This window comes from Rhinatrema bivittatum, chromosome 13 (assembly GCF_901001135.1).
Source record: "Rhinatrema bivittatum chromosome 13, aRhiBiv1.1, whole genome shotgun sequence".
Taxonomy (NCBI): Eukaryota; Metazoa; Chordata; class Amphibia; order Gymnophiona; family Rhinatrematidae; genus Rhinatrema; species Rhinatrema bivittatum.
The window spans coordinates 59,463,937-59,587,989 of record NC_042627.1 but is presented as its reverse complement, the minus strand read 5'-3'; the positions used below and the strand labels follow the sequence as shown (position 1 = coordinate 59,587,989).

Sequence of the window (124,053 nt, the reverse complement as noted above, 5' to 3'; positions counted from 1 at the left end):
GGAATGAGCGTGTGCGGGGCCAGAAATGTGCTCGGAGGGGTTAGGGAGGGGGGAATGAGCGTGTGGGAGGCCAGAAATGTGCTGGGAGGGGTTAGGGAGGGGGGAATGAGCGTGTGCGGGGCCAGAAATGTGCTCGGAGGGGTTAGGGAGGGGGGAATGAGCGTGTGGGAGGCCAGAAATGTGCTGGGAGGGGGGGGGAATGAGTGTGTGCGGGGCCAGAGATGTGCTCGGAGGGGTTAGGGAGGGGGGAATGAGCGTGTGCTGGGAGGGGTTAGGGAGGGGGGGAATGAGCGTGTGCGGGGCCAGAAATGTGCTGGGAGGGGGCTGAGGAGAGAGGAATGAGTATGTGGGGGGCCAGAGATGTGCTCGGAGGGGTTAGAGAGGTGGGAATGAGGGTGGGGGGCCAGAGATGTGCTTGGAGGGGGCTGAGGAGAGAGGAATGAGTATGTGGGGGGCCAGAGATGTGCTCGGAGGGGTTAGGGAGGTGGGAATGTATGTGAGGGGCCAGAGATGTGCTTGGAGGGGGCTGAGGAGAGAGGAATGAGTATGTGGGGGGCCAGAGATGTGCTCGGAGGGGTTAGGGAAGTGGGAATGAGTGTGGTGACCAGAGATGTGCTGGGAGGAGGGAATCAGCATGTGGGGGGCCAGAGATGTGCTGGGAGGGGTTAGGGAGGCGGGAATGTGTGTGAGGGGCCAGAGATGTGCTAGGAGGGGGAATCAGTGTGTGCGGAGCCATAGATGTGCTAGGAGGGGTTAGGGAAGGGGGAATGAGTGTGGAGGCCAGAGATTTGCTTGTAGGGGGGTGGGGAGAGGGGTATGAGTATGTGAGGGCATTAACTGCTATAAAAAAATAAAATGTTTCAATCTCATGTGTTTTGGGCTTTTTTTTTTTTTGAAAAAGGTGCTTGTTCTTTCATGAAAACCTGGCAACACTGATCAGGCGGCCAGCTAAATATATAGATGAAAGCTACTCGGGGGATACACCGCTGATTTGTTTTATTTCAAGTCTCTGTACAATAACCGAATATAAAAAGCGACTGGGCAGTAAACCAATGTTTCCCATCCCTATCCTGGAGGCCCACTTCTCGCGTTGCCAGATTAGCATAGTAAATTTGCCAACTTTTGCACAGACTACAACAGGGGACTGAAAGGGGTGCTTATTCCCTCCCCCTCTTTTGCACAAGTTGCATGTTTTATGCAGCTTGGAGCCTAAAAGGTATTAGGCCTATTGTAGCATGCATTGGGTGTGGACTTTGCCTTCAGAAATTCATGAGTAAACTAGATTACCATTACAATACAGTAAATTCCCATACCAAAACTGGACTGTCAAAATATATTAGTAACAACCCTACACTGCACCTGCGCAACACTGCACATATTAAACCCTAAGACAGCAATACACCTCTACGGGAAATAGACAGCCAGACTGCTTTTCTAGTGTAGGGACCTAAAACATCTCTAGAAAGTAAATAAACATGCTAGCTTTATCACAGATGCAGAACACAGACAAACCTTAACCAAATAAACAAAGAGACCATGAAGTATAAATAGAAATTATGCTGACAAAAACTTAATGGGAAACCACAAGCCAGACTCAGTTACAGTGCAAAAGTGGAGAAAAAAAACCAAAACATTACCATTACTCATAAAACAAAACCATAAAAATTTCAAAATAGCTGACAAATAGAATATCCAATAATTAAAAATGAATTTCTTAAAAATTCTTAAACACCAACAACATAATTTATGTCTGCTGTTTTGAAGTAACACTCGATAATTTAAACTAATGATTAAAAACAATCCCCCACCTAGGAACTTTTTTTTTCCCAATTATCCCGAGAATGGAATCCACTTTGAAGTGGCTGAAAGGGTGAATAAAAAATCAAATGAAATGAACAAGTTAACATGCATTTGTTGGGGGTGAAGGGTGTGCATCCTTTCTCCTTTGTCACACACATGCTCACTCAAGGCCCGGTATGCTCTCACACACACTTACATGCTGACACATGCTGTCTTATGCACACTTATGCTGCCAATCACATGGCTCAAACTTTCATGCTGACTGGCTTGGTGGGGGGGGGGGGGTGACTTACTGCAGATGTGGAGAATGAAGGATAGGTTGTTTCTAGTGTGCACGTGTATGAGTTAGATGGGAAAGGGGATGGGAGGCATCAGTTGCTCAAGGGTAAATGTGTGTGTGTGTGTTCATTCAGATTGGGGGGGGGATTTCTGGAATAACTGGGGTAGTAAAATGCTTACACCCCCCCCCCCCCTCCTCCTGCCAAAGAGAAAGTAAATGTTGGGCAGAAGGTGTAGGGGAGGGAACCAAAGGGGTGCTGGGCAGAGATGAGAGCCAGGGCCGCTGAAAGGGGCAGACAGCTGGCCAGGGTGCACTGGGGCAGATCGGGGGGGGGGGGGGGGGGGGAGGAGGGAGAGTACCAATGTGTCTGTCAAGGGGCTTGGCACCAGGACTCCAGAATTCCTATAGGGCCACAGGTTCTGGCCCACTTAGGTCATCCAAGGCCTTGCCCCAGTCCCACCCTCCAATGCCAGCCAAACCTTCCCGGCACCTCAGGGCATCATCCTAAAAACTGAAATAAGGAGATTCTGGAAAGGCGAGAGAAGCATGGGATACAGCAGACCTAGGGTTGCCAACTGACCCCAGGTTGACCCAGTCCTGGTTTTAACCCATTGCATGCAAGAATTTATAGTTATGATTGTGTCATTGATTGCCTTAAGTAGTACAAATCTATGCATGCAGTGGTGCAAAACTAAGACTGAATCTGCCTATTCGTAACACTAAGTCTGCAGACCAGAATCAGACCCTGTAGAAATTACACCCTTCCTCAAAAAATAAGTAAATAATAATAGCAGGAGTAGCTGCAGCCCGCAAGTAATTTTTTACCCACTAGGAAGAGAGGATGGAGCTGGAGAAGATGACCTTAGCAGGCTAAGGCAAGGGAAGTCAGTACAGAACAGTGCTGCAGGCTGTAGCATACAAAAGAGTGAGAACCAGGGATGGTCTCATTTTGTGACGGCCCAGAGGACTCTGGCAAAAGCACACCTAACTGGCCGTCAGGACAAGCAACGAAGAAGTTCTGCAGGTTCTGTCGCAACTCTCAGTCATCAATCACCAGTGGACAGAAAAATCGCTGGCTGCATTGACCTCCTCTTTGCCTATTGCTTTAAACACTCCATGCAAAAAAAAAAATTGTACAGATTATCCTACTTCCTCAGAAAATCGCCCCAACTGAACATTTGTTTTCTGGGACTAACTTCAGGGGCTCCCGCAAAAGTTACTTCATTTTGTGCAGACCCCAACGCTGAGCAGGCTGTTTTCAGAACAGCCGTCGCATCGCTTTCAACCACTGAACAGCCTGGATTAACAGTCCCTGCAGGAGCTGAAAAACACTTTGCCTGACTTTTTGAGGCAGAGCCTGGCTTTGGTATGTCATCATGATCTACAATACTGCGGCACGCGGGGCACATAAGACTATCAGCAGCTGAGCATTTACTTCCACATCCCGAGCAAACACTTAACTTATTTTAAAAACACTCATACCCCAAAATTTGTCCAAAGGACCCTGTGTTTCGCACACTGGCTGCATCAGGAGGGACACCGTTGAATCAAGTGTTCTTCACTGTGTAGATACAAAGTTATACTCCCGACGCAGCCAGTGTGCAAAACACAGGGTCCTGTGTTGGGGGACCCCCACTTTGTATTGGAATAATACATGAAATATAATAGTGGAGTTGCCATATGATTACACATTAAATGTATCGATAAAATTTGGTCTGCACTTTTCGTTATTTTACACTAAAGGTTTGTTGGGCTAGAGTCCAGATAACCCACCCCATTCTGATGTCTCTGAGACAGAGTAACAGCTCACAAAAAACCTCCAAAGCTATGCTATTCTATGAATTTTAACTACATATCTTGAGGCTAATGTGCCTGTCGATGCTATCGGCGATTCTGCCCTACACCCACTGCTATGCTTGTAAAGGGGCAATTAACTCAAATGAAGACACCTCACACGCTAAGCACCCACACCTTCCCCCATCTCCAGCATAGGAATAGTTATGCCCCACCCCCTTGCTGTAACCCCATCCCATCAGCACAAGGTTTTACTGTAAGTTAATAAGTCCATTGCTTCTGAATTACTAATTTATAAAATGTTAATTGCCACAAATTGTCATTTTCTTCTCTATTAATGAAACGTTTCAAGATATGACTTTCCTTCCCTTAAAGATGTCTACATTTCTATAATTAACCTCAACAATAATGATCAGTCATATCTCTCACCCCTCCTAGAATGATTTTGTATAAACACAGGACACAAATGTAACTAAGATCTTTCTGGTCTTATGTGCCCCAACCACATATAGGCAGATACAGTGGAAGAGCCAAGAAGATCCACCATACTGGTTGATTCTTACGTGATCAGCAATGTGGTGCCAGCTTCTTAGTAAAAGCTTCTCAGCTCTCACCAGCTCTGTTCCACTTGGTGAGGCACACTTTTCAAACTATTTAACCCTCCACCAACTCTCCCCCTAAAACAAAAAAATAAATTACATAGAACATACAATAACTCAGTACTGAAAGTTACATTCCAATCTTGGGATTCTTGGTAGGTTCTGAACGTTCTTCACATCTGAAAATAGAAGCCATCTAATTTCAAAAGCTCATGTACAACCCTTTTGGATAACACTGATCTCATAGAAGCAGGTGTGCAAGGGTTTGGGGGTTTTTTTTCTTCAGTTTGATTGTTCCACTTCCAATTTTTTTTTTTTTTGTAGAGCAGGAGGGAGGCAGCTGATTTGATTGACCAACTCTTGACTAATGGGCTGCCTTCCCCCTCCTACCATGTGTACAGCAAAGACCCACTGTTGCAGTAGGGAGGGGGTACCAGGAGAGTGAGCATGTATCAGTGTGGCTGGGGGGAGTGACCACCATGGACAGAGAGACAGGATGGCTGCTGAACAGAGAAAGAGGACAGAGGGGCCACTAGGCAGGAAAGAATGGAAGCCAGGGGAGAAGTCAGAGGGTGTGGAAGGTGCTCTATTTTTGGAAGGGACCCCCCTTTCTCAAGTGAACCCCTTGCAGGTACCATTTCTGGTTAGTAGTGGAAAGTGAATAAAACTTCAAGAAAAGAACCAAGTTCTAATTTCAGTAATTAATAATACAATACTTTTAATTTATTACTCAAATTAGAACTTGGTTCTTTTCTTGAAGTTCTATTCATTTTCCACTACTTCCTATAAGGCAGGAAGAAGATTCTTCAGGCAAGTAATGTATTTCATAATGTGGCATCCTTCCCTAGTTTAGGTTGAACTAATGCCAGGCCCTCATTCTAACTGGCTTTGACTATTGCAATCACTTATATTTAGGTCTTCCAGCTACCGCCATTCACCCTCTTCAACTAATCCAAAACACTGCTGCACAAATCCTGACTGGTACCACACAATGCGACCACAATGCCCGTTCTCTTTGTTACATTGGCTGTTTCCTATCACATCCAATTTAAAATCAATCATTCACAATTTGCTGTATAAAACCTTGACTAGTTGGCTATGATCAAGCCTGTGTGTTTCAGTCAACTCCTCATCTTCGTTCTTTAAAAAGTCTTCTCGAAGAATCCCCCATAAAACTAGCTCGATAAGATCTAACCAAGCTCTCAGTTGCAGGTCCTGTATTATGGAATTTTCTTACAGATTCCTCACGGCCTGAATCCAGCACTAAAGAATTAAAAAAAGAAACTAAAGACCTATTTATGCAGCTTGGCATTTAATCCTCTAAGGACTAAGGTTCCATTTATTTCCTTTCTATGAAATTGTCTGCTTTGTTTTATAGTCCATAATTTACTTTGTATTATTGTAGATCCTATTTTATTAGGAATATTGAAGATTTTACTCATTATGTATATGTTTTTAGGGAAACTGCTTCAATATTTATGATGAAGCAGTATATAAGAAAATGTTAAAATAAATATGGGGAGCTAGCTGTGTTGCTCCTAATAAAGAATTACATGTTTTAGTTAACAATGGCACCAGTTGATCAGCAACAACTTTATATCCATCTAGGCCTGGTGATTTTCTTATTTTCAGTTCCTTTATAGCTTGTGCAACTTCCATCTCTGCAGTGTTCCTATTCAGTAGATCCTGTTCTATTTCAATACCAGGGAGTTCCACCGTGGATAATCATCCTCTTCAATCAGTGATATAGATGAATCTTCTTTTATACAAAATCGGCATAGAGTTGGGAGAATCTAATTTGTGAAGCTTAAAAAAAAAATAGAATAAAAGGTAGTTGCCCCTTCTACCAGGTCTCAGATGCCAATTATGCCTACCTCTTCATTCAGTGCTATACACTTAACTCTCCCATCTTACTTCTTAGGACTTCTAGCATTGGCATACAGACATTCAAAGTGTGTTTGTTTTATTGAACAACCTGCTTTTCAATTCTCAGGGATAATTTGGACATCTTTTAACTTATAGGCAATGGACTACTTTTGCCTTTATTGTAACCTCTCGTTGGGATGCCCTAATTCTGCTGGTTCATTAGTATCCCTCCAAACCATACGCTGCTGAGTGACTGCTTTCCACCTTGTTCTAGTTTGTACTGAGTGATAGAGCAGCTTTTAGTCTGAATTTGCCTCCAAACAGGAAAAAAAAATCACTACATTCACCATATCTCAGACAAAAAAAAATAGATTTCACCTCAACATTTTTTCCTCACTCACACTAGGGCAGAGCTAGTTTTTCCTGTGTTTCTGCTCAGGTTTTACAACTGTTTCTCCTCCTTGAAACTTGATTTACCTTTTCACAAAATAAATATTGGGACTAAGTTTAATGGGCAAGTGTCCGCCAAAACATTCACTTCAGTGGGGATTCAGGGATCTAGGTCAGCTCCCTGCATGTGTCTCCTCCTTGTATGGTGCTGACAAAGTTCAGAAAGTTTGTAAAAAGAAAAAAAACCCAACCTTAAAATTAACAAAAGTAGCAGCTCAGAGAGCAGGAAAAGGGCTCACTGTGTTGAACGAGTCTTCTGCTGCTTCCAGTGTCTTTCCCTCCCACAGTTCAAATCACAGTCAGCTGTATGAATTGTGCATACTACATGCTTCAAACTGCTTGTTTGAACTATGGGGAAACAAGTATGCCCATAGTAGCAGAGATGCAAGTTAAGAGCACCTGGCCAACAATCTACTCACTCCCAAGTTTTTGGTGTGGGGGAGAGATCATGGAGGGTGGTGGCTGTACCTTCAGTTTTTAAACACTCTGTATTCAACAGAATAAGGGGAAGGAAGGGTCAGAGTGTGTTTAGAGCTTCGGCTCATGTCATTTGTCAAATAAGAGAAAATTGAAAAGTCTTATTTGTACTTTTGACCTGGTGTGTGCACTATATTTATCGAATAAAATGCATAAAAACAGAGCAGTTGGCCACTAGCGTACCTCTTGTTCTTTGCTAGAACAAGATGAGGGAAGTCAGGGAAAGAGAAAGACCTTAATAGGATGGGTGTGAAACTGAACAGGGAATCACAAGGGTACTTTGTGATCAGGTGAAGAGTTATAAATAGGAGTGCAGAAGAGTGGGGATGGGACTGAGAGATGGTGTAAGAGTCCTGGGGATGATGTTGAGAGGTGGTTTAATGCTTCTGTACAAGGAACATAGATTCCCTGTATACTGTATTTCTTGCCAAAAACAAAAAAGTCTGGTGTACAATGACTTGCAAAAATAATTCCTAAACAGGTTGGGAAAGTAAGTAGGTATAAAGTTATAAAGTGTGAACAAGATCTCAGTGCACAAAACATGGAGGAAAATAAGTAACAAGCAGATTCAGTTTGTGCACTCTCAGTAATATGAGCTTTATTTATCATTGAATGGTACAAAATATACAAACAGCTTATTGCAGAAATATAAAAACCAGTTGCATTTTGATATTCATAAAGTCCTAGAACAGTGCTGTGGCAACAGAACTTCAAAATGAGGCACATTCTCTAGCAACTGTATATTATACATATTTCAAAAAGAATAAGTTGGTCGTACAAAGATTCACAGAATACAACATAAGTAACACCAAATGATGTACAAGGCAAACCCAGTTCTTCCATTGATTAGTGGGGAAGCACAGGAATGGTCAAAAAATGCTGAAGCTAAAAAAAGCCCCCAAACATTTAACACAAAATAAAAATTACCAAGTGCTTGCTAAATTGCTAGTTTCCAAAGTGTATAAAAAAAAAAGTGAGTGTGCAGATTGAATTCTTATATTAAAATAAAATCCACAAATTTTGAATGGATTAAAAAATGTTGTGCACAGTTATTTAGCCTGTTTGATAACAGTTTTAAAAAGCTGAGTCCTGAATCTTTCCTCAAGTGTGCTTTATGGAATTTTGTAATGTTCTGACCTTCCATTTGACAAAAAAAAAAAAAAAACACAAACCACAAATGTATCAATTTACTGTGCTTAAAAATGGAATTTCTCTCAAGCAATGGGTCATTTAAAATGCTCACACTGCATTGTTTGTGAGAGCAAACAAAACCAAACCAGTTCTTAAAACTGTACTGGCAGAGGTTCAAACCCATGGTCATATGCCCAGCCTGCAAAATGAAGGCATCTTTAATGCTGAACTGTAACAGTGATTTAAAGGATGACAATTTTACTTAGAAAATAACAGTTCTCTTTCATGCACGGCAACAGGAAACACTTTCCGTTATAGGCTGAACTCCAGTTCTTGGCTGTGACTTAGGTACAGTGGGATTGCCTGCACCCTTTCATATTCCTCCCCTCTAAATATTGTATTTCAAAACACACTATCCACTTGATGTGATGAAAGTATGAGCTGGATGTTTCAACACTACATTTTCTCGTTTCAGACATTGCTCATTTCCCATTTTTAAATGGAACATAATTAAAACTTTCTACAGTTCTAGCCAACAGCATGACTTGCAGTTGATGCAACTTACTCAAACTCAAAACATTTATATGATCCTGAAGCAAACACAGATGTGGTACTCCAGTACTGTAGGCAGAGATTCAGAAAACAAGTGTCAAATTTCCACTGACGTCTTCAACTGAGTAACTGAAAGAAATATTACAAGAGTCAGCATACACTTCTACAACAGTGTTTCCCAAGCCTCTCTCCTGGAGGCACACCTAACCAGTCTTTTCAGGATATCCACAATAAATATGCATAAAATAGATGTGCACACATTGGAGATCCAGTATATGCAAATCTGTTGTGACAATCCTGAAAATCTAACTGGGCTCATCAAGAAAAAAATGTATTACACTGTGCACATTGCAACAGTAGCATTTGCATTCATGGAAAAAGAGGAATGAAAATGAGAAAATAAACACATTACTCTTCCTGTGCTCAAACAAGCTTTGTTTTTTTGTGATTGGTGCTCCTTTCCAATTTCTGCAGCTCCTGTGTTTTTTGTTTTTTTTTTAAACTACATCCTAGTACAGGTTAAGTCTGGTCCTCAAGAGCCACAAACAAGTCTACTTTTCAAGATGTCCACAATGAATATGCATGAGATTTGCATACAATGGAGGTACTGCATGCAAGTCTTTATGCACACTCATTTGTGGATATCCTGAAAACCTTGCCTGTTTGTGGCTTTGAGGCGTGGAGTTGGCCACCCCTGATCTACTGCATTCTAGAGACCAGATCCACAGTGGCATGAGAATATGAGCAGGTGAGTACAAGAGTGAAGAAAATGAGGAAGAGACTAACATACTGACTTTAGAATGACTGCAACTTTGAAATATCTAAAAAACTATGTCCTAACAAAAAAAGGTTTAAATATGCTTCCCTGCTTTTATTTTTAGCTCATGCTTTTCATTGGTAGCTGAAGGCGAGTTGCTTGCAGGACATGAATGTTTCCTAGCCCCAAAAGGGCTCAATAGCAGGCCCAATAGAGAAAAACGTGCGGGAGAGCGGGCGAGCGCCCTCTCTCCCAGCGTGCGCACAGAACACTCCTGGGCGCGCGCGATTCAGGAGGGTGGCCTATGCAAATTAGGGCCCGCAGTAAAAGGAGCGGCAGCTGTCAGCGGGTTTGACAGCCGATGCTCAATTTTGCCGGCGTCGGTTCTCGAACCCGCTGACAGCTACGGGTTTGGAAAATGGACACCAGCATAGAGTGTCCGTCTTCCGACCCACGTGCTGATTTTTAATTTTTTTTTCCACTTTTGGGGCCCTCCGACTTAATATAGTTATGATATTAAGTTGGAGGGTGTACAGAAAAGCAGTTCTCTCTGCTTTTCTATACACTTCCCTAGTGCCGGATGAAATTAACACCAGCCTTTGAGCAGGTGTTATTTCCGAAAGTAAAATGTGTGGCTTGGCTGCACATTTTACTTTCTGTATCGCGCGGGAATAACTAATAGGGCCATTAACATGCATTTGCATGTTACAGGCGCTATTAGTTTCGGGGGATTGGGTGCACGTTTTCGATGTGCGTCCAAACTGTATCAGCCTGAATGTAAGTTGTATATGAGGCAATGGAGGAGGAAAAAACTTGCCCCAAGGTCCCAAGCAGTGTTAGTGGGATTTGAACTCCATTTCAGGCTACTTTTGAATACATAAAAAAAACAAACCATAAAACAGTTCACAAGCTTTAAAATAAATATGCATCAATATATGAAAACTGAAGATAAGTCAGGGCCCAAGCTGGTTCAAAATGCAGGAAAAGTCATCACAGCTCTAAATGAAGAATGCATGCTGACCTGCATATTCTTCCAAAGGGTTTTAGTAAAAACTAAACAGTACAGTAATAACTGCTCCTTAGTGTACATCAGCTATATAAAAGTTAGACTTGGCATTTTTATTAACCTACTTCAATATACTGGGGCAGGCATTTGGAATGGTACATTTTTTTATAGTGATTTTTTGTAAGTTGTAGATGCTGCAAAACATGTCCAGAACTGTTCATCCTTTTAGGAGGGGCTCCAATTCAGCTGTCTTGCTTTCGTTTCTCATCAAGCAAAACACTTGATGTCACACTACTACGATAAAGCATGTAGGCTTCAAGACAAGCCAAAAGGGAAAAATGCAATCCTTAGTGAACATTACAGGGAGGGCAACATCTGCCCTGGCTAAGAGGACACTGGATGTGGTCTATTCAGAGAGGCAGTTTCACTTCAAGGCCCTTTGGATGATTATGTTTGAAGCCACAAAACCCTTTTGCATACACAAACTGCTTTCTATCTACATTTCGATTAACACATCTACAGTCAGTAAGGATTTAAAGCCTCTATAATAGTGAATCCCACCGATTAAGGGAATTTTTTTACCCTCTTCAGATTCCTCTTCTACCTGGAAATCTGTTGCTACTAATCTTATGCTGCATCCCTGAAACCAAGAATCCTGGTTTAGCACCTTTTTGGCAGAGTTCCTCTTTCCCTGTGTAGCACAGTGCTGGCACCTGGTTACACTACCAGACAGTTCAGTGTATTCCTCTTCACTTTTTGGATCACAGACTACTGCCGCCCTTCTAGACATCTCTGTAGCACCAGCAACCCTACAGTCAAGAGCCTTCTGCCATCTTTTTGGGAAGGCTCCTATTCCTTTGGCCCTCCAGCAAGGGTGCCCAAGACCAGTCCAGACACGTCACCTGGGGGTAGGGAACTAGAGGGGAAAACAAATTCTGTAATATAAAGTAAACTTTTCCTACAAAGCAAAATGGCCACATGCTTTAGGAAATCCAGGCTTTCCTTAAATGTTTGTGACCTTTTCCTCCTATTATTCCGGTGCGCTGTTGGTAGGAAAAATTCCCACTAGCACTGCAGTCATGAGATATGAGAGAGGGTAAGCAAAGCTGAAAGCATAAGAGGCAGCATGATTCTTGTTACTGCCTCTAAGCTGTCCTGGTCAGCAGTATATAGAGCATCCACATCTGAAGAGGAGCCAAGAATTGATTGCCAACCTTATCCATGATCCGGTAAGTTTCCCTGGGAAGCTTACAATGCCCCAATGACGCACAAATTCTCATTCTATGCTAAGTAAGGGGCCCGATGCAATATAAATCGCAGAAAGTGGACGCTGAAAAGTCAGCACCCACTTTCCTAGTGTGCGCATGGCGCCCGCCAAGTGGGGCGCCATGCAATATCCAAATTAGGGGGTTGTGCTAGCAAGGAGGCGCTAGGGTCACTTGCATGACTATCACCTCCTTGCTAATACAACCCTGCCGTTTATGAAGACAGACGCCGGTAAACTCAGCATCCGTTTTAGTTACTGGCAGACGGCAGGTTATGAAAACAGTTTACAGGCAGTCTTCATAACTCGGTCTGCTGAGTTTTTGGTTTTTTTTTTTAACTTAAAAAAAAGTACAGAAGTTTTTTCTGCACTTTTTACCTGCACTCAGCTATTAACACCTGCTCCAGGCAGGAGTTAAATAACAGTGATAAATGTGCATCTGAAATGCATATTTATTTTTTGGCATGCAGAGTGAATGAGAAATAGGTTCATTCACATGCATTTGCATGTGATGAGCGCTATTACATTCACTCCGCATCCGATGCAGGCTAAATAGGCATTAATTCCCCTATTGCATTAGCGCCTATTTAACCCACATCGGAGTGCAGGTTATACAGTGCGCTTGGCTGAGCGCCCTGTATTGCATCGGCCCCACAGTCTTGTCGAGCAAGGTGGTCACTTTAGCTTGCCTTCAGTCACTAATTAGTAGCCTCATTGTCACATTCAATACCACCAATGGGACAGGTTTCCTCCACAGATTAGCAGCTGCAAAAAATGGGAGAAGTTATTCTGAAGAATAGAATTACTGACCATCTGGATAGTCAGACTAAAGGGACAGAGCCAACACAGATTTAGCAAAGCAAAGTCTTTGCCTTACAAACTGGACAAGGGTGAGTCTGTTGATCTAGTTTGTCAAACGACTTCTGAAAATCCAAATAAAGTCCCTCTTGAGACACTCATCAGGAAATCAGAAAATTATGGGAGAAGATGCATGGCAACTGAGTAAAAGGATAAGAAACCAAGTAGACTGGTAATTTCTCTGAACAGAAAAAGGTAAATAGTGCCCCAAGGATCTGTACTAGGACTGATGCTTTTTAATATATTTATAAATTATCTGGAAAAAAGGAGTAATGATCGAGGCGATCAACTTTGGAGATGATACAAAAATTATCCAAAGTAGTTAAATCACAAGCTGATTGTGAGAAATTGCAAGAGGACCTTGCTAGAGGAGGGGCCTAAGCATATAAATGTCAGTGAAAATTTAATGTGAATGAGTGCAAAGTAATACAAATTAGGAAAGAATAATTAAAACTATAGGTTAACAATGCAGAGTTCCACATTAGGCATCACCACCCAGGATCTTGGAATCCTTGTGGACAATTCTTTGATATCTTTGACCAGGGTGTGGCAGCAGTCAAAGTAAATAGAATATTAGGTATAAGACATTGATATTTTTTCCCCCATTCCTTTCCTAATCAATCCATAGTGCAACTACATCTTACATTTTGTGTGCAGTACTGGTCACCTCATCTCAAATGAAAGATGGACACAGAACTAGACGAGGTATAGAGAAGGACAACCAAAATGATGAGATAAAAACAGTTCCCATATGAACAAATGTTCAACAGGTTATGGCTCTTCAGCCTGCAGAAGAAAAAGCCAAGAGAAGATGTGTCTATAAAACCTTAAGTGGGTAGAACAGGTTAAAAGGGAAGTTATTTATCCTTTCAAACTGTACTAGGATGAGGGGATACGCCATTAGCCAAGAGATTCAGATTTGTTTTAAATATAAGTATTTTTTCGCTCAGAACACAATTAAACTGGAATTTGTTGCCACAAAAAGTGGTGAAAGCTATTAGCATAGCTAGGTTTATACAAATTCCTAAAAGAAAATCCATAAATTGTCAATAGCCATGTAGACTTGGGAAAGCCACTGTTTCTCTGGTTAGGAGGATGTTAAAAGCTTTGACTAGGCACACTGAGCATGCCCTATACCATGCATCCACAGAGCTGTGAGCCTCGCTGTTTGATTGAGGTCTAAAAGGTTTGGCTTTTGCCTTGTGTAAAACTTAAGTTTCTTTGGTCTGTCGCTGGGACCCTCTCTGCCTCCTTGTAGTGCCCCACTCAGGGTTTTTGGTGTTTGGGTAAGTTTAGTTTTGTGGTCGGTTCCCCCATGGTGGATGCGCCCATCTTCCATTGGCACCCATCGTTCTGTGGTTTTCCCCCCCATTTGTTTCGCCCTGTTATGGCAGTGTCTGGTTTCTGCCGATGCTCCCAATGCCCAAGCACTATGCTGATCCTCATGAGGTTTGCATCCTCGGTCTGGGGGCATCACATGACATCCAGGGTTGCCACTTGTGCAAAAAAAATAAGAAGCTTTCTACAAGGCAAAAGGTAAATGTTTTAGAGCTCAAACAAGCTGCAAGGCTCACAGCTCTGCGGAGAGAAAAAAAAAAAAAAAAAGACTCAGGAGGGACCCCACATGGATACATAGTATAGGGCATATTCAGTGTGTCTAGTCAAAGTTTCTAGAAACAGAAACCCATTGGGCTCCATCTGATGTCACCCGTGTGTGAGGACTACCATCCTGCTTGTCCTCTGAACTTGTGCTGTGCTTCTAGTGGGTAGGACATCTTAAAGGCTTAGCTTCCCATAACCAAATAAGGAGTAGTCAGTTACACATTTGCATTCACAGATGTAGACTTGATCAAGTGGGTACCAGGCAGCAGACAGTCTTAATGTCCATGAGGACAATAGTTACATGCTCAGTTAGTAATACCTATGCATACCAAACAGACAACAGAATAGAGCATTACATCGCAAAGCAATCACATACTTAATGCACTATCAATTCACCACAATATTTAAAAATTGACAAATGTAGCAAGACACCTCAATCTGCTTTTATTCAAAACCCTTCATTCTGAACTGGCACCACAACTAGCCCAACCCAAGCTCCCAGTAGCAGAAAGAATTGGGAGATGTCTCCTCCATTTAGGACATGCAGCAGAAATCGGTCATGGGAAACAGGCAGAACAGACTAAATTAGTTTCAGACTTGCACTGTAGATAAAGGACTGTCTGGATCAGACATCTTTTAGGTGAGCAAGAGTGCAAGCTAGACCTATGGGCCCACCTCAAACTCCCAGGACTCTGACTTTTCATTTACTGGATAGGCAGACATGTTGGGGCAGCTGATCCCACTGATTCAGCAACAAATACATAGAAATAACCAGATAGAATCATCGTGCATCTAGGAAGATAAGGACTTTGGCAACCACACATGTCAGCTAATGCAACAGGTGAGTTAGAACCTGGCCAAAAATCACATCTATGTTAAATGAAGCTGTCTTCTGGTCTGATATGCTCCAACATAGATGAGTTCACCTAAAATTGTGAAATAGAGGCCTGCAGGTGGTCAACTGCCAGATTTAACTATGGATCCAGTACATTGGAGAATAGCAGATATGAAAAGGATGGCGGTTTCTCTCTCCAAAACTAGACAAATTCTCTACAAGCAGCATTGAAGAACTTCAAGTTGTGGCCAAATTAAATGATTTGGGGCTGGGGAGAGTCACTATAGCGAGTCAGGTCATTGACAGTTCCAGGCCTGTGGTAGGGTACCTAAAAAGATAGAGTAAGGGAAAATTGTGACAAATCAAGATTCCCCTTCTTGGGAGTAGAAGTTTAAGTTGCACAGGTGTGTATGGCAAGAGGTGGTGCTGCATCACGTTAGCAGACACCTCCGTACCTCTAGAACCGTGTGTTAGGAGCTGCGTTTCCTGGACTTGTTAAGATGGGCTGCTAGGAATCTGGCCTAGCTGACATGCAGCAAACTGGATAACCCTGAATTCAGGTGCTGCCTTTTCATCCACAATGGGCAGTGTTCAGAGATTTAGTTAGCTTGGGCACAAAGTGAACCATAAAGTCTGCTTCTCAGACCTTGTTAGATGTTCTGTCTTAAATAGTATGACTTGAAACAAGAGCGCTTCTGTTTTATGTTCAGGGCTCCATTTTATGGAAATCACTGCCTCAGATTTGAAAGAGGTGGTTTTAACCACCAAATTGAGGAAGATACTGAAGGTTGCTCAAGCTGTTTTTATTTTGTTTAGCCACTCTTCTAATTCGCTCTATTCTTGTGAGCACAGTATCAATTAATACATCCATAAATCTTTCATACAATTAAAGATTAAAAGGTGTGCTTATGTGCAGCAAGGATGCAGTAATTTAGGAAGCTCAATATTTATAGCTGGTCTATTTATGTTTTAGCCTGTTTTGTATGTTTGAGATTGTATGTATCCTTTAATTATGAGTAACATTGAAAACCACCTAGAAATGTTGAGGTAAAGTCTATGAATTCTTAATAAAAAGATTTGCTAAAAAATGTTTAAAAAAAGCTGCAGCCTTTCATCCACTGGAGAACGGACTCTTAAAATGGACACATTTTATCTGATCAGTTGTTGCACAGAGCCATAGGGAGGGTAAGGAAAGTGGATGTCTCAACTCATTCTCTTATCTTTGCATTTGAACCTTTAACTTAACATACCAATAAAAAAAAAAAAAAGGCTGTGCCTCACTCTCTTCAGTCTGGGATTGTTAATGCTCTGCTGTTGAAGAAATTCCATTCGTGTAACCGCCTTTGGATTTCATTTGATCTTGAAATGATCCACCCTAGAAAAAAGACATTTTTAACAAGTTTGGGGGGGGGGGGCATCCCTAGATAAAATGCATAGAGGCACATTTGTATTCTTTTCTGGCGGATGGCAGTTCCCTCCCCCACCAGCAATTAGTGGGACATTATTTCCTCCGTGCCTATGTCAGCCCCCCCTAATTTACCCAACCCCACCTGGCAATCTGGTAGCAGGATTCACCTTTTAGCTGCCCATGGCTGTGCTGCCTTCTCCTGTAGCACTACCAGCATGCCATTGTCCAAGGCCTTGCCATTGTATACGTTACATTCTCTCCGTTGCGTACACTAACTGGCTTTGTGCATATGCAGATAGGAGGAGGAGGTCGCAGACAGACCAGACCTGGACATAAGGGGGTTTTTTTCCTCATTCTTTCAGAATACAAAAAAAAAAACCCCACCCAAAAATGCATCTCATCCCATTAAGTTTCATAAGCAGTCTTCTCTGGTAAAAACATGTAAAGAAAAGCACCATCTACTTTGAGTGTACAGTACAATTATGTTTATGCCAAAAACCAATGACATTGCATTTCAAATTGGATGCATTCTCTGTTGGGCAACTTTATGCACCTCAAATATTAAACACAAAAAACCCTCCAAAAACAGTATCTGACCAGAAGAAAGAAGGAAACCCATAATTAGCCAACCCTCCCCACTGATCCTGGGAAAATTGCAATGTTTGATAATCAAATTATCTCCTAAGTGAGAAGCAGGAGAATAGGTACAGCTGAGTTTAGTGTAGGTTTGAGAAGCAGGCAGCAGCCTAACATTACAGGCTGGCTTGCTCCACTCCCCAGTTATCAACCTGTCCAACAAGCAGAGGATGGAGCCAAGAAATAGGTAAATTAATATTTTGAGAAAAACCTCAGCTTTAAAATATAGTGGTTTAATCAGGAGTCTCCCTGTATGTGACCATTACTTTTCAAACTTCTTTACCTCCAAATTAAAAAGAAATATATACCTTAAGTGTTAAGTATGTGGATGTAAGCCTGCTGTACTGGGTACCATAATCAAAAGGTTAAAATACTCATTTCTAAGAGCAAAAATTACAGTTCTGAGGCAAAAAAACCCCCAAACAGTTATTTGAACTCAAAATACCACTTGTTTTCAGTTAACAGGGCCACTTTCACCTACAATATTTCATCCTTTCCACGTTCAGGATTTGGGGGTATTTTTTGTGCAGTTTAGAAGACAAATGTGGAAAGAAAAAAATGAGTTAAGAGTATTATCCAGCTGCAAGTGATGTTTCCAGAATATCCATCTTTAAAAGGGGGAGGAGCCTCCATCTCCTGTCCTCCCCCCCCCAATCAAAAAACCATGAAACAAAAAGGGTGAGCAATTCTTTGAAAGACCTATGGGAAAAAGTGGTGGTTCTTTCTAACTTCTGGCATTCCTAGCAGCATGAGAGCACAACAGAACTCCACAAAATCTGCCCAAAACACATTGCGCTGAACACTTTCATAGCAAGTGTCCCCCAAATTTTGCAGATTTAAGCTAAACTAACATACCGCCTTGGTGATCTGAAACACAACAGCCTCAAAAAGCTTGAGGGAAAGATGGAGGTCTACTTACAGCTGTAAATCCAGTATCTGTACAGCCCGAGCCCACGTGTGCAGTGTGTACAAAGTTCATGGGTTCTCCAATCATATTTCTGTCTATCCTCCGACGCCTTTTCTACAACATAGAAATTACGGTATGTAAAGTTATCCGCACCATGCACAGCTTATGAACAGAAGATCAAATATTTCCACATAGCCTAGTCATATGTGCACGGGAAGTTTACTGACAATTTCTTCTCCCATTTCTTCAGTTATATTGGGGAAAAAAGTAAAAAAAAAAAAAAAAAGGAAGAGTTACATGAAATAAGAGAAAAACACTGCTACAATAAAGGAAAAGGGGAAAAATGTTGGGGTGGTTACATGAATAGTCTCCAACATCCTACCTCCCAATTAGAAATGTTCATTAAGGGTTGTCATAATACATATGGAGTCTCTTGTAATGCAGATACTGGTACAGGAAATGCTGAAAGATGTTTTATTTCATGGGAAGTTGGCTGATAGAACAGTTTCGCAAACACGATGTCAAAGAAATGAAAAAGTTAAAAAAAAAATTTCTGTGCACGAATTTGAAGTAGAGCAGCAGAACTTCCCAAAAACGTATATCATTTGGATTGGTAAATACCTCCTCACAAATGAAGTGTGGCTCGGGTATTCTTGGAAATCTACCTACCAGGACCCTCCCAGTAAGAAGCCAAGCCCATCGGGGCACTGCTCTGCTGTGTTTCAGACTCTCCTGCAACATCACACACACAAGGCAGGAATCCCCTCAAAATAAAATGACCAAGACATACAAAAGGGGACATAGGAATGCATTTAAAATAAATCCCTCCTCCCCACATACACACACTAAATTGGCCATAAAGAGGTACATACTCTTAAATAAAAAACGTAACTATAGGAAAATGTTAAGAAAGAAAAAGAATAAGACCCACAAGAGGAAGTAGCAGAGCTGAGAAACAGGTCATGGATATTCGCAGCAATACAGACAATGCCGGGATTAAATATAAAGAAAGTCTATACAATACCTTTAGTGACAGAAGACTCAAGGGAATGGACAGACTTATTGGGAATCCAGGGTAAAACAAAAATGCTCTTTAAATGAAGCATAAGCTATAAGACACCCAAAATGTATCTAGCACATGAAAAAAAAAATGTAAAGATTTAGCTGGTGATTGCCAATATGCTCATGCTTTGTCAAAATGCCTATATTAGAAGGAAAAATATAAATCAAAGTACCATGGACGCTGGTAGTAAACACAAAGTTTGTCACGTTAAATGAGTATATCAGGTGGATGGAAAGGTGCACCTAAGGCTTATCCAACCATCCTTCTCTCACCAGGCACTGAATTGTCATAAGAGGTTCTCTGAAACACTTGCTGTATTACTACAAACGTTTCCATCTTCCAGAGATGCTTTCAAAAGCACAGACTTTTGGGGTTTTTTTTACCAATACACTTTGTTTTTTTTAAATAAATATATTTTGTTTTGGTTATGCAATTCTTCTCCCCCCCCCCCCCCCCCCCCAAATATGAGCATTTTATTGATCTTGAACTCATTTTTCACAAACACTTATTTTCATGTTTTACCTACATGTTAGGGTGGTTCATTACAAGAGCAAGCTTGTTTCTTTAAGCCTAGATATTCCAATATCACACTGTTCCTACTCCCTTTCAAGTGACACGGGACTGTTTTTGAAATCCCTAGCTGCCGCCTTCCGTCCAGCCTTGGATGGATTTTTGGCCTTCCATCTCTTGCATCATACCTCTAGTGACATCTAGTGGCTTTTATTTAGTAGTCAACACTTCATAATTTTTAGTGTTTAATTGTACAGTAGCAAAGCTACTTTTGTTTTACATTAAATCCATAGTCTTGAGAGGATACAATTAATTTCCTATTTTTAAATTGACTGGTGTCAAACCGCTGGCTAAAGCTTTCGAGTGCCTGAAAAACACAGTACATAAATCAATGTCAATGTCTTGTTAGAAGTAAGGTTCTGCTAGAACACAATAATATACTAATGACAGCAGATAATAGCAACAGGTTCATCCAGGCTGTCAAGTAAACCAGGGCAATATTCAGATTCCCCGCGAGAGGCAGCAGGGTCCATGGGATATGTGCAAGCTAAATTTTAAAGAGAAAAATTCCGTGGAGTTCACCTTCAAAAATCCACCTGACCCACACACTGTGGGTAAAAAGCAGCACATGGAGGCAATTTCAAAATTGAACCAGGTGACACCTTTCTTCCCCCAATCTAATCATGACCTCCTTTTAGCCACATCACGAGGAACAATTTTCAAAAGGCATTTTATAGTCTGGTAAGAGCATTTAACCATTAAAAAACGAGAGAGAGAGACACCCACCCAAATTGAAAGTTGCTCTCATTCCTGTCTACACTACCATGGATACCAGCTGTCAGAGTGTGATCACCTGTAAGATGATGTCATTCTATCCAAGACCATTTCCTGTCATCTTCCTCCACCCTCCTGGGTTGCCGAGCACAAGATCCCGTTTATAGTTCACAAGCAGCACCCTTCTTTCGTCCATGTCAGACCACAAGGTCCCACAATAATCCAGCTGCCGATGTTGCCCTGCCAGCCAGCACCATCCCACCACACTGACCAGGTCACACGAGGCACACACAGCCTGCCAGAAATAGCCAGCTGCTTGAGCACCTGTGTTCATGCTAGGTCTCCTAGTTTATTACTGTATTTGCGGATTGTTAAGACTGATCAAAACTGCCAATTATTTCTTTTCTGGTCTCTTCACCCTCCAGCACTCAGATCTCTGCTTATCCCTTGCCTTCTTAAAGTAAATTTACCATTTTAGTCTGTCCCCATCCCCCCTTGCTCTTGGAAGGCATTCCATGTCAGAATATAAGTGACTCACAGATTAAGTTGCAATGCTGGTGCGAAGGGAGAGAGAGTTTGCATAACACTTGAGCTGCTTTAGGATGAGCAGATGTGACAAGGCACACCCCCCCCCCAATCTGTTTTTCTTACATAAACAGAATCAGGGGGCACAGAACAATTTCATTTCAACCTTACTCAGAACAAAAACGCTCATTTCTGGGAAAATTAGAAAGGAACAATTTTGCAGAGCATAGTGTGAAAAAGCTTAATATAAAATTGTGACATCTCATTGGAGTTGCACTACATTAGCAGGGGGGCCTTCGTAATTAAAACAAGTCTTCTAGAAGTCGGGGCTAGATTCCAGATTTTGTCACCCATAGGCAGAGGATCACGGCAGCACCCCTTTTTGAAGCTGTGCAAAACAGAGGCAGACTCCTCTCTGGTCTGCATGTGTGGCACGCTAGGCAATTGCCTATGTTGCTTGTGCCTAAATCCAGGCCCTGCTGGACGCGTCAAACTGTCCTGGCTGTTTGCAGCTCTCTACCCTAAGAAAGCAGATGGATATTCATGAAAGCAATGGCTAGAACTAGGAGGTGCCTCCACCAATACCTGGAATCCTGAAAAATTGGATCCTTTTGAAGGAAGGGAGGTCAAAGAAGAAATGGCAAATACTTGGTTCTCATGGGATAAGACCTAGGAGCCAGTCAAACATCCCCCAAATGACACCAATACAGTCTGCCTCACAGGGCTGGAAACAGAAGACCGCCTTAGAAAGGAATCTGATGTGACAGGACAAGAGTTAAAGGAGACCCACCATGAAAAAGATGCCTCCAACCTTTGATCACAAAGGATCCCAAGAACAGAAATTCCTTCTGGTGGTTCACTCGCCTTCAGGATTAGGGAGAGAGAGAGACACACAAAGGTCACATGCCTACTTGCATCTTCAGCTGGCAGGTTCAACATTACTGCAATACAAGGGAAGTAGATATTGTCCAATTGGGGTCAAAATTATCTAGCTACAAACCAAGTTAGTGTAGTACAGAACAAGTTCCAAGAAATGAGGAGGAGGTATGAAGCAGGGGGCAAGGACAATTGCATGTATAGAACAGGGAAGAAGTGACTAGGTTATAAAGATCTGCAGTGCATGAAGAACTGATGGAAAGGAGAGGGTTTGGGTCATTTTGGGGGCCGAGGAAATACATAGAGAAATAAGACTATACTGGAATGACAGCCGGCATCTAGCAAAATGTGTGGAATCCAGTTTCTACATAAACACTTCAGAATATATGTTGACAGGAATTTAAACTAGATAAGGGGATGCGGATGAAAGTGACTAATTGAGCTGCTGCCCCCAAAACATTAAAAAAAAAAAAAAGTTAAGGCTACCTGCAAATAGGGAAGATACGAGGATACACAAAAGGAAGATGAAAGACTAATATCAGGAGACCAGGCACAAATATTCATAGACCATTATTTCAGACTTGCAAATCCTGATGGTAGAGGCAGCTCTAGATATTCTGAAGGATAGGGTTACCAGAAAAGGATCAGTGCTTTTAAATATTTATTTTTAAAAACAAACAAATGCAAGGGATATGGAGAAAGCAGTGCTTTAGGTAATCTTACAAGTGCCATCTGTCCTGTTTACACCAGAGTGATTTACAGACCTCTGGCACAGGCAGACAAGTTGAATAGAAATCTAGTCAATGACATGTACACGGCTACAATTAAGAGGGCAGTGTAGATTTTTAATCAGATGTGAACTGGAATATTCCATCTGCAGAATCAGAAGTAGAGAAAATGTGCACTTAAGACGGGGTGAGAGATTTAATTCCCGATTTATATTCTGCCTTTTGTGATTGATCAGCACTTCAAAAACCAGATTGTGTCCAGGTACCATAGCTACATTTTCCCTGTCCCCAGAGGGCTTATGATCTAAGGACCTTATTTACTAAACATTATTAGCCTGTTTACTGTGCAGTAAGTGGCCTAATGCAGTGATAACGCATGGTATTTCAAATATATTCTGCCCCCGGCACTGTGAATATGCTAAATCAGCTCATTACTAGCCTAATACATACAAAGCAAATATGACAGTTATGTTGATTCGAAATTAACACAAGTCCTGATATTTCCTGGTGTCGTGCCTTGGGGGGGGAGGGGGGGAGGTCAACTGACCATAAGTAACACCCCCTACCATGTGGATAAGGCCACTTGACCCACTCCACTACCCCTGGATTGGGGGGTGGGGGAGGCGGGGTTACAAAAAGAAAAAAAAAAAAAAAAAGAGTAGCAAGTCAGCCAAATAAGGAGGACCATTTCGGATGATTAACTATAAGGTTGGGGGGGGGGGGGGGGGGGGTCACGTGATGTGGTGGACCTGAGCAATCACATAGCTTAGTGTTCCAGGAACCACCTCTCTTTTTCACATTTTACCAGTGTTTGGTGGCTTTTAGTTTGGTCCTGCCAGTGTGTGATCAGGAGAAGAGTTGATCCCTCAAGCTGAGGGATCTTAAACTCTTCCATAAAAAATCATATCACTCCGATACTTCAATCATTACACTGGTTACCAGTTAAATACAGAATACAATTCAAGATCCTGTCCATTATACACTCTCATCTACACTCCTAACTCAGTTACTTTATGTTCCATTCTCTGGATTTACAAACCCGCCAGACATCTAAGATCACTGGACAAAAACCTATTAGACATCCCATCACCACGACAGGCCCGTCTCTACATCACCAGAAAAAGATCATTCTCTGTCATTGGACCAATCCTATGGAACGCATTACCAGACTCTTTAAGATCCATATCCAACTCCAAACACTTCAAAAAATCCCTAAAAACACATTTCAATCTGCTTTCCATATATCACACTCTAAATAACATAACCACTTCTCCTTCATACAGGGCACAACATTATTATATATTGATTTTTTTTATGTAAACTATTCATTGTTTTAGATATTTTTTATTTTTATTGAATATTTTTGTAATTTTGAGCTTTTATAATTTGATAATTTTTATGTTTCTTTTAATTTTAATCTTTATTTACATTTGTTTTTTATTTAGTTATGTAAACAGTTTTGATTAAACTGTTTGTAAAGATGGTATACAAACACTTAAATAAATAAAATAAATAAACTTTAAGGCCCTGTGCATGCCCTTGAAAAATCCCTGGTGGAGTAGGAAAATAAAATAGATGATCTTGAGAACTGGGCTCGGCCCACTAATATTCATTTTGTGAGAATTGTTGAAGAATCTGTCCTCTATCTTTTCAAGCTGATGGAAGAGTGGCTACTGCTAGACTTAACTTCTCATCTGCAGGGGAAAATGATTTTTGAACACATTCACAGGATTGGGCCTGAAGTAGCAGGGTGCCCACGGCCAAGGACTCTCATTGCTAAACTAACTTCCTCTACAAAAGGCACAATTGTGCAGGCTTTTCACAAGGTAACAGTGCACTATTGGAACCAGAAAGTCCTCATCTTTCAGGATTTCTCAGAGTAATGCTACAGAGGCGTGCATTTTCCCCGGTTTGCTCAACGTTAGCACAGTGCAACATTCGCCTCGCACCGCAATATCCTGTGCACGTGCATGTGTGGAATCAGGGTAAACACGTGGACGATGCAAAAGGTTTTTTTAGCCACCTTACCAAGTGACTTTGCTCGAGGTGTTTGTTCCCCTCCCCCTTTTTTTTTTCTATTTAGCTCAGTGGTTATTTCATTTCCCTCTCATGTGCCTCCGGGGCCTTTGTTTCCCCTTGCTCGTGGATCTATGACTTGAGGGACGTGTGTTATGTCTCCTGGATAAAGTTGTTCATTATGGGGACTTGTTTACTCATTAGTGGGGAGCAGTTTATGTAACGCTACTGCAATTAGCTCTCCTCGGTGGAGCGTTCCGGTTTCTACCATTGATTTTCAGTTTGCAAGCTGCAGGAGTTGTTGTCATTGCCCCTGATGAATCTGAATGCGTTATTGTCCTGGTGCCAGAGTGGCACTTCTTCATGGTGAGTCCAGCTGGTGGACATCAGGACACTATTTGTTCCGTGGATGGGATATATGGAGGGACTCCCTTCCCGGGCGCTGTTGGAATCTTCTTTATGCACTGGCTTTTTATTTAATGTATTCTTTAGCAGCCTGACTTGTGAAACTTCTGTTCATAATGTACCTCGATGGCTGTTCTCAACACTGGAGCATTACTTCTTATAGTTTAGATTTTTCCTTTATTTTATTGTATGGGATAGTTAGTGTTTCACCACTAATGTGTGAGGGATTACCCGCTTACCTGGGTAGTCATGCGAGTTTTCGCATGACTGTTTCCCACAGAATCAGAGTGATTCTGTGGGAAGGGCCACATTTTTGACACGTCCCCTGTAGCCCACCCCATTCCGATACCCAAGTTCTTCACATACTACAATGTATAAAGAGACTGCCACAATACTCTGACAGTGACGGCTGAGCACAAGATGCAGGTCTGATTTCTTTTCCCCTCACACAGTCAACAGGTTTCCTACTTGTCACTATGGGGAGAGAAAATGCACTACTGGTCTTTATAAAGAACATAAGAGTGACCAGACTGGGGTCAGAGAGTCTAAACCTAATATCCTATTTCCAACAGTTGTCAATCCAGGTCACAAGTACTTGGCAGGATCTCAATTAGGAGATAGGGATAAGTAGAGGCTGAGGACTAGCAACATGAGATCAAAGTCCATCTGGTGAGTAAATGTTCATGGACTTCTCCTCCAGGAACTTGTCCAAACCTTTAAACCCAGCTACGCTAACTGCTCGTATCACATCTTCCAAAAACGACTTCCAAGCTTAAGTGTACATTGAGTGAAAAAAAAATGTTCTGCAAGGTTTTAAAATGTGCTACTTATTAGCTTCAGAGTGTCCCCTAGTTTTTGTATTTTCTAAAAAGAGCAAATAACTGATTCACATTCACCCATTCTATTTCATTCATGAAATTAGACCATCATATCCCCCCCACCCTCAGCCGTCTCTTCTCCAAGATGAAGAGCCCTAATCTCTTTTACCTTTCAGAGGGGAACAGTTTCATTTTTTTTTATCATTTTAGTTGCCCTTCTCTGTATCTTTTCCAATTCAGCTATATCTTTTGAAGCGCAGTGCCTAGAATCACACACAGTCCTCAAACTGTAATCTCACCATAGAACGATACAGAGGTATCGTGACATTCGCCATTCTCTTCCACACACTGAGCAGAGGATTTCAAAAGCATTTCCACTAGGACTCCCAGATCCTCTTCCTGAGTGGTAACTCTTAATATGGAACTTAACATTGTGTAACTACAGTGTGCACCACTTTGCACTTCCCATTTGGATGCCAATTCTCCCAATACTCCAATTTCCTACAATCTGCTAGTGATTCTACAACTGAGAATAATTTGGTCTCACCTGCAAATTTGATCATTTTACTCATTCCTTTGTCCAGATCCTTTTTATATATATATTTAAAAGTACCGGTCCTTGTACATATATCAGAGGAACTCCAGTGAGAAGACTTATTCATCACTTTTTTATAAAAAAAAAAAACAAACCCTCAGTACTGCACAAGTTTCAGTCATTATAAAATCTTGTCTATATAAAAAAAAAAAATTCACCATTACCAGTATCTTCAACTTTTCCAGAATTGTACCGACTAACAAAACATTTTTAAAATCTCCTATTATGTGGCAACTAGTAATACTGCACATTTAAGGTGTTACAGCATTAAAAGCTCACGGCTAAGTTAATTCTCTCCAGCCAAATTTCTGTAGGTAAACAAGCAAGAGTGCAGGAATCTGAGCATACAAAGGGACACAGACCTGAACTCAGGCCAGGAAAATCTCATGTCATGAAACGTGCTTGTGTAGAATATGCTGGCATGGCCCCCATTTCTAAATGAGCTCAGCTGGCAGCGGTGCTTTCCAATTCAAGAGCAGAGCAGCACAATTGAATCGTAAAGGTCAGCATTTCAGGGGACCATCAGTTACTGTTATTGAGTGAGGAGAGAGGAGTCACTTGAAAAACACAAGTGGCCTAGTCTCCCTGTGTTGCCACAGCTGAAGCCATGCCATGGTTGATTCCTCTCTCAAATCTGCACTAAGAAAAAAAAAAATGTTTAATACGCCCTACTGGACAAATGCAAGAGATTGCTGGAATATTTACTTACCGGCTGTGGCTGTTCACCAATGCACCAACTGAAACAAACTAGGAATTCAGTCATTCTGTATCTGTAGCTTTGTAGAACACACCAGCTTCCTTTAAACAGATAAACACACAGCCGTCGCCTTCCTGTTCACGAGATCACAACATGCCGGAAGCTGCTCATGCAGGAAGGTCAGTTTCTGAAGTTTTTCCCCCTTTATGATAAAATGCTTTTTGGCAGCTTTTTCCAAATGCTCTTCTACACCTAGTGAAGGAAAGTAGAAAAAAAATGCATTCATCTCTACAGATGAGGACTTAGTGTCTGCTTTGCAAACAGAAGTTATATGTAGTACAGTTCCACAAGAAGAAGGAGGTGAACACAAAACATTACCATATCCAAGAAAAGCAAGTCTAAAACAGAACTCAAAGTCTAGTCTACTGGAATAAGTTTTTGAAAATATGTGTTCACATTCTTTATTATGACAAATAGGAAAACAAAAAAAAAAGATTAAGGAATAGTAACATGCATTATATTGCATACATAAAGGAATCTGGATAATTGGGAATATACAGTCTCCATGTTTTGTTTTGGAGGGGGGGGGGGAGGCATGTTTTGGGGTTTTCAGTTTATTTGCAAAACAAAATGTAAAAAGTAAAAACAGACACATCCCACCACAAAACACATGAACTGAATGAATCTTAAGGGCCTCCAGCTACCCTGCCCAGAGCCAGCATCTCTCCCCCCCCCCCCCAAACATCGCTGCAGAGCTCCTTCCCCCCCCCCCCCCAAAAAAAAGCCACAAATAGGAGACATGCCCAGTTGCTCCCACCCGGTCCACAATGCTTTAAAAATACAGCCATCCAGCTGGAGGAGCAGCCTAGTGGTTACAGCAGTGGGTTATGAACCAAGGAAGACAGTGTTCAAATGTCACTGCTACTCTGACCTTGGGCAAGTCACTTTACCCTCTGCTGCCTCAGGTACAAACAGATTGTGAGTCCTCTGGAGATAGGCAAATGCCTACAGAACTTGAATGTATTCTGCTTTGAAGTGCCTGAAAAGCAGAAAATAAATCTACTGGAGGATGGCACTGAAGTGATGTCATTTTGGCAGCTTCCTCCGGTTCAGCCGACATTTTGCTGGGGTGGCTCCAGGTCAGATTTTTGGCTTGGGACTGTCAAGGCCATTTGTTTATTTTTTTAAACTCCATGAACACACTCAAAACATTTGGTGCATTTTCATAAGAAACTATTTTCAGTTCCTTGCTTTCAGAATGAACAAAAAGAAGTGGCCTCATGCGTTGCATTTTTTACATTAGTTTGAAACAAGTGTACAGCTCTGCTTTACATCCATTCCCAGTCTTGCATTTACAAGCCATTCCCTACCCTTACCCCTGATACTCCAACAAATACAAGTGTATTTGCTCTTTGGACTAAATATAAGATAAAGTAACCAGGCTGACACTGACAAGTGTTTAGTGCAATCAGGTCACCTCACAGTACAGCTCAGAAAGTGCTGAATGAGGGGAAGCTGCAAGGACAAGAAATCGGAAGATGAACTTAATTGACACAAAAGCCTGGATTGCAACAGCCCAATATTCATTTTATATCAAGGTTGTCAGGTCTGGCAAAGCCGCACCTTCATCGGGCATGCATTCACTGCCTTTGTGTCGGCACCACCTAGGCAGCAAAGGCAGTCACAAGAGAGACAAGAACCAGCTCAGCTTATCAGAAAGAGTTCCTGCTCACACACAGGTTTAAAAAAGGACAAAAAAAGACCATCTAATGAAAATCACAAAATGTCAAATGTAATTCAAAGATCTTAAAAATTTTCACTCATACAAAATGTTAAATGCCTTATACAAATAGATAACAAAATAAGTCAAAGTACTACATCTAAATACACTCCCAATAATATTCAGAATATACCAATACAGAAAGGCCCACAAAAACAATAAAGCACACACAATACTATAAAAAGTCCCACAAACCCCTCCCCCCCCCCAAAAACAAACTACTTTCCTTCTCAAAGAAAAAAATAGCAAAGATAGGATAGTAACATCAGCAGAAAAAGACCAAATGGTCCATCCAGTCTGCCCAACAAGCTTTATAGCAACTTGCTGCTCCATGCAGGTTTCCTCCAAGCCCTATGTTTAGAGTAGTAATATTTGCAAACAAAAAAAAACAAGCAACTATCAAACACAAAATTCTTGCTAGCAATATTTTTTGTGCTAGTAGCCTTCTTGATAATTCAGACAATGCTGCTTGAATGTGTTTTGCTTTTGGACTTGGCCACAGGAGCAGTCCTGTGCTTTTCCCTAATATCTGCATATCCATACGCCCGACCATACAAGTCAGGGCCTAGAGTTGGCTGTCATTTGACTCCTAATCCCCTTTTTGTCCCCAAAGTGAAGAACAATGTTGCAGTTGCATCAATACTAACTGCCATCTGCCTCTCCATTTCAGCTTACCCCCATGCATCCTTTTCTTCATTTCTAGCCTGTAGGGATCGGCAGTGTTTATCCCTTGCCCTTTTGAATTCACCATTTTAATCCTCATCACCTCTTCTGGAAAGGTATTCTAGGCATCCACCACTCTCTCCATGAAAAATGAAACTCCAGGGGGAAACAAATCAGAAAATCATTTCATGACTCCTACTGCTTGCTTTCCAAAGGAAAAGATTAAAGGATTATGCATCATTAAAACCTCTCTGGTATTTGAAGGTCTGTATCATCTCTCTCCTAGGGCATATTCATGCAAATCCTTCAGCCTTTAAGTCTTCACACCATTTTTTGTGGCCCCTCTCTGAACTGCCTCCATCCTTTTTGATAAATGGTCTAAGGACCTGTACAAGGGCATTATCACCTCCTCCTTACTGGTTATTCCTCTCTGCAGCTCAGCATTCTTCTGGCTTTAGCTATAGCCTTGTCACATTGTTTCACTGCATTCAGACAGGCGGATACAATGGCCCCAAGGTCCCTCTTCCAGTCCGTGCACATTGTATTACTGCACCTGCAATGCATGTTTCTGCACTTCTTGGCATTAAATCCCAGCTGCCAAGTCTGACCACTCTTCAAGCTTTCTTAAATCCCTTTTCATTCTCTCCACTGTTGTAGATCTTAGTATTGTCTGCAAACAGACAAACTTTACTTTCTATCCCTTCCCCAATGTCGCTCACAAAAGATAATACCGATCCTTGTGGCACTCCACTTAATTCTCTTCAGAGTAGGTTCCATTTACCATTACATGCCATCTCCTATCTGTAATCCACAGCGCCACCTTGGCACTCACTCCCAGGCTTCTCATTTTATTCACAAGCTTTCTATGCGGGACCGTATCAAAAGCTTTGCTGAAATCCAAGTAAGATCACATCGCGTGCTCTGACTGTACCGGTTGCTACTGATTTCAAGGTGGACATTTGGCATTTTGTTCCTACATCTTCACTATGTTTGGCAAGAAGGAACGGTCATGGGACTTTTTTTTTTTTATTACATTTGATATATTTACATAGAAACAGAAACATAGAAATGACGGCAGAAGACGACCAAATGGCCCATCTAGTCTGCCCAGCAAGCTTCACACATATTTTCTCTCATACTTATCTGTTTCTCTTAGCTCTTGGTTCTATTTCCCTTCCACCCCCACCTTTAATGTAGAGAGCAGTGATTGAGCTGCATCCAAGTGAAATATCTAGCTTGATTCGTTAGGGGTAGTAGCCGCCGCAATAAGCTGCACCCATGCTTATTTGTTTTACCCAGTCTATGTTATTAGCCCTTATTGGTTGTTTTTCTTCTCCCCTGCCGTTGAAGCAGAGAGCTATGCTGGAAATGCGTGATGTATCAGCCTTTCTCCCATGCTGTTGAAGCAGAGAGCCATGCTGGATGTGCATCGAAAGTGAAGTATCAGGCACATTTGGTTTGGGGTAGTAACCGCCGTAACAAGCCAGCTACTCCCCGCTTTGTGAGTGCGAACCCTCTTTTCTTCTCCCCTGCCGTTGAATCAGAGAACTTTGCTGTATATGCATTGAAAGTGAAGTATCAGGCTTATTTGATTTGGGGTAGTAACCGCCGTAACAAGCCAGCTACTCCCCTCTTATTTACAGTTAATATGGAAAGGACAGGATTTTCACTATTAAAGCCACAGGGCACTGTGGCTTTTATTCTATTTTTATTCAGGTTAGGGTATGCTTTGTGCATTGTATACTACATATGTTGTGATCCAGGGCACCCAGGTGCCTGAAAGATTTGATTACACACCCAAATAAAAATGTGATTGCTTCTGGTACAAACAGACTAATCAATACAGACCCATATTAGAAGCACAAGCACAGTCTGTGCACTTTGTTTTTTAGTAACCATGGTTTAGGCTCGCGCAGCTTGTGCCCCTCAAAGTTCTGCACACAAATCACCCCAGCATCATGAACTCTGGATTCAGCCCTACAGATTTACCCTAGCAAGAAATTTTATTCCACCTCAGAGTAGGAGTTACAGTCCCAAAAATTAAGTGTTAATTGTGTAATTGACTTTTAAGCATGTAATAAATTAAAACTAAACAAATAAAAAAAAGGGGACAAGAGGGGGCCTGGGAAGTCTTGGTAGTGACCTGTGTAACGAAGACTCAGTTCTGTTCAGACAGACATCCTCCATCAGGGCCATGGAGTGGAAACTGACAAAGCTAAAACCAAAACACTTTTCATGATGGCCACAGGAAGGCAAACCCCACAGGGTGTGTGCAAAGCACATTTAGTAATATAGAAGCAATACCCTCTCCACTGGGTTCATCCTTTTCAATATAACAAACATTATGAAAGAATCCCTCCAATCAACCAAGAACACACTTTTTTTTTTTTTTTTTAAATAGCCAACTTCGCATTTATTTGCCACACAAGCACAAAAACCTAAGGGGTAGATTTTATAAATCTATGTGCACGCGTACTTTTGTTCGCGTGTAGATACGCGTGTAGCCATGCGTATCTTATAAAATCCAGGGTCGGTGCGCGCGCAAGGGGGTGCACATTTGTGCACAGAGCCCTGCGCGCACTGCCTGTTCCCTCCGAGGCCGCTCTGAAATCGGAGCAGCCTCGGAGGAACTTTCTTCCATCCCCTCCCCCCCCGCACCTTCCCCTCCCAATCTAGACCCTCCCTACCTTTATTCAAAAAGTTACTACTGCTTCCGGGCAGTAGTAACTTACGCACGCCGGTTGTCAGCTTGCGCAGCAGGCCCCGACACAGGCCGCTGTGTCGGGGCGCTCGGCCACGCCCCCACGCCGACACCATGCCCCCTGGCCACGCCCCCAACTGCCCCTTTTTGCAAGCCCCGGGACTTATGCACGTAACCCTTTTAAAATATGGCCCTAAGTGAATACAAGTGATTGCAACACTTCTTACTAGCCTGAATCTTGAATGTCTGCAAATCCAAACAAATGGTCAAGTAAACAGGTAAAATATTCCAATACAATCCAAAAACCTTTCCAATAACCCTTACACCACTCCCCCCCCCCCCAGCCCATCTTAACTTGCATTAATGAACACCAAAGATGATAGACTGACAGTCTCGAACAAAGGGAGACTGGCTTTTCAAAAAACTTGGGGAGCATTCTTACATAGTCTACTGGAGACAGAGTGGTGTCAGAGTTCAAAAACCAAAGTTCTAAAATCCAAATGGAGCAAATCTATTAAGTGCCATCCAAAATTACACAGTAGGTACTTCCATCTAGCCACTTTACTAGTATACATCTTTTTGCTATGCACAAGCCCTTGATTACAAATTAAAAATTCAAATTTGGAACAAATCACGGTCTTCAGGTTTTACATAAAAAATATAAAATACTGGCAACCTAGGTAAACATATTTAGCACATTAGACATACACACATACACTCCCAAATTCCAGACCCAAATTAGCATTACATACATGCAACAGTAATGCATATATCCAATTTCAAACGTCCGGAAAGAATAAGTGACAATTCTATAAGAAATACAGAACTGTTCTCTCATTGGAATGGATACTACAGACTTGTACATGAATAAACTGTTAAGGAAATCATCTTCATTGATAAAGAATTTAAATTTTTCCCCAAGACCCCAGACTTGTTATTGTATATATGTTCCGAATGCCAACATTTACAGCATGTGGAGAGCTTATACCCCCCCCCCCCCCCCTTTGAATACTTACAATAATCTTAAAAACGCAGATATTTTGGGGTTGACTACTAAATAAGGAATGAATATGACTTGAAAGCTGTAAAATGTGCTACGCAGAGTTTTTAAATCCCATATGCAGTTTACAGTGCTCAAATGTGTAAATCTTCTTGATTTATAACGTATCAAATTTCTGTTGGCTCAGTGGTTTATATGTTTTGTTGTCATTCCCTGCTGGGAAATTAGGATTTCCTCTAATTGGTAGCCAAGGAGAAAACTCCCAGGGTATAGCTAGATGTTGATGAATGAACTTCGACACCTTGCATAGCAAACATCAGGGGATTAGTTATGATATGGACTAGTAAAGATGTTTTCTGTGCATGTAATGCAAAGCAAATATCACATGGGGTTGTGAACATCTGAGTAATTATTGCTCCTTTGCAACCAGTCACCCAAGCACCTGATTAAATGCCCATATTATAATATTGGGAAGTCCCCATCCATCCTCCTCCATTGGAAATGCAAGTTTTGCTACAGGAAGTCTGGCTTTCCATTGTTTTTTCCCCAGATAAATTCTGAACAAAGTTATATATAATGTTTAGTATTGCAGAAGGCTGAGCTTAAGGAAACATTTGGAGGGTATGCAATAATTTTGGTAGAAGCATCATTTTAATCAATTCAATATGCCATAGAATTGAAAGAGGAAAGTGGATCCAACTAATTTAATCTTGTTGATAATGGGATTGTTTGTCAAATACCAATTACGATCTATATGAATAAAAATTCCAAAATACTTAATATGCTAGTGAGACAAGCTAATTTTTTTAAACTCTCTATGCAGTAAGCTAATGGGATGCTAATGCACTGGGAGTTTTGAAAAGATGGACAAAAAAAAAATATGAGTTACACAAATCATGGTTTCATGCATGGAAAATGCACTCTGTGCATAAAGCATGTTTTACCAAGTACTGGAACCAGAACTCCAGCTTCCGCTGTAGGCTAACATTAGCCCTGGAAACTTTACTGCACCCTGGATTAGGAGTTGACTTTTCTTACATCTGAAAACTATTTATTTAAGGTTTTTATATACCGGCAATCATGAGCACATATCTTGCTGGTTTACATGAAACAGGAGTGCATTAAATACATCAACTAGAACTGTGGTGATCGAAGGAGCAGTTACAAATAACAAGGGTAGCAGAACTTGGATAAGAAGGAAGAGATAGGAAAGAATAAACGGTTGAACGGTATACAAATAAATTAAATGCTATGTAAAAATGGCATGATTAATGGCTGAATATTTGAAGTCCTTGGTTTGTATCTATGACGTGATATTAGATTGTGTCTGGGAAAGCTTGCTTGAATAACCAAGTCTTAAGTCCTTTCCTGAAAGTTAAGAGGCAAGGTTCCAGTCTGAGATCTGTGGGAATGGAATTCCACAGAGAAGGGCCAGCAGTGGAGGTGGCACGAGCTCTTAGAGTGATGTGTTTGGTCATTTTCGCAGGGGAAACTGAGGGCGCCTAGAGGTGTGGTTGCTTACTAAAGGTAAGCAACCACACCTCTGCAGGGGGGGGGGGGAATAGCGAATATCATTAACATGACATTCCAGTGCGAGGGCTCCAATGTTGGGCACAAAACCCCTTGCTGTATCAGCAATAAAAAGTTTGCCCACAAGAAGTGTGAGCACAGCTGAGGGTTAAACTGAGCACCATGCCCAGCACACCTTACTGAACCTTCCCCCTAGATGATTGGAGAGGTGCCCAGGTCTGCCACTGTCAGGAATTGGGAGCTCACTAGTATGTGCACAAAAGACAGGCAATCTGATATCTCTCAGTCTATCAGAGTCTGTTAACTTAGGCCCAACTCCCAGCAAAAAGTTCAAAGGTCATTTCTGAGATGTGTTCATCTATGCTGCACAAATGCAACCAAGTGACCTTGGGCAGCAGTAGCAGAAAATGTTTCTTCTTACATAGGTAAAGAAGAGAGAGAACTGGTATTTGTAAAAAGTAACAAATTGCCGGTTACACAAGGCAGGACTGGCTGGGCTATTAAAAGCCATGCGAATGCATGTAAGCGATCAGCCCCAAGATAGTTTCCTAAATGTGTTATTGGCTGGCAAGATAGCACTTTTCATAGAACTAGAAGCACAGGTACCATGCCAAATGTAATCAGGATTCCACCTACAGGAAGACATTCTTAGCACCAGTATTCTATCAGAACTGCCTCTCAGAGCCCAAGCACTGAATCCCTGCATGACAGATAAGGTCCCCAGGGACACAGAATCCAATTGTATCATCTGCCTCTTTTTTTTCCTGTATCTCTTAATGTGCTCTGACATGCCAGGAGCTCTTTTTCCTGGTGCTTCTTTGGATTCAAAGAGGATCCTGCCAGACTGCCAGTTTACATCATCTGTGCTCTGGAATGGCTTACTAGAGGGTTAGAGAGCAGAACCTTAAGTAGAAGGTATGAAGAAGAAAAACTAAGCCATTTTTGCCTCTAAAGGACACACAGGAAAGAAAGCAAACATCACTCAAGTGGCAATTGTGGTTTTTATATTTTTTTTTCCCTGTTGGTTTTTCATCTGAAGGACAAGCAGCACGATACTTGCTGTGGAAGTGATGCATCTGAGCTCTTGTAGGCATGGTGAATGTCTGCTGCCATCAGAATGGTGATGAGGATTTAATCACAGAAGAGTCATCCCCTCTCTCTCATGGCAAGCAGGGAAAATAAGTCAGCTGAGCAATTGAATGGAAGACAGAAGGGTGAGATTAAGTAAAAAGGCTTTTTTTTTTTTAAAATGCCATAGGGTAAAGGTGTATACAATCACACAGAGAACATTATAATATAGCCAAGCTTCTGAGCAGTTGCAGTGAAATGCTGTTTTAAGTGTGTGAGAAAAGTGACCAGAAAGATGGATGTCTGAATAGAGTATAAAACATGTAGACAAGGTTTATGAGGAGATATACAGGACTTGATGTGACACAATCTAGAAGACCTGCACATGGCTATAGATTAAAATATGAAATCCAATTTAGCAAAACTCAATAGCAAATTTGGCTCCATTAGAGAAATAGTGGTAGATCTTCTGTCTGTCCCTTCAACCCCGAACCAGATTTAGGAAATAAAAAATAAAGATCAATCTGAGTGACAAACATACTCAACCCCGCTGATCACTGGTCTTCTGAAACACAAGAGGACAGGGCTCCCCAGATAGCAATAGGGTTTAATAGCCAATACAGAATAAAAGGCTTCTCTTACCTCCATTATAAGTTATTTTGTTAATTCAGAATACAGTTATTTATTTAAAAACTTTTCTATACCGATCTTCATGGTTGAGGGACCATATCAGATCGGTTTACATCGAACTGGGGAACTGGAACAAAAACCATAGTTTGAACAGGAAGAACAAAGTTACATTCAACAAGGAAAATAAACTTGGAGGCAAAGACTGCTGGAATGAAAGGCTAAGAAATTAGAAATTAAATATAGACAATTGCTGAGTTCTTATTCCGAGTTTGATGGGGGTGTGGAGATCTATTGTTCATGAACAATAGATCTGTTTGTGGATTCTATTTCATGAACAAAAGATCAGTTGTGGATTCTATTTCTAATCATATTAATGCCACAATATAGCAAGAAACAGAGCCAGACTACTTTCTAATAAATTTCCTGCAAGTGTGCCTGGTTCCATTTGCCAGCACAGTACCAAGAGTCTTCTAGAGATCTCCTTATTCCCTTGATAAGGCAGCTTTATCCAAAACGGCATCTAGAATGTTTCAAGGAGAACTTTCTACCTATAAAATCATTGTGGCTTAGCTGAAACTGCAGGTCTGGGCCAGCAAAATTCAGAAAGCCACTGTGAGTGTGCTGCACATGCATGTCTTCCAAAAGGACCACGAGGTGAATAGTTCTAAAGGCTTGCTTTGAGGTGCAACAATATAGTAAGGATTACCCTACAAAGGACACAGATTACCAACAAGTTGCCATGAATGTAAGTTACTGTTCTTTTAAAAGAAAAAATTATTAAAGGATGACTGAGAAAGTACACCTAGTCTGCAGTGGTTCATGCTGAACACTGTATTAAAAACTGATGAAATGACCTGCCCTATAATAAGCACCCTCTCCTCAAAAGTATTCATTTTACCTGGGGGGGGGGGGGGGGGGGGAGATGGCCAAGTTTCCCTTCATCTGCCCTCTACAATTATCAAAAGGAGAAACTAACCTCCCCAAACATCACTATTACCAGTACAAACAGGAATGTGCCCAGCAGCAAGGAGCCCTCCAGTCTGCACAACCATTAAACTTACTATTCAAAACAGCCATTTTCACTTAGTTACATAATAAGCTACTTTGATTTCTCCTTTATACATAGTAAATCATTTATAGGTTAGTTTGTTTAGAGACAAAATGGAGAATGCTACTTTTAAATAACACTATACAATTTAAGATAACGATATTTTTAAAGGGCACCATTTCAGACAAATTTATGCTATCAAAATTAATTGGTTTTCTGAAATATTCTGTGGCCTATATAAAGGCTTCACCTCTCAAACATATGAACTGCTGCAGCAGTAATTAAGATAACACTGTAGACAGCTCCCCATTAATGGATAAGTCTAGAACGAATAATTTTGTCAATATTTGTAAAAAAAAAAAAAAAAAAAAAAAAGCAAAGAAAGCATCTCACTAAGTTTAAAAAGTCACCCGTTTCTTCCCCCTCTAAAACTTAAGTTGCCTTTATTAGTACTAAAACCAAGTTACAATTTTTTTTTTTAATACCTTAATCCAAAAGCCACAAAATTAAGCTTTTGGTGTAGCAAGGTGTTTAAATATAAACAAACTGACGGGGGACTGAAAAACCCTTAAACAAAAATAATTTGATTTTTATATTTCATTTTGGCATTTCAAAGCGGATTATATTTAAGTACTATAGCTAGTTCCCTATTCCCAGGGGGGCTCACAATCTAAGAGCCTGCTTCATCAAGGTATTTTCTGATAGACACAGGAGAAAAGCCTTTCTGAATCTGGCAGTAATTTTGTACCTAAGGCGACAGAGAGTAAATGGTCTTACCAAGGCCACAAGGAATGGCAGTGGGACTTGATTTTTAATACAGGAAGAACTTTAAAACGCATTTAAGAGACACAAAAATAACTGCCTTACATTTTCTTTTGCGTTATTTTTCATGAAAAGTCTTCAGAATGTACAACCAGAATAACTACCTACTGGGAATTTCAAGCCTTAACAATTCATAAGCCCATAACACGTGGAAGCCCCTCTCAGGAACTTCAAAGCTCGTGCAATTATTTAGAGACATCATAAAGCAGCAGAAAAGCCCCGGCACAGGCGCCACTTTCCATGGCTGCGTTAAAGGTGGCGCTGTCCTCCCGTGCGCTCCCACCCGCGAGACACCGTCACGCAGCCCCTTTACAAGCCCGAGGCCTCGGTGCGCGTGTAACTGCGCGGCTTACCGACACCAGGCGGGCGCTCAGTCCTCAAGTCAGGCCAGGGAAACCTAAGCCACCGCCACTGCTTCGCTCCCCTCGGACTGCAAGCGGGGCAGGAATAGCCGGGACAATCATGCGCAGACGCAGGAAATCAGCAGCACGCGGCCAGCCCTCATGTACCCAGAGGAGCCACCCGCACGCAACCTGCCGCGCTGCACGTGAGCGTAACCGGGGAGGAGCCTACAGAGAGCTGCGGGGCACGTGAGCTCACTGAGACCGCCTGTGCGCATCCTGCGGGGAGGTCGGTACACAAGAAAGGAAGCACGCAGGGCCAGATAGATAAAGGGGTTTTTTCAGTTTGCGGTATGTATTTATTTATTTTCTTTTCGGATTTATGGGGAACGTGTGTTTGTTTTTTTTTTGTCGAAAGGGTAGTATAGTGATACCCCTCCCCTCCTGCTTGATGCCCAGGGTGGTTGCTCTTCTTGTCCACCACCCCTTGTGGTGGCTCTGAGTGCTTGAATCACTCTTTAGTATTTTTATCAGTGATGGGGACTATTGCCTTGGTTTATATACCTCATGGTCTTTGGACAAACTGTAATGCATAATGTTATTTTTTGTATACCGCAGTGAGCATTACCTGTTCCTTTCTGTATTAATCTCTCTGAAAAATTAAAGTAAAAACAATGATGTGGACAAATAAAACATGTTATCAATTATGCAGATTACACCAAACTATCATTTTCTAATGGCTGAGAACTGACATGCAGTTTAATGTGTGACTAGTGTGATGCATTTGGTGTACAAAAATAGCATTAATCAGGAAAATTATTTGGATATTTTAGTTGATATTAAACTGGGTGAAACTAATGAACATCAGCTGGGCTTACTATAGTAAGGGCTTACTATAGTAAGGGGCGCTCAAAGGGGCCTGCCCCTTTGAGCGCCCCTTCGGACCGCCCTGAAGGACCCTGGAAGACCCTAAAGTACTACACGGACCTCCTTCTCACCCAGCAGTCCCTTTTGACCCTGAAGTATCGCCGCTCACTTGCCAGCCTCTCAGCCAAGACCCATCCAGCTCCAGGACCTCCGAGTGAGTGGGCACCTCCTCAAAGTGCCTATCTCACCTCTCACAGGTGCTCATGAGCCTGCCTCCCAGCCACTGGACTACTCCCCCTAACACCTTAAATTGCTCTATTCTGTTATTTGTGCATGTTATCTAAGCTGTATAACCTGCATTGTCTGACCTGCATTGTATAACCTGCATGGTACACTATTTACACCTCTTACCCTACCTAATCAGCTTTGTGCCCTTCCCTCAGTGCCCTTCTCTCAGTTTAACTCCTTGATACCTTAATCCCCGCCTTGTACTACCCTATATTCTCTCAGTTTCCTTTTTACCTACCCCCTCTCCCTCCCTCCTCCTTTGCCTACTCACCCACTATGACCACACAACACATCAACCGCATCCACCTCCCCCACAACAGACTCCCCCATTCCCATCCCCCCCGTCCCACCCCCCCCTACAAATCCCTCCTCCCTATCCTCACTACCCCCCTCAACCAATTCCTTGGACTCACTACCCTCTCCATCATTCTGTTCAACGCCCAATCACTCTCCAAAAAAACCCCCATCCTAAATGACCTCCTCACTGACACCAAGCCAGACATCTGTGCCATCACGGAAACCTGGCTCAAAGAAACAGACATTGTCCTCCTGAACCAGCTACCTACACAATCCTACGAATTCCTATCCATTCCAAGACCCAAGAAAAGAGGAGGTGGCATCCTCCTAGCCTTCAAGAAACACCTTAATCTCAAACTCTCCCACACCACATCACCCTCCAAGCTAGAAATTGGCCTCTTCAAAGCCCCCTCACTGCAAATCTGTCTCATTTATGCCCCTCCTGGATCCATCGAACGGGACCCCTCCCCCTTAATTGAATTCTTATCTGCCAACATAAACATTGAAATCCCTTCCATCATACTAGGAGACTTCAACCTCCATGTCGATGCCACCCCCCTTACCCCTTCTTGTGAGGCATTCCTTACTGCACTCCAAGCTCTAGGCCTTAGACAAATTGTTGCCTCCCCCACGCACCAAGCTGGTCACTCCCTTGACCTTATATTCATCAACCACTGCTTCCTACCATCCCACCCCCCCCCACCTGCTCCCCTGTACCTTGGTCAGACCACTTCCTCATAAAAGCCCTCCTCCCCCTTAACTTCCCTACTACCCCCACTCCCTCAAACAACACCACCTTCACCTTCAGGAAACCCTGCTCTGGAGATGAACTGGCTCTTGCCATTTCCAACACATCCACTAGCCTTGATTGCTCCAGTCCAGAGACTGCCATCAAATCCTGGCTCAGCATGACTCTTGAAATTGCTGACAAACTATGCCCCATCTCCAGACGTAACATTACCCAACCCACAAAAAATCATCAACCCTGGTACACGACTGAACTAAGATCCCTAAAAAATACCCTCAGGCAGCGTGAGAGAAACTGGCGTAAAGCCCCCTCACCCCAACTCGCCTCAAGTTTCAAAACTACCCTTCACCAATATAGAATAACCACCCTCAAAACAAAAAGAGACTACTTTTCAGCTAAGATCCACCAATACATGTACAACCCGAAAGCCCTTTTCAATTATGTTGCCAACCTCACCAAATCCTCTCAGCCCACTATCCCTGAGAATGATGCCTCCACTAAGAGCGAAGAAATCGCCCAGTATTTCCTCACAAAAATCACCAACATCCTCCGCAGATTTCAACACCCTTCTCCATCCACCTCCCCTTCCCCCTCCCTCCAACCTTCCCCCACTTCACCCACCCTCCAAACCCTTGACCTGACTTCCGCTAAAGAAGTGGAATCTATTCTCAGAAAACTTAAACCAGCTTCCCACCCTTCAGACACCATTCCCACAAAATCCCTCCTCTCCATCCCGAACACTATATCCAAACCCATCGCAGACATCATAAACTCCTCCCTCTCTTCAGGCTCTGTCCCAGATGCTCTTAAACAAGCTATTGTCAAGCCCCTCCTAAAAAAACCAACACTAGACCCTAAAGACCCCGCTAACTTCCGCCCTATCTCTAACCTGCCCTTCCTATCCAAAATTATGGAAAAGATTGTAAACATCCAACTTACAGAATATCTAGAAAGCAACAACATTCTGCATCCAGCCCAATACGGCTTCCGTAAATACCTCAATACAGAAACCCTCCTGCTCTCCCTCACGGACCACTTACTCATAGGCATGGACCGAGGCAACTGTTACCTCCTCGCCCTACTCGACATCTCAGCTGCCTTTGATACCATCAACCATAACCTCCTCATCAACCGGCTATCCGAAATAGGCATCTCAGGCCTAGCCCTACTATGGTTTAAATCCTACTTATCTAACAGAAAGTTCTCCGTCAAGATAGGAAACGCCAACTCCACACTCTATCCCTTGTCTCAAGGTGTCCCACAAGGCTCCTCCCTCTCCTCCACCCTTTTCAACATTTATCTCACACCTCTATGTCAGCTCCTCACAGACCTCGGCCTCAAATTCTACCTCTATGCAGATGACGTTCAAATCGTCATTCCCATTCACAACTCTCTCTCAGATGCCCTTGCCTTCTGGAACACATGTCTTGCCAACATCAATGACTTCCTCACCAACATCCACCTCGCTCTAAACTCCTCCAAAACAGAGCTGCTCCTTATCTCTCCTCACCTCCCTCCCAAACCACCGATCTCCAACGATCCAGCTTTCAACGTCATAACACCCCAACCCACAGTAAGAGACCTTGGGGTTATCATAGATCAACAATTCAATCTCAAAAAACAGATCAACTCCATCCTCAAAGAAGGTTTCTTCAAGCTTCACATCCTGAAGAAACTCAGACCCCTCCTCCACTATCATGACTTCCGCACCGTCGTCCAAGCCACCCTTTCCTCAAAGCTGGACTACTGTAATGCCCTCTTCCTTGGCCTACCCTCCTCCACCACCAAGCCCTTACAAATGCTCCAGAATGCCATCGCCAGGGTCATCACCAACTCAAGGAAAGCTGATCACATTACCCCAATACTCAAAGAACTCCACTGGCTCCCCATCGCATCCCGAATTCTCTTCAAAATTCTAACCATAGTGCACAAGTCCATCCACTCGCACAATTCCAATTGGTTGGATGAACCCTTTCGTCCTATACGCACTGAACGACCCACTCGCACTGTCAACAAAGGCACCCTCTCCATTCCCCCTTTGAAAAAAGCCCACCTCTCCTCTACTAGGGACCGTGCACTATCCATTGCAGGCCCTAAACAATGGAACACCCTCCCTACCACTCTCAGGCTAGAGCCATGTTACGCCAAGTTCAGAAAAAAACTTAAAACATGGCTCTTCCGACAAGCCTACCCTGATTAAGTACACCGACTTCTGCAAGTATCTTGCCTACGCCTTGTATATTCCTGTAAATAGTCCGTTGCAGTTTTTATTTATTGCTTTAATTCCTCCACCTCCTGCTCTTTGTATACTCCTCCTTGTTCGCCCTCCCTGTTCATTGTAATTTCTACCTTTAAAGTTACATTGTAAACCGGTATGATGTATGCATACTAATACCGGTATATAAAAGCTTTTAAATAAATAAATAAATATAGTATGCACTAAACAGGGAGTTGAAGAAAATAAGGAGATTATGGAGGCTGTGCTTCAATTAGGCAAACTAGGCAATCGCCTACAGCACTAAAATTTTGGGGATAGCAAAATCCCACCAGCATAAGACCCAGAGGGGGAAAGCCAATACTACCAAAGAAGGGAGTGCTGTATTGGAGCTGCCACCAATACCTAAGTTGGGGGTGGAGAGGTCATGACCAAAGGTTTGCCTATGGTACCAGACACTCTTGCACAGGGCCCTGGAGATTGACGTATCACTATAAAAAGGCATTTACAATATCACATTTGGAGCACAGGGTTCGGTTTTGAGGCTCCAACAGGGTATCCAAATATTAGAAAAGATATGAGGTAATGAAAGGAACACAGGAGCTTATATGTTCCAAATAGGTTATTAGTATTAGAAAAAAAAGATATTTTAAGAGAAGATCAAATTGCACAATGCAAATTTTCTCAGTGTTCAGGCTGGTCAATCCCCACAAATGGGTTATGCACCTGTTCCAGCAGATGGAGACAGAGCAAAAGCTGACGTCATGGCCATATAGTTCTGCCCCAACGTCAGTCCGTCTCCAGCAGATGCTGGACATGCATTTCCCTTCGGGGGATTGATTGTGAGTAAAAAAAAAAAAAGAAGGAATCAAAAGGAGATAGCAGAAAGACGAGACGTCTATATAGCACCATTTGCCTCCTGAGATGACACCATGTGGTTCCTCCCTCCTTAGAGTGCCCTCAGTCTGGTAGCCTTGACTAAAATTTCAATGAGCAGTTGCAGGCCAAGAGAGGCTCAGCACTGAAGGCTTTAGCCCTCTCCCCTAAAGCCTTGCTACATCAGAAGTTTTATGCATAAAAATGTTCACAGAACAACATGATGATGTGTGCACAGCCTAGCGCACCTTATTACATTGGGGCTACAGAAAGAGCTACCTAACACACACCATGCAGTGGGACGCAGTGGACTGCAGCCTGCAAGGGAAACACTGTTGTGTCTGAGTGAAGAGAGACAGAAGATATGATAATTGGTTTCTCCAGATTTGACCCACATACCTTTCCTGCAGAAAACTGCAACAGTAATAATATATACAGGAAATATCCTCTCAGTTAATGCTTGCTTGGAGCCACTGACCATGTTATAGGCTGAATGCCTCACAGAAGTTTGCATTCTCTGGGTGGACCAGGATGCACAGGGAGATAGCCATCCAGCCAGCCCGCATGTATGCTTGCAGGGAGACACCTGCACATGCAAAGAGAATCAGGGTTGTACATGCACATATTAGTGCAAAGCACAAATCAGGGCTGCGCAGCACTGATGCAGCATCAGCATAGCTACCTGCTCCAGTCACAAATAAAAATGGAGCAGTACAGATCAGATGTACACATATTGGATGCTATCCCATAAGACCCAAAACTTTGGCCTCCATAATGACTTTCCCCAAGAGGGAGTTACAGTGACAGAATCACTTTATTTTCTGATGGATCTCTGGTGACTCCAGAAATAGGGTTTTCAAATAACTAGCCTTTGGAGGTACACTCTCTCATGTAAATTTTTAAAAATTGTTTTTTATTATCAGGAAAAAAATACAAAACCATTTGCCCAAATCAGTGCATTTTAATGGAACTGTATGATACAGCCCTTATTATTAACATTTGAAATGTGGTTACTAATCTAAGATGTGATGCCCTTGGTCTTTGGGAGCAGTGGTTATTACTCCTCTGGCATTAAGGTGACACTGATGGGTTCAGTGTTGGCAGAAACGTCCCTTCAGGTCTTCAGCTAGCAAGGAAACCTAGTTTATCCAACAATCATCCTGGGGAGAAGAGATGGTTGAGGAGGGATATGATAGAGATCTATATAATCATGAGAGGACTAGAATGGGTAAATGTATATCGGTTATTTATTCTTTCAGATAATACAAGGGCTAGGGGGTATTCCATGAAGTCAGCAAGTAGCACATTTAAAACAAATCAGAGAAAATTCTTTTTCACTCAATGCACAATTAAGCCCTAGAATTCATTGCCAGAGGGTGGTTAAGGCAGTTAGTGTAGCTGGGTTTAAAAAAGATTTGGCTAAGTTCCTGGAGAAGTACATAAACTGCTATTAATCAATAGGGAATAGCCACTGCTTGTTGCCGGCATTAGTAGCATGGGATCTGATTAATGTTTGAGTACTTGCCAGGTACTTGTGACTTGGAATGGCCACTGTTGGAAACAGGATACCGGGCTTTATGGACCCTTGGTCTAACCCAATATGGCATACCTTATGTTCTTATGAGAATAATGTCCTACCTGTGGTCTACTGTACCATCTAATTTATCACTTTTCAAGAACCTTAAAGCGGATCAAAATAACCCCCTGCTACAATCCTTACCTACCAAATATTTTTCTGGCAATTATTTCAGAGTCTTAATTAATTTCTATCTGTAATGGTTAGAAAGACTATGTGAGAGTTCACAAATTTCAATAGATTACTAATGAATCTTGATCCTGAGAACAAATGAAAATCAAAACAATGAGGTGCAGTCTTAACAATTTTGTTGACCAAATTATAGAGGTTGATTATTGCTGCTTTGTTTTTAGTCTAAGGCTCATCTATAATCAAAATGTATGCATTTCTATCCCTTACACAAAATAACACTCAAAAGAGCAGTAAAAAATTAAAAGACATGAAAAGTATCTTAGGGGAAATACAATCATATGGAGAAGGGAATACACCTGGGACCAGCATGTCCACTAGATGAACTAAGCGGTTGCCTAGGGCACCAACCATTACAAGGCGGCAAAGAGTTGCCATGTGGAGCTGTGAGTGGAGCCCATCTCGCTTGTGGCCGACAGAATCAGAGACTTGGCGGATCGCAAGTGGAACCCATCCCGCTTGTGGCCAAGAAGAGACTTGGCGGGCCTCGAATGGAGCCCATCCCTCTCAAGGTCAACAGGAGCAGAGACTCAGCGGGCTGCAAGCAGAGCTCATTCTGCTCATGGCCGAGAAGATACTCTCCGCAGAAGAGAGAAAGAGGTGCCTGAGAATGGCTGAAGACAGAAGATACAGGCTGAGGAGACCGGGGGCGGAGCCCATACACCTTCAGAAGAAAGAAGGAGACCAAGAGAGCCTATAAACCAAAGAGAGATTGGAAGCGTGTGTGTGTGTATGTATGTGAGAGTGCCTCTGTTTGTGTGTATGTGAGATAGAGATAGGGAGCCTGTGAGGGAGTGAGAATGCAGATATGTGTGTGTGTGTGTGGTAGAAAGGGAACCTATATAAGGGTGTGTATGCCAGAGAGTAAGGGAGCCTGTGTGAAGGGGGAGAGTGTTTCTGCAAGAGGCAGAGTATATCAGGTAGTGTATGAGAGAGGCAGAGGGAACGTGTGCCTGTGAAACAGGGATCCTCTATGCAGTATGTGTATGTGAGTGAGAGGGATTGTGTGTGTATGAGACAGTGATGGAGTTAATGAGAGAGGGAGGAAGCTGTCTGATGGTGCATTTGTGAATTGTATAAGGAACCTATTTGTGTGTTTGAGGGGGCCTATCTGAGTAAATGACGTGTGTGTGTATGTGTTTGTGTGTGAGAGAGAACGAATGTGTATGTGTGTATACGAGAGAAAAAGTTTGTGGCAACAACCCCCATTCCCCACCCCATCAGCTAATCCACGACAATCTCAGAGCATCTGGAAATCAAAAGTTCCCAGTGGTTCATTTTATATCCTTGTTAGTTTTAATTGATGTGTGTGCTGTTTTCCAATTTTTGTTTTGGAGTTGGAACATTTTTTATGAGTTTTTAATTATTGGATTTCATTCTATGTGTCTACATTTTGAAATATTCATTTTACTGGTATGTTTTTATTATTATTTATGCTTTATATTTCTTCATTTCATTGTTTATTTTATGAAGAATGACAGACATTGTTTTCATAATGTTGTGTTGCATCCAAAATCTAGTGTCAGTTTCCAGTTGTTTTTGTCTGCACATTTTTAATTTTGACCTTATAGTCTCTTTATTCTGTATTTGGTGAAGTTTTATTGTGTTCTGCATGTGTGCTCAAACTTGAGGTATTGTTAGTTAGTATATAGTTTCTGTGTAGGGTTCTTTAGCAGCTAGACTTGTTCTGTTTTCTAATAGGAGGTATATTGGTGTTTTAGGGCCTGGTGTAATATTTATACAGCGTTTCCTTTTCATAGGTAGGGTTGTTACTATTTGAGTGCTGATACTTAGTGCTGCTTTGGTATGGGAGGTTTACTATATTGTAATAATAATTCCCTTTACTCATGAATTTGAGTACCATGCATTACAATAGGTCTAATACCATATGGTTTTTTGGGGTTTTTTTGCCTTTCAGCAATATGTATATTATTTTTATTGAGATTTATATTCCGCTTTTTGCATAGGTATTAGCATAATGACCTCATACTAGGTAGGTATTTATACCTCTATATGAGGCCTACCTAGTCACTCGAGGTGAGGTTTAGGTATTAGTGTAGGGGTTAGGGGCCACTTTGACATTGTGAAGATTTGATAGCCGTCAGAGTGAGGAAACTTACACAAAGATGAGATTTGTGCAATGTTCTCTCAACCTAGCTTGATGGACTCTCTACCTGGGTAACATAGCACTTTGATAAATGACCCCCTAAGTTTGTACCTGACGCAATGGAGGGTAAAGTAACTTGCCCAAGGTCACAAGGAGCAACAGCAGGACTCGAACCAGGAGGGTTCGTAGCCCACTGCTCTAACCACTAGGCTACTCCTTATTCCATGTATTATATTTACATGCACTGTTGTGATCCCTTTATCTCAGAAAACTTAACTTTGAATGTCCTTTTTCATGTAAAATCTATTTTAAATGTATAATTTTTACTTGTTTGTTTGGGCCAGGGAGGCCAGGACGGGGAGGGGGGCACAAGACAGAAGGCTCCTCTACACTCTACAGCACCTAATACCCGTGCACCGGCTCTGAATACACCCAAACCAGAGCCTTATGACGCTAAAGTTATCTTCTAAATTAGAGGATATAAGAAGCCTTGAGGAACCATTCTGTCAGCTAAATCTATTTAATTTTGCGAGGAAAATGAGTCTTTTCCACTTTCCATGCACAAAGTGAATTGTTTATCCTGCGAGTTACTACGGGTCTCGTGAAACATGTTCTTTATTCCCCACAATAGAATGCGCAAACTATAACCCAGATGCTCCCCCTCTGTCAAGATTCTTTCCCCAAATTCGAGTCCAGATCGCTGCTTCACCTGGACCGCTACTCCTGCCCCGCAGTGGCGCGGCTAAGGTACTACCCGGACTCCCGCGCGATTCAAGTCACAAATAAGTGGTCTGAATGAACGCCGCGCTGCAACGGATCAGGGCGCGATTCAAACAGCTGATTTGTGTGGGAGAAGCTAGCGCCGGCGGGAGGGAAACACGTTGAACGCGCAGTGCCGCTACTTCTGGCACCAGGCTGCAGTGTGGGGAGTCGAAACCGGGGTGGTAAAGGCGGCGGAGGGGGGGGGGGGCAACTTGGCATCCCACACCACCTCACATCGGCGACGCCATCGAATGTAATCGTTTCGATGATGGGCCACACCGACTAGCGATAAAAGCGCGAGCAGGACGCCGCATCACTGACCCCCGGCGCCCCATTGGTCGTGGTGCGTCGCTTGAGCAGCCAATGGAAGCCCCGGGGCGCGGAAGCCGGTTGACGTTCGCCGGCTGGTGGTTTAATTTCTGGAGCGCGCTTGTTTGAGGCTCAGCTCGGCCGAGTATGCAGTTCCGCTCAAACATGGAGCTTTTAAGTAGTTGATGTTCTCTCTCTCTCTTTCCCCTTCTCCTCTCCGCTTCCGCGCATTGCCCGCCTGGGTTTCGGGTCTTCGGGCTCGTAGATTTGTGTTCGTGTTGTTTACGAGTGCCAGGACTACACCATGAAGCACATCATCGGAATCGGCGGGTGAGTGGAGCGTGTCCGTTACGGATACAGAGAATGACGGTCGGCGCGCGCGCGTCAGTGTCAGTTACAGTAAACAGAAGCGAGCCGGGAGCGTCAGTTACCAGCGGCAGCAGTAGTGCCCGAGTGAGAGTGTCCCAGCGAAAGCGCGCCCCAGTTTACGGGACCCCTGGCGCGGCGTGAGAGTCCCGCGTGTGTGGATTAGGCACAGTGGCTTCCGAGCGGTGCCTGCATGACAGCAGTGATGGGGGAGGGGGGTCTGAGGCGGAGGATAAAACTAGGGGTCAGCTTTAGGCATAGGTGAGGTCCCAAGCGCGCGCGCCAAATTCCGAAGGCACCCCAAGACTGGGAACTGCCCTGCTGCTTTTTCATTTCTGGAGGTGAAATCCCTCCCCCACCCCCCGCATTTTGCCTATGGGCACCATAACCTTAAATTTGGCCCTGCCTAAGGACATTTTCTGCCAGCTTGTTTGTTGGGCAGAGCTGCCACCGCTTTCCAGTGCAAGGTTGACCCAGCTTCTGCCAAATTATGTACTTTCTCATTTGAAAGGCTTCCTTTTTCATCTAGAAACTAGTCAATGGAGAGTCAATGAAAATAAAAGCTGTGATATGTTCAGTCTGCCTTTAACGTTAGTATCATTCTGAAATGAGGCTTGGGATGCTGTGAAATATTTGGGTTAGTATCAGGGACGCCTCCTTAACTTATGCCCTGTGCTAACCAGCTCATTAGGACCGGGCATAATTGGTTGTGCCCTCTAGGAGGCTGTAAATGAAATGAATGTGACTGGTAATCGGGGGACTTACAAGCCTGAATGGCAGTTTAGTGTAGGTTTCTAACTCCAGCAGTGAGATCTGGTAGTAGGAAAGAGCTAAGATCCTTGCTTTTATTTTTTATTACCTTTCAGACCGTGCCTACCTCCTCCCAGTCTTGCTATCATGCTCTTTTTGGGTAACATAAAACGTTTGAAATAACAAATGGACTCTCCCCTAGCCTGGGGAGCATGGCTTTTTACTCCTGCCAGTTAGAAATATCACCACAGGGGATCTGAGGCTGAGAACCTAAGCACTCTGGACGCTGCCTGGCAATTTCAAGGCAGCAGAGCCCATGTCTGTACACTTCCTTTTGGCCCTGTTAAGCACAGATATGTCAGACAGATGCAGTGAATAATGGAGAGATTTTTTTTGACCTGTTGTTTATGGGCAATGACATCTTGGGTACTTTCCCTTTCACTGCATGTGTGACATTACAGACTACGGAGGGAACCTATTGAAGGCATTTCATTAGATAGAGTTTTAGAGTTGAATTTGTTTTTGTCAAGAAAGGGAAACATGCCTAGCCTCAAATATCATAAAGCGATTTCTAGCTTTCAAGATGAAAGACATCAGATGGTAACCTCTCCATCAATGAGCCTAACCTCAAGCTAGCACAAAATTAATGTATAACGCCCTATATTTCAGCTGACAGAAAACTCCAGCTGATTTTGGCTGGAGTGATAATTTCCCATGGATGTGGCACTCTGCTTTTGTTTTAGAATATTCAGTGCTTTTGGTGCGGATTACACAGGGATCCTGTGCCTCAGGAACACTCACTGTGGCAGTGAGTGTTCCTGAGGCACAGCATTGCCAGGAACAGCATGAAGCTTGGGAGAACTGTGCACCCAGTAGTGACAGTCTTTTTGACAGAGCCTGCCTCATGCTAACATGATATTTATTTTTACAAAGGTAAAGAAGAGTTGAATAGCAAATAAGACTGAACTCTGTGTAGGTTATCCCTCTTATTACATCAGGCTAAGACCAGTGCTCCATTATGTTTGGAATATTCTTATTTTAGTTCAATAAACAGCATAACACTATACTACATGATTTCTCCATGACGAACTTGGCTACTAGCTTTAGAGCAGAGGTGAGATTTTAGCCCTAATTAATAGATGGCTGTTCTTGCTCATGCCCAGTTTTTAAAACTTTATACTTAACTTGTTCTCCATTTTAAATTCCCAATCCTTTTTCCTGGGTAGTGTATGTTTCATAATAAAAATCATAAAGTGCTCATCAGTTGAAAAAACAAAACTTCATCACCCCACTTGCATTTATTCCTTGCTTTTTCAGGAGGCTGCTCTAAGCATAGAGCTGGCTGGTGTCATTAATACAAAACTATAAATGAGTGAATACAATTTGAGCTAACTGTTGGATAAATTAAACGAGCCTTTCAGTCTTGATCTGCTATCATTCTGTGGGGCTATAGCTAGTCCGGGCATTTTATTTCTTTTGGCACAGTGAAGGCACATAGTATTTAAAGCCTACAGAGGGTTAGAACTTAAAAAAAAAAAAAGTAAAAAGAAATGAGAAAATGTGCATACCCCTATTTGCCTGTGTAACTCACTCCTTTGCTATTATTCATCTCTCCTTTTGTTCATGTCTTTTTTCCCATACACATTCTCTTTACATTATTTCTGACTTGTTTCCATTTTATTTCTGTATTTGTTTAGTATACTGCAAAACGTTTGGATTTAAAAAAAAATGACCATTTGCTTTACTTTTTCCCCAGACCATTTTTTTATGAAAGCAGTCAGATGTTTAGGAAGATATACTTTTATGCTGAGGAGATGAATAAGAGTAAGCTGTGTACTCTGAAAATAGCCCAGCATTTTTTAATTATTAGTTTTCATAAAAAATGCATACCCATTCTTGTGCATTGCAGCTAGGACTGCTAAATCTTATTTGCTTTGAAATATCAACTCAGTGTTGTCTGTCATGCATGACAAGAAAGCCTCTTTATTATAAAACTGACTCGAACTTTCAACAAACTGGAACTTCCATCACATCCAGCTACCAGTCCAACACTGACAAACTATTTTCACTTACCAGCAAATGGAGACAAATACTGTTTTACTTTGACACATCATAGTCACTAGTTAGGAAGTGGTGTAGCAGCAGGAATCCAGTATTTTCTGCCTCCAGCAGATGGTAAGAATGGAATGCTGCAGCAGGCTGGCAGTGGATCCATGATCAGACCCCTGCACCAGGCTACTGGTCACGGCCAGAAGCGCAAGTCCTTCCGCTCCCAACTCCTGAGGGGATGTTGGGTTGTGCTTGACCGTGTAGCATATATAAAAAAAAAAAAGGGGGGGGGGGGGGGGGAAACAGAGAGGTTGACTTGTCTTCTCCTTCTGTGGAGTTTTTCCTGCTTCCAGGTCTACGGCGAGTCATTAGTTTTAATCCCCATACTGGTCTTCCCTTCTCCCCCTCCCTCTCTCTGGCCTGTTGATTTTTTTTTTTTTTTAACTCTTGAGGGAGATTTTTTGCTGGGAGTGACGGCTATCTGGAGAGATTGCAGCCGGCATTGCTGTGACTGCGCAGGGGAGGGGTCAGAGCTTCGTGGCTGGGACTCTCTCTCTCTCACTGGTTGGCCTGAGCGATGTGGCTGACCTGATGGAGAAGTTGGGCCATGGGTGCTGGCACTGCGAGGCCAGCAGGGGTCCTCTGGGCAGCGGGAAAGGCCCCGTCTGTTTGGCATGCCGTTGGACAGGGGAAGAATCCGGCTTATGTTTGACGGCAGGACTGGCTCCCCTTTTGCTGCCTAATAGTTTTTTGGCATACTGACCCTGGAAGGCCCTGTTACACTATCAACTACATGGGATCCAGAGGCGGTGACCATTTTGAATGTGGCCACATGCTCGGGCCTAGAGGTTGCTGAGACAGCAGAGCCCGGTGGTGAGTTTGATTCTCCTCCTGTTTTGGTGCTGATAGTAGCAGAGGGGTGGGGAGCTGATAGAAGGGCTTCTGCACTAGCCCTGGGGCTTGGGGAGGGGGCATTTTCCCCAGAACTCTTTCATTTTCTTTGTCTGGCCTTCTGTGCTTTTCATAAGCCTGGGTCTCTGGCATACAGGGCCATAGCTAAGGTGTTAGGCAATTGCTGTCAGTTGCCTCTCCCCAGGTTCCTGCCAAAAGGGCACAGCCTGCCATTGAGTTGCCCAGGCCTTCTTGGAAGGACCCAGGGAATCCAGACTAGGCTGGGGATGCCGAGAGTTTGGTGTCTTTGGAGGAGGGGAATTCCCCTCCATTGCTGAAGCAGATTCTGTGCTCACTCTCTTTCACAGGGACACAATCTGTTGTTTGAATAGATTTGTCTCCACCTGGAGGAGTCTAAGCATCAGGAAACTCCGGTGTGGGATTCTATAAGGGAAAGCAAAAGACCACTATCCCTTTCCTGTTCTTCTCGGAGGTAGAAGAGATGATGTTGGCTGAGTAGGAAGCCCTGGAGTCAGATCTTTGTGGTGTTAATCTCCTGCAGCAGTTGTATCCTCTCCCACCGGCTTTGGTGCAGAAGGTTTTTTAGGTCCCAGTTGTGGATGCTCTGGTGACAACTATCACCAGGCTTACTACCATTTCTATGGAGGGGTGTGTCCCTGAAGGATCCACAAGACAGGAAGATGGTGCCACCTTTTGAGGAAACTTATTTCAGTGGCAATGGAGTTCCAGATTTCCATTTGTTTAGCTATAGTGGTCTGGGCTCTCCTTCATTGGATCCAACAGGTGCCAGAAAGCGAGGAGGTGACCAGGATGGAATCTGCAGCAGCCTTTCTGGCTGATGCTTTTATATATGTCTTGTTATGAAGCTCTTCCCCGGCAGTGGCCCTTTTGGTTGTGGTGCATCGGCTGCTGTGGCTTTGCAATTGGGCAGCTGACTCGTGGTCTAAAACCTGTTTGAGGGAGTTAGCCTTTAAGGGCAAGTTACTTTACGGGAAGGGTCTAGACCAGTCAGTGACAACCTCTGAGATCCAAAGCCGCACTGTTTGCCAGAGGATAAGGGCCACTGCTTTTATAGAGGGAGCAGAAGGCAGAGGCAATTTCAAGTCTTTAGGCGATAACAATCAGGTAGCCAGTTTTTTGGTGATAACATGCATGTTCCAGGCCAAGAGGCTGTCAGTCCTTTCATGGAGCCAGACGGCAAAGGACTGATGCTTTCATCCACAGGGGCCAGTAGAGCTGCCTCCTGAGTGCCCACGGGTCTACTCCCTTCTGGATCCTGTAGGAGATCTGCAGTTTTACAGGGAATGGACAAGGTAATGTTTGACCAGGAGCTGTTGGAGATTGTCTGGTCAGGTTATGTGTTGGGTCTTCATTGTCCCATTCAGGATGTCTTTCTGATGTTAGTCTATTTGGCTGGAGCAGAACAGGGTATCTGCAAAACTTTAAGACTTCAGAACCTGCAGGTAGTAATATTGGTACACCCCTTAGAGCAGGGCCAGGGCAGTTATACCATTTATTTTATAAAGCCAAGGAGGACTGGTCTTTTCCTCCCATCTTAATCTCAAGGATGTGAATCGCTGTCTGTGAGTTCCCCATTTCCACATGGAAACCTGTGGTCTGTACTCACTGCAGTTTGCCAGGGAGAATTCCTATGCTCACCAGAGCCAATGTTGGCCTATCTTCACATCCCAATCCAGGAACAGGATCAGGGATATCATCTGCATGAACATTTCCAATTCCAAGAACTACCTTTTGGGCTAGCGATTGCACCATGTGAGTTTATCAAGGTAATGGTTGTGGTAACGACAACTCTCCAGCCAGAGGTAATTACGATGCACACATCTCCACTGGTTAATCCATGCTCCATCGCACCAGGAGGCAGTGCCGGTGGCTCGTCGTGTGGTGCAGTTCTTAGAAGGCTTGGGCTGGGGGATCAATTTTGCCAAGAGTACCTTGCAGCCCACTCAGTCCCTGGATTGCTTGGGACATGGTTCGATACTCAGGTAGGAAAAGTGTTCCTCACAGATGAATGGTTTCCCAAGATACTCTAACACATTCACTGTTTCCTGGGACTATCTGTGTGAGACGACTTGCAGGTGCTAGACTTGATGGCGGCAACCCTGGACTTGGTCCCATGGGCCAGGCCTCGGCCCTGTCAAAATGGTCTTTGGCATCCCAGGACTATGAAATGTTGCTTCCTGTGAGTCAACCGGTCTGTGAGGCACTGCTCTGGTGGATGGACCCTTTTGTATCTGTTGAAGGGAGTCAGCTTAAACTACAATCCTTTTTTAAACACCGCTATACTAACTGCTATTAAGTTCACTTAGAGAATAGCCACTGCCATTAGCAATGGTAACATGGAATAGACTTCGTTTTTGGGTACTTGCCAGGTTCTTATGGCCTGGATTGGCCACTGTTGGAAACAGGATGCTGGGCTTGATGGACCCTTGGTCTGACCCAGTATGGCATTTTCTTATGTCCTTATCTTCTTACACCATCCTGGATCTTGGTGACAAAGGATGGAAGCCTCTCTGGTTGGGAGGAGGAAGTTCATTGTCAAATGCAGGTGGCTCAGGAGAGTTGGTTTTCAACGGAGGCCTTGTGGTCCACCAACTGACTGGAGACCAGGGACATTGGTATGGCTCTTCTTCACTTTCTCCCACTGATTCAGGGGAGAGCCTGTTGGGTCCTCTCGGACAATGCACAGCACTGGCATATGTAAATCAGAAGGAGGAAACACTGAGTTGTGGCATTTCAGTGAGATTATCACTTCTGTTCCCGTGGGCAGAGAAGAACCTATGGTAGCTCTCAGTAGTGCACATCGCCAGTCAGGAAAATGTTCAGGCAGACTTTCTTAGCCAAAACTGGTTAGATCCTGGAGAAGCTTGGATGTCTTTCACTGGATCTATCCACAAGTGGATCTGATGGCGACCAGACAGAATAATGAAGGTGGACTGTTTCTTCAGCTGGCAACGGGAACAGGGGTCGTTAGGCATTGATGCCTTAGTCCATCCCTGGAGGCTGGAGGGAGAACTTCTCTATATCTTCCCTCCATGGGCACTCAGAGGCAGGCTTTTACAAAGAGTAGAACTGGAAAGCCACCGGGTTCTTGTTGTGCCGGACTGATCTCGCCAACCGTGGTATGTAGACCTCGTTCTGTTGCAAGTGGACTGGCCCTTTCACTTGCCAAAGGCGTGGGCTCTTCTGGTTCAAGGGCCTGTGGTCATGGGGGATCATATTTCATTCTGTCTTACAGCCTGGTTTTAGAGTATTGACAAGCTCCACAAGAAAGGGCATTCTTCACTGGCAATTTCTGTTATTGAAGTCTCACAAATGGTCAATGTCCTTGACTTATATTCGCCTCTGGCGACTGAGTAATTTTGTGGGTCTAGGTCAGAGTCTCCTTGGAGAGTAGATGTGCTCTCCATTTTGGCCTTTCTTCAGGGCAGTCTAGATAAGGGGATTGCCTTGAATTTCTTGAAGATGCAGGTGGTACCAATTTCGTGCTACCGGGGGGGGGGGGGTGATTTAGCGGCTCATCCAGAGGTGTCCCGCTTCTTGAGGGGGACCCATCGTTCAACCATGGGATCTGAATTTGGTGCTGAAAGCCCTAATGGTGCCCCCCTTTGTGACAGACACAGCTTTCGTTGAAGGACCTATTGCTGAAAACAGCATTCCGGGTGGCAATTTGTTCCACACAACAGGTCTTGGAACTACAAACCTAGTTTTGCTGGGGACTTTTTTTTTTTTGGTGATCACTTGTCATCTGGTATAGTCTTTTCTTCCTAAAGTGACTTGTTTTTCATATTGCTCAATCATTTTCCCTGCCAGCGATTTTTTCTTGGGAGTAGTGTGGGGCCTGGTCATGCGAAGAATGATTCTGTGCTATTTGGAGGTCACTAATGCCTTTCACAAGTCTGACAAATTTTGCCTTGTTTTTGGAGGCCCACATCAAAGGGAGGTAAGCTTCTAAGGCTACCTTGGCTCACTGGATAAAGGACACTATTGATTTGGCTTATTTGCTCAAGGGCAAGAAGCCTCCGGAATTAGTAGTTGCACACTCCATCAGGGCACAGTCTGCTTCCTGGGTGGAGGTGATTGCTCTCAGCCACCCTACAAATAGCTAGCATATGTGGCAGGCCTCACTTCTCCCACCCAGGTACTTCCCATTTGTTAGGGCTGGACTGATGTAGCAGACCAAGACGGAAGGAGAAATTCTTACTTATCTGGGAAGCATGGCTGTGTAATTTTCAGACTGTTCTGATTTAGTATTCTATTGTACGGCAGGTCTGAGGTTTCCCTTCTTTCCCAGTGTTAATCTCTATTCCTTCCTTTTGTAGGGGGCAAGGAAATTTCTTTGGGGGGGGGGGCGGTTCTATTAATATTTGATGTTTCTTGTGTGGAAGGGATAGGATTCAAAGCTTGTCAGAAGAATACTGGATGCCTGCTGCTAGCACTACCTCTAAGTAGTGGCTATGATGTCACAGAGAAAAACAGTGTTGTCTGCCTCCATCGGCTGGTAGGGGAAAATAACCAACTTATTAGGATGGGCTGGTGTAGCAGGATTAATGGAAATTAGCAGGTAAGAAAAATTCTCTGTAAATTCAAGTGCAATGGAATTGATTAGATTATATCCCAGGCCTGTTACCTGATTGCTTTCTTCTTCAGCGTTACCAACGGCGGGAAGACTACTCTTACCAACAACATTGTTAATCAGTTGCCCAACTGTTGCGTAGTACATCAAGATGACTTCTTTAAGGTAAGTTGTCACTTGAATAGTTTCCTCTCACATGCTAAGAATTTTATATTTGAATTATTTTCATATTTCCAATTAAATCTTTTACAATTTGTTACATTTACAGAATAAACTTAACATTTAACTTAAAATTTTCATTCTTTTCTCAAAAGTAAATTCTAGACTTTACTTTTGTTTGTTAGCATGGTATTTGCTGTATTTATCATGACTTTCTGCAATTAATTTCTCCTCCTCCCACCCTGTTACCCCATTGAGCTTGCAGTGTATTTAAAGATGGGGAGAGAGTTTAATGTGGTTTGGGTTTTTTTTTATGGTTTTGCATTATATGTAAGATGTATTTAAGCACATTTATATTCTGCCTATCCACAAGTCCATGTAATTGACTTCTTAAGATGGTTTCATTACATCATTCTAGTTTGTGTTTTGCATTTGTTTATTTATTAGTTTTTATATACCGGTGTTCAATATGGAATATCACATCAGTTTACATTGTAACTATTCAAGAAGTAGGGGCTTCCTGTTTTACATTATAGCATCAATATAGTCTTATTTAACATTGTAAATAATTCTTATTTAACATTGTAACTTTATTAAATTCTTACTAGGAGATTAAACCTGAAAACAGGGGCAGCAGTATGTCCTACGTAGAGTCTTTGGGAAGGATATTGTATGGGTCATTTACGACAATACGTTTTGTTGTATAAATGAATATTGAGATGTAATTTATGTCCTTATCTAGTGTCTCATTGCATGGTAACATCGGCAGGGGTATTAGGTGGTTGTTGTGAAAGCTTTTTGGAAAAGCCATGTTTTAAATTTTGTTTTGAAGGTTTGCATTGTTGTTTCTAGCCTTAGAATGTAATGGTAAGTTATTCCAGAGAGAGGGTCCGGCCACAGACAGAACGCATTCTATTATTGTGGTCAGGTGGATTATTTTTGGAGAGGGGATTGGGATGAGACCAGTGTTGTTGGAGCGGAGATTCCTTTTTGGGCTGCAGAAGTAATTTTAACATGTTTTAAACAGAGCACCTTGTGTGGAATGTTAAAAGATTTGGCTCTTATCTAAAACAATTCACTTGCATTCTAATTAGAATTATTACTGATGATTACAGTCATATGGACAAAAATTTTGTATGTTTCACTATATTAGGCCCAGGACCAGATAGCAGTTGAAGATGGATTTAAGCAGTATGATGGTAAGAAATCTGTATTAGTTCAGGATAACCTGCTGCCTTTAACCATTTTATTACTTAGTTTTGACATACATGGAGACAAAGCATTCAATATTCTTTTTAGTTATTACTGCACTGGATATGGAAGCTATGATGAGCACCATCACAGCCTGGATAGAAAACCCAGTCAAATTTGAACGTTCACATGGAGTCAATAATACATTGGATACTGATATTTTGCAACAGTCAGAGGAGAAGGAGGGATCTATTCATATTCTTATTGTGGAAGGTTTTCTTCTGTACACCTACATGTAAGTACCATAGATTGTCTTCTGAATTATGTCTCTGTATTAGTATAAATGGAAGCTTGATAACTACAATTTGCTCTGCTTATTTGATTTATATTCCATCTTTTAGACACTTCAAAGTGGATTATTTAGCCTTCGCTGAATTCAAAAACATTTTCTAATTTTTCTCTTATGTTGTAGGCTTTAGAATCTATCTTAACAAAACAGCAAGCATATTAGGAAGAACTGACTGGATGGTATACTTTAGCAATTGATAATGACTAAATGCATGCCTTGACATTACAATTTGGATGTTTCCTTTGTAAATAGTGGTGTCTTATAACAGACTTTTAACTAGTTTCACTTTGTAAAGTAACTCTTTGCACCTGTAGTCCTGCAAAGCTACTATAAGTTTAATTAAATGCTTCACTTTTTTGTGTGCTGGGTTATCGGTTGTAGGCCAAAGATTTAATTCAGTAGGCTGTATTACTTTTGACAAACTCACAGAAAACAAATATACTTGTCTGTAATTGCTTCTCCTGGCACAATATCTCCAAATGGGTTTGTTCTGCACACACAAGAATGAACCTTGCTCATAAGCCAATAGTAACGATATCCTTTTTATCTTTAGTGGTCCATGTAATTCTCTGTTCCTCTTAGTTTTTTCATTAGCGTCTGTGGTTTGTATCTTACTGCAGTAGGGCCACGAACAGGATTACCATGGCCTGTATCTGCACACGGCTGTTGTCTTAGCACAGATTAACCTATTTGGAGACATTGACCCCATAAGACACCCCTCTAGTACAGCTTTTGTCTTGAGATAATAAAGCCAAATGGGTTGGTTTTGCACATTTGAAAGGAGCTTCACTCATAAACCAGTGTATGTTGAGTCTGATCTCAGTCTCTCAAGTTCACTACTAGTACTCTGCTTAATACTTGTATTGTACCAGACAGCTTCCTTCGAGTTCATCAGGTGCTAGGATACACAGGCAAGATATCTAGATGTCATGGAAGTTCTTTTTAATAAGGCTGATAAAATGTAGAAATAGTTCCAATTGTATTAGTCTCTGTATCATTATTTGCTTTTTAAGGAACTGTTGACTTCTGTGGGAGCAGATGAGTGTCTGAGTTATGAGTTTCCTAATTCTGAAACCTAAGTTACTTCCAGGAGTTAACAAGCAACAGATCTTACATAAATAGAAAATAGGTAATATACCAACTGCAAATGGAGTTTCCTCCATAGTGTAAAAAAAATTTTTTGAAAAAAGTTGGTAGTATTTTTCATTCACTAGTTTAAAGAACTGAGGTGGGGAGATTTTTTTTTTATACAAATGGCTAATTAACAAGGAACAGTGCTACCACATGAATGATCTTCTCATTATTTTCTGAGTTTTTTTTTTCAATGTCACCTTAGTATAGTGGTGTAGTTTAATAAATGCTTAAAAAGGCAGCAGTTTGAAGAGAACAATCCTTTTATTAAACACAAACCTATAATATAATAAGATCATATGGAGAGAACAAGTTACCATACAGTAAAATATCAGTTCTCAGAAGAGAATTACTGAAACAGACATTTCCCGGTGATAGCAGGCTGAATTAGCCATGCTGTCTGGGAGCATCGTCGCGTGACCGGCAGGCGGAGCTTCTCCTCAAGTGCAGCGTTTTGAACTCTGTGTGTCTGCGCGGTGAGGTTCCTGCGCGATTGCTTAGTTTACCTCAGTCTCTTGTTTTCCGCGAGCAGGACTGCACGCAGGCGGTTTTTCTCCTCTCCTAGTCTCTTCATCCCTTTTGAATTGTTTTGGATTTTTGGAATTTTTTCGATTTTGCAATGGCTCCAAAGTCATCGGGATTCAAGTATTGCCAATGTGGCAAAATTGTTACACTTGCTTGGGCCCGGAGCACGACACAGCCTCTTGCAGAGACTGTGGTCTGATGTCGCCCCGGGCCCGAAGACAGCGCGCCGAAAAAATCACGCGCCTATGGTCCCTTCTCTCTTCGCCGGGCCTGGCGAAGAAGATAAGAGAAAAGCCAAGAAGATCTACATTGTTGGAAGGGGACTCTGCCAGGTCGGTGCTACCACCAGGGCCAAGAAGGGAGATCGAGGCTTTGACTCCCTTACCAGATAAGTAGACTGCGCCGTTGGACACAGGGCTCTGTGCCTCCTCGCTCCCACTCCGATGCCGAAGCACTCTGAGCACGGGAAGAGCAGAAGTAGCCACACGAAGCATGGTGCAACGGCGCATCGACGCCTCGACTACTTCAAGGTGAAGATATGAGACTAGGTGCTTCAGATGCTGCTTCGCTATCTGGGTCATTCCATCACAATGTTCATAAAAGAAAACATGTTCACACCATCACTGTCATGCTACTGCGAAGCATGCAAAACATCATGACCCACCTATAGCTTCACCTCTCCCCAGGATGCATCTCAACAGGAGCACCATGTCAAGCAAAAAGCCAAGACAAAACATCTCCAAATGGCTAATTCACCATGTACGGATTCTGATGTGGACATACTTTCATCAGAGGGGGAGAGTTCTCAATCAAGTCACCATATGGAACCAAGTCGCCCTTCTCAAGATTTCTCTCTGGGGGCACCACCTCCTCCTTCAGAACCATTTCCTATGCCTTCACATCATACCGTAGCTTCAAAGGCGATGTCTCAAATTTCTCTTGCTTTGTTGTCTTTTTCCATGATCTTGATGAGATACATCCAAGGGATCCGGGTTCTCAATCTCCAATTTCTACTCCACATATCCCAATGGTCCCGCCCCCAGAGCAAAGAGAAAAATCAATTCCAGTTCCCGATTGACCAGACTCTCCACATTCACAATGGTCCATGTCGTCCCCTTCGTCATCTACGAGGTTTCCATCAGACCCGCCCGAAGGTCTTCCCGAACCATATTCTCCTCCCGAGGATCTCTCCTACGCTAAATTTATAGAAAAAGTAGGATCTTTGCTAAATATCGAAACAGGAAAACTTCCTGACCCTCAGGCGGAAGTTCTCGGCATCCTGAAAATATTTGAAATGCCGCTTGAACCAACTGCCTTACCACCACATGCGGTGTTGGATGCAGTTTTACATAAGATGTGGGAGAAACCTTTTTCTACCTCGGCAGCCTCAAGAAAAACAGATTTAAAATACAGGATGCGGAATTCTACAATATGACTCCACCCAGTTACCTCACAATTTGGTAGTGGTGGAATCGGCACTGTTAAGGGCCAAAAGATCAAAACTCCATGCAAATTCACCACCAGGAAAAGATCACAAGTCCCTGGATGATTTTTGGCCATAAGGTCTATCACTCCTCCATGCTGGCCACGAAGATACTGTATGACAAAACTGATGGTGTTGCATCTCTTTGAATGCTTGCAGAGATTACGTCCAATATGTATGGCAGAAGATAATTCTTTACCACAACCATTCACAGATATGTAGGAGGGTCTCAGACACTTACTCTGTTCAGTTTACGAGTCATTGGCTCGTTCCTCAGCGACAGCAATAGCAGCTCGTCGCATGGCATGGTTAAGAGCTAGTTCCATAAGGGATGATGTCCATGACAAACTAGTGGATATTCCTTGTTTGGGGGACAATCTTTTTGGTACCAAGTTTGGTGAAACGGTAACTCTTCTCAAGAAGCAGAATACAGCCATGCAATCTCTGACTTCTTCAGATCCACATTCTTCCTCTAAGCATTTTTATCCTTCATATCAAAGACGACCTTATGGAAGGGCCCCCTTTAGACCCTACAACACATATAGATCTCAGTATTATCAGCACCAACGTTTCCAACCACAAGTGTCTCGTGAGCGACCCCGCCAACCACGTCTGCCAAAACCAACTCCAGCACCACCACCAAAACCAGCACAGACTTTTTGAGTTACCCAGAGCTACCTCCACCCCATTACATAGGGGGATGCCTTCAGCTTTTTTATTCCAGCTGGGAAAACATTACTTCGGATCGCTGGGTGCTAAACATCATAAAAGAAGGTTACCAATTTAAAATCAGTTAACTCTTCCCACACTTCCACAAGTTTCCTCTCTCAAGAGCATATCAACTTATTCAACAGATCTACAGGAACAGTTAATCTGCAGGCGCAGAAATCCATCCGAATTCTTCCAAATTCACTACTAAATCAAGGATTTTACTCCCCATACTTTCTCATTCCAAAAAAGTCAGGAGGCCTTCGACCCATCTTAGATTTAAGAAATCTCAAACACACACATTCAAAAAGGGAAATTCAAGATGACATCTCTCAAAAGTATCCAACCCCTCCTGCAACCCAATGACTGGCTATGCTCCATAGACCTGAAGGATGCTTATTCCCATATACCCATGCACCCTTCCTCCTGGCAATACCTTTGTTTTCAAATTCAGAACATCCATTATCAGTTCAAGGTACTACCCTTCGGCCTTTCATCAGCCCCGAGGGTGTTCACAAAATGCTTAACGGTGGTGGTGGATCTCAGACAGCTCTCAATACAGGTTTTTCCCTATCTCAATGACTGGCTGTTAGTAGCCTCTGATCAGATTACCTTAAAGACTCATACATTCTAATCAATTGTCTTCATAAACTGGGATTCATAATAAATTATGAAAAATCCCATCTTCAACCTACTCAAGTTCTACAGTTCATTGGAGCCCTCAATCACTGTACATCAGAGGGCGTACCTTCCACTCGACAGGATACAAACTCTGTCCTCTCTGGCCCAACATCTGTTCAATCACAGGCATCTGCACGACAAATTCTTCAACTGTTGGGTCATATGGCAGCAGCCATCCATGTAGTTCCATACACAAGACTCCACATGCGTCACCTACAATGGGGTCTCAAGAACCAGTGGTCACAGTTCTGGCAACCACTGTCAACCAGAGTATGCCTCACCAGACAAATGAGAACAGACATTCAATGGTGAATTAATGTCAACCACCTGAACTCGGGAGTACCGTTCCAGCGACCTCCTTATCAAGTCACTCTCACTACAGATGCCTCACGGAAAGGCTGGGGAGCCCATATGAACAACTTAAAGACTCAGGGCCATTGGTCTCTATGGGAGTCCAATTTTCAAATCAATCTACTCGACCTACAAGCCATTTGGAAAGCACTTCAAACCTTCTTGGCCCAACTTCGGGGAAAACATATCATGGTGTACACAGACAACCAAGTAGCCATGTTTATATAAACAAAGAAGGAGGGTCAGGTTCCTGGATCCTCTGAGACACTCCGCATACTGACATGGGCAGTATTCAATCAAGTCTCGATACAAGCCACTTACATTGTCGAGACCAGGGAAGGTAACAGCGGATCGCCTCAGCAGAATTTTCCATCCACACGAATGGACTTTGAACCGGGATGTAGTAGCCAACATATTCCATCAGTGGGGATTTCCAACAATAGATCTGTTTACCACAGAGAACAATCGACAAACTCGGACATTTTGCTCCATCTACCACAGCAAACTTTGTTACGCGCAAGATGCTTTCCTTATTTCATGGACTGAGGGCCTACTTTACGCTTACCCTCCCATTCCACTAATTTCCAGAATAGAAAAAGGCATCACAGATGCAGCAGACATGATACTCATAGCCCCGTCCTAGCCGAGGCAACCATGGTATCCATATCTCAAGCGACTATCCATTTGCCCTCCGATTCTACTAGAAAACCATCCCCAACTTCTGACTTAGGAAGGGGGATCCCTTCTTCATCCAATGCATCAGTCCCTCCATCTGACAGCGTGGAGATTGAAAGGCATGTACTAAATTATCTGGGACTCTCATCCCAACTTGAAGATGTTCTCATTGAATCCAGAAAGCTGTCCACCAGGCGTAACTATGTGGGAAAATGGCGCCGGTATGCAGAATGGTGCAGTCCAAAAAACCTAGACCCTTTCTCTACAAAGAACACATCTTCTTGAATATCTCCTTACTCTGTTCACAGCGGGTCGCGCTTACACCTCTGTTAGAGTACATGTTAGCGCAATTGCAGCTTTTCACAATACTCAAAAACGGACTACCTATTTCCAACCAACCTTTAATCTCCAGATTCTTGCGTGGTATTCTACATCTGAGACCACCGGTCACAAGGAATCTCAATATAGTACTGGAACAACTAATGTTACCCTCCTTTTGAACCCCTAGACGCCTGTCATATCAAATACCTTACTTGGAAAATAATTTTCTTAGTAGCGATAACATCAGCAAGGAGAGTAAGCGAGTTAAAGCCCTAGTTCACTATTCTCCATATTTACAATTTTTTCACAAAGTCACATTTCGTCCTCATCCCACCTTTCTCCTGAAAGTGGTATCAGAGTTTTATATCAGACCATTACTCTACTGATTTTCAAGCCAAAACCTCATCAGAACGACAGAGATAAACTTCTCCACACCTTGGACTGTAAAAGGGCATTGGCTTATTACAAACAAAGAACTCATTCGGAATCTAGACCATCTCAGTTATTACTCTCGTTTAACCCAAACTCTCCTAACCAACCTGTCTCCAAAAGAACTTTGGCTAGTTGGCTGTCCCAATGCATTACTTTTTGCTACAATAAGCGTAATGTACCACTACAAACGACACCGAAAGCACACCAATTAAGAGCAACTGCAACATCAGTCGCCCATTACAGAAACGTTTCACTGATAGACATTTGCAAAGTGGCAAATTGGTCTTCTTTACATACTTTCACAGTGCACTACTGTTTACATTAGCAAAGCGCTTCTGATGCGGCCATGGGCTCGGCCATCCTGTCAACCATGACACAAAGATAAGACTGTCTACTGTATATAGACTTACGGGTGGTGTCCTAAACTACAAGCAAACATGTAGACACTACCCTGGAGCTTGGGACTCCCAGACAGCATGGCTAATTCAGCCTGCTATCACCAGGAAAAAGCAAGTTTGCTTACCGTAAATTGTGTTTCCGTAGATAGCAGGATGAATTAGCCATGCGATCCCTCCCTCCTCCCTAGACAGTCTATACAAAACGCACTAAATACTTTAATTTTTCTCTATTCTTCTCGCTTTGAAACAAGAGACTGAGGTAAACTAAGCAATCGCGTGGGAACCTCATCGCGCAGATGCACAGAGTTCAAAACTCTGCACTCTAGGAGAAGCTCCGCCTGCCACCCAGACAGCATGGCTAATTCAGCCTGCTATCTACGGAAACACTGTTTACGGTAAGCAAACTTGCTTTTATAAAGGGTTCACACCTAATTTCTAAACCAGTGACTTAAGTTTTGTTTTCCATTTTCCTAATTGGTTGACATTAAACACATCTTGATAGGATAGCAGTATAATTCTATCATGTATATTTTTAATGAAGCTGTGTTCTGTAAATCATGTGATTTCTCATAATTTGAGCCCAGAGTGAGAAATGAAACTTAAGAGCTTAATTTTAAGATTCATTTCTCTCATTTTTGATCTACATGTTAGCATATCTTGTCAGGTAGTGTATATTCACAGTACAGTAAATGTCATAGGACAAACCTTTTCAAAGTACCCCAACAATAGCATGATCTTCAACCATTGAGTTCATTGTGAATAAATGTTGGAAGCATTTTGTATCATTGAAGTGAAAATGGTGACTGACATGGTGTATTGATTTAATATTGTTATATAGCAAACTGGCTTGTTCAGTTACAAAATTCCTTATTTGATATTTCAGGCCACTAATTAATATATTCAACCAACGTTACTTTCTTTCTCTTCCCTACGAAGAATGCAAAAAGAGAAGAAGGTAAGCTTAGCTTAAAGTCAAATGTTATAAACCTGGTCCCTTTCTTGTGTCCTCCATTGTAAAGGGGAGGAAGAGGACTTAGCAGAGAGGTGCATTTTAAGAGTAATTTCAGAAGTTGTTTCCATGGGTAAAACTGTGTTCTACTCACAAAAAATGGGTTTTTAGAAAATTTGTACACCCCATGAGTAAAGGTGCATATGTAGATCAATTACATATGTAGTTTGACCTGTTTTTAAGGGGTGGCATTGAGAAGGGCTTTGCCCTTTCATACATACTTTTGAAATTTCATAGCCATCTGCAGAGGTGTGTTCTTGGAGAAAAGCTGCCTGCACAAATTAGGTGTAAATGGGTATGGGAAGTTTGTCTGGGATAATCTTCAAAATGAAAGTGTGCGCATAATTTCACTAAGAAAATTTAGTGCAAAATCCACAAGTAATAAGTACCTGCAAGTCTTGCAGTTATGGGGCCAGTCTTAAATTTTAAAGAGTGCCTGCCTTTTCCCCCTGAACTGTGTTTATTTATCCCAGTCTCTTACATTCATGATTTAATTTTAAAAATAAATCTGTACCATCAAAGTTCAATTCCCTCAAACAGAACAAATTGTTTGCTAATGACAGCATTGATTCAGTATATGAAAAATGGAAAAACATATGTAAACTTGTTCCAGCCTACACTTATGTTCAAAAGTACCATATGCGATAGAAATTTAAATTTGAAAGCACATAAGGCAGATACAGAACGGTGCGCACGGCCATGCGTTTTAGACATGCGATTATTACCCCTTATAACTTATGCGTGGCCAACCCCCCTGAAACTAATAGCGCTCATCACATGCAAATGCATGTAGATGAGGCTATTAGTTATTACCCCGGAATACTGAAAGTAAAATGTGCAGCTAAGCATTGCCCGCACATTGCTGGAATCATTTTATAATATGCGCGTGTTATAAAATCGGTGCATCCATGTGCGTGTGCTGGGATCAGTTTGCAGAGGGACGCACGCACCCATTTTCAAAAATCGATCCCTAAGTGCCTAAATATATTGTAAATTAGGGTTTGCCAGGCATATAGAGCCACATGTGTAGTATAATATGTTTGAATTTAGAACGTTGTGTAACTCGTTGCTGCAGCTACCTGTGAAAAGTATTCTCTATTTAAATAAGCTTCACAATTATTTCTCGCAGTGGACGAAACTATACTGTTCCTGATCCACCTGGTCTGTTTGATGGTCATGTCTGGCCCATGTACATTAAACACAAGAAGATAATGGAAGATCTCAATGTTGATGTGGGTAAGTGTTCAAGGTCTTGAGAGATCACGACTTCATTGAGACATGGATTTAACTTTATGTATTGTGTAAATATTCTTTGTAAAAGTGTTTATTAATTCATTCTATTCTCTTTTATTAATTCATTCTATCTCTTCTTCATCCTCATCTCCCAGTTATATACTCCCTTGTTCATTGTAACTACAATTCTTCACCAGTTTAGTTGCTTAAGTTATCTGTTCAATGCACGACTTGTTAAATGTAAACCGGCTTGATGCGATCCCTGGTTGCGAAAGCCGGTATAGAAAATAATAAAATAAATAAATAAATCACTAATACCAAGTTTAAAACATTTGACATGTCTGCTAGCTATCAGATTGTAAATACATTTTGCTGGGATAAGTTTTATTTTTGGGGCTCTTAGAAAGTAAAATTATGTAAACAAACTTTGCCATGAACAATCATGATGATTTTTTTTTTTTTCTTTTCAAGTACAATTGGATGGAACAAAAACTAAGGAAGAACTGTTCAAGGCAGTGAATGGAGCTATCCACAACAAGCTAGATGAACTGCTGAATCTAAAGGTGCATTGACTGTTTTGTACATAACTTCTCGTTCAGTTCTATTTTAAAGAAAAATATCCCCTTCCATACTTTAACGCATTTAAGCTGCAAAATTTCTGTTGAAATGTTTACTTTTTGCTCACTCTGACATGCAGGTATTATATTTGTGTGGATGCATATTTTTTAAATTTGGTGTAGCTAAACTTCTTGCTCCTGGCAAATACTTACTGTCTTGGGGACCTGATCTATGCAGTGCTTTTCATAGGCATAGAGCGGGCAGAAGCCCTTGCTAAATTAGACACCAGGAATGTTATGGAATAGAGTAACCTAATAGTTTAGAGTAGTGAGCTAAGAACTAGGAAAGGCAGGATTCCTATCGTGCATCTACTATATGCCCTGTGATCTCAAGCAATTGACTTTACTCAGTTATAGAAAGCCCTCAGGAGCAGAGAAATACCTAGATTACTTTAATGTACCTACATGTAGGCCATAATAAGTTATAAATATATATCAAATGCCCACAGATTTTTACATAATTTTTACATTATTTCTATTCTTTATGGTGCCATTATCAATTTGTTTTAAATTTAGTCAGATATTTATATAAAGTAGTGTGGCTGCCATATTAGTTACTTGGATACTAGAAATAAGTCAGACACATAGGTCATATGATTTTATTAGACTGACTTAATAGTGATAGGGCAATTTAAGAGAGTAGAGTATCTGCTTTTAGCCTGTTAAGTTCAGCTGATTTTTATCTAAATCTAGTTAGAACTTCAGCTGAAAATCCTAAATCTAGCTAAAACTTAGGGCCCTCAGACTACTAGAATGATGCAATATTGGCGTGCAGAAAACATGTGCTCAAGATTGAGCGTGCGCTGATGCACCTCTCCCCGGCACCCAGTTATATTTAAATGGGCTGCTGCAGGAAAAAAGGAGGTGCTAGGAGAAATTGTGCATCCCTAGTGCCTCCTTGGCAGCAGGCACCTAGGAAAAGTCACTGTTAGTGGGTTAGGAAAATGGAGCATCCCTTTTTCTAACCTGACTGCTGGCACTTTTTTTTTTGGTTCCTCCAACTTAATATCTACATGATATTAAGTTGGAGGAACTACAGAAAAGCAGTATCTTCTGTGCTGTGCACTGCGGCCAGCATCAGCCTACTTGTGCCTAAACCTAGCTGGCTATTCATGTTGGTTTTCAGCACTAAAGAGACTATCATTACTGATTATCAGCACTAGTCAGCAAAATCCTCTCTCCTCTCATCAGCTGAATGCAAATTCAATGCAGGGTCTGCTCTCTTTTTATAAAAAAACTAGCCGTTAAGCCCGTAACAACGGGCTCGGTCCGTTTCCTTCCCACTCCCTCCCCTCATTCTCCCTCCTCCTTAACTCTCTCCCCCCTCCCTCTCACCTCCCTCCCTCCCACCCCCTACCCCCTCTCTCTCACCCCTCCCCCCTCTCCCTCCCACCCCCTACCCCCTCTCTCTCACCCCTCCCCCCTCTCCCTCTCACACCTCCCTCCCTCTCTCACCCCCTCTCTCTCTCTCACCTCCCTCCCACACCTCCCTCCCTCTCTCACCTCCCACACCTCCCTCCCTCTCTCTCACCTTCCCCTCCCTCTCCTCAGTCACTCCCCCTCTCTCAATCCCCTCCCCTCTCTGATCATCCACAACCGGCAGATCTCGGGGGGTGTCCCTCGCGCGCGGCGCCGCTACTGCTCCTGCCGGCAGATATCGGGGGGGGGGGGCTGTCACTCCCGCACGCGTGGCGCCACTGCTTCTCCTCCTGTTCGTCTTCGCTACTGCTCCTCCTGCTTCGCGGCCGCCGCCGCTCCAGCTTTTCACCTTCGCCGCCGCTCCTGCGGCCCCACCGCCATTTTTTTTTTTCGGGCACGCACGGCTCTGACCGACGTGCTCGCCCGCACATGCGCGGTAGAGCTGCTCTCTACTGCGCATTTGCGGGCCGTCGGTCAGAGCCCATTTATAAGGTAGATGTACTGGGGCAAAAGCTCAACTCCCTAATTCAATTAATGTAGTGGGGCCAATAGTCTTCCTTCCTCTCCCCTCCAAGAGATATAATTAAAAATGTAGCAGGCCAACAGCTCCCCTCCCGCCCCCGTTTCCTCATCTAAGTGTATAAAAAGAATTATTCCCCTTATACTTCCCACCCACCAAAAGCTTTCCCAGTTGAGCCAGGTTTACCTTCTCCCAGCTTGGCCTCCAGCACTGCCAACTTTTCAAAACAATTGTGGGTGCTAAACTAAACACCAATTCCCTGTATGTACCTAGATCAGTCCAGACTCCTGGGTTTTGCATCCCCTCTAGCAGATGGAGACCGTTTCACTCACACTGCAACATAATGCGAGGTGTCACCTGCAGTCCCTCAGTATTGATCTGCACCAAAGCCAAGACAGCAGAAAACTAATAATATCAAACACGAATTAATATCCTCTGAATGAGCAGTGGGAAATGTAAGGTGGAAGGGGAATAAAGAGGATAACAGTCTACTACATTGTTAGTTCCATCAGGTGGGCAGGTAAGAAATGGTTCACATCTTTTATTTTGTTGGGGGATATTGGAGGGCAGGAGAGTCTTGAGGGCTGGCTGGCCAGATTTAGGATTGCTATAGCAGCACTTAGGTTTAACCAACCAAAGCCTAGATTTTGGCCATGGGTGATTTTCACCAAAACAAGAGGTGGGGGAGTAAGTGTGCAGCCGGCCGCATCACACACCTCGGTTGCGATCATGCTGAATGTTTTCACCCTGCTAGCAGAAAAGGGGTAGGTATTTCCGGTGCTACTACGCAAAACATAACCCACAGCACTACCAGCCCCTATTTTATTAATTAAACCCCACCCAAACTCTTCCCCTTTCCCTCATTTCCATTTTAACATGGCAGTGCAGTAGTTATCACTTATTAGGGCGTTATCATGACTTGAAAAATTACACCCCCCCCCCAGTACGAGGGCTAGGACTAAAAATTAGTGCTAGCCTCCTAACTTTCTACCCAGTGAGAATTTGGCAGGCTGGCTAAAGTTAGCCGGCATAGTGAAACTTAAAATTTATCCTTTAACTACTCAAGCCTTTAAATTTGCAAAGGCTTTGATCGAGGCAGCTCAGTCCTGACATAGCCGATTCGCTCTCTTAGTTACACAGAGATAAATTTTCACTTTTGAAAGCTATGCCTCTTTCATCAGGATGATGCTAAAACATCTAAGTAAATTACACGTTGCATTACTACAAATGTAGGTTTGTAGTAATCCAGACCACATTGACATAGTCTTCTCTGTGCATGGTGCATGGTGAAGCCTCAGCATGCCAACTGCTCCATGTACTTGAATTGACAGAAAGGGACACACTGCTCACTGAGGATACATTTGGCTCTTCCATCAACACATTGCTCCAGATTTTGAGATGTGAAGGCCTAGAAGCTCAGAATTGAGCTCAGAAACAGCTCACTACTGTTTTTATTAATACTGCACCCCCCCTTCCCCAAAGCCACAACCCATCATTTCAATTTAGAGTATGATAGGTCTTCCAGAGGCAAAGTATGGTCTGGTGGCCCTGGCAGAAGGTCTGCTTCTCTCCCGTCTCATCTCTTTGAAAGTGTCAAGTCCCCTGCCTCCTTTTATTTTAGAGCTCCCTACTGCTTAGAAACCAACCGCCACCTTTGTAAATGCAAGCTGTACAATACTTTTATATTTCTGCAAGATCATTCCTAGTTTATTTTCACCGAACCTGATAATGGGCTCATTGCTCTCAAAAGCTAGTCAAACAGTAAATTTTACTTTAATCCAATAAAACAGTAGCACCTACACTTTGACCTTTTTCTATGTAATTTGAGATGAAGCACATGAATGTTATGGGGTAGATTTTCAAAAAGCGCGATTTGGCGTACTTTTGTTGGCGCATCAGGTGCAAACAAAAGTACGCTGGATTTTAGTAGATACGCGCGTAGCCGCTAAAATCCTGGATCGGCGCGCGCAAGGCTACCGATTCCGTATAGCCGGTGCGCGCCGAGCCGCGCAGCCTACCTCCGTTCCCTCCGAGGCCGCTCCGGGCCTCGGAGGGAATGGCCCCGGGCCGTAACCACGCCCCCGGGCCCGCCCCCGACACGCCCCTGTGAGATAAAATAAGCTCTTCATCCCAATTTTCAATTTTGTTTTTCATTTTTAAATTTCCAAATTATAAATTCAGAAAATAATTCCTAGTCTAAGCTTTTTCTTAGTTGATATACATGATATAATTTGAAAAGGAAAAGATAATGTCGATCTTACTTTCCCACAATGCTGGGTGAGACTCCATTAAACTGCTTGCTCTATATTGGCCAATGCATTGTGTATGTTGAAAACTAATAAAAACCGTTTTCTAAAAAAAAACACAAAACAAAAAACTCAATTTAATGCAACATTATTTTGTAAAATCCATTTGTCTAATTTTGTGGAACCTTACATTTTTATAGTTTTTAAATAATTGCAAAGTCACTTAATCGTATTTGTGATTATGCATCTGTGCTGGAAATAAGTTTGATTAAATGTATAAATTCAAACAAATTGTTTTAAACTGAATTTCCAACTGTTTTTTTTCTTTTACAGACTTAAGGGGCCACACTTCAGATTTTCTTCTACAAAAAAGATGTCTGTCACAGCTTTTAATGTATTGCTTTTTATTCTTATTAACTCACATTTTCAGCTTGTGTACATACCATTTTGATTTGTGAGCGAAGACATCTCTTTTTAACCTTACCTTTTTGTTCAGATATTGGAATGACAACTGGATAGCTTTCTGTCCATGGTTTCTACTTAACACTCCACATCAATAAAGCATTCTTGAAGTACTGGATGGCTTTTTTTTTTTAAATCTTTTTTACTGTAGCCTACTTCATTCTCAGGTGGGGGGAGGAGGAGACAGTTTGACTAGCAATTATAAAAGATGCCCTGTATATACTGGACAAGAAAACAATGCACCCATTGTATTACTATTTATATCTACAAATTGAAAAATCACATTTGGTGCTTTATACAGTTCTGTGATTATCTCTCATCTGCTGAGAGGGCGATATAAGCCACATAGCTGGACAGCTCTAGCAGAATTCAAGGCAAGGAAACTTAACACTAATTTCTCCTTTTCAATGTTTACTGTAAACATAAAAATTTTCATTTTTTTTATATCTGAAAATGCAGTATTATTGAAAATACAACTTGCACAACATTCACAAAAACAAAACAGCTTATAAAGAAGTCAGAGGTACTGCATGGCCACAGGAAGCAGTCTTCAAAACATCTAGATTGTGTTGGGGGTAATTTTGTAAGACTGTGTACAAGTCAGCTGGATAAATAAGTGTAGCAGTTAGAATACTTTTTAAAGCAGACTTACATGCAGAAACTTGCTTTTGAAAATTCTCAGCAAAACTATGCCTACATAACTTATCTATGTAATGTGCATAATTTTGCCAAAAGAATGTGTGCATCCATTTTAAAATCTAAAGTGTATGTAAGTCCTGAAATCAGTCAGACTCTACTTTTCAGAATGCCTCTCTGCTATGGATATAAAAGTATGTGCATATACTTTACCCACAGAAGTTACTTTTAAATTTAGTTATTTATTAGTAAAAATTTAACAGAAGCTATGGCTGTGACAGACATTCAGTAAAATGGCACCTTACAATAATATAGAAGTAGTAAATTATGAAACAATTTTTTTTTAAACTGAAAAGCTCCAGTCTACCACCAGCTGTTTGGGAAGGTCAATATTTGTGTGCCTCCAATTTACATAACAAATTGGATATATATAAGATCATTGTTCCTGTTTTTCTGCCTTTTGGAAGCTTTCTAGCAATACAGGTACTAGTACTGTACTATTATCAAGCACCCTTGAGGTTGCTAAAGGTATGATTTGAAAGTAGTAAGTGCAGTGGGCTCCAATTTGTTTGAAAAGTAATATATAAATACAAATTATATGAAAAGCTATTGACATTTCCTACTAGAACCATCATCATCCACCACCAAGAATGTTTAGATCTCCAAAGAGTAAAAGTAGATTTAGAAATAATAATTGGTCCATTTCAGGCAGCATGCAGGTTGTAGTTTTATTGAAAAGTCTCCACCGAGTGAGGGCAAACTGTGCTTGCTTACAAGCCTCTTGCATTTGTTTTTTCCCCAAAAAGAGTTTTGAAAACACTACCTTGTCAAAATCCCAGATGTTAGAGTGATGGACAGATCTCATACCTCTGTTGCCAGAAAACGATGACTGCCTCAACTGAGCCTGTTCAAGTCACCCCAGGAGCAATTAGTCACCTACTACTGATGTCTGCTCACTTGCTGCTTTGTGTAATCATAAAGTTCCACAAGCCAGGTTCAATAAGATGTGCTTCTCTGAAAAGGTTTGCCAGTATTTCTTTGAATATATTTAATAGTTGGAAAAGCAAAAGGCTCCAAATCTGAAACCCTTCTAAAGGTTTCTAGTATCGCTTCCACTGATGCCTGGCAACAGACCACTTTGTGGTCTTAATGTTCAACACTTCATGATAGTCCTTCCATTCTGATAGGGATTTATGGAAGCAGGCCTTTTGGTGTATTTTGTGCATAGGCAGAGAAAAGTTCAATATTTTAGAAGAGAATACATAAAAATATAGATTAGAATACAATTAAACTTTGAAAAAGAGATATCAGAATCTTTTTGGAGCAAAGAATTATATATGAAACTCAACCACCTCCTTTTCCTTATCACCCTGTACATGCTTACCATATTCAAAATTTTGGACATCTAAAATATGTTGGTAAACGTGTCAAACTATAATCTCCATTATGTAGTATTTTTACCATTTATAATTATCAAATATTTACCTTGGCAAAAGGTACAGACATGATTCCAATGATTAAGGTGTTCATATGAAAAAGGACATTGTTCTATTAATTACTAAACTATAGTGGCAGAAAAAAAAATGAACAGTATATCAAACCCTTTGAAAGACCAATTATTAAATGAGTATCCTTGTTACTTGAGGCCCAGATGAAGCAATTTCCTTATGGGAGCCGGCCCTCCCCAGAATCCACTAGAAAAGAATATGAAAAAAAAAAAAGCATTAAATCAGCATCCTGTCTAATCTATGTACAGTAAAGATCTCATACTTTTTTTCACAAGCAGGCATGCTAGTCCCTCTATCATTGTTAAATTAATGTGGTTGTTATGTTGGTCCTCTTACAAAGATCAACAAAAATGCTGTAGGCAACACCTTTAGCTTAATTTAATAGCTCTCAAACTAGTTACAAATTATGTGCCCTTCATTAGGTCAGTGAACAATGAGCCAATGATGCTGCTGATGCAATACCTTGGTGATAAAACCTAGAGGTTGATATGCAGTGACATTTGTCTGGCTAAATTTGAATTTAGCCAGACAAATGGCAGAAATTTGAATTTAGCCGGACAAATGGCAGAAACTGAAAATCTCACCTCAATAAATGGCTCTACAGTAGCCAGCTAAAAAAAAGTTATCCAGCTAACTTATAGGCAGGGCAGGGGTGTTATGGAGTGGAGTCAGCTAGCTTGCAAAGTTATGTGGGTAAATGCCAATTTTCAGTATTATTTGACTTAAAAGCTATCCTAAAGTTAGGTGGCTAAACTTATTCAGTTAACTTTGATAGCCAGAGATAGATACCACACTGAACAGCCAAATAAGTTTAGCTGGGGGACTTTGCTAGCCAACCCGTGGCTGAAATGGATTTTTTAGAATTGACTTGAAGGAAAATTTTCAAAAGCCTGCATTGTTGAAAAATAAATGGGCAGTTTTAATGTGCATACTTCATGCAACTTTTCAAAGAAACTACCTGCATTATTTTTTTTTTAATTAGCAAGTACAAAGCATGCACATTTAGATGGTAACTTTAATACCAGTGCGTGGGCGCACATATGCCGACTCATGTCCAGAAATGGCCATTTTATAGCATACAACTGTATATGCGCACATTTATTTTATTTATTTTTATATACTGGTGTTCGATTTTACATTTCACATCGGTTTACATTCCAACAAAAAATGCAGGAAATCAAGCTTTTTCTTTGTCAATACATTGAACAATAAAACATGGAAATTGTTAACAAGGAAGATAAAAATAAGGGAATGGTATAAAATAGGCTGGACGTGTGCATGCGTACACAAATGTTGCCTCTATCGCGTAAGTGGGAGGACTTTAACAGAAATATACACTGATGCAGTTGCCAGTTAAACCACCTTGTTCCCAGTTCACCCAGGTATGGAATAAGACTTCCTAACCCCCTTATTTAAATAGCCTTCCTTTCACCCTCTTAACCCCACCACTTAAAACCCTGCTGGCGATGCCTATATTTTTGTGTTTTAGGACTCACATGCCAGCCATAGCAGAAGTAAAGTTATGCTGTGGGGGACCCTGCCACATGCTTGTGCACATACGTTTTTACATGCTGGTTTCATTCATAAATCCAGGAAGACCCATGCCCTGCCCCTTTGGACTTTTTCATGTGTGCGCATACTGGGAGATGCGTGCGTATTTGGGCAGCTTTGAAAATATGCTTGGCTTGCCAGCCCGACACACTCTGGTATCTCCCAGTTTCGGCAAGTGCTGGGGCTTTTAAAAGTTTGTGTACTTTGCACTTGCTACTTACACAGGTGATGGGGGAGAACAAACTAATCTATGTATGTTTTGAAAAGCAGTGTCCATATGCTGTTTTCCTCCTTCAAATTAAAACACACCCACAGGAATGCCTGTCTAATGGGACTAAAAGCAGGCAAGCTATGGAACCTGCACGTAATTAACCACATTTCAATCAGGCCATTTTACCCAGATAAGCTTTTGAAAATTGCACTTTTTTTTCCCCCCAAACATTTGAGATTTACAAGTAAACTGTAAGGAACAATGCTCTAGACTTGAAACAAATAGGAAAGAAACTAAAAATCTCAGAAAACTGCACCATGTGCATATATACTCAGAGGGCAAGATACTAAGAAAAAGAGAAAGTAAGGACAATAAGGTAGGTAAAGTTAAAGTTAAGCATAGTTCATGGCAAGTGTAGGTTATCATAGGTTGTTACTTAGCCTACAGCCATCTCAGAAGAAAAAACAAAATCATGTAACCTTATCTTGCAAAAAATGTTTCCAACGGAAAATGCTCACGATAGAAAAAGTGAACTTATTCGCTTGAAAACTAATAATGCACTTGCATGAGAGCTTAAAAAAGAAGCAAAAAAAAGATGCCCCCAACGCAAGCACTTGAGCTTTCTTCTGGAAAAATATCTTCATGTGCCCCATCAGGCAATATCATCACACTTTAAAGAGAACATTTTTAAATTTTAATTATAGCCATAAAACCAAGCTTTTGAATTGCCCTTCTGATCAGCCATCTTCCTTAGCTCATTCTGCACAGGCTTTTCAGAGCTCTGCTCCCTACATCAGCTAATTACAAATGTATTATGTCACTCCAATAAAGAGAGATGTCAGTGTGGATTTTGACCTCTTTATATATTCCTAAATTATGTAAAATATACAATATGAATTGCAACATTTCCTGTATAGAAGGAACCCTGTTCTTTATTAAGCAATCTAATTAGAGGTACCCTGCAAATGCACAGTTAGGAGAATAATAGTAATCATCATCATGGTTTTCAGCTAGCTCAAACTGCTTCCATGCATTCTGCATCTCCTACAGACGCTACTTTCTCAACTGCTAATGCGTCAATGCTCATAAAATACATATTCCAAACAGCTTTTTTGATGGTGTTAATCCATAAAATGGTACTTATGTGCCATCAAAATCACTTTTGCTTTTAACAACCCTTTATAATGCTGTTTGCCTCTTCAGGATAATATAAGGCAAAGACAATATGGTTGGACTTAAATTTTGGCAGCCTTAAAATATTTTTAGTAAAATGACATCTTGCAAACAAGAAAGCAACCATTCTTGCATAGCACAGTAGGGGGTCAATGTAATAAGCCCTATAGTAAGACTGTGTGCAAACATTCAGCAAACAAGTGCTAAAAATATTATTAACTCCTGATACAGTAAGCAAATGATGTGCTAATGAATAGGGAGTTAAGTATGCACACAAATGAGTTAAAATGTACACTCAGCACAGACTGATCACACTCACTCTGGTGGTGGGGAGAGTCTTGACAGGATTTATACACACAAGACATGATTTATTCTTATTTGGTGCACATAAAATGATTTATACACACAAAAATGCTTTCAGCGCAGAAAACGTTTTGTGCACATAAATCATATTCACATGCAGAAAACAGGTGCACACACTGTTTTCTTATGCATAAATTCTGATTACAGCTCCTGGCACCAGAACTGCTGCTTTGGCCCATAGACTTGACGCTAGCCCTGCAATCTGTAGTGCACCTCTAACCCGGAGTAAACTTTCCAGCACTAAGAACTCTCGAGTTAAGTCAGCATAACTCGGGGGGGGGGGGGTTAATAGTTAATGACTTTATTACTACGGAAGGGCGCCAAGCCGCAGGCACAGTTTTACATGCACATTTTTATACACAAAACTCCTTGCTGCATCCGAACTAAAGTTTGTGCACAAAAACTGTGTTCACAATTGCTGAGCACACCTTATTACATCAGACCCTAGCGTCGGTCCGTGTGCACAGGATTTCACACACCAGTTACATGAACAATGAACGAAGCTCATCAATTGTTGCTTTTTAATTTATATCCGTGTTGGTGTTCAGTTAAAAGAAAGACTTGATTAGCTCGCTCCTTCTAGAACGGTACTTTTCTGAAAATAGAAGCATGAACTGCAGTGAGACGTCATGATTAATCTGTGGTTAACAAACACAGCTGAAGTACACTGGTATTACCGCACTTACTTTAGCAATCCATACCAGTAAAGGAACGGCATCATATCAGCTTTCATGTGGTACATGGTCCATCTTTCTTTGCTTTGGTCAATGGGGAATGTTTCCAGGGGCTGAGCATTGTAATCAAATTCCGCTAGTATCACTTTATTATAGTTAGTTACAAGTGGACAGGAAGTATATCCATCATACTACAAATAATGACAAACAAATGCAAGTCAGGTTATATAAAAGGTTAAAAAAGGCACATGAAAGAAAGATAAGGCGAAAGCCTTAGCAATTGGGGCTTGATGGACACTCTACCTGGGTAACATCAAGCTAGGTTGCACAAATCTCATCTTTGGGTGAGTTTCCTCTCTCCGTAGGTCATCAAATCTTCACAAGAGACCACTGTTCTGTTCGTATGTTGAATGTCAAAGTGGCCCCTAACCCCCTACACTAATACCTAAACCTCACCTAGAGTTACTAGGTGGGCCTCCAATAGGGATACAAATACCTATCTAGGGAGAGGACATTATGGCTAGTCTCTCTCTCACTCTCAATGGCTAAGCTGGTGCTCCAGGAGCTTCAAATCTACTAAAACAGGCCTTTCAGGAGACATCACGAAATATGCTAACACCTTACCGCCCCGTAATGCAAGCTATCGCACAGCTTAACACTACTGAAAAAGGTGTAGTTAAAATCAACGTTAAGTCTGTGCTATAGCACTTCGCAGTCTGGCAAACCCAGCCCACTCCCGCCCCTAACTCCTCCTCTTTTTCAGATTTGCATCGCACCATACGATATGGTGCTATTGCATGCGTTAAGGGCCAATCGCATGCGTTAACGGTGCTTTTCGCATGCGATAAGCCCTTAACGCATGCGAAAACGCTTTAGCGCATTTTGATAAATGACCCCCTAAGTTTGTACCTGAGGCAATGGAGGGTAAAGTGACTTGCCCATGGTCACAAGGAGCGGCAGCAGGACTCTAACCCTGGTCTCCTGGTAGCCCACTGCTCTAACCACAAGGCTACTCCTCCATTGGTCCCTCCCTCCAATCATTATCTCACAGTATCCCTTCTCCACCCTTCACCACATCCTCAGCTTGGAACAACACATTGGAGCAATCAAGAAAGTTGTTAGTACGGGTCCCTACCCTAGGAACAACCCAACACAATCCACGTGCCACTCTCCCCCTGTGTCATAGAGCAAACAGCTCAATGAGCAATGCTGGACCGCACACCACAAGGGCGAGTGCTTCCGAAGATATGCTGGGGAAAGAAAAAGGATTTGCTCTCTCTTTTTTCTAAAGTTATTGTTGATGGGGCAATCGCACCACCACCCTTACACATGAGCCATAACCTTTTAATCCAGGGAGAAGCAAATGCATATCCACTCATAACTTATATAAATCAATATAGTAGTAAGACGGCTATTATATATCTCTGGCCATGTGTAGGTGCCAAGCCGATTGTGCAGACAGTCAAAAAGGGCCCCAGATAACTCATAATACATTGAACCACAGCAGCTCTGAAGATACATATAGATAGAAATACATATTATTTGCTGTTCCACGCTATAGTTTGATTTACATCTCAACTTTTGTCAAGTTTCTTAAATTTTGGGAACTTAACCTTTTACACAGCTGCATCAAGCTTCCAAAAAGGCTGGGGAATGAAGCAGTCATGGTTACGCCCCCGAGATAAACATGCTCATTCATGTTAGAGAGCAGTGATGAGAACAGGATTGAGAGATTAGATTAAAAAAAAAAAAAAAACACACATGGTGGGGGAGCTAGGGTTGGTTTAAAGAAAGCCACAGAGAAACTTTGCTGGGGGGGGAGGGGGGGTATACAAATGTTATAAATAAAATATGCTCATCTACCCTAAAGCGATAGAAAAACTGGAGGAAGAAAACACACTGGGCAATTGGATGGGCCAACCGACCTTCCATCTGCCATCATTTACTAATGCTGGTTTCCCTAACTCAGTAAGTGCCCTTCGTTTATATTCTACTGCTGTACTTCTACACCACCTTCCTCCGTGGTAGACCCAAAGCAGCTCACCACTACAATACTACTACATTTGTGAACTCTTATTATTTCGATGCCTTTAATTTGGCCAACCTTTCACATAGCATTAAAGCGCCTCAGTTTGGAAGGGAATAGTACCATTATCTTGGACCACAGAAGGATTCTCGGGGCAGAAATGAAATCCTCCTTGGAACAGCAGAATACAGGAAGCCAAAACAACGGTGCAGAGCACAATGAGTTCCTAAGGCATAAGGCAGTAAGACCCCTTTAAATGAAATCTTCTCTTTTCTGTACCTCGTCGGCAAACTGAACAGGTTTCCTGCAAAGCTAAGAGGGATTTTGCAGTTTTGCCAAAAGTAAAGATGTTCCAAACTAGAGGTGGACGTGTTGGGGAAAAGATCTGTAAAACAGAAGAGCCAACTGAGCTGAGGCTACCTTGCTCACACATGCACAAGGCTGAGATTTGGCCTTTCATCCCTCCTCAGAACCAAGTCGCGCCTCTGAAGAGCAAGCTAAACATGCGCCCGACCAGCAAGGGCCCCCAAAAGCTGCTCTTTGGCGCTCTCATTTTCCCAGGCCCTGAGTCACATGGACGGTAAGCTGTTTCCCGCTAGAGCCCAGAGTGGGGATCTGAAAGAGAAGAAAGCTTAAAACTGACGAGTCGTTCGGACATACCTTTTTGGTGGGTGTTTGGTTCTTCATGATCAAGGATATTGTTTTATCAAGCACTCCTGATTGTGCAGCTGCAGAAAAAGAAATAGGGTTACAGCACGGCAGTTTTATAATCTCAAGGCTTCAAGCACTGAAATTGATTTACACTGCTTATCAATCAGCAAATGGCTTGTGTGCGATGTTCATAGATTTTAGATGATTTAAAACCAAACAAGCTAATTTTTCCCAGCCTTCCCAAAGAGGAAAAGGCATAAGGCCGTTCTGTGTCTCTGGGAAAGATGGTTCTGTGCACGTAATTTATCATCAGGGCTAGGAAGCCACAGCGTTATCTGGCAGCAGGGCCTTTCCTATTTATCCCCAGCCTACTTAATGCCTTACTCCCTTCACTGCAGAAAGGGACCAAGGAGATTTTTGTGGCTGGACATGGAGACCGGCCTCAGTGAGAGATAAGGTCTCTGCCTCACAAATGCTGCAGCACTGCTGGTGCCCTGGCACACCCGAACATTTTAAAAAGACATTCACGGAAGCAAAACAAAGAGGATCGCAGGCAGAATATAAAGTGCTGGAGGTTCAATCAGACCCCTGAACCTGCAAAGGAAGGCAGCCTCATGAAAGGCTCCAAGTGAGAAAATCTTCTCCTGTCACCCACTGCGGGACACCACAGCACTGGTGGCTGTCTCAGTGGATGTACCACCCGGTTCACAGTAGCCCATAAGCTGGGGCTGCAGGGCACTTGCAGAGCACTCCTGACCTTTCATAGGTCAGGCCAGTTAGGTTGGGTTTGTTTTCAAAAGGTCCATAAAGCACAACTGAGAAGTAAATCTAAAGAAACCACACAAAATCAACCTAGTGAAACAACTCTGATAACCGGGCTTGAAATGCACCATGCTACATCACCGCTCACATCTGCCAACATCCTCCGTAATGTTTTTAAAGCAGGCAGGCACTTGCAAGAATGTCCTCAAGTGACCTTCTCAGACTCAGGCAGAATTCCTGTTCCCTACCCCCTAGCCATGCCTAGAAATGTTCTGCACTGGGGTGACACACAGGGCAAAGTATGTGACAGTCAGGCTTCCCTGGCACCTCTTGCTACACTTTTTTTTTTTTTTGTATTAAGCTCACTAAGCCCAGATACAGTCTCTCAATTATTCAATTGCTTTACAGTGCAGCAGCTGACCAGCAGTACAATGCCTATGTTTTAGCTTTATGGAAACTGTATACGTTTTACACAGCATGGGGTTTGGTTTTTTTTGCATAGTTAAAACATAGCATACTAGTTTTTTTAAAAGAATCTATTCTGTAGTTTAAGGTTTTTGGGGGGTTTTGTTTTTTTTTTTACCAAACAGTGCAACTTAGGCTATATTCTTTTGAATAATTTTAAAACCTGTTATAATTTAGACACAGCAGGTTACGATTTTTAAGTTATCTGGCTACTTGTAATTTAGGCGAGTAAATTCAGCAGGACATTTATCCCACTGATTATCTGGCTAAGTTTATATTGGCCTCTATTTGTGCATATTCATGTTTCATCTGCCCATTTTCTGGGGGTTTTTTTTTTGGTTTGGCTTTTTTTTTTTTTTTTTTTACACTTGCAAGCTCACTGCATTGGGAGTTAACTTTTTCTTTTTTTTTTTTAGGGCATGAGTAAAGTAAATGTATGCTAAAGTTCAAGGCACATCTTGAACTCATGTCTTATCACACTTTCAGCTCTCAGCTGTGCTCTCCTCAGGGCAGCTCCTGTTACTCTGCCTCCGGGCATTAACCCTGTCAGCACCAGCTGCTAGTGTTGTAGACAACTGTACTTTTGAAAGCAGCCACCTGCAGTTTAAAGTCAGTAACAAATAAGGAGGTTTTAAAGGGAAAGGGTAGAAAAATGACGACATTGACAGCTGAAACCCTTGTTCTGCCACAGGTATCCTGTAACTGGACCAAGAGAGAATGTTGCAGTGTCTCACAGGTCTTACAACATCTACAGAGGAGGTCTGTGGGGTCTCAAAAACTCAAGTGGTACTACAATATCCTCTACAAAAGATTTCAGTTTAAAAAAAAACAAACCAACCAACCACTATTACTCTGGCTTTTGGAATTCCCTCCTTGCTCGGCCAGTAATGTTTTTGTATTTATGCAACACTGGTTCATACATCTCAAATGGCGATATGCAGCCCTGGATTAATTAAAGCAAAGTAAGCGCGAGCATATGGAGCAAGGGAAGGCTGGCACCACAAAATGCTGAGAATTTGCATTGTTTTCTGTTACCCCCCTAGTTATAAGTAATTTGTTTATATTGCTTACTGCTATTTAGTGTTAAATAAAATTTTTAAAAGTTTATATTCAATGTAGTTGTGGGGTCTGGCCTGGAAGAAAACTGAATTTTTTAATCTCTAATTTCGCCTTCAGCACTCATTGAGTCTTTATGCTTGTCACTTGGCCTTAATCCGGTCCTGGCAATATGTACCAGCAACTTGATATTTAGAAGTTTAACATGCCAGTGACATTCCAAGAGTTCAATTTAGGGTTCTAAATGAGTTTCCCATGGAAAGCTTGTTTAACATAAAATGTAACGTGGAGAATCAAACTGGACCACAAGATGTAATGTGTGAATTATTATTATAAATTGGCTGATTTGTACACCACTTTGGACAACTCATTCTCCGACTTTAAAATAAAAGTCAATCAATAAATGCTGGGGCAGCAGGTCTGGATCAGTCTGCAGTCTTCTATTTATTCAGACCACCAAATTTTCCTCACGCAGCAGAAGTTTGTGATATGGAACCCAAACCACATTCACAAGAGCCGTTAGAAGGCCCTGACAATTTGTTTGCATGGTGGGTGATTTTGTTTATGGTTTGTTTGTTTTTTATCCGTCCTCCTGAATGTTAACATTTGTGCTCTTATTTGGGGAGGGGAGGGGGGGGGGGGGTAGGAAAAAAAAAAATTGCCAGGAAAAAAAAAAAAAGAGTTCTGAACAGAAAATTAACAAACCCCCCCCTTGTTCAGGCAGGCCCTGATCAGCATAATGCTGCCATGCTATGGTCTGGGATTGAGCTGTACAGTGGGATTCTGCAAATATTCCCGTACAAAATTCATCTTTCCTCTAACCGCTCCTTCTCCAGCAGGGAGTGGGGTAGTTAAGGCTCATTGAGGAATGAGACCCTAAACCTACATCTTAAAAAATCCACGTTTACTTACTGACAGGCCCATACAACGCAGTACGCTCAGCTGAGCGCGCTGTTTAACCCGCGGTTGGACGCGGGTTTTGGATACGTGTCCACAACCCCTTATTCCATAAGGGGATAAGCGCTTCCAAAATGAGCATCCAACCCCCTCTTCCCCCTCCCCCCCCCCCGCGAAACTAATAGCGCTCGTCAGAGCAGCCCATAAAAGTGTGCAGAAAAGCAGAAAATACTGCTTTTCTGTAGATTCTCTGACCTAATGTCATGGTGATATTAAGTCGAAGGAACCAAAAGGTTTAAAAAAAACAAACAAACAAATAAATAAAGTGTGCCAGTGGTCAGGTAAGGAAAAGGGATGTTCAATTAATGAGCGTCTGTTTTCCTAACCCACTGGCAGCCACCTCTCCTGGGCACCCGTTGCCGAGGAGGTGCTAGGGGTGCACATTTCTCCCTAGTGCCTCCTTGGCAGCGCGACCCCTCATTTAAGTATTCTGTCACGCACCCAGGGGAGGTGGCTGGGCGCGTTAGGAAAGCAGGCGCTCAACACTGAGCGGCCATTTTCCATGCTGCTTTATTAGGATTGGCCTGTGAGCTTTGCAGGCAAAATAATCCTTAAGATCTGCCTTACTCCTTCCTGCACGAGGGGTGGGGAAGCAAATCCAGGATTAGTTCCAAGGAAATCCAGTCCTGTCTGTGCTGGCAGTCGCAGTACCTCGTAAGGGGAAGCTGCACTTCTGAAGAAAAATCAGCCAGAGCAGCTTTTATCCACCAGAACCGCCAGCTGGTAAACAAGATAAAGATTTTTCACACGGTGGCAAAAGTACAGTTTGTACAGGCCGTCTGAGCACATGCGTCTCGTGGTCTGTAATATCCTCACACTTTACAGAGGAGGGAATCAGTACAGCACGTGAATGAGGCAGCTAATGACGGGAATGTACTATCAGAAGGGGAGACAGGCTAGACCACCACCCAAAAGATGGAAAATGTTATCTTGAAGAATCCCAAAAGCATCTGTGAGGCAAGAGAACAGGCCACTGCTGCAAACCTGTGATCTGCACCTCCCAAGCTGCTCAGTTCATTAGTTCTCCTCGCTCTTTCCCTCCCCCCCTCCTCATGTTTATACATCAAGATGCTGCACAGTAGCCACAGAATACAAAGCTTGGGCCAGGAGCTTTAGATTACCGAGGTCGCTGGACGAGGATGGTCCCACCTTCGGATAACATCTGGTGGAGAGGAAAAAAAAAAATCCCACCCCTACCACTTCATGCGCAGAACACACTTGGCCTTTCTAAAGGGCGTTAACTGCTGAAGTGAACAGAGCTGCCTCGAGTACATAACCCGGGTCTCATTTTACGCTCCGTCCAGAAAACATTACTTCTGGCATAACCCCCCACTAATACCGTTTCTTGGGATGGAGCTTAGAGCTTCTGTCATGGAAACTGAAATCTTGATCATCATAAAATCAGCGGAACTCCCCCTCCAGATATCTGCACTTCTCTCCCTCTTTTTATCAATTTTACCTGGATAAAAAGACGGCTTTATTACTCTTTTTACCCCCTCTTGCCTTTGCAGATCAGACATCACAATCAGCAGCTCAGAAGGGCTGCAGACATTTCTGAAGAATTATTTCTAAAAAGCACTTTGGGATCCTTTTTGGTGCTCTGCATAGGCAAAATATTTGTATATTTCCTGGCTTCTTTCTTTTCTAACTCTCCTTGTGCGTATTTGCTGAACCATTTCCAGCACTGGGCCCAGGACAGATCAGCACTCCTCATCTGTGCACGCTGGGACTTACAGACCCGACCCAGAATGGCAGAGGAAGTCCTGTTTCAGCTCCAGCACTTATAACACCTACAACAAATCACTACCAAGTGGAAAACCACCCCGAAAATAGGTTCCATTTACCTATAGCTGCAACCGTTTTGGATGTGGGGAGATTGGTGCAATCCCCAATGCCGAAGACATTGGGGTACTTCGTATGCTGGAGTGTTTCCTTGTTCACATCCACCCAGCCTGCGGCATCTGCCACCGGGCTGTTCACCAACACATCCGGCGGACCCATGGGGGGCGTGACGTGAAGCATTTCATACTGTGCATAAAAAAAAAAAAAAAAAAGATATCGAACAGTTTAGGAGACAAGCTGAACAACTAAGCATGCACCTGCCAATGCTGTTTTTGGCTCGTTCAAGACAGAGACAGACAGTGGTTTCCCTTTTGGCCTGTGCTCGTACAAAAGCATTCAGATCTGGCACAATGCATCAAACACAAATACTACAGCTTCTGTGGCATTTCACTGGATGCTAGTCCATAAGAACATAAGAAATTGCCATGCTGGGCAGACCAAGGGTCCATCAAGCCCAGCATCCTGTTTCCAACAGTGGCCAATCCAGGCCATAAGAACCTGGCAATTACCCAAACACTAAGAAGAACCCATGCTACTGATGCAATTAATAGCAGTGGCTATTCTCTAAGTATAATTGATTAATAACCATTAATGGACTTCTCCTCCAAGAACTTATCCAAACCTTTTTTGAACCCAGCTACACTAACTGCACTAACCACCTCCTCTGGCAACAAATTCCAGAGCTTTATCTTTTTTGAGATGCAGCGACCAGAATTGTACACAGTATTCAAGGTGTGGTCTCACCATGAAACGATATAGAGGCATTATGACATTTTCTGTTCTATTAACCATTCCCTTCCTAATAATTCCTAACATTGTTTGCTTTTTTGACTGCTGCAGCACACTGAGCCGACGATTCCTGTCCACTTCTGAATACTCTGAAGTAAATACAAGAGTTCCACTTAAATTGATCAGACAAGTCATCAAGAAAACGTAATAGCACTGAAAATAGCAGTAGAATTAGCTACAACTGCAGATGTGTGGGCAACTGCGATAGAAGCAGAAGAAAACGCCCCTTGCTGACCCACCAACGCTGTCCTCAGCGATACGGCTGCAGGCTGTATTTATATGTAATCGATAAGTAAGCCTGAACATGAAGAGGCAAAACCCAGCAATTCACAAATGTGCAAGTTCTCAACTTACAGCCCAAGATATCAATCTGTCATGTTTAAACACAAAAAGCTTAGTTTTGCAGTCATCAAATGGACAGAAAAAAAAAACAATGTGCACCAAAAAACTGAGCCAGTACTCTAAGTAAAGCAACCTTTTCGTTCATAAATTTGCTAAAAGTGCATAACTCAATAAGTGACTAGACATGGAGCTTTCAAACCTGTCCCATTAACCCCACAGCCAGTCGGGTTTTCAGGCTCTCCACAATGAATATGCAGGGATTAAATCTACATACATTGGATATCCAGTGTAGGCAAATTTCTCTGATGTCTATTTATTGTGGAGAAGCCGGAAAACCCAACTGGTTGGGCGATCCCCAAGGCGAAAACCAAATAACTTACTAACCTGAAACACTTTTGTTTCCCCAGGGTTGTCCAAGTTCTCAAACACAGCCTCCTGTTTGTCCGCTCGGACCTCAATGAGGTTCTGTCTGTAGTTGACAGTGATATTTCTGTCTTTAATGATCTCCAGCAGGGCATCAGCATACTTCTTCACACCAAAGATTGCTCCCAGGGAAGTGTTAAAAATTATATTGGCCTCCGATCGCTTTCCTGTCTGAAAAAGAAAAAAAAAACAAACAACACTTTCTCAGTACATTTTACACCCATCCAAACCTGCTACTTAGAAATCCACGGATTAAGAGGAGAAAACAATAGTACAGGAATGAAAGACTCACTTTGATAGTTTATCAGTCTCCCTGACTTGTCGGTATTTGAATAGCTAGAATATTTCTAAAAAAATTATTTAAAATCGATTTCCAAAGCGATGTACATAAATAAAACCAAATAAAACAATAAAATAAAATAAAATAAATGCAGCACAAAATATCCCAATACACTTAACCCCCCTACTCCAGTCCATAAAGCTGGTATTGCGACACACAGTCAGTAAGACTTCAGAAGCAGCTCTCACCCAGTACCTTTCGGAAGAAAGCCTCGGACAGGTACATAATCTTCTGAGGAGCTCCGGCGCACTTCACAGGGGTGTTGGGAAAGGTGAAGAGGGCGTTGCCTTTCTTGAAGTCTTGCATTGCCTTCCACGTCTTTTCTACAGTGTAGACTGAATAATTGGAGCCTATTTTGGGATATTTAAAGCCCTCAGGCAAACCTTTGATCTACAGTAAAATAAAAATGAAGGGGGAATAAGAAAAAAAAAAAAGAGAAAATTCTCATAAAATGCATGCTCCAAGTCAGTGAATTGTGGGGACATAAAGTGCAGAGGATGTCATGGTGTGGGGCCAGGAGTAAGCATCTCTCTTACCGGAAATTGTTTTCCGATCAGTAAAACCAATAATGACAGAGCGACAAGACAATGCTGCCGCTTACAAAATGTTCCAGATTTCTGTTGACGCTCTGGTTTCTTTTCTCATTAGAAGGTGCTTATACCCAAGCCGGGCTTTTTCACTCTTGCTAATTAATTACCATGCACTCTCCCTAGGGACTGGCATACACAGCTATACACTCATTAGACTGCCATAGAATTATCTCCCAGCAGCTTCCTATTTATTTACTTTTATTTGTGTGTTCCCTCTCTTACAGGGGAGTCCCGGCCAAGCTGCCAGGCCTGCTGGAGCGCAGATAAGCAGTCGGCATCCTATCTCGTTGGAAAGTGACCGTCCCAGTTTCAAGAACCTGAAAGGGCATCAAGTCCTAATCCATTAATTCAGCTTCTGTTTGTAAACTTTTTTTTATTTCATTTCATTTCACTTCCCAGACTTTACCCGACAGCCTGATGGTGCTGTAGCACAGGTGGGGCACTTTAACTGCACTCCTAAGCATCTCCTATTTCTCTTAATGGAATGAGCAATACTGAATTACCCTGTATACAGCTAGTGAGGGGGAGGGGGGGGGGAGGGAATGGTCCTGTAGTGGTAGAGTTGGGGGGAGGGGGGGCAGGAGGGCACAGGTCTTTTGTCTCACTGTAAGCTGACAGGCTTCACTGGCTCTGTGTGTAGGAGATGGCAAAGGTGTTTTGTCCAAGGCTGCCTTCCTCAGTCGCTCTGTGCTCAGTCATTTATTGTTAAGGTGGCACCAAACTGCGGCAGCGCAGAAGGGAGGGAGCGCAGGTCACTGGAGCTGGAAGGAGAGGAGCCCATGGAGAGTGGAGGCAGGTCAGAGCCTCTACGGGTCACTGAATCAGAGAGGGGTGTGGAACAGTACCCTGCCATTGCTACGGTGGCACAGGGCCTCACCCCAAATCTGAAAGCCGGCGGAGCAGCGGGCGAATCCGTTCCATCACTTCCGACGGAGCTCTGAGCCCGTGCCGAGAACGACTCCCGGGCTGCTGGCCGACAGGACTCAGAGTCCAAGAGGAACCGGGGCCGGCCCGCTGCTTCCAGGCACATAACCTGGGTTCCAATCCCAGGTCAGGTCGGCTGGGGATGTTTGTGCTCGCAGAGCCTCGGAGGCGAGCGCGTCGGTCGTCATGCAGCCGGATTTAGGGCCCTTGACTGTACCAGGAGCCCTGGTTCACGGCCTCCGTCCAGCCGAGGATTTGCTGCTGCAATGATTGGGCTTAAGTGATTTGGGAGGGGACACGAAAGAGAGGGAAACTTATCCCCAGGTAGCTGCGCATGAAGGCTCCTGGTGCTGGATCCCGGCCCTGGTCCCGGCAGAAGGGGGCGGGGATAGAGTAAGCAGAGCAAGGTCTTGGCTCTCTCCCTCAAAGGGTGGATATAACTGCACCGCTCGCCTGGAGCGGGGCAACTTACAGACCAACACAAAGCAGTTACGGCTAACCTGGCTTTAATTTTAAATACATTCCATGTTCACCAACATAAAGGCCTCAACCTGCAAATCTCGTTTTACCTTATTTCCCAGGGGAGAGGGGGAATAAATGGAAGAGTTAGGTTTCTATCAATCATTTGACTCTCCCCAGCCTGGGCAGTTCCGACAAGACACCACAAAAGGTGGGGCCGTGGAGCCAGTTCCCGACAGTCAAAACCCATAAACCTCACCATCTCTCAACTCCAGGAACAGTCAGCTCTCAGCACAAAGCATTCTGGGATTTGTAGTCCTGCATTTTGCACTCGCGCATTGAGAAAGCCGGGCTGCCTTGGCGTCCGACGCTGTGGAGCGCGCCAAGAGCTCTGCCAGTCAGCAGAGCCAGCCGCTAGCCGTACCTTTTCATACTGCAGCTTGATGCCAAGGGCTATGATCAAATACTTGTAAGAAATCTAGGAAATAAAAATACGTGCAGTTATTTTACAGCTCTTAATGGCACCTCAGAAATTCAACAAATACCTGCAATTTCCACTGCAAATGCCTCAGTTGTGCTTCACATAGTTTGTTTTTTTTTAAATTTGTAAAGATAATATTTATTGATTTGATTTATATTACTCCCTTCAGTTTATAAGGAATAGTCGCCTATAAGTAAAAGGGGTAATAAATGTATTCTGCCTTTATGTTGGACCAGTTAATAAAAGGGGGATGGCTGCTCTGTTCACCAAAATGACAAACCAAAACTTTTAGCTGGAAATGATCTTTTTGTTTTTATTAGGATTCTTAAAATGTTTTAGGATGTATTAAAGCTCTGGAAAAACCTTGCATGCTAATACACCAAACAGTGTGCATTTACTTACAGGCCGATACAGTAAGGAGCGGTAGGAAGAGGTGCGTTACGGCCGGGCGCACCCGCGTTTGCCGCACACACAGTTCGGATCACCTACCGCTCGATACTGTATTTAGATAGCTTGCAAATGCAAGCCGCGTCCAAGAAGCGTCCGTGAAGCATTAGGCCCGCACAATCCATTTTACTGTATAGAGCGCTATACAGCGCCTATACAGTATCCTGGGTGCGTTGGTACTTGTCATTTCAAATGACAGGTACCAGGGGGGATTGCGAGTCCTCTCCCCCCACCTCCCAAAGCAAGGCAGTGCGAAAATTAAAACAAAAGTGAATAAAGTGTAATAAGAGTAATAAAAGTAAACTTACTGCATGTGAATTTTCTTTGAACAGTCCTCTCTCTCTCTCCTCCCGAGGAGCGTACTGCGGCGTACTGCGGCGGCGAAAGCAGCAGGCTGGCGAAAGCGTATGGCGAAAGCGAATGAATGCACGCCCGTACGCGGCGGGAGCCAGCGGGCGTGCATTCATCCAGCGGAGGGAGCCGGCAGCGAAAGCAGCTTCCAGCAGCCCCTGCTGGTGGTGAATGAATGCACGCCTGTGCGTGCAATTTGGGAGCTGAAGGCGTGACGTCACGGCGTGTGACGCCGGCGTTCGCTAATGCACTGCCTTAGCGCCCAAATTGCATTCATTCACCTTTGCCGGCGGGGGCAGGGGAGCCAAAGCGGCTTCCAGCAGCTCCCGCCGGCGAAGGTGAATGAATGCAATTTGGGCGCTCAAGGCAGTACATTAGCGAACGCCGGTGTCACACGCCGTGATGCCAAACGTCGTGACGTCACGCCTTGAGTGACCAAATTGCACGCACAGGCGCACATTCATTCACCTTCGCCGGCGGAGGCTGCTGGAAGCCGCTTTCGCCGCCGGCTCCCTCCGCTTGGATGATTGAATGCACGCCCGCCAGCTCCCGCCGCGTACGGGCGTGCATTCATTCACTTTCGCCCGTATACTTTCGCCCGCTGCTTTCTCCGCCGGCTGCCCCCGGGAGGCAGGGGAGCCGCGGTGCGCGCCTCGGGAGGAGGAGGAGAGAGAGAGAGGACTGTTCAAAGAAAATTCACATGCAGTAAGTTTACTTTTATTACACTTTATTTACTTTTGTTTTAATGACATGTCAAGCCGATTTGCGCCCTGCGCCTTGCTTCGGGAGGTGGGGATTTTGACCGGAGCCTGCCTATTGCTGTCATACCACACTAACGCCAGGGTAAGGGTCCCGGGGAGTGAGGGGGTCGTTTGCCCATGACATTTCGTCTCTCTGACCCGACGCTCCACACTAACGCAGGGGTAAGGGTAGGCGGTAAGTTAGCAGGTTAAACGCGCAGCAAAACTACAGGTTAAAAAGGAGATAATCGGGGCGCACATTGCTGTATGGGAGGGAATAACTAATCGGAGCGTTTACATCTCATATACATGCTGCGGGCGGAAAGGGTTACTTGTTGATTTAAAGAAGCGGTAAGGATGAGTTTAAAGGGATAGTGAATCGCGGGTTGGACTTGCGCGGCCAAATTGTGTTAGAAGCGGGTTAGAAGCAGGGTAACTGCGGCCGCGCTTTACTGTATCGGCCTGTTAGTGTTTTAGGGTCAAAGAGCCATTTGTGAAGGTTTCCATGTTTGCCGTGCACTTCTGAAACGGCTCGGAGCATAAAACCCAAACAGGCAGCCGGAGCCCTGGCACCGGCGGGAGCGGATAAGGCCCAGCAGCGCGTTACCTCTTTGTCATGGTCTATGCGGATGCGATTCCTGTCAGGATCAAAGCCTTGAACCGGAGATTTAATCCACTTTACCCCGGAAGGGATCACGCTGGCTGTCGAGCGCACAGACGCTGAAAGTCGCTTGGCTCCGGCTCCGACCAGAGTCCAGAGGGGCTGGTAATAGTGTTTCTAAAAAGAAACAAGGAAGGAAGGACAGCGTAAAACTCGGTTTTGACAGCTAGTAGAGCAGCACTCGCATCTCATAAGGGGGGAGAAAGGTTACGAACGGTTAAAAACGGAGACATTTGAAGACGTAAGAGGCAACACTTGAATCTTGCCCACTCAAATAGTGGGAGAGCTTGAACCATTCCTGGGGGGTGTATAATACTGAAATGCACAAGGTTTTGGCAGCGATCCGAGGGACTTGTTTCAGGGTGAAGATAGCCAGTTTCTGGTTCCTCCCCGCCACCATGTAAATAATAAGGCATTAATGTGACAGACGCGCACTGCAGATTTTTCATATGACACTAAACAAAATAGGCCTCCCTAATTCTAATTAATCCCCCTCCACCAGTCATCGTCCCCTGCCATTTCTGTAGCCACTTAAGGCACTTCACGTTGCCCGATACACATGCCAAAGGTAAAGCGGGAGTTTTACCCCAAGAGGAGAGAGATAAGATGCCAAGATCTGGGGATCCTGATACCAGTGCCCGGGAGCAGAGACTGAGTGCTGGCAAAATTTTACTGAAACAAAAAAAAAAAATCCCTTCTGCTGTTCTCACATGTTTCTACTGGCAGAGAAAATCTGTTAAAAGAAAAAAAAAAAAAGGTTTCCTATTTATAAGGGTAAATCACAATGATGTATTTTATGGTTTATCTTTCTTCATGGTCAGTAGGGTTAAATTTAATTCCAAATGTCAATTAAGTGCAAATACCCCTGCTGGCATTCAGAGCTGGAAGGTGATATCCTACAACTTCAGAAGAAGAAAGGAACTTTCTAGAGAGCATTTTTCTTTCCTAATGGTTTGGCAGGAAAATGTCCATCCAATGTAAGAAACCCCTTCTGAGCCCAGATACCCTCCTCTCCCACTGAGCCCAGGAGAGAGTCCCCACTCCCAGCAGAGACCCTCCTCCTCCTCTGCCAAGCTAAAAGCTCGGATGGTGTTCTACGGTCTTGATTTGCAACTGATAAAGAGCTTCAAAATTATAGAGGAAAATAAATTAAAAAAAAGGTTCTCCATCTCAGAATATCCCATGGGAAAACATTTCAACCTAGCTGACCCTTCCTGGTAACAAGGTGTGGCAAAATGAGGATCCTTGTACCTGTCCAGATTTCTTATTTTAAAATGAGACCCTTGAGTTTCCCCAGCAAGACATCCTTTCCTTTGTAATCCCTGAACCAGCAGGCAGGTGGCAGCCTGACCCCCTCCTGGGCTCTGCAGTTTCTGGCGACCAGGATTAAGGGGCCGAGCGCACTGTTTAACCCGCAGTCAGACGTGGGATAAATAGGCGCTGATCCACCCCCTAATGCAATAGGGGGATTAGCGCCTATTTAACCCGCGTCCAACGTGGAGTGAATGAGATAGTGCTCATCACGTGCAAATGTATGCGAATGAGGCTATTACTCATTCACTCCGAATGCAAAAAGATAAATGTGCGTCTCAGACACACATTTATCACTCAGCTATTAACGCCTGCCTGGAGCAGGCGTTAATAGCTGAGCGCATTGAAAAGAAGAAGTACAGAAAAGCAGAAAACACTGCTTTTCTGTACTTCTTTTTTAAAGTAAAAAAAAAAAATAATAACTCAGCAGACCACCGCGTTATGAAGACCGAGGCCGGTGAACTCTGTGTCGGTTTTCATAACCGGCCGCCTGCCAGTAATGAAAATGGCTGCCAATAAACTCGGCGGCCATTTTTATTACTGGCAGACTGGCAGGCTATGAAAACCAAGGCAGAGTTCACCGGCGTCGGTCTTCATAACCGGCAGCTGTGGCCGGAAGGAGGTGCCATGGTCGTGCAAGCAACCCTAGCGCCTCCTTCCTAGCACGACCCCTCCCCTAATTTCCATATTGCATGGCACCCCCCCTTACGGGCGCCATGCATGCGTTAAAAAAAAGCAGGCGCTGAAACGTCAGCACCCGCTTTCGGCGCACATAATTGCGCATCGGCCCCTGAGTTAATCTGCTCTGTACCCCAGAACGAAGCTTGGAATGCATATTCTGCATTGCTGCTGGTCAGGAAACCAGTGCCCTGGACCCTCACTGGTTGCACAGTACCATCTCCAGTGTTGACAAGCCCAGAATTCACTAGAGGTTCTCAGTCTCGGACTGGGAGTGCAGAGAAGCCAGATCTGTGCTTAGGCCTTATACCCAGGTCACCGTTGAGAGGCCGAGGCCCGGCAGAATACTTCACGTCACCCCTGAAGCAGGCGAGGATTGCCCAAACACCGATAAATGGTGGGCATTTCTGGTTTTGTGAAAGTGAGAATACGAACAACAGTAAAGCTTTCAGCTTTGGGTGGATGGTGCAATCAGCAGGACATTTCAAACTTAAGCTAGGTTTCTAGTTGGGGATTCATGCTTAAGTCTGATCTGTGCCACCACTCAAAAACTCTGCTTCTTGCACATAAAAAAAAAAAAATGCAATCAAAGTAAGACTCACACTTGTAAATGTTTATACCACCACCTGTTTTTTCCCCTTGCTTAAGGCTTTGTGCCTGTCTGAGTGCTATTATACTAGTGAAAAACTAAACGATTTATTCACTAACCTGTTTTTGCTGCTATCGACTATATGGTTGGTGAGGGGATTTGGGGATATATTGTTTGTTTCTCAGGTAATTATTTAGAGCACACCTCAGCACCTTCAAATTTCAGGATTGCCTGGGCTGGGACGAAGTCTATTTACATATTTTCTTTTCAGCAGCTCCAGAGATTAATACTGTGTACAAAAACTTAAAATTCTGCAAAGTTCTGCATACTTTATATTTTTCAGAACACCACAATTTACATGATAGTCTTTAAGTAATTACATTTTAAATTAATACAGAAAACAAGTTATTACTTAGAGATGCAGAATTTTAAATATTTTGAGCAGAATTTCCCTAGACATTCACTGTAAGAGTGTCCCTTCCACTCGCTCTCCCTACTCCCCTGGCCACTTTGCCCTCTCAGGCCCCAACTCCTCCACCTGCCAGCATCTCTCCCCTTCACCTCTAGGCTCAACCTCTTCCACTCTATCGCCAGTCCCAGAGTTTGACCCCGTTCTCAGTACTGCCCCTCACACAGGCTCCCTCTGCCCCCCCCCCCTCTAGTGCACATACACACATCCCCTCATACAGGCTCCCTCACTCACACATACACATCCCCTCATACAGGGTCCCTCTCTCTTGCATAAACACCCACACAGGCTAACTATGTCTCTCTCTCACACACACCCCTTCACACAGGTTCTCTCACATACACACAATCCCTTTTTCCATATACACCAGCTCCCAATCTCTCACACGCATACACACTCCTTCACAATCTCCTCATATAGGCTCCCCTCTCTCTGGTACCCACACCCAAGCACCCCCCCCCTGCTCTCTCTCACACCCCCCTCCCACCCCTCTACACCCACTCCCTCTCACCAGGGCCTTCATCTTTGCTGCAAACAGCGTGCGCTCCATTCATGGCATGTCAGGGACTCCTCTGCCATTTTTCTGCACAGAATTTGGAAATTCTGCACCGGGGGGGGGGGGGGGGGGGGGGAGAGAAGGGAAATGCTGTGCAGAATTTCTCCCAGGACTAATACTTGTATAAGCTAGGGAGAGGGTGAAGAGATAGGAGATACAGAGTGTTACCAGAAATTAAAAGTTTTTAGCCACTGCTGGGAAGGCCCGCATAAGATGGGGGTGAGGCAGGGCCCCCCACTCACACAAATTCAGTTCTAGCTACAACCCTGGTCTATAGGTTCATTTCTAGGCACTTTGTGGGTGAGGTCTCAGTGTCCCTGGAAACCACCAGGGGCTGTTGCACAGATGAGCCTGGGCAGTACTTGGCAGGACCCTCAGGGTTAACCCCAAGTGAGTATTAGGTGAAGCCCGAAGGCATCCCATAACATTGGGTTTAAAGTAACATACTGGGATAATATCAGCAGATATGCTGTTTACTTTTTGTTCCCTTCATTTCTAGCTAACAAAAGACTTTTAATTTTGCTTAGTGTTTAAAAGGTATCTGCAGCGCGATTTATTAAAAGTTAAAACAAATTCTCAGCAAAATATCTGAGGTCCCACCAGTCTCCAAAACACAGGCACTTAATCTATAGGAGGAATAGCAGATTCCTGCCCATGCAACCAACCTGCTGGCACAGGGAAGAGTCAGTACAGGATCTGGGAAGCAACAGCTGCTGCAGATGTGCAGGTGTAGAGGAAGGAGAAGGCAAGATAAGTAACAGGGTTCACTGGACACAGCATCAAATCCCTCCCAATATTACACTGACACCAAGTGGCTCTGACTGCATAAGAGCTAGGAACCACAATAGGGACAGCGTGCTAGAGAATAACCACGAGGAGAAGAGCAAAAGGGTGCAACTGTATTAAGGGATAAAGTGACCACCTCAATACCAGGCTCTCAGTTAGAATAACCACTGGCCACTAAAGCTAGCAAAACCTCCCACAGGTGCACATTCCAGCAGAGAGCCTGACTTCACTTCAGATATTTAGGCTGCAATTTCAGGCAGAGATTGCCACTGGAGAAGTGCAGGGCAGACATCTGCCTCATGCAGTGAAGAAAGATACTGATCCGTCACAGACATCAGCGGCACAGCCTCGGCTTCCCACCCACACATTGCGTTACTGATCAGCAAGTGAAGGGGCAACTAGAGAGGTCCTGGAGATGGCTCCAACACATTCATGGTTTACCTCGCTGGGTTCAATGATCACCACGTTTTCAGCTCCCACTTTCCTCTTCATCCGAGCCCCCATTGTGATTCCAGCCGAGCCACCTCCTACCACCACCACCTCATAGTAGTCCTTTGCACAGCAGCTGCTGCTGGTGTGTAGCTTGTGGTAACCCCCGTGCTGCGCTCCTGGCCAGAGTAAGCATGCACAGTGACGGACGCAGGAGGCCGACGGCATGACCCTGAGACTCGACATCGTCGCCACGTGGATATCTGCTGGGAGGAGAAAACACGAAAATCCATCAGTGGCCAACAGGAGCTCAGAAACAAAGTCTCTCTCCTAGTCTGCTAAGATTTTGGGACCAAGAGATTAGTCGCTGGGTGGCATCTCTCCTCTACCTTCTGTACAATCACTGCTATCAGAATATGCTGAGAAGATGGAGCACTCAGAGCCACGTGAAGCACAGGGCAAAAGCAATCCGGGACTCAGAGCCGTAACCAGGCAAATTGCCACCTATGGTCAAATGAAACATTGCGCCCTCACCCATTACAGAACACATGACCCCAGAGTTGGGAGACTTAGATGTTTCTACAGCAGCATTGCAAGGGTATTCAGGTTTGCCTGAAGCAAACATTACAGCCTTGCACCCGCCTTCCAACCTGTCACACCCTCCATGTACACAATTTAAAGTTACATATTTATAACCACGGATTTTACATGAAAAAGGATATTCCAAGTACAGTCTTCTGAGGTAAAATATCACTTACAATATGTATATTATATTTACATGCACTCCTGTGATGCAAGCCAGAAAACTCTGCAAAAAAGCAAACACACAAACTTGGAACTCATATGGTATTAATCATACTGTAAAGCACCATGGGCATGGCCTTCAGAAAAACAGAATTACAATACAATAAACTTTCTATATCAATATAGCACTAACTACCAGCATTCAAAGAGCAAGAACTCCCTATGAAAAGGCAATACTGCAAATATAAGGAAAACAGAACAAGCCAAGTTACTAATACACCCCTACACAGAAACCTCACCTCAGTCACACATGCAGGACATACAGACCTTCCAAAACAATCTTTTGTCAGCTGTTTTTTAAATATTTAAGTATTGTTTTTAATATTATGATTATGTATTTTATTATATTTCTTGATTTTATTTGATGTTTGAGGAATGGTGATGTTTCTGTTTTTCCACTATGCACTGCATAGTGTATCTGGCTTCTTGCAGTTTCCAGTTCAGTTTTTGTCTGCGTATTTGTATTTCTACTTTACGGTTGCTCTGTTCTGTATTTGGTGAGAGTCTGTTTATCTTCTGCATGTGTGACTGAGGTGAGGTATTCTCCTAATAGGAAGTGTATTAGTGTTTTAGGGCTTTTGGAGGATTAAGCCCACATGTTACAATAGGTCTAATTCTATATGGGTTCCAAGTGTCTTTTTTGCAGAGATTTCTAATTGACATCACAGTGCATGTAAATATAATATAATGTGACAGTTTTCACATAAAATATTATAAACGCATAACTCTTAACTATGATGTGGAAAGGTCTGGGGGTGGGGGTGAAGGGTGCGTTGTGCAAGGTTATAAGATTTGCCTAGGGCACTTAATACCATTGCACTAGTCATGCAATCCGAAGCAGGGGGTGAATACCTGGGGTTGAGGGAAGTGTCAGTTTTTAAAGTTTGTGTTGCTGGAGGGAGCTGGGCTTTTTTTTTTTTTTTTGTCAGCCTGGACAGAGACTGAAAGAATTGGTGGGGGGGGGGGGGCAGCAGAGTATTCGTTTACACAGCACTGCAAAAGAGCTAGCACTGGTCCTGCTTCTGCTGGTAAAACACTGATCCCAGACCTGCCTTTGAGAATTATCCTGACTGAGCAGTAGATGCTTTAGGCAAATGCTCCCCCTTGTGGCAGAATGGTGCCCCTGCCGCGTGTGCTTTTTCTGCTATGGAGGACTAATGCCCATTGCCAGCCATGGGATTTCACGACAGTCACATGCGACTCTCAGCTGATCCACCTACCTGATATTTAAAAGCCTCCCTTGGTACGGCACTGATAAAAGCTTCACCATCCCTTAACAGCTTTGCTTTTTGTCTACAGCTCACAGGCAACCCCTGCCCGTCACGTGGTCACCTTTGACTTTGAAATTGTGTGTATTTTGAGCCGCCAACGAATTGGACTCTCCTCGAAGATATTTCTTTGTTGTTTCTTATGGACTAATTGTTGCGTGGATGGTGTTGCACTTTAACATGCTGGTGCACCTTTCACTTTTGGTAGCACCACATTTTTTTAAATTGCTTGAAAATGGGGGGGGGGGGAATCTACAAGCTTGCGTGTGCAAAACTCCTAACTGCCTTCACGAAAGCCCCTAGAGAACCGGTTTGCTGTTTTACTTTTCCTTAGACTGCCCTGTGATTATCACTCTCCGGTCACACTCGTGTGAGCCAGCAGACGATGGATCAATCAGGGTTGCCAGCTCAAGAAGTTGTGTTTAGAGGGGTTTTCTCTCCAACCGTCTTCCAGATTTTTACTGAGCACCACATGTTACCTATGGATAGATGTTTGGGTTTTTTTCCCCTGTCACTATTTCATGCACAACTGGACTTACTATGCCCAGATTCGGCCCTTAATGCGCCCAGCCCGAGGCTCCGGCGCGTGGCATGAAGTTAGTTTTATGGTCGCTCCCCCGCTTATCGCTTCAACGTTAATAACTCGGGCCTTCAAGTCTGCACAGCCGCGGCCACTCCAAACTGCCCTTCCCCATACTGGAGAAGCTGCGGGCGCGCGGTATTTGGGCCTCTTTAACCAGAAGCGCCAGCACCGGACGCTCGCCGCCTTTTCTCCAGGAAAATGACCGCTTTCCGCTTTCTTTTGCGGTTGATGCGGTCGCACTTTGCAGCCCGCCCTGCTCCTCAGACCGAGGAGTCTTGCTTGCATCTTCTTACTATCATTGCATCGGATTAAATGGGGGGGGGGGGGGGGGAAGGCAGCAAAATGCTCGAGAGTTGTCCTTGTAAACCCAGACCAACGCATTTCAAGTGGGCCCAGGAGGAAGCTCCAGGTTCCCTTTTCACCATTTCCCCTTCCCGCTGAAAGCTCCTCGGGCAGGGTTTTCATTTTGTACTAACCCAGCAGTCTTGTCACGATGCACTTTTTCTTTTTAACCCCTTCACCTTCCAGAGCCCTGTATCCAAGCGATAAAGGCTCACGTTGCACCTTTACCTTCCAGAGCTGGCTTTAAAATCCGATCACCTTAACAGTTCAAGGAACCCGTACCAGGCCCAACATCTGGATCAAGCAGCAGTTCAGGCATTTAGAGCACCTGCTCGCCTCTGGTTTAGGCTCCATTCCCCTGAGCCAAGCCCCACCGCCTCTCTTGCAGGAAATGGCTCCGCTTTTTCAAAACCTCCCCAGCCAGCTTTCCCCGGACCGCTCAGCTGCGGTTTAAAAGGGATTTCCGCTCAGTTACCTGCTTGCTGCTTTTTTTTTTTTTTCTTTCTGTGTGTTGCAATCCCCGCTCCATTCTCCCTTTATATTCCATTTCTTACTGCCCCCTTTTTGCACCTTGCTAGCTTCCTTTCCTAGTGCTAGATACCATTACAGTAGGCACCACGGATCTTCTGCGGCTTTGCACCGGCCCTGCCCTTTCCCCTAAGAAGTGTTCATTCCTCCTCCTCACCAACTCATCGTCCACACAGCAGAGGGCTAACCTCGATTCACTGCCCGAATCTGCCACTAGATGTCGCTGTCCCCTCAATACTTATGCACTTCAGGTCGCCTCCAATTAATGTTGGACAGGAATTCCCCCAACAGGTAGAAACATCCTGGGCTAGTAGCCATCTTCTGAACAAACTCTCAAACCATTACATAGAACTTTTAAAGGCGTACCTTGCCCCAATTCCAATATAATCCCTCCAAATTAGTGTCCTCCATCAGCAACCTCTTTAAGACTGCACATAATACAAAGGCACCCTGGATCCGTCTCGCATCCTCGTGCCCATCTTCTCACTCCTAAATAAATCTATCTGAACATGTTAGAGAGGTGAAAGGCCGCAGCCTTATTACAATAAAGTACCCGAGCTAAACAGCAATCATTATTCATAACCTGCAGTAATCTGAGCAGTGTACTAGCCCTGACAACCCAGCAAGCTAACACTACCCCCAGGTCACTTGTCTGCAGGCCCCTGCCACCCCCGCAGGGCTGTACAGAGACCCCACAGCCCATTGCAACCCCAAGAGACTGCAGGTCACACAAAAAGTTTTCATTTCCTGCTTGGGCACCCTGCCCACTGCGACAAATACCAGGGAAACCAAAAGAAACAACAGATTGCACCCAACAATAGCAGTGCAACAAAGAGAGGGGGTCGCCCCCAATGTAAACCAAAATCTGGGGGAAGGAGTCAGACTCAAAGCAGGGTCCTCGCGTGCCGGGGCCAGCCAGAAGCTATGATGGCTTGTTGCCCTGGAGATGCATGAGGAGCCCGGGGAAAGAGGTAGGACGTTTTGTTTTAATTTCCACCCACTGGGGAACAGCTGATAAAACGGGATACTCAGCCACCCTCCATTTCATTTCTAATGCACTGAAAGCAAGACAGGCCTCAAATAAATTGTTAGTGCCGAGAGGTTTGCTGCTGCAGAGCTTTTGTAGACCAGAATTTAACAAATGCACGGATTTTAAACGTTGAGCTCACGGAGCAGGATTGCGCATTGCTATGCGCAGGGACCCCAGTTCAATTTCCGGGTTGCGTCTACTGCGCCCCGAGTCGGCTGGGGCTGCTGTAGAGGTAGCACTCACAGCCCCTGTGTGAGAGAGGACTAGGCTCAGAACAATGGGGTGGCCAGGGAGTCTCCAGGTAGCGGTGACTGAAGGCTCGTGGCAGTGGGATCCCAGCGCTGGCTCTGACTGAGCTGGAAGCACAAAAGAGGAGAAAAATGCAAGGTAAAAAAAAAAAAGTGCCTCGTTAATTCGGAACTTGCTACTTAATAACAGCACAAGAATGTAATCAGTGGAACATGGTAAAGTTGCTTGGGCTTTCAAAATAAAGTGCGTTTTGCTTATTTTCAACTAAGGTATTACAAGAGTATTTATATGGTTTTTTTAATTCCAGAAGTTATTACTAATTTAGAGAGAGAAGGGTTCTTTAGCCTGTTTCTATAAATCTCCTAATAGTTTAGAATTGCATTCAGCATTGATTGTTTTGGTTGATAGGTGGGATTACACGTGCAGTAATTAAATGAAGATGCTCTTTAGAAAGGTAATCAGGGCATATACAAAATTACAGAAGATGCTTAGAGGGAACTGTAGGATACTGTTCTCCCCTTTGTGGGCATTTCAAGTTGGCATAGCATCATTTGAATATTGTTTGAAATAGGAGAGCCCTAATGCCACTTGCCTTCATTGCCCGTGGGATTGTCAGAATTCCACTATTTTAGAACAATGCTGTACATAATGGGGCGGATTTTAAGAGCCCTGCTCACGTAAATCCGCCCGGATTTACGCGAGCAGGGCCCTGCGTGCCGGTGCGCTTATGTTCAATAGGCCTACTGGCGCGCGCAGAGCCCCGGGACTCGTGTAAGTCCCGGGGTTTTTCGAGGGGGGGCATTTTGGGGGCGGGCCCGGGGGCATGGTTTCGGCCCGGGGCAGTCCGGGGGCGTGGCCGCGCCGGCCACGGGCCGATTTTAGTAGATACGCAGCTACGCGCGTATCTACTAAAATCCCGCGTACTTTTGTTTGCGCCTGATGCGCCTACAAAAGTACGCGAGGGCGCCCTTTTTGTAAATCTACCCCAATGTTAGCACAATTTCCAAGCACGGGTGTCTGTCTGGGACCTTCTGTATATCAAATTATTTAGATAATACATGTCTTTACTGGACACTCAAATTGTTGTACAGAAAAGGGTGACCAAACTGATAAAGGGGATGGAACGACTCCCTTATGAGAAAAGGGGAAAGAGCTTAGGGCTGTTCAGTTTAGAGAAGAGACAGCCGAGGGGAGATATGATAGAGGTCTACAAAATCATGAAAGGACTTGAATGAATAAATGTGAATTGGTTATTTACTCTTTTGGATAATACAAGGACCAGGGGGCACTCCATGAAATTAGCAAGTAGCTCATTTAAAACAAATGGGAGAAAATTCTTTTTTATGCAATGCATAATTAAGCTGTGGAATTTGTTGCCAGAGGATGTGGTTACGGCAGTTAGTGTAACTGGGTTTAAAAATGGTTTGGATAAGTTCCTAAAGCAGAAGTCCATAAACTGCTATTAATTAATTATCAATAGTAGCTTGTGATCTATCTAATGTTTGGGTACTTGCCAGGTTCTTATGACCTGGATTGGCCACTGTTGTAAACAGGATGCTGGGCTTGTTCTTATGTTAGATAGATGGAATCGTCATTAAATGGATAGAAAAAAAAGCTGCAGCAGACCTGGCCATGTGGAAGGTGCAAACGATGGAATATAAAACTGCACGGTTGAAAAGTATAAAATCATGCGTTTGGTTTTCTAAGATTTGGGGAATGTGTGTTAAATCAGTCATTGGCAGTAGACATACAAAGGAAATTCAGTGCTGTGAATGAGAGAAACATAATCATAATTACAATGTTGCTGTTTGTTTCTCCATAGTCTGGCAACTTGATATCTAACTTCTTTGTTTCTGTGCTGTTGGGCTTTGCAGGGGAGGAGAAAAAAAGGACCATTTGTGACTCTGATTGTTGTGCTGTTTGGGACATGTGCTGCTCTATGCTTTTTAAACTATTTTTTATTGACCAGAGTGCCCCTCGCTAGCCTGCTTGCTGTGAACTTATCTGTGATACACAAAGTCCCTTCCACCTGGGTAAATCCCCTAAGAATATGCATTTCCTGTTTCTCAAAAGGAAGGATAGTGGCAAAGATCTAACAGACTGCGCTGTTACTCTTCCCAGGGATCCACACAGCAGCTATCACCAGGTTACTGCTGTAGTGCTAAATGGATACAATACACTGTACTCAGTACAAGGCCATTCTGGGGAGAGAGCCCCGGGCTCTGCTGTAACGTCATTAGTCTCGCCCCTTGCAGTCCTCATCCAAATAAATAGTTACTGCTGCGGCCCCTGACCCACCCCCCTCTGAGGCAGCTCAGCTAGGACTAAAAAACCGTCTCGTTGCAGCTCTCCATGGCCCATTGAAAACTCAGAGGTGAGAGGCAGTGCAGATCCACCCCTGCAGCCTGGTGAGCTGGAGAGGGCTGCAGTAGCCCAGAGCATCTAACGCACTCCTCATCACCGGCTCCTCTCCCTCCCGCACAACTCAAACACTGAGCTGACTTGCAACAGGAGAGGAATCTCAGCAGGACAGAAGCTGGGGACCAGGAGCTGAATGGGCCATGGAGGGGATGAGGGAGAGAGGAAGGCTAGAGCAGCAGGGACTGGGAGGAAGGAAAGGCAGGCATGGTGTTAGGTAAAGTAAGGCTGGGATTTCTCAATACCTTCTGAAGGCAGGGACACAGGACAGGATGTGCAAGTGCCATGTTTCAAAACTCCTCTCAGAGGAAGTGTTTAATGCATGCTCTGTAATTGTTTCTTGCACTTTAGTGTTTTAAATTATTTATAAAGAGTGATGCAAGAGCCCAGGTTTTGACACATTTAGCTCTAACAGCTGAAAGTTGTGTGCACACCCAGTACCACCAGGCCTTCTTAAAGCTGTTTGGGCTTGTTTGTTTATCAACAGGTGGATAACTGTCATCTTCAAGAGACACAAACCACTTGCATTTTCAGGATATCGACAAGGAATACGGAATAAGATGCAAGCACATGCAAATCTCTCACACGCATAGTCATTATGGACAGGCCTACAGCTCTCAAGGACCAGAGGTTCCCATCATAAGAAATAAAATACAAATCTCATGGCAACACGTTGTAGTGTATTTTAACTACTCATCACTTCTGACAAGAAACAAAATGCCACTGGACAAAGAAGTCATCAAGTAAAATGACTTTCTAGTTTCATTCTGCTCTCGTCTAGTTAAAATTAATATTTTTTGCAAAACCTCTCATGAAGGTACCCCTAGGAGGCCAGATTTTCCGGAAACCCACAATGAATATGCAGGAGACAGAGTTGGCTATGCTGGAAATCCAGTGTATGCAAATCTCTCTCATGCATATTCATTATGGATGCATGTAAATTAGAAGGGAAGTTGATCTTGGTAACACTAAATCAAAAAATCGTTTTGTCATATCAAAGCACCAATGAAATCACTTTTTCCTTGGATGGTGTATGGGACTTTTGTGATTGTCACACAAGTGAACTCATTGGAACGGTTGTTGCTTTTATATATCCAACGCCCAATTGGAACAGTGTTGGGTTTTTTTCAGATAAGGACTGTTTTTTTTGATGAGGAATTCCCTTATATGAATATTTGCTTGATCATCTTTGCATGGGATTATTTTGGAACTTCCAATATTTATATCACTTGACGATGCAGTCCGATGGAGTACGATCAGACAAGAGGTGCCTTTGAAATCAGGCCGTCTTTAAGGGCGCATGGTGCTTTGTGTACGACACCATTTCAGAAAATTATTTTGTGATTTAGTGCTGCAACAATCACTTGCACGTCTATTTCATTAAGCAGAGAACTTATAGCATTTCTGCTTGGTATGTGGTGTTATGGATACCCTGAAAAGCCGATAGGTTTGGTGCGCTTCCAGGAGCGGGCTGGGAACCAATCCATACCACGTGTTCCAGGGACTTGGTCTCACTACATCAAAGCAGTGCAGCGAGATTATAGACATGGATGTCAGCTTCTGGGTGCACAGTCCACTAATCCTTTGGAAGGCAAAGCACAAAGGGGCCGATGCAATAAATGTGCGCAGAAAACGGGCGCTCAGTGTTCAGCACCCATTTTCCTAATGTGCGCATCTCCTGGGCACACGATCCAATATTAAAATGAGGGGTTGTGCTAAAAAAGAGGCGCTAGGGACAAATGTGCGTCCCTAGTGCCTCCTCAGCATCGGTCCCCAGGAGAGAGGGCTGTCAAGCGGGTTGGGAAAACGGATGCTCACTCTACGAGTGTCTGTTTTCTCCCACTACCGGCACAGACATGCACGAGATACACACACGATGCAGTCCAGGAAGTGTGTGTAGTGGGCGGACAGAATTTTTTTTTCAAAGACTTTTTTTTTTTTTTATTTGGTTCCTCCTTCTTGGTATCACTGCGATCCTATTAGGAGGAATTACAGAAAGCAGGAATCTTCTTTTTTTTGTCAATGCACCCGTGAGCGTGGCATATCTTTACGGCAGCCCCAGGCTGGCATAAAATTTGCCGCATTGCAATGGGCACCTTGGCCACGCGGAAAACGTATTGGATAGCAGGGATTAACTAATAGCCTCAATAGTTGGAACACGTGCCAACTTAATGCCAAAGATGAATACTATTTAAATTTAATTTAGCTTCTGTAAAGCAGAGCTATGGAGCACAATTGACTTCATGGGGTGGGTGTGTTTGTGTCATCAAATCTTTACCTGACCTGCAGACTCTTCTAGGATTATAAAGGGATTTTTTATTATTGTTTTAGTTATTTTACTTTGAATGTGGAGTAGAAAAATTTGGAAAGGTGTATTCAGAGTACACAGGAGTTTTGAACATGTTCTTTGCGCCTCACTGTTCAGTATGCGGACAGTGATAATCTCGCACAGATGAGGGTAGACAGAAGGACACAGTCTCCCCATCATGCTTTCTTTCACTTGCCCAAACGCCGCACAAAAATGCAAAATGAACAAAAAACGGGAAGTTCAACTATAAATGTGAAAGAAAACAAAAACGATTTATGAATATTGGATTTCTTTATTCTAACAAACAGTGCTGCATGGCTTTTCTCAGTCAGTAGAAGGATACAAACCATGTCTGCCTCGAGGGGATTTCCAATGTCCCATTATAAAACTATAGAAACACATTTTCTACATGAGCTGAACCCTTCTTGTGTATGTGTAAGAAAATGGTGATCCTGAACGCCCAAGACAGGGTCCTACAGCATCACAAAATTCCACTTACGATGATGCCTCAATTCATCCCAAGACTTTTACTATAAAAACCAAACCCAAGACCCATCCAACATTACCAGAAGTCGATGCCATATTAAATTGTTTACAAAAAAAGATGTACCGGTAATCTTAGTTCAACCAGTGAACAATATTTTGTCTGTTATTTCCGCTTATCACATTCACATTGGGAGGAAAAAAAAAACAAACCAAAAACCTTGTGTGTGGTCAGAAAGACTTAATAGATAAAACGTGCCAGGTGATTTGGATTCATGTATTAATAAAGCCCTTCCATCAGGCAGGATCCCAAAGTGCTTTACAATTACATTTCTTCAGCCGTATTAGCACAGTCAGGGTGAGAGCTGGCTACAAAATCATAAGAACATAAGAAATTGCCATGCTGGGTCAGACCAAGGGTCCATCAAGCCCAGCATCCTGTTTCCAACAGTGACCAATCCAGGCCATAAGAACCTGGCAATTACCCAAACACCAAGAAGATCCCATGCCACTGATGCAATTAATAGCAGTGGCTATTCCCTAAGTAAACTTGATTAATAGCAGTTAATGGACTTCTCCTCCAAGAACGTATTCAAACCTTTTTTGAACCCAGCTACACAAATTGCACTAACCACATCCTCTGAACAAATTCCAGAGCTTTATTGTGAGTTGAGTGAAAAAGAATTTTCTCCGATTAGTCTTAAATGTGCTACTTGCTAACTTCAGGGAGTGCACCCTAGTCCTTCTATTATTCGAAAGTGAAAATAACCGAGTCTCATCTACCCGTTCTAGACCTCTCATGATTTTAAACACCTCTATCATATCCCCCCTCAGCCGTCTCTTCTCCAAGCTGAACAGCCCTAACCTCTTCAGCTTTCCTCATAGGGAAGCTGTTCCATCCCCTTTATCATTTTGGTTGCCCTTCTCTGTACCTTCTCCATCACAACTATATCTTTTTTAAGATGCGGTGACCAGAATTGTACACAGTATTCAAGGTGTGGTCTCACCATGGAGCGATATAGAGGCATTATGACATTTTCCGTTTTATTAACCATTCCCTTCCTAATAATTCCTAACATTCTATTTGCTTTTTTGACTGCTGCAGCACACTGAGCCGACGATTTTAAAGTATTATCCACTATGATGCCTAGATCTTTTTCCTGGGTGGTAGCTCCTAATATGGAACCTAACATCATTCTGCTTTATTAGGTATACTGCAGTTTCCAGGGCAGGTGGGTTATTCTGCTCACTGAAAGAGGGCAAAGCCCCAAACAAGGCCTTTCCCTTCCCTATCTCTATCATTGAAGAAGAAGTTATCCTGTACAACCTCAGCCATGCTGTTACCATAATGCCCGTCATCCTGGACCACAGCACCCCACACCTCTCAGCCTGCCTAAATTTATGCAGTGAGCGCAGTGCTCAGAGGTCCTGACCCCCACACGGAGGCGGCAGGGTCTGTGAGTGCAGGCTTAGTCCCTACCCTCACTGCAATCTGAGGTTCATGTCACTGGAGCAGAGGTCGGAGGGGGAAGATGGGGGAAAGGGGATGAAGGACAGCATGGCAGCAGCTGAAATCCATCACAGGGACCTGGATCAGTTTCTTCCACCCATCTGGACTGGCCACTGTTGGAAACAGGACACTGGACTTGATGGACCTTTGGTCTGACCCAGTATGGCATGCTCTTATGTTAAGCCTTAGAGGGGGCTGCGCATTGCTCTACCATCAAGGCTTTTCATTTTTCTCAGATGTCAAGTGTTCATTGCCACATTTAAAAGAGGACCAGAGCAGGGTAAGATCACAACTCCTCATTTTTCTGGGTAAATCTCAGGCTTCATGTTGCAGGGCAGGTGCATGAAGTGGGGCTCAGTCCCTCCTCATGTGCCAGTGCAGGAGGAGCAGATTAGCAATAGGCAGAGCAGGTAATTGCCTATTGGCAGCTGGGGGTGAAGGGGGAGGGGGGAGAGCGGACAGCCCCGGCTGTCCACGTACCTAAGGGCAGCTAGACGTAAAAATCCACCCCGAGGCCACAAATTCTGCAGAACCAAAACACAATTCTGCATGAAGCGTTCCAAAATGAGGGTGAAGAATTGAATAATAGTTTTTTAGTTTAATGTACCACTCACACAACTCCAGCCAGGCCAATACGTGATTTGCTGTCTAGTGCAGCAATTTTTTTGCAAAATCTTAAATTTTCACAATTTCAGAACACAGAACCAGAGTCGGTATCTCATTTTCAAATCGATGGTTTCTGCACTGCGCAGCTTACGGTGCCAAACTCCTGTCGCGTGCCAGTTTGCGAAGCTCAGGGAGACGCCTGCTCACTACTTCAGCGAAGGTTCTGCTCGAGGCCCTGTTTCTGGCCACAGAGCAAAGGAACCTGTGAGATCACTAAACCAACTCACTGGAATCTCTTCCACGCAATCAGCCTCAGAAGGAATAGGCAACCTCCAGCCCCCCCCCTAGACACCAATCCACTCGGGTTTTCAGGATATCCCTACTGATATCCCTACTGCATGCATGCAAATCTCATCAGGGCTATCTTGGAACGCCGAGCGGATTGCTAACCAAGAGGAGCGGAGGTTACCTACCTTCAGAGTGCAACAGCCCTAAGCTCACTAGGCCGCTCCCAGGCCCAGATCAACCTGCCACCGCTCCATCATTTTTGCCCCCAGACCTCTGGAAGGCTTCACAAAGCTGCCCCCTGAAAGGGACACAGCCACAAGACTGAACAAAAGCTTATTATATTGGATATATTATATAAACTGTGGTCTATGATGGACCGGCAGAGGTCATGCATCTAAAACCTACATACAGAACACTGTTCTTTTAAATTCATTTAACTCAACTGAGAAATGATTTTATTGTTTTGTGATTCTAGCAGATAACACATTCCCTGAAGGCTCCCTCTTGTCTGAGACGGTTGACATTTCTGTCCTGGCTATCAAAGCTGTTTCCAAGTGCCGTCTGACTGGGGTTAACCCTACCCAGTCTTCCCCTCCCATTCAGTGTCCCCTTTCCCTCGTCTACGTGCTCACTGCACACACGCTTCTTGGCTCACGTCCATGTGGCAGCTGCTGCTCCGCACTGTTCCCTCCCTGCTATCAGGAAAGATATCGCACGCTGCAGGCCAAGTCCAGGCCGACTCCACCTTGCCCAGTTTACGCAACCAGGGATGGGCTGAAAAATTCGTATCATAAACCCGACCTATTACCAGGGATCTTCCGTCGGGCCATCACGCTCACAATCATAAGATCCAGGAAGATCAGAGAGACTGGCAAAGTCCCTGACTGGGAAAGAGCCAGATGTGCACATCTGTCCCTCTTGCTGGCTTCAACCAGCTTGAAAATTCTCACTCCATGGACTCCAGAACAGAACCCTGCTGTGTCCCTGGCATGCAGACCCAGGGCACTGAGCTCCGACACTCGAAGCAGGGCTGGTGCCTGAGCACGGAGGAAGAGACCTGAATTTCAAAGAAGAACATCGGCAGCTAGGCCAGTGCTAGACAAACTAAGTTCTAATGTGATCCTAGTGAAGTACTCATGAGTACTTCAGAAAGACAACAGACCTCACACGCTGCTGAGGGAAGGGGCAGAGCTGCCATTTAACTCCAGGTTGGTCCTGCTGCCTTTTCTCTCATATTCCCGGACTTCTCCAGGCTGCAGAGCAGGGATGTGCATTGGTTTGAAAATGAAACAAAAAGGTGCAGCCAAACACCATCAATTCCAACAAAATGGAAAAAAAGAATCTGCCGCTATACAGAATTTATTTTGTTTTTATTCGTTTCGGTATATAATGTGTGCTATTTCCAAACAGTGCACACTATTTAGAAATAGCTTCACTATTTGCTGAAATGAATAAAACAAAAAAACAGCAAAATACCCCCAATGAAATTAAATTTGGATTAATATTCCCCCCCAACAAAATGCACTTTTCACACCCCTACTACAGAACCAGGAGCGGCTCCCAGGGTCCCTTCTAGCATTCCTGGGGGCTGGGAACTTTGACCAAAGCAAAGGACTTCTCTACAGCCATCCTGCACGAAGGCTGGGAAGTGAAACCTGAAACCAGAGGCAGCTGCTGCCACCTTCCATTGACAGCTCAACAGATCATAAACTGAGAAGGGGAAATAGAGCAAGTTCACCATGACTAGACAAACTCTTTTCCTGGTTTCTGCGTATTTGCATTTATAGCCAGAAGGCTAACAGAAAACCTTTTCTGGGTGAGGACTGGCGCCTCGGTGGCTAAAAGCTGCTGGGGCCTCGCCCCTCTAGAGGGAGGGAGTCATGGTCATTGCTTCAGGGCAACACCTAGTGGCTGGATTCAGGGCCTCTGATTGCAGGGCTCCTGGCCCAGGATCATCACCTGCAAAAACATAAACCGGGAGGGGATAGAAAATAAGGGGGGAAAAATCACGGAGTAGGTGAGAATGAAGGCTCCTAGCACCGGGATCCCAACACTGGTTCAAACTGAGCTGGAAGTGCAAGGGGGGGGGGGGGGGGGGGAGGAACTGTCAGATTAAAAAAAAAAAAAAGAACCCTCAAAAGGGGACAATCTTCCAGAGAATTTACCCACATGCACAAAACAACTTTCTGAAGATTACCACGGGGGTTGGACGGGTAAAAGCAATTTTGTGCATTACTGCAAAGAGGTGACCTCGGGGGTGGGAGTCGGGGGCAGAGAAATCGTTTTGTTTCTGAACACGTGAGGGTCAATGTCCACACGCGTGCCTTTGCTGTGCAGGGGTACCATCTGGTCCCAGGCTGTTAGAAAATTATTCTCTGAAAAATCTGCCCAGGCCTTCCAAAGTACCCCCAAACCATCCCACACACCATACACCAGGCTGTGTGTCAGGGACTGGAGCAGGCTGCACCAGGAGTTGCCTCCCCCTCGTGTTAAGCTCTCAGGTAGGCGCTGGTGGCCAGGACTTAGACAGGGGTATTCACACCATTACTGGAAGGCATCCACAGCAGCAGGGCTAAGAGTGCAAAACTGAACAAGAAGGCACCCACTACAACAAGAGAAACTGAGACAGAAAACAGGAACAGGACAAGACAAAGCAGACTACATGGCCCAAGATTAGGGCCAGACAAAGCCAGAAACAAAACACAAGAACCAGGACAAGACTAGGAACAAGAACTACACGCATGTCCAAAACCTGTGCCATGTCTGGGTCCAGATCTGGGACCATAGTGTAAGGCCGGATTATATCCGAGTCAGCCCAGGAACAATATGGCCACCAGCAGGACCTACACATCATAGAGCCAGGACAATTCACCCGAGCATCCAAGCAGCAGGCCACAGAACCGGGAGAGAGAGGCAGGCACTCCACAAGGCCCACTGCTAGCAGGAGGTAAGAACTGCTCAACAGGACTTCACTTGACTATGGGACATAAACCTCCAGAACAACCGATTATGAGTTAAGATTAAAATTAACAAGCAATAGAGAATGCTTTATTGACAGTGCAGGAAAGATAGCTGGGGAGCAATGTCAAGAACATGCAAAATTGCAGTATATGCAATAGCATACTCGAATTGATGATTTCAGTGAGCTTTTGCTAAAAGATACCGTCATTGACTACTTGGCTGAACTTTCCAGAAGAAATGAATGACCTCAGATAGGCAATTCAGCCCTGACAGATTTGGTCCCAGCTCTGTGTTGGGGCAGTTCTACAAAAAGACAGAAATGTGACGGCAGATGAAGACAGCAAGGCCCATCCAAGTCTGCCCATGTTCCTTTAATAGTACAGACCCTATGTTTGCTTCATTGAAGCTCAGAGTCCTCTGTGCTTAGCCCTGGCATTCTTACATTTTTACCTCCACCATTCTATCTGTGAAGAAATATTTCCTCATGTTGTTCTAGAAATCTGCCTCCTCTGAGTGTCATATCATGATCCCTTGTGACAGAGTTTCTTTTCCATTGAAAAGAGAGTCTCTTTTACCATATTTTTAATGTCTTTCATAGACCCCATTCTCCTCTGGGGCAGTGTTTCTCAATCCTTTCCTGGAGGCCCACCAAACTAATCTGGCTTCCTGAAAGCCACAATGAATATGCATGAGATTGATTTGCATACGCATATTTATTGCAACTATCCAGAAAACCAAATTGGTTAGGTGTGCCTCCCGGACACGGTGGGGCCTGCTTCTCTAGCCCAGGTAGTTAAGGCTCACAGCACATGGCTTAGGGGCAGGCTTTGCGCCATCTTGGTAGCCCTCTGCTAGACCATCTCTCCTTTGTTATATCATTCTGGAGATGTGGCCTCTAGAACTGGCCACAATATTCTAATAATGCCTCTCTATAAATCTTTGGTGAGACTTCATCAACTCGAAAAGAGCTTAAGGCTTGGCTCTTTCCACAGGCTTTCTGTGGTATAGGGTTAGGAGGCATTTTGTGATTCCTGATTTAGTTTAAAAGTAAGGACTGTTAGGTTTATGAACTGGATATGCCTTTTGTATTGTTGTAATTTAACTCTGGTGTTTTATGCTCTGTAAATGATGTCCTAACTTCCATATTTGATAGTAGTATTTTTAGGAATTATGATGCCTATTCTTTATAATATTGATCTTCCAAATGTTTTATTTGGTGTATTGTTATTCCTATGACTTATTTATATTCCATATTTATAACTGCGTTGTTCCAGTATTTTTAAGTATTTGTTGTTAGTTCTGATTGAACGCTTCTTAATCTTGCTGTTTAGCATTGTCGTGTGAAATGTTACCTACCTGTTACAGTGGCTAGATGGGCTATACATATTTTAAATCATCTTTATCTCATTTCTTAGTTTGCTTTTATTTGTTTCCATGTCTACATAAATTTTATTTTATACTTTGGATATCTTTTAGATATCTTTTAAATTTATAAACCAAAGGAAGAGTGGTTAATCCAGAATATCGATTCTAAACTTTTTTTTTCTGCTGGTTATACTGCTCCCTTTGACCCTTAGCATCCCTCTGGCTCTCGCTACACTGTTTGGCAACCTTGAAATCATCAGACATGATCACTCAGATTCATCTTCTGTTTGGTGCACATCTCACCCCCATCAACCCCCTTTTTGAATTTCTGTGCCCCAAATGCAAGTGTCTGTCAACTAAGATTGACTACAGGAAAAAAAAATGCAAACTGAATAATTCCTCAAGCTTGCTCAGATCACGCCTCACATTTCCACTCCATTTAGAGTGTCCACCCTGTGCAGACCTTCATATCATCTGCAAAGGCCCTTCTCATAGTGCCCTGAAATATCACTTATGAAACTACCAAACAAAACTGGACCCAGGAGTGATCCCAAAAATTCCATGAGTGAACTCTGTTTACCACCACTCTCTGCTGCCTACCACTCACTCAGATCTACTCCTAAACTGCGTAGTTTCTTTTTGAGCTTCCCTGCAGGACAGCATCAAAGGCCATATTGAAATCTAAGCAGATCACATCCAGCACCCGCCCCAATTTAATTCTTTGGTCAATCAGTCACAGAGATTGATTGGATTTGTTTGACATGATCTCCATCAACTAAAACCATCCTGCCTTGAATCCTTAAATCTGTTTGAGACAAGACACGCCACTATCCATTACCTTAATAGTGACTCCATTAGTTAACCTGCCACTGAAGGCAGACTTCCTGGCTGATCGTCTCCAGACTCTTCCTTATTCCCAGTTTTGAGAAGAGGAACGCTATCTGCCAGCTTCTAATCCTCAGGAACCACTCCTGTTCAGTCATTCTCCTCTCTCTCTCTCTTCCTACATCCCTCCTCTTGAGCTCTGCTCATCAGGTAAGTCACTCCTCTACAGCCAGTTCCCATCTGCCTGCTCACTCTTTGGCCTTGTTCAAATCCAGTCTAAAAAAGAACCCACTTTATTTTAGAGACTGCTTTTAACCCCCGATTCTTCTGCTCACAGCCTTATTGGATTAAACTATTTTCTTAATAAACAATTTCCAAACTCTCTTTTGTTCCGTATATTTGTCGTGATTAGACTTGTAAGCTCTGGGTATATTTGTACAGCGCTGCACAAGTCAACTAGTAGTAATTAGCGGAGTCACCAGGGCTCCTTGTAAGCTCCATCTTGTCCCACCTGCATGGTCTACTTTTGAGTTTTACTAGTACCATGCGAACAGCATGGGGGTCTTCCCCTACCACATACAGCCCCGTTTATCTGTGGTCCTTAACTGACTCCTTTAGTCTCTTCCTCCGCTTGTCACAAATCAATGGCAAGGCATGCCGCAGAATCCCAGGCTGCAGCGTGAATGTTTCTGTTATGGCCCACAGAACCGGACCGACACCACTCATTCATAGCACGTAGGCTGCCTTCTTAAATCCCTGCTGACCAGAGCTAGATCTGAACTGGCGATCTAGAGGAGAAAGGCTCTGCAACCCTTGGATGATTCAACACTTACAAGCATTCATTCACTGTTTCTTTTCCCTGCTGCTTGCTCACCTCTGCACGCCCTCCCTTTCAGTAACAGATCTGTGCCCCCTCTTCTCACACTTTCATGCTGGATATATATATATATATCTATCTATATATAAATAAATATTTCCAATAGCCTAGCTGGCATCCTAAAAGAAAAAAAATCTATCACTGCTAGCTGAAAACTGCCCGAACTATGTGAAGCAGCGAACAGCACAGCTCTAAACATTCAAACACAAGAATTTCAAGAGAGCGGACCGATAGGTGGAGAGAAGCACCATTTTATTAAAAAGGTGTTGCTGGCAGGTGAAGCCTGGTCTAATGATTGCCAGTAGAGCCTGCAAATGAAGCCTTGAATGCACTGAGCCACAACTCGTAAATGAGCCTAACAGTATATGCCACTTGCAGAAAGTACACCCAATTGTCTTTGCTAAAAGCACAAAACACCTTATTGTGAAGTAAAATTAGATTCTTAAAACTTAATGTGACTTGCATAGAGATCGCAGCTGAGACCCCCCCACCCCGAGTACTGTATGCATATTCACAAAAGGCCATTAACGAGGTGGAGGAAAAGCACCAAAACAGGGCATGGGCCTGCACTATAAGCCTTTGACAGAGGGAGATACGATACAAATATTCAAATATAGTCCTAGAAGGAAGCCATAGAATGAGAAAAGGACAAGGGATCATCCATACCAAGCCTGAGGAGGAAGAAGGCTCAAAAGAAAATGTGAGAAATCAGTCTCAGGGGTGGATAATCAAGCAGATTTCCCCTGGGGGCGACAGGGGCCAAACCAACAGCAAAATTCAAGCAGGCATGGGATAGACATGCAGGTATCTTGGTGAAGGAGGAAGGGAATCGAGAACATAAGAACATAAGAAATTGCCATACTGGGTCAGACCAAGGGTCCATCAAGCCCAGCATCCTGTTTCCAACAGAGGCCAAAACCAGGCCACAAGAACCTGGCAATTACCCAAACACTAAGAAGATCCCATGCTACTGATGCAATTAACAGCAGTGGCTATTCCCTAAATAAAATTGATTAATAGCCATTAATGGACTTCTCCTCCAAGAACTTATCCAAACCTTTTTTGAACCCAGCTACACTAACTGATTGAGTAGGATCTGTGGCAACACAGTAAACAGGAGCAAACAGGCAGACTGGGTGGACCAAGCTGATCTGCAGCTGCTAATATCTTTTATATGGGTCTGCAAGTTGCTAAAGTGGACGCATCTCAATGTTAAGCACAGCCAGACAGAATAGAGGCGTTTGTTAATGTCTGCTGTATAGAAAAAGCAGATATCTGCAGATAAGCATCACTTGGTCTACTCAATCTGCCCACTGTGCTATCACAAGCCTTCCATGATCTGTGGTCTCCTTTTCTCCCCCTAACAAGCAGGCCGATACCATAAAATCTGCAGGAGAGCGGGCGCTCAGTGTTGAGCGCCCGCTCTCCCGACGTGCGCTAATAAGGAGGCGCTAGGGACAATAGCGCGTACCTAGCGCCTCCTTAGCGGTAGAGCTGGCTGTCAGCGGGTCCGACAACTGACGTCTATTTTACCGGCGTCAGTTTTCGAACCCGCTGACAGCCACGGGTTAGGAAAACGGACGCCGGTAAAATTGAGCGTTCGTTTTTCTAACCCACTGACTGGTGGGCAGATTTTTTTTTTTTTTTAATTTTAGGTTCCTCCGACTTAATATTGCTCGAAGGGTGTACAGAAAAGCAGTTTTTTTCTGCTTTTCTGTACACTTTTCCGGGTTGTTGAGAACTTAACGCCTGCCCTTGGGCGAGTGTTAATTTCTGAGAGTAAAATGTCTGGCTTGGCCGCACATTTTACTTCCAGTATCCTGGTCGACTAACTAATAGGCTCATCAGCATGCATTTGCGGCATTTCAGGGGGGTTGGCTGCACGTTTTCGACGGGCTCTTATTACCCCCTATACCATATCGGCCTGAAGGTCCTTTTGTGTCTGTCCCAAGCAGTCTTGATTCAGGCCATCACCCTCTCGGTGAAAAGCATTTTCTTTTCTTTCTCACAATCCTTTTCAGCCTTATAGAACGATCCCTCCGTATCAGAAAGGCAGACATTACATTAATCTCTAGAATAAGCAGTTGTCAACTGTATCAATCAGGAGTTTTACACAGGGGCAGAAGAGGACAATGTTACCAAATATCCTTACAGAAAGACCTCAGCTCTGTTTCTGCAGCTGTGTCAGAGCAGAGGCAGGCAGGCAGCAAGAAACATCCCAACACCACTGTTCTCTCATCCTATCCAGTATCCTAACGCTCACATGCACTCGGTCCCCTTAACATGCTGGGATTTGCCAGGGGAAGACCACACCTGACTCAGTGTCCCTGACAGACCAGACGAGTAGAGGGTTCACAACAGTGTCCCTTCTGATCTCTTCTGAAGCAGGGGGCCTGCGCAAAAAAAAAAAAAAAAATTCCACTCTTCCTGAAAGTGCTTTTGGAGCCTTTGTTAGTCGAGATTTGCGTTTTTTCCTTTCGAAGATCATTGAAAGAGCAGCTTATTTAAGGGGATGACTGGAAAGTTTAGGGTTTTTAATTTATTATTTATGTATGTTGTAATCGATTGTGTTGCATGGCATTTTGTGAATTTCAGTTTTTAAAAAACTATTTTGATATGAATAAGTTTATGATTGGGGGAAAAAAAAAAAAAGCTACAGCTATAGTTTAATTTCTCAAAAAAAAAAAAAAAAACAAAACCCAAACCACCTGTGACCTTTATTCTTGTCACCTTTCTTTTCAGTCTTATTTGCTTTCTCTCTTATGTGTTTACATTTTCACTCTTCTGAATAAAAGGCGTGCACCTCTCAGGCCTCCCGTGGCTCTGGCTGTAGGCATGGGTGTGAATGAGGAGGTGCACCCGCAGCTCCACCAGCCTGCAGAGCCCCCTGACATCACTGCCTGGACAAACGATCAAGTAAGGAGGGTCCTACCCAGTGGCGTAGCCACGGGTGGGCCTGGGTGGGCAGGTGCCCACCCAACTTAGACCCAGGCCCACCCAACTGGCATCGGAACTGCAAGGCTGTCGCGGGACCCATCCCCGTGACAGCGAACAAGAGAACCCACGCCTCGCGCGCCATCACGGCACACATGGAGAAGCGCTGCTGCGGCCGTATGGCCAACCGGTCTTCCTGTTCGGGGGGGGGGGGGGGGGAGTGGAAGCGCCGCGCACAGCTTCCGTTTTCTCCCCCAAAGCAGGAAGATCAGCTGCTTCTCCTGCTGCCACCGGACTCCTACTATCTTCGGGCGTCGGGCCGATCTTCCTACTTGGGGGGGGGGGGGGGGGAGGAAGCGGACGTTGTGACTGCGCTTCCGCTCTCTCCCCCCCCCCCCCCCCGACAGGAAGTTCGGCCCGACGCCGGAAGATAGCCGGAGTCCGGTGGCAGCAGGAGAGGCAGCTGATCTTTCTGCTCTGGGGGAGAAAGCAGAAGCTGTGCACGTGCTTGAATGTGTATGTGTGGATGAGAATGGGAGTGTGTGTGGGTGAAAACTGGAGCCTGGGTGTGTATGTGGGTGAGAATGGAAGCTTGAATATGTGGGTGAATGGGAGCTCGAATGTGTGTATGTGTGGTTGAGAATGGGAGCCTGGGTTTGTGGGTGGGTGAGAATGGGAGCTTGAATATGTGGATAAGAATGGGTGCTTGAATGTGTGTATGTGTGGGTGAGAATAGGACCTTAAATGTGTATATGTATGGATGAGAATGGGAGCTTGAATATGTGTGGGTGAGACTGGGAGCATGGGTTTATGGGTGAGAATGGGAGTCTGGGTTTATGTGTGTGGGTGAGAATGGGTGCCTGGATGTGCGTCTGTGTGTGCATAAGAATATAAGCCTGGGGGAGGGGTGAGAAAGTGAGAACTTGTATGTGTGTCTGCAGAGAATGTGAGCTGGGGGGGGGGGAGAGCATATGAGAGTGAGAGCTTGAGTGTGTGAGAGGGAGTCTGTGAGAGAACGCGTGTGTGTGTGTGTGTGTAAGGGAAGAAGACAGTAATAGAAGAAAGACACTGAAAAGGAATTAGGAAATGAGCTATAAGGGAAAAAATGGGAAAAAGAGACCAGGACCAACTGATTAGAAAAATACAAAGATCAGACAACAAAGGTAAAAATATATATCTATATTTTGAGATGTTAGCAATTTAAATATAAGCAACGCAACCGCTCTCTCAAAATTTATGGACAGGTAGGAGCCGTGTATAAAATCGTAATAATAAGAAGGCTAAAGTACCACAAATCACCGTGAATTATGTTTGTATCATTAAGTAAACCTCATACTTAGGCGTAGATGTGAATGCTATGCTGCATAATTTGGCATTATTTATCAGTAAAAAAACAACTAGTAGACCTGCATGCCTACAGCCCACCCATGTTAACCTTGTGCCCACCCAAAAAATCAATTCTGGCTACGCCACTGGTCCTACCTCTCAGAAAACAGAAGCAGATGTCAAAAGAGGGTTTCCTAATTTGTAACTGCAAAGTGGTTTAACTACTTCAAAGCAAGCACCAAACGGAAAGACGCCGGAAGCTGAGCAAGTGCCTGCCCAGAGAGGGGACTCCAGGATCTCAGAGCACCTTCATTAAAAAAAAAAAAAGCTACCCCCGTCCTGCCTGCAGCTCCTCCCCTGCTCACTCTTCCTCCCTGTCCCGGGGAGCCCCCAGATCTGCGGACTCCCGGGGGGGGGGGGGTTTCATGCTCCGAGGCTTCCATGCTGCAACTGTACCCAAAGCGGCGAAAACCAGCCCGGCGGGCCTCTGAGCTCCCACCTGCGCGGGGGGGGGGGGGGGGGGAGTCGCTTACCTGTCCGGCTGCCTCCCAACTCCCGTGCGCCTCCCGTCCGGCCCTGGCCTCACTGCGCCCGCACTCCCGCAGCGGCCCAGGGGAAATGCTCCGGGATGGGCGTCTCCTGATTGGGGGCCCGCAAGCTGTCACTCAGAGAGGCCCGGCACACGATTGGTCGTGGACGGGGGAGAGCCAGCCCAGCTCAAAGTCTCCTCCCCCGCTGAGGGTGCAGCACTTTCCCCGGCTCCGGCAATGATCCAGCTGTTTCTGTCAGACCCACGGAGGGAGGTCGGCAGGAGAGAAGACATTAGCTGAGACGGGAATAAAAGTGACTTTGTCCGAGTGAGAAAATGAGCGTCCTTCCTGTTGATTGCAAGGATTGGCTCAGATTTGGTGTTATAGGGGCTCCACTATCGGGGATGTTGACAATTCGATTGCCCTAGCAGCAAGTACTAATGTTAAAGTTTTAAACCTTGAAAGGACACAGGGAGTTAAGGGGTTAACAGCAGAGAGAAAGGAGGGCGAGTTCCTGATAGGCAAATACAAACAGAGGAGAAAACTCCTTTAAATGAATTGATCTTTCATTTTAAAAGTTAGGAACAGACTGATGGGGAATTAAAGATATTTGCAGGAAATGAACTTGATTTAGCAAGAATTTTTAGTTTCATTTGCCGTAAAGAAAAATCTGCATCTTGTCAGAACAGGGAATGTGTACCTCTCAATGCCTAGCACTGAATTTGTACAAAAACTAATAACGTTTGGTTTCTTTAAGCGCTGGGTAAATATTTTTGTAAAAATGATCAGCATTGCTCTATGGTTCAGCTTTTTTTTTTTCCTTTCTGCGTCAGGCAGATGTGCAACGTAGTCCTTATGCCTGACAGCGAAGCTCCTGCTACAAGAAAGAGGAGACGAGATTAAAAGAAAGCTTTTCTGCTCCTGAATCAGATGTGTTCCTACATGTTTATATTGTATCCCTATGATATGTAATGAAATACTACGGCCACTGTTTATTTAGGGAAAGAACCTGTATGGCAGAATGAGCTGAAACATGCAGCAAGTTTCTCAGTGCCGTGATCTTTGGACGAAGCAGATGGATGTAGCTGTTTATACAGAGATCTGATTATAAAAGATAAGCTTCCCTCTTATCTTATTCCTAAAAAACGTCTTCCTATCATATAATCTTTTACTTCATTTTTATTTCATGCAATGCACCTGACTTAATGATGGGCGTGCAAAGGTTCTGCTTTAATGACAAGCTTCGAGAGAGAACTGTCCACACTATGCCCAGGTGGAGGGAAAACCATCACATGCTTTGCTACAGAAAGACCCCTCCAACCTTTCATTTTTGGACTGAACGGCTTAGAAGTTATGCATAAGCTCTGCCCTCATGTTTTTATTTGTTTTATGAAGCAATCTCTCTCTATTGGAAATGTAATAACTGATTATTATGATGAAATACTTTTATGATACTTAGTTAATACCTAGTTACATACATACTTGCAGATGCCACTGTTGTTGCTCACATACTCGGTAATGTCTGAATTGATACAGTTTTACTGGTTCTTACTTGCCATTCTCTGTGTTCCTGGAATTAGCTGTCTGTATGTTCTCACAAGATTCGGAGATTACTTTTTTCTTTGTAAGAAAGAATCAGGATAGATTTTTGAAACAGAGGTTTGGTTTTCTTTTTCACCTCCTGTATCAGCGGTGGGTGGAAAATATGTTCCACACCAGAGTTTAAATGTTCTGGAAACCTAAAAAGAAAAACTAGCAAGCTACACTACACTGCCAGGGGGAGACTGGAGACCATGCTTCATGGCAGGGTGGAGAGACCCCCAAATAACAGCACCTGTGGAGCTTTTGTTATGCAAGGTACACTGAGCGCAGTGAGCCTGCCATTGAACACACAATGAAAGCTGGCGGCCCCCGAACGTCAGAATAGGCCAACCATGTGTACAAGTACCTG

General features: G+C 43.5%; 2 protein-coding genes and 1 long non-coding RNA gene across 9 annotated transcripts; 1 reads left to right on the top strand and 2 right to left on the bottom strand.

Moving 5' to 3' along the window:
* Window positions 1–16,607: 16,607 nt before the first annotated feature.
* Window positions 16,608–39,025, bottom strand: LOC115075139. Its single transcript, XR_003852443.1, has 4 exons — window positions 38,825–39,025; window positions 27,242–27,481; window positions 18,235–18,331; window positions 16,608–16,646 (listed from the first exon to the last, which is right to left on the bottom strand). It is a non-coding gene; the product is annotated as an uncharacterized LOC115075139 (long non-coding RNA).
* A 119-nt stretch (window positions 39,026–39,144) lies between these two features.
* Window positions 39,145–73,740, top strand: LOC115075138 (nicotinamide riboside kinase 2-like). Of its 6 annotated transcripts, none has more exons than XM_029575361.1 (8): window positions 39,145–39,163; window positions 57,792–57,882; window positions 59,030–59,075; window positions 59,176–59,362; window positions 67,005–67,076; window positions 68,260–68,366; window positions 68,835–68,926; window positions 73,499–73,740. In XM_029575361.1, exons 4-8 carry the CDS (start codon window positions 59,193–59,195, stop codon window positions 73,502–73,504), a joined length of 447 nt encoding a protein of 148 aa, XP_029431221.1. In that variant the 5' UTR covers window positions 39,145–39,163; window positions 57,792–57,882; window positions 59,030–59,075; window positions 59,176–59,192; the 3' UTR covers window positions 73,505–73,740. The 6 variants fall into 6 exon arrangements, with proteins under 6 accessions (XP_029431221.1, XP_029431219.1, XP_029431218.1 ...); XM_029575359.1 differs by lacking the exon at window positions 39,145–39,163 and adding an exon at window positions 49,125–49,376; XM_029575358.1 differs by lacking the exon at window positions 39,145–39,163 and adding an exon at window positions 49,556–49,673.
* Window positions 73,709–122,229, bottom strand: SQOR (sulfide quinone oxidoreductase). Of its 2 annotated transcripts, none has more exons than XM_029575354.1 (10): window positions 122,106–122,229; window positions 98,880–99,133; window positions 93,996–94,166; window positions 91,794–91,847; window positions 89,592–89,786; window positions 89,018–89,227; window positions 87,505–87,688; window positions 82,430–82,497; window positions 79,756–79,934; window positions 73,709–75,957 (listed from the first exon to the last, which is right to left on the bottom strand). In XM_029575354.1, exons 2-10 carry the CDS (start codon window positions 99,111–99,113, stop codon window positions 75,900–75,902), a joined length of 1,353 nt encoding a protein of 450 aa, XP_029431214.1. In that variant the 5' UTR covers window positions 99,114–99,133; window positions 122,106–122,229; the 3' UTR covers window positions 73,709–75,899. The 2 variants fall into 2 exon arrangements, with proteins under 2 accessions (XP_029431214.1, XP_029431215.1); XM_029575355.1 differs by having other exon boundaries at window positions 98,880–99,130; window positions 122,106–122,221.
* Between the last annotated feature and the right edge of the window lie 1,824 nt (window positions 122,230–124,053).

Bases quoted from the DNA above. Each gene is read 5' to 3' on its own strand.
- LOC115075138 (XM_029575358.1), top strand. From the start codon at position 49,606: ATGACAGCAGTGATGGGGGAGGGGGGTCTGAGGCGGAGGATAAAACTA. The intron at 49,674-57,791 runs GTGAGGTCCCAA...TTTCTTCTTCAG, and splicing joins GGGGTCAGCTTTAGGCATAG to CGTTACCAACGGCGGGAAGA. The intron at 57,883-59,029 runs GTAAGTTGTCAC...TCACTATATTAG, and splicing joins ATCAAGATGACTTCTTTAAG to GCCCAGGACCAGATAGCAGT.
- SQOR (XM_029575354.1), bottom strand. From the start codon at position 99,113: ATGTCGAGTCTCAGGGTCATGCCGTCGGCCTCCTGCGTCCGTCACTGT. The intron at 94,167-98,879 runs GTAAACCATGAA...GTTTCTTTTTAG, and splicing joins TGATCATTGAACCCAGCGAG to AAACACTATTACCAGCCCCT. The intron at 75,958-79,755 runs GTAAGTGCGGTA...ATTCTTTTCTAG, and splicing joins TACTGGTATGGATTGCTAAA to TGGATTCTGGGGAGGGCCGG.